At 32.0% G+C, this 144,179-nt stretch overlaps 4 protein-coding genes across 7 annotated transcripts; 2 read left to right on the top strand and 2 right to left on the bottom strand.

Annotated features, from left to right (window-relative positions):
* Positions 1–34,505: 34,505 nt before the first annotated feature.
* Positions 34,506–35,993, bottom strand: LOC134713871 (uncharacterized). The gene is made up of 3 exons (XM_063575159.1): positions 35,389–35,993; positions 34,808–34,909; positions 34,506–34,566 (listed from the first exon to the last, which is right to left on the bottom strand). Exons 1-2 carry the CDS (start codon positions 35,938–35,940, stop codon positions 34,838–34,840), a joined length of 624 nt encoding a protein of 207 aa, XP_063431229.1. The 5' UTR covers positions 35,941–35,993; the 3' UTR covers positions 34,506–34,566; positions 34,808–34,837.
* A 6,687-nt stretch (positions 35,994–42,680) lies between these two features.
* LOC134713870 (uncharacterized) lies at positions 42,681–44,716 on the top strand. Its single transcript, XM_063575158.1, has 3 exons — positions 42,681–43,282; positions 43,869–43,969; positions 44,618–44,716. The coding sequence occupies exons 1-2, from the start codon at positions 42,731–42,733 to the stop codon at positions 43,938–43,940; spliced, it is 624 nt and encodes a 207-aa protein (XP_063431228.1). The 5' UTR covers positions 42,681–42,730; the 3' UTR covers positions 43,941–43,969; positions 44,618–44,716.
* A 4,021-nt stretch (positions 44,717–48,737) lies between these two features.
* Positions 48,738–121,117, bottom strand: LOC134715166 (S phase cyclin A-associated protein in the endoplasmic reticulum-like). Of its 3 annotated transcripts, XM_063577140.1 has the most exons (29): positions 120,698–121,117; positions 108,905–109,028; positions 105,301–105,560; positions 104,101–104,204; positions 99,178–99,303; positions 98,381–98,568; positions 97,293–98,050; positions 96,790–96,966; positions 96,399–96,471; positions 94,925–95,048; positions 94,091–94,202; positions 93,576–93,716; positions 92,419–92,520; positions 91,097–91,293; positions 90,403–90,484; positions 89,016–89,174; positions 88,043–88,144; positions 83,750–83,880; positions 82,905–82,970; positions 82,606–82,732; positions 82,137–82,249; positions 81,020–81,143; positions 80,256–80,479; positions 70,125–70,271; positions 60,602–60,839; positions 60,016–60,165; positions 55,303–55,494; positions 51,072–51,117; positions 48,738–50,001 (listed from the first exon to the last, which is right to left on the bottom strand). In XM_063577140.1, the coding sequence occupies exons 1-29, from the start codon at positions 120,836–120,838 to the stop codon at positions 49,901–49,903; spliced, it is 4,629 nt and encodes a 1,542-aa protein (XP_063433210.1). In that variant the 5' UTR covers positions 120,839–121,117; the 3' UTR covers positions 48,738–49,900. The 3 variants fall into 3 exon arrangements, with proteins under 3 accessions (XP_063433210.1, XP_063433213.1, XP_063433212.1); XM_063577143.1 differs by lacking the exons at positions 104,101–104,204; positions 105,301–105,560; positions 108,905–109,028; positions 120,698–121,117 and adding an exon at positions 101,305–101,368; XM_063577142.1 differs by lacking the exons at positions 104,101–104,204; positions 105,301–105,560; positions 108,905–109,028; positions 120,698–121,117 and adding an exon at positions 101,174–101,259.
* Positions 109,274–132,681, top strand: LOC134715167 (heat shock factor 2-binding protein-like). Of its 2 annotated transcripts, none has more exons than XM_063577145.1 (10): positions 109,274–109,437; positions 122,458–122,553; positions 123,802–123,934; positions 126,777–126,880; positions 127,395–127,544; positions 128,698–128,830; positions 129,787–129,910; positions 130,435–130,538; positions 131,330–131,430; positions 132,377–132,681. In XM_063577145.1, the coding sequence occupies exons 1-10, from the start codon at positions 109,432–109,434 to the stop codon at positions 132,485–132,487; spliced, it is 1,062 nt and encodes a 353-aa protein (XP_063433215.1). In that variant the 5' UTR covers positions 109,274–109,431; the 3' UTR covers positions 132,488–132,681. The 2 variants fall into 2 exon arrangements, with proteins under 2 accessions (XP_063433215.1, XP_063433214.1); XM_063577144.1 differs by lacking the exon at positions 109,274–109,437 and adding an exon at positions 121,132–121,263.
* The last annotated feature ends 11,498 nt before the right edge of the window (positions 132,682–144,179 follow it).

Here is a 144,179-nt window from a genome sequence, read left to right as displayed (position 1 = left end):
TTAGAAAACTCCCCAAAGAAAAATGTATGATAATCCAACCGGAAAACCTCAAGACTTATTTAAGGTCATGTGATTTTGTGGATGAATTCACTTACAACCACGATATGGTAGAATGCGATTCGATCACCGGTGTCAGTCGCATATTGTTCTGAAAGTATAAAATTTGTTAGATTGTTGCTCATATTGACGAAAATTAAATAAACCTTAGATAATATCAATTAATTACCAACGTGTCCGTTCAGATTTATGATTATTGATTTCTATTTTTTAATGTTCATATTTTCTTTAAACTTTCAATGAGGTGATCCTAAAACTTTAAGGCATTGATTTTATCATTATTTTAGTCAATACGCATCAAACCATGGGAAAGTACAAATTGTTCTTAATGGATTTAGTAAATAATTCATCAAAGTAAGTTCTACTGCAGGAATATCCGAGTACTAAAGTACTCTCTCCATCAGGAACAGACTGGTCTCGATTGAATAATGAACTGTTTCAAAAACATAATCAAAAATGACATATAAATTTACTATTACGCTGTGTTGGATCGGGGGATACTTGGACGGAAAAGTAACAATCAAATGAAAAAGTGACTTCTCATTGGTATTAATCGTTTATGACATTAATTGGTCAGAAATGGGCCTCGAAGATTTACGTCAGAAGGAACAGTCAAGGTCCCAACGATTAAGTTTTGAAGGTTACTCGACTTGTGTTTTTGATTGCCGTCTTTATAATTTCTCTCTCTCTCTGTCTCTTTGCAACTTTGGTTCGACAAAAATGCTTTGAACATACTCTCGGAAAACAGAAATTTAAAGGGTACAAAATTCTATAGTTTTCAGAAATCCATTGTCGCAGTGTCCACATAAATCCAAATCCAACTGTAATTCGGATATTAAATAATCTATATCATAAGCTTTATTCTTTTTTCGACGACTTTACATATTCCAAAAATATCAAAGATACCAGGATTATAATTTAACACGCCAGACGCGCATTTTGTCTATACAAGACTCATCAGTGACGCTCAGATTAAAATAGTTATAAAGCCAAACAAGTACAAAGATGAAGAGCATGCATTGAGAAACCATAATTCCAGAAAGTTGTGCTAAATATGACTATAATGTATTCCTGTGATAAGAAAATCCTTAGTTTTACGAAAAAAATCAAAAATTTTGTAACAGGAAATTTATAAAAATGACCATATAATTGATATTCATGTCAACACCGAAGTGGGTGCATATCACATCTATCAGTAATAATACGGTTGATAAAGTTGGAGGAATTTTGATAATGAATTGAACATTTTACAGATTTTGTAAACTTTATTATCGGAGGTTGTCTATCAAAATAATCAATTGATTGGTATACGAAAAACAATATGTATATAGTTATACTTATGTAATAATTTTGGTTGGGTTACGAATGTCCTTCTTATACATTTTTGGTCCCGATTTTCACCAAACTCATAAATGAATTAGTTAGGTAACAAAACTAGTTTACTGAAAGAATATCGTATACATTTTTTATCTTAATTTATGAAGGCGCAAAGTTATATGATTTAAATGATATTTTCTATAGTATATATGAGTCGTGATTTGTGAGTATGTTTTCTTTCTGTTCCCAAACGGAAATACAACTGATGTACGATCAGATAAACGAAATTTGGCGCCTTCTTTCAAAGTTAGTAACTTTGAAGAAAAGATGAAAAAAAAACTAGAAATTATATGAAAATTAATATTTATCCCATCCAAGACACATGTATGGCAAAGAGATATCTTTACAAAAAATCAAATAATATTCGAAATCAGAAAAGCGCATAGACGGGATGTGTTACATCGCCCAGAAATTATTACAATTGATACAAAAGATTGGTTCGAGCTGTGAAATAAATTTCTTTTATATGTTCCGCCATGTAATCAACATCTTTATAGAAGTGTTATCATACTAATGATTTAAAGAAGTTCAATTTTACTTCTTTAATCATTAAAATTCAAATGTCATAATTTCAAATAGATATAAAGATTTTAAATTTGCAACATTTAATAGATATTAATCTAAGATGCAATCGAAATGAATAATTTAAAACTTGAAACGTCCTTTTGCAGTTTTATTTGGTCAAAATACAATGCTATGTCTAATATATCATCCTTCACAACACAATTATACCTAACTTTTCGAACCTTGAAAATCAGGACTTCTTTATATCTGAAGATTGAATTATTTAAATACAGACTCTTAAATCGTAATTTTGTTTCTTTATTACGATTTTGATAAATGTTTATACCCTCAATTTGATGTGTAAATATCTTTATCGCTAACATGAAATAAAAAAAAAAGATATTTTAATGCATATTAAATTTGAAATATAGGTTATGAAAAATATAATAGAACATTTAATGTTACCAGACTACCTTGATAACTTTGTCCAGGGCTGATGATCGAAACGGATAATGTTCTGTCTTCTGAAGAACTATATATTAAAGAGGAACATGTTTGTATATTAAAGAAGAACATGTTTGTATATTAAAGAGGTACATGTTTGTGTCAGCCAAGAAAAACAATCAAACGATGTAAAGTGGTAAGACGACGAGAGATATAGCACAAACAGTAATACTACTTTTTTTTATATAGAAGATTGTGTACGTGTAAACTCTTTTAAACGCTATGCATGTGAAATAATTTACAACCGAACCGTTTTGAAAAAGCAGCCTTTTGGACTTATGTATATAAAATCTCATTCCAGAGAACAAATATGAAGTACATGTGTATACATGTATAGCCTACTTACGTCGAGTATTAGAGAAAGAGCATATAGACTTATATATGCGTTTTTTAAATTGATATTTTGAAAACTAATCTGGAAACTTGCGAAAATGTTTTAGCTAAAAACTAATAAATAGATATAGGAAGATGTGGTATGGGTGCCAATGAGACAACTCTCAATCCAAGTAACAATTTATAAAAGTAAACCATTCTATAGGTCAACGTACGGCCTTCAACACGGAGTCTTGGCTCACACCGAACAGCAAGCTACAAGTATAAAGAGCACTACACTTACTAATTTGTAAAACCATTCAAACTGGAAAACCAACGGTCTTACCTATATAAAAACGAGACACGAGAAACAATCATGAACCACATAAACAATTGACAACCACTGAACATCAGATTCCTACTTCAAGACTGTTAATATTTTGTAAAAACGGAATGTTTGCGTATCAGTCACTATATAAAGGGTTCTGTGTACTTTTTCAAAACTGTTTTTACCCAAACCTCAGTTTGTACATGGCGCAAGTTAAGACTATCGAAACTTTTATCATATGTTTTTTTATTTAATTTTTTTTGTCTTTCTACAACTTTTTTCTCTGTGGGAGGAGTCGGTGGCAATCCGTCTATTTTTAGTAATACCAACTAGCCTTGTGTATATGTTACTCGATACAAGATCAGAGTGCAAGGGTATGAGAATATGTACACAAATAAGCAATTCTCTTCAACTTTGTTCTTGTTTGGTTTAATAAATATTTTGATATGAGCGTCACTGATGAGTCTATCTATGTAGACGCACCGCGCGTCTGACGTACTAAATTATTATCCTGGTACCTTTGATAAGGGAGCTACCATTTGATTTTTAGGGGGGGGGGGGCTATGATGAAATTTGAAACAATAGGCAGGACAGGAGTTTTGAGTAAAAAAAAAGGCAGGATGAGACACTTGCAAAAAAAAAAAGTCAGGACGCCAATTTAGATTAAAAAAGTCAGGATAAACTAAAAAAAAAAAAGGCAGGACCGAACAGAGTGAAAAATAAAAAGGCAGGACAGAGATTACAGCTAAAAAAAATGCAGGACAAAATTTTTCATCCTTTTTTACACATGCATACCCGTTGTCACCGCCAGTTTTCAACCAAAAAATGTGTGCAAAGATAATACACTTCTCATTAAAAAGATTGTTCTTCACGACAAAGTGATGTTCAGTAAGACTTTATTTTGACATATTCGTGAAATGCCAAATTTCTAATAACATGTTTACGAAAAGTGAGCGACCCTTTGCCTAAAAAAATATTTTTGCCACCAACATAAGTATGTAATTTTTTTTTATAAATTATATGAGAACAAAAGTTCAATTCATACATCCTAAAAATGTATATCGAACAAAAAAATATGATTTTACTTATGACTAATACGGTGTATACAATAGTGTACACAGTTTTAAAAAAGTGTTGAATTATAATTTCTTCTTGTAGGTCATTAATTTTGGAACAAGACAGTTGGCGCTGGGTCTACGCCCAAAAATGTCCGCACGTGTCACTGTCATGTTTAATTTTTTTCATTTTTTGTTTATTGTTCTGGGTCCTCATCATGTCAACAATCTATTTTACGTTTTTAATATAATTTTTGGGTGTAATTAAATTCTACCTCTGAAACAAAATGAATGATCTCGTGTCTTAGAATATTGTATAAAATTGAGAATGGAAATGAGGAATGTGTCAAAGAGACAACAACCCGACCAAATAAAAAAAAAAACAGCAGAAGGTCACCAACAGGTGTGTGTCTTGTTATGTATACGATAATTAAGAGTTGGTGGCCGAGTAATTTGATCACTATATATATACATAAATTGCGAAAGATCTATCATTTTTGGGTTGATATTTAGACGAGTTGTATGTATATATATATATACATAAGAAAGAAGATCAAAAATGGCTTTTCTGGGGAAATTGAGTTTTTAAAATAGTTTCATTTACTTTTTAAATTGAGACAAAAAGAGATAAACATTTTAACTTCTCTGGCCTTTGATATTTTTGTATGATTTTAAATTGTAGTTCATTTATATATACTTTGGAGTTTAGTATGAAGTTCATTATCACTGAACTAGTTCATATTTTTATTTAGAGGAAAGCTGAGCTGTCACGTCTCCGGGTGCAAGATTTTCTAGCTGTAAGTTGAAGACCTGAAATCTGATGGTGGCTTTCGGCTGTTTTCTCAGTGCTCTTTGGTCGGGTTGTTGTTTCTTTGATACATTCCCCATTTCCATTCAACTTAACATGGGTGTAAAATCAGATCTCTTAAAAAAACTTGGATAATAAAATGTATTAAGTTAGTCTGATTTATTGTTATGGAGTTTAAGATTTTCATATTTACGCGTGGATTTTTGCATGTTTTGATAATCGATCGATATGTCACTTCCGGGTCAAGATTAATAAATGACAGTTTATCGTTAAATTAAACAAAGATTATGATTATTAAGAGGTAATCATTCTCACATATGGCAATACGATATCATTCTATAAACATTTATACACATTTACAGCTGATTTTCAAGTGTTATTACCGAATGATGAAGTTAACTGTCTGTTGTGTCTCTATAATCTTCAGGCGTCGTTTCGACAGATCATCAAAAAGATCGATGCAAAAATTCAGCATAAAAAGAATTTCAAGAGAAGTTTGGAGATGCATGTACCAAATATTATCTCTGAAGAATTCAGTTTGGAGATACATATACTAAAGAAAATTTCTGAAGAAAACAAGACGAACAATATTCAGCACGATGAACAAATCCTCTTAAAACCAAAAACGCTGCGGTATGAAAACTATAGTTCTGAAAGATAGAACTCAGCCCTAAGTTGTGTAGAGTGGTGTACATTATAATAAAATAAAGAATGGAAATCGGGAATATGTCAAAGAGACAACAAGTTAACACGACCAAAGGGCAGACACCAGCTAGCCAAATGCCACCGATGGGTCTTCAACCTTCAGCGAGAAAATCCCACATCCGGATGTGGTCCTCAGCTGACCCCTAAATTAAATTTTGTACTAGTTCAGTGAAAGTAATGTTATCACCATATCCCTTTCTTTTTATTTATGCACTAAGTTTTGAACTCAGTGTAATCAGATTTTCGCCCGATTCTCTGTTAGGCATTGGTAGATGACAATTTTCTTTAACTTTTGATTCGTTGATATATATTGTTAATAGGACATAGGACAATAATTTACTGAAGATAAAATGTAACGATACTAATTTTTAAAATCGTAAAATAACTTGACTGATAAATTTCAATTGGATTAGATTGATCTTTAAGCTATAACAGCTACAGTCCATGTTTAATATGTGTCGGTCTATTTCATTAATATTTTTAACTTCCGTTTATTTATATTCGATTTGTGTCGTTGCTCTTCTGTAAAATTCTTTCTCTCTTTTTGTTTTTGTTTGTTTATTAAATTTATTTATGTATCATCAAGACATCACTCCCGTAGATTTTTAGGACTGATTATTATAACATAAACATTATAGTGTTGTCCAGTTTTCCCTGTCACCTTTTAACTTTGATGAACATATTTTCACCACTTATTTGGCGTCAATTTGATGATAATTACACCAGACGGCGCTTTCACGCCTTCACATTAAATTCATAAGTACTACTTTGGAAGAATTTAACAACTTTGTGGCTAAGCTATCGATACCTTCCGAGGACTTTCTCAACAGTGCTATAATCCAGAATATTGAAAGTCATGCTGATTTACAATTAATACTAACACAGTATTGGCCACACAAAAGAAAAACAGTGATAGTTTGTCAGACGATGATCTTTTGACCTATTGGCTCTAACATACCTCCATCGGATAGGTAACGAGACATATCGAATGGAATGAATGTGACTTACAAGTAGGAATATACAGGAATATATCACCACGGTAAAAATCTGCTTAAACAATTCATCATCGGAGTGATTACAGAGTTTATAGTTTGTTTACCTAGATGGAACGTTAGTTTCTATCTATATACTAAGGCATGTGTTGGTATTTGAGGAATCGTAAAGGCATAGACACTTGAAAAGGCAGTTTACAAATATTTTGACGTATTTTGAAGAGGATTTTTGATTTCGTACCTGTTTAACTTTTCCTTTCCCACCTTCAGGACACGTACCGCGTCTGATTGTCTGCGTTCATCATAAACTTAACGTTAGTTTGTATGAATTCGTGAAGGTGCTATTCTTCAACGCCAAAAATTTCAGTAGATCTGAGAAAAAATGAGTTTGTTATTTGTGACCATTTATCTTCCTTACTGTATATAACTTGACCAGAAAACATACAATGACATCTCATATAAATTAGTATTTAAATAATTAAATGATAAATGCTTAAGGCAAAAGTTTTCCGAGTACACTTTGTATAAGGATAAATTACGAACCAGCAAGCATGCTGACTGCGTTTTAAATTAGGACTACAAGGACGTCACGAAAAGAATTATTACATCATCGTAAAATTGAGAATGTCGATGGGGAATGTGTCAAAGAGACAACAACCCGACAAAAGATAAATAGTGTGTTTTTAAGATAAATGAAATTTGCAATATTAGACATTTAAGCAACCTACACGTACAAGTGAATATATGGGAATATAATATAATATCATATATAAATATCATATACAATGATATAAATTCTCATATTTTTTTTAAGAAAAAAGGGACAAAATGCATATGGGACTGTAAAAGAGTATAAAGACCGTGTTGAAGACCGTATACTTTGACCTGTGATGGGTTACTGTGTTCACAAATTGTGACTTGGCACTCATATACCACATCTTCTTATATCTATAGAATGAAATGGCCATAAATGATAAAATATATTATCATGTCACTTAAAAGCGCATGCTTGCAATGTTCTACATTTTAATATGAACTAATCAGTGTACATGTAAAGAGCTTTTGTTTATTTTAATCAGAGGCAAATTTATAAAACACAAACATTCTCATATTGTATTTACTAGTAAGGCAGCAACCATTTGAATTTCTGGGGGGGGGGGGGGAGGGGGGCTATAGTTTGTTTCCAGGTTTTGGTGAAAAAAAAAAAATTTGTTTTGGACCCTGAGAAAAAAAAATGTTTGTTTCACCCTCAGCTGCCACTATATGGAATGCTAAAATTGAAAGAATGAAAAATGTTTTCGATTTGTCGCTAAAAAAATAGATTGTTCTTCGCCGAAGGCGAAAAAAAAAGTTTGCACAGAAAAAAAATACATAGCCCCCCCCCCCAGAAAATCAAATGGTTGCTGTCTTACATGGAAGTAATATTTAAATATTACTTCCATGCTAGTAACATGTATTCCTCTTATCAGTGACACGGCTCTGAGAAACTGTGAACATTAGATGTATGTGCCGCAGTAAATAAACTCATCATATAAACCACATTTGAAATTTTGTATTTGCGCGCGTGTCGTCTGCAAAAGATTCACCAGTTACGCTCGAACCAAATTAAGTTCGAAGTTGTAGAACATTCAGGACCAAACATTTCTAAAAGTTATGCCAAATGCAGCTAAGGTTATAATGGTCACAATGTCCTCGACAACGAAAAGTTACTCTGTGGGTCAATATAAGGAAATCGCACCAGTATGAATTCCTTTTGTTAGACATTCCCTTTGTCTTACAGGGATATGTTAAACTGTATACAGAATGAACTGAGATTTAATTAAATACATCAAGACCCAACGTCCATGGAACCCCCACCATCTTTTGTAGACATTTGGTTTAGATTTATTTAATTGATGAATATGTTAAAAAATGTCTACCACAGAATGAACAGACATCTTAGAATTGACTATACTTTCTTCAGCAAAATCTTATTAAAGATCATGACTATTTGAATTGTCATTATGAAGTGAAAGGGGATATTTTGGAGTGACATTATACTTAATTATTTCACACAGAGGCTATTTTCAACACGCTTTTCAATCTTTCTACGTAACACAACCCCATGTGTGTACTTTCAGACTCTAACTATATCATTGCTTATTTCTATAACCAGACCAACGTTGAAAACCATATATGACTAAAGATAGCTGAAATTTATCAATAATTTATTTTATCAACAAAAAATGCGCAAGAATTAAACCAAAAAAAATGTGTTGGAAGCACAGCTTTGTATTGTCTTTCGAGTAGAAAAAATTTCATTCTAGTATATAAGTGTCGTCCTCTGTAAAAACATGTAAAATTTGTAATATTGTCTGAAAACGCCGTCAACGCAGCAACATGCAAAACTGATTTGCATTTTGATTTTATAATTATATGGAAATTGGTTTAAAAAATAGTTGAACTATATGCTATCTAATATATTCAATGTGCAGATAGATTTGAAAACTCGTAGATTTTGACCTGGTGAGTGAAACAACTTGATAGGAAATTTACCCTTTAATTCTATACACTCATTCTCAGGAAATCAAAACTCAATGTAATTTCTTTTTGCGAAGCCTTATTTATTTCATGCATTTTGCCTTGAAACTCAATAATTAAATATTATTAACTTAAAAAAAAAATCAGCTACATACATGTATTTCAATTTTGGATGTCAGTCATACACTAGTCTTGTAGGCAAAATCTCTTGATCCAAAATATTACAGAGTTTCTTCGGTCAACAAATTGTTTTACTCTCTATATGAGAGGACTCAATTTTTGCCAACCAGATTTCAATATCCAACCTACGGATGCGTTTATTGTCCTATGTCAATTGAAATGCGGCGGATTTGTTGCAAAAATGTAAAATACATAAGAGAAAACCCATAAGTGTATGTCTATTTAATACAGACAATACATTGATAAAAAGAAATGGTCAACCGGGATAAACGCAGTTGCAATTTTTAAACAGGTACGAGAGCCAGACGTGGTTTGAATGTAAACATTATGAATGTGATTCTATTTGGCATACAGCTATAAAATAAGTTATTTGTTAAAAATAAATGCCTAAATTTAACGAGTTATATGAAAGATGAAGTGGACTTAAATGCCTTCATTAGCCATATTTGCATTGATCAGTCATTCTTATATTCTGTATAATATATATATATGGGAAACACAGTTCATCTGGTAGTTGGTTAAAAGTCTGTAGAAGAAACCCGGGTTTAAATCTAATAAAACATGTTTATTAACTTTAAATCTGCAATGTTGCAAACTTGTACTCAACGACAAAACGGAAAATATCTTGGTCACATCTACGACAGAGTATCATAATCTGTTTCATTTTCAAGTCATCGCTCATGTGAAAAGGAAACAAAAATAGGTCTTTACTATGTTCAGTCACGCCTAAAACGAATGCAAACATCTTGTTAATAACACATGCAACTGACTTTAACTGCAAAGGGAATTTTATTCTCTTTAAATTTATATCGTTATTAATTTTTGCACAATTTTAAACACGGGTTCTGTGTACAAGGTTAACATGTTGCAATTTAACTCTTTCTAATTTTATTTTAGAACACATAATAATGGATTGAAAAATTAAATATTCACGAAACAATTAAATTACTGTGGTCATTTGTTCTCCGTAAATGACATCTTATAATAATTTTTGTTTGTAAATTTCTGGCACTTTTTAACCTCAAATAAGATGTATTAAAATTTTACATCTTATATGTCATTTGTACTTTACCTCAGCCGTTCAACCAACTGTAGCAGACATCCAGATTTGTTCCTGATTAATAGTGTTGGTTGCGCAAGACAAATGTTTAATACGAATATGAATCTGATTACAAAAGATTTATTCAAGCGCACAGAAAAACTACACCCTCTCAGCAGTAACAGTATCTATATTTAAACACAACAAAACTACACCCTGTCTTTCCATGCATGTATATTTAAACAAATGTCAAAGATCTATGCAAAGACAGCAAAACCAGATAAACACAGGAAATAGTCTCAAAAGGTTGTAAAAAAGCAATGCACTTTCGTTTTAAAATAATTATGCTGAGGTAGGCAATAAGAATATTGCGTTGGCTTTCTTGGGCCTCATCAGGAACGATCCGGATGAAGAACAATAAAAATACATTGCTCGTTTTAATTTAAAGACATGTGTGCTATAAATACACATAATTGTATTGCAATTTGTTTTTTTCAAAAAGAAAGAATAAACTTTAAGGAATACAGCTACGATTTTTTTCTTTTGTGTAAAAAAAATGATTTTAGTAGACTTCTCTCGGGAATGACTATTCAAAATCGTTTGTAATCATTTCAATTTGTTTTGCCGGTCAAGATAAATCTCCGATGGTACTCATGATTGGTACTAGTTTTTAAGAGAAAAATGAGAACTCACCTTAATGGAAGTAAAGTTGTTTCTAAAATTATATTAGTACTATACTTGATCGTCTTCGTTAAATATTTATTCATAAATTGTCTAAACTCGAAAAAAGGTATTATTTATATACATATTATATGTATAGACGTTTGTTCATCGTTCGTGTCCGTAAGAGGTCTATTTTCTTTGTTTTCCATGTGTTGTAAGGTTGCTGTCTGAATACCAATGACTTGTTTTGGTGAGTTTGTTTTTTTGGGTTTTTTTTTTGCAGTTTTTGAAATGAATAAATCTCTTCCTGGTGACTTCTCAGTCTCGTCGTTTATGTCTAAATGTTGCATGCCGTTGTGTACCTGTTTGTTTATGATGTCACATTGCTTTATTTACATGCATATATAACATGAATGTAGACAGTGGAGGCAACAAGAGATTAAATACAGTTACAACAGGTCATAATTGTTAATGTCATTTTTCATGTCTGCATCCGTGTACCGCCTCCGGCAATTACTCCCGCCGTTTGATTTGACAAACTCTTGCAACACTCAATAAAACATAAATGAAATATAACATTACACATTTATCATGTTCTGTAATTCATTTTCCATGGTGGGATATCGAGCTTAATTGATTAGATATTGGGTAGTAAACACGAGAGAAAAACAGCGATGTGTCACGGTCTAAAACTGGTTCTGTTTTAGGTTAGTTTGTCATACTGATGTAAATTGCCAATTTTTCAAGGACACTTCTTTTTTCTTTATAATTTCAGTCTTTTTTTTTTATATTATTATAAACTACAATTGCGTTCATGTTTCTTGTCAAAATAATTGATAATGAAAGAGTGGAATGCTTTTGTTTCTTTTTGACCAATTGTCAACACAGAAAAGACCTGGACATACCAATACACTAGCTTTTGCGAGTGATGGAGTATCAGACAGTACATGATCTTTCCTTTTTTTTTAATCTTTGCTATTTTTGTTCTTTTACAACACTTTACTTCCAACTGCTTCAAATCTATTGAATATTTCTATCGTTTCACAAATATCAAACAAACTAACAGAAAAGATATGATTAAGCATCTTTGACAGGTGTAATACCACCAAATCATGGTACGATACATCCGATTGTATAAATAATGGTACGTCACATCCGGTTGTATGAACCATGGTACGTCACATCCGGTTGTATACGCAAATAAGTCGAAAAAATATTCCCTTTCATTTGACAGTTGTAGGTAATTATTTGATTGCAGTAAAACATTTTTGTGTCATAGACATATGTCTTGGGTATTTCAAAGCACCATTATTTAGTGGGGTTCTATAGAATATTTTGTAAACTTGGGTTTAAATGAATCTTAAATCTTGTACACAGATTAGAAATTTGATTGGTTAACTTCCAGTAATGGCTATTTTCTTATATGCAACGGAATGTTATGTGAATTTTTTTCTATAGTACTGAACAGGATAAAACTTTACTCATGCCAAGAACTTATTTATTTGAAACAAAGATAAGTTCTGCACAATTTTTTAAAAAGTGAAAATTTAACAAAGACTAATATAGGGTTAAATAAATGGTGGTATTACACCTAACATTCTTTTATCACAAATTTCGAGAGAAAAAAATCCTGTCAAAGCCAAATAATAAACGTATCATCTTTTTTCCAGAGGTTTCCACGTGTCATGTCACCAAAGAAACCAAATGAATTCGATATTTGACAAGTTAGTACAGTACATTGGTGACAGAATACGTTCTAGATAACTCTGAAATAAAGACGTGCGTCAATCATTACTAAGATGTAGTTGTCTGTAATTCAGGAAGTGTCGAGTAAGATACCTTATCGTAGAAGATGTGTGTCAAACCCATATTTTCTACCATATTGACATAACCCGATTTAAATGGTTCTTTTCGTAAATACTCATCATAATTTTACATGTTTATTAAATTTATTTGACAGGAGCAAAGCTATGAGTAACTTAGGTAGAGTTCCTTAAGTGTTGTATCGTCAATTTTGTGATTTTTTTTGGCTACTCATCATTTAATTTTTATTTTCGTCGATGAATATAAAACATAGATACTTTAGCATATATTATGTTCATGTAAGTTATTTTTCAAGTCGGGAGATGGTGAACTTTCTTTAAAGTCACTATCCTTCTCAAAATTGGTGTAGGAAAATCCTTCCCCATGCGCAAAATCCTTCCCGAAATTATATATCATATCATTGAGAATGGAAATGGGGAATGTGTCAAAAAACAACAACCTGAACAAAGAGCAGAAAACAACCGAAGGCCACAAATGGGTTTCCAACACAACGAGAAAATTCCACACCCGTAGGAGTGCTTATATTTACATCGAACATAAATAATCAGGTCAAACATTCGAATGGGTTCCGTTATTCTTTCGCTTACAACTAAGTAGGTAGGTTTGTTTGTAAATAAACCTTTGATAAAGGACAACCATATTTTAGCTTTCCTGGTTAAATCCACTGAGAATAAATATACGGTAAGTAAGGTTCGGTTAACAAAATTAGGCATATTGATAACAGTATGTGCAAACGTGGGGAGGGCAATATGTAAAGAGACATCATTTCAAATCAGATATATAGTTATAACCTAACTGAACACTAAGGTAGAGGCGGCAATTCTTCATATCTGGGTAAAGGCATATTACTAGACGAGCTTTCTTTTTTAACATGTACACTCGATAATTAAATAGTTGTTAAACCTATAAAAGGTGTCACTGTGAAGCCAAAGTTAAACTGTAAAAGTCAGACGTGCTTAAATCTCGTTCTGATATAATTGTCTGATACTCAGGAATTGACAGTAGAGATGCCCTGCTGAGTTAGACATGTGTCCTATTTAATCATTGTTCCGTCTTTTGTCCTTACGCATGAAAGTGCATGAAATTAACCGAAATAAACGCTAATTAGAAACTTTATCAGACTTACATTTTTTGTAGTTTGCGTTAAAATAAATAGTGGACAATTAGAATTTATGCAATAAACACTAACTTTTATTTCGAACTCTATATCACAAAAAGATTCAGTGTTATCATTATCTACACAAGTTCCAGCGTTATTGGACATTAGCTCAGTCTGTATAGTCCCTCTAGTATCTTTCGCCCCTCTTTTAGGACATATTAACGACAACATGTATGATAATCTCTGTAGATTTATACTTAATTTTGGGCCAATTATATGCCTTACTGTTCCTGCTCCTTTTAAGAGGCCATAAATAACTCTTCTCCTAAAATTTAATGCTAATTCATATTTCATAATGTCTTATACAATAAGAATTATATTGTTTCAAAGACGTAAGGGCGTGGGATACAGTATCGTGATCACTAAGGTTTGTTTTTTTATTTATATATACTTAATTATAGATCCTCAGAAACATATTATTTGGAAATATGTTTATACTATGCTGCTTCTCTGATAAAGACAATTAAGCAAGGTGAGCTCTGAACGTTTGCGAGTCAATGTTTATAACATTTTTGTTTAAAAAAAAAAGGACAGGCGCGCTTTTTTAAGACGGACATTAGCGTGTTGTTTTTTTTTATTCTACAAGACATGTGCGCTTGTAATGAACACCTATAGTTGTTAATGTTTGTGTCATTTTGGTCTTTTGTGGATAGTTGTCTCATTGGCAATCATACCACATCTTCTTTTTTATATAGCAGTTTCTGGAACGCGTAACATGGTCCTTTTGTCTTACATAAAAAATACGGCACTATATCTTGTGTCCCTCACGATATTGTCTTAAAATAAAAAGGAAAATAACACTTCAGATAGCTTCAGTCTCGGTATAGTCATATATTTTGGTTGTTTTGTTTATATACAGTTCATTGTTTGATTTGCCTGCTTTGGTATTTCATTTATTATCGCTTTCTTCATCGGTAAATATGCTGTCTTGCAATGCTAAATTATATTTCCTTCACATAGCGTTTATTTAATCAGAAACTTTTCCGAGAACCTAATTTTCACACTCCTTCGCTTTCAATTACATTATATCTGCACCATTTTTTTCCCTCCTCAACAATAGACCTTAGAAGATCAATGCTCGTTCAGAAATGCTCAGAAAGAACCGGAAAATACTTACCATAATTTCAGAATAAATGACGGGAAGATTTTCAATATATTCCCGTGTTAAACATGGCCCAATTCATCGATGCCAGGGCCATTATTATTCTAAGTGTTATGTACAATGTTAAATGACCATCGATTTCCATGTTTTCTATGACGCTTCATTTCATCATAACACTTCAAAAGGTCAAACTATAAGAAAATTAGCCAATTTTCCCAGGTGCAGATTGCTCTGCGTGAACTTAAATCTATTTCATTTTAGATTTTTAAAGAAGAAATATTATCATGCTTAGAACTCGTAAAAACGAAAAATCGATTTTGATTGAAAGTCCAATATATCTTTGAACTAATAATACCGCAACATTGCACGCCCGCTCCCGTTCGAACCTGTTTCCGGTAGTCTGAAATATGGCGGCTATTAATGCAGTTACCTTTGCCAAGCTTTTGTTTTTGTCATTTGGTATCCAAGGCGGAACTATAGACAGGATGCGACGCGTGACAGTCACAAATTACGTTCTCGTGTTAATTCAACAGCACGGCAAACAAGTTTCCGGAACGAGCACGAAGGAGAAATGAGGACTGAAATACAGTTACACAAGGTCGTGCAAAAAGGGAAGTTAGTTGCGTCTTTGAATTTATCGGTTTTTGATGATTACATTTGCTCTGCTCTGCTAGATAATAAGCTTGATGACATGAGTTAAATTGGATAATTGAAGTGATAAGTGTCTTTCGAAGACATAGATTAAATGATGAATTCATCAGGTCTTTAGTAAATTAGTAGAAATTTTGACATTATTAAAATTGATCAGAAATCAACGGATTTTTTATACAACAGAAAAAACAAAAAGTTGAAACAAGACTTTTTTTAGTGTCATAATGCCTGCATGCATTCATGGATTAATTCCTTAATCTTTGACACTATTTTAGGGAATTTTTTTTTTTAAATAATATAAGGGAAAAAGACTCGGAAATTATTGCAATGTCTGTTTCGTACTTTAGATATTTTACACCTAGTTTGAAAGTATATCACAATATGAGTTCAGAGATTAAGATAATTTGATGACATCTATCATAATGACTAACTAGATATCCGACAGAGACAAAAGTAGATGTTTGTCAATATCTCAAGTAAGGGTAAGGTATATCAAATATTTTATTTTGGTCGTTAAAACGAAAATAGTATTTCTCAAATGAAGCGATGATACTATATTAGCAGCGCATGCAGTACCGAGATCGAAGCATTTCATTTTCGGATCATGATTAACATTTCTTTTTCACGAAATTGAAATTGAAAGCGAACATAGAATTAAGAATAATTTAACATTTTGAATCAAAACTAAATGTACCATTAGAGTAATTAGTCTACAAGCATCCAGGGTGGTCTAGCACCTGCGTCTTACTAGTTATAAAAAAAGAAACTTACAAAGCAGTTTAATTAGAAGAATATGTAATTCGACTTCAGTTACATGTCATGATTATTTTTTCAAGTGGCAAAAATTTCGCAGTTTATCAGATTAAGAAAATTCTGACAAAATTCAAAGTAAATAAAGGTCAGAGTTTAACAATCATTACTGGACACTTTTGCGGAGCTTCCTGTTCAAGACTTACTAAACTGGGCGGTAAAAATATCCTTCAAATGCCATCCCTCTCATACTTTACCCCCAACAATAGCAAAATCCCTAATCGTCGCCAAAACTAAACCTAAAAAACCCTAGCTGAAAACTTACTCTTAAACAGAATTATGTGCCTTACTCAATACACAGAACCCTAGACTAAGTGCATGGTCCACTTAACTTTTAATTGAGTATTTTTGTATATTTCTGCAAGTCAGGATTTGTATGCTTCAGATATTTGCTTATTTTGTTTTCAAATTTATCAAATGTTCGATCGAACAGATGAAATCTGCTGCACACAATCTGCAAGGGAAACCGTAAAAACACTACAAGCAGTGCATTTGACCGATCTCTATTATGTAGATAGACGTTTGACTGAGTCTCCCTACAACTATTATGTAGATAGACGTTTGACTGAGTCTCCCTACAACTATTATGTAGATAGACGTTTGACTGAGTCTCCATACAACTATTATGTAGATAGACGTTTGACTGAGTCTCCCTACAACTATTATGTAGATAGACGTTTGACTGAGTCTCCCTACAACTATTATGTAGATAGACGTTTGACTGAGTCTCCCTACAACTATTATGTAGACAGACGTTTGATTGATCTCCCTACAACTATTATGTAGATAGACGTTTGACTGATCTCCATACAACTATTATGTAGATAGACGTTTGACTGAGTCTCCCTACAACTATTATGTAGATAGACGTTTGACTGAGTCTCCCTACAACTATTATGTAGACAGACGTTTGACTGATCTCCCTACAACTATTATGTAGATAGACGTTTGACTGATCTCCCTACAACTATTATGTAGATAGACGTTTGACTGAGTCTCCCTACAACTATTATGTAGACAGACGTTTGACTGGTCTCCCTACAACTATTATGTAGATAGACGTTTGACTGATCTCCCTACAACTATTATGTAGATAGACGTTTGACTGAGTCTCCCTACAACTATCATGTAGACAGACGTTTGACTGAGTCTCCCTACAACTATTATGTAGATAGACGTTTGACTGATCTCCCTACGACTATTATGTAGATAGACGTTTGACCGGGTCTCCCTACAACTATTATGTAGGTAGACGTTTGACTGATCTCCCTACGACTATTATGTAGATAGACGTTTGACCGAGTCTCCCTACAACTATTATGTAGGTAGACGTTTGACTGAGTCTCCCTACAACCATTATGTAGATAGACGTTTTGACTGAGTCTCCCTACAACTTTTATGTAGATAGACGTTTGACTGAGTCTCCCTACAACTATTATGTAGATAGACGTTTGACTGATCTCCCTACAACTTTTATGTAGATAGACGTTTGACTGAGTCTCCCTACAACTATCATGTAGACAGACGTTTGACTGAGTCTCCCTACAACTATTATGTAGATAGACGTTTGACTGATCTCCCTACGACTATTATGTAGATAGACGTTTGACCGAGTCTCCCTACAACAATTATGTAGGTAGACGTTTGACTGAATCTCCCTACAACTATTATGTAGATAGACGTTTGACTGAGTCTCCCTACAACTATTATGTAGATAGACGTTTGACTGATCTCCCTACAACTATTATGTAGATAGACGTTTGACTGATCTCCCTACAACTATTATGTAGATAGACGTTTGACTGATCTCCCTACAACTATTATGTAGATATAGACGTTTGACAGATCTCCCTACAACTATTATGTAGATAGACGTTTGACTGATCTCCCTACAACTATTATGTAGATAGACGTTTGACTGAGTCTCCCTACAACTATTATGTAGGTAGACGTTTGACTGAGTCTCCCTACAACTATTATGTAGATAGACGTTTGACTGATCTCCCTACAACTATTATGTAGATTGACGTTTGACTGATCTCCCTACAACTCTGATGTAGATAGACGTTTGACTGATCTCCCTACAACTATTATGTAGATAGACGTTTGACTGATCTCCCTACAACTATTATGTAGATAGACGTTTGACTGATCTCCCTACAACTATTATGTAGATAGACGTTTGACTGATCTCCCTACAACTATTATGTAGATAGACGTTTGACTGATCTCCCTACAACTCTGATGAAGATAGACGTTTGACTGATCTCCCTACAACTATTATGTAGATAGACGTTTGACTGAGTCTCCCTACAACTATTATGTAGGTAGACGTTTGACTGAGTCTCCCTACAACTATTATGTAGATAGACGTTTGACTGATCTCCCTACAACTATTATGTAGATAGACGTTTGACTGATCTCCCTACAACTCTGATGTAGATAGACGTTTGACTGATCTCCCTACAACTATTATGTAGATAGACGTTTGACTTATCTCCCTACAACTATTATGTAGATAGACGTTTGACTGATCTCCCTACAACTATTATGTAGATAGACGTTTGACTGATCTCCCTACAACTATTATGTAGATAGACGTTTGACTGATCTCCCTACAACTCTGATGTAGATAGACGTTTGACTGATCTCCCTACAACTATTATGTAGATAGACGTTTGACTGAGTCTCCCTACAACTCTGATGAAGATAGACGTTTGACTGAGTCTCCCTACAACTTTTATGTAGATAGACGTTTGACTGAGTCTCTATACAACTATTATGTAGGTAGACGTTTGACTGAGTCTCCCTACAACTATTATGTAGATAGACGTTTGACTGATCTCCCTACAACTATTATGTAGATAGACGTTTGACTGATCTCCCTACAACTATTATGTAGATAGACGTTTTGACTGAGTCTCCCTACAACTATTATGTAGATAGACGTTTGACCGATCTCCCTACAACTATTATGTAAATAGACGTTTGACTGAGTCTCCCTACAACTATTATGTAGATAGACGTTTGACCGATCTCCCTACAACTATTATGTAGATAAACGTTTGACTGAGTCTCCCTACAACTATTATGTAGATAGACGTATGACTGAGTCTCCCTACAACTATTATGTAGATAGACGTTTGACTGAGTCTCCCTACAACTATTATGAAGATAGACGATCTGACTACGGTAAACATTACCCGACACAGATAATACGGCACGAGTTTGTGTTCATATTACACTGTGAGAAAATTAAATTCTAATTTGATTTTCAATATTAATCTCAAATAACTTGTTTGATAATACATCACTAGTCAATTATCCTGAATTTCATTTCGTTGAACAATAGCACCTGCAAGTGACGATGGTACTTCCGGAAGTCGACCCCGATTGATCGATATCTCACACGTGACATTTAAAGAAAGAAGCGCTAGTGCCGGTAGTCTTAATTATAAACCCATAATTAACTTCACTTAGCTTTAATCCACTTTTAATCTTGTTAAGGGTACTCATCTGTGATTTTTTACAAATAAAATAATCCCATATTGTTTAAAAGTCACCGCGAATGTAAATTTCTTGCGATTGTAAATAAAAAAACAATGCGAATATATACCAAAGATTCCAAAAAGCTAATGGAATATGATGGTACACACAGGTTTGTATATCAAACACAATATTGAATTATAATCGGATTTAAAATTTATTTCGACTTCAAAAATATCTTTTCCAAAAGGTATGCAATTTCCATTAGCAAACCAAGGTCTTTTAAGAAGATATAAGACGATAAAAATACATAACAATAACATAAATCGAAATCGTCTTTTCCATGGCGCCTGGAATGAAATGGAGATTCTTTTGTAGACATACGATTCTTTTTCTAGACGCTTTCAGAAAGCTTTCAGTCCTTTTTGGAACAAAATCCAAGATTAATGACTAGAAATAGATCTATTGTTCTAACATTTTTATTATATTCAATAAGTTTTAACACTTCCCACAAAAAGCAATGCCATATTTACGTATGTGACTGTCTAAATACAAGATAACTCGAACTATCTTTGATTTCCTACTATCAGCTTTTGCAAGAAAAAGAGCAAATGTATTACTAGATATTTTAGAGTATATACATACACACATGCTGCACTGACAAACAGCAAAAAGAGTTACAGCTTATAAGGAACTTCGTGGGCTGACCACTGAGAGCAAGCGATAGGACAAAGGGTATTTTGTGTAATGAAGCCCCTCAACAATTTGAACCTACTTCCTTCGTCTTTTTTTTTTTATACAAAAATGTGATTTCATAGTAATTTTTAGGTTGTATTTCTGAACTCCGAAAGTTTCTATTTTTTTTAATTTTTTTTTATGATATCGTTATATCGATTAAAAAAATATTGTAGATGGATTTCAGCTAATTTCTACTATGAGCAACATGCCTAGTCTCCAGTAGTCAACTCATACTAGTACTTATTTTAACGACATTGACTACTCACTGTCAGTACGAGGGCTTCGTACGGACGGCAGCTCATTGCACAGCAATAAACCAACAGCATTTGTATGAGCTATCTATAGAAAATGAAAATGCGCTTCATGAATTTTGTGCATCAAAAGCACTTTTTTTTCCTTCTTTTTTTTCTAAATTTACCTCAATCAGGAACACTCAAAAAATAATAAAAATCACCAAAATGGATATAAGAAAAAATATAGCCACATATGTGACATACTACGGTCAACTATACCTAAGGTAGTTGGAACCTTACTCTTGATAATTTATGTTAATCTTATCAACGGAGAATTAAGAAGGATATGTTATAGATCATATCAGCACTGTAGCTTAGCTGATGATACCACTATAGGAAACTATAGCATGCAGTCCACAAGCGGTGGTGTCGACATGAAAATAACACTTTGTCAAGTTACAGATTTGACCCTTCAAAGCGGACGCTTCAACCTCCTTCAGATACGCTCACCGGTAAACGTTTAAGTTAAGGATGTATAGATACTTTAAGAAAACATGAGGACCTGTATGACGAAAATGGGCAGAAATGAAATAGTCAAATCATCAAAGGTTAATTAGTTTGACAGAAGAATTTGAAACCTTAGGTTTTTTTCTACTAATTTCAAAATTGATCAACAGAAAATTTAAGAAATCTTTATCTTAGAAATCAAGTTAATATCGATGAGATGATAATACTCTCAAAGACAAGCAGTCCAACAGCAGAAGCAGCATCAGTTTCGTCTTAGTGCTAGAAAATGAAAATTAAACCTTTCGATATATAAGAAGTTTTAAGCATTTTGGGGAACACAAACAAATTACGCAAAAGGGTAAGATAATCAATTCTACTTTAATTAAAAAAAATGTTTTAAAGAAAATTCCATCATTTGTTATTGACTTGACACATCTTCTCTTTGAATGGTTTCTTCCTTCCCTAATTTGATATATCACCCAATGTAAGTTCATGCAAATTCCAAAAAGCAGACCACGAATCAATCAACCCTGGCATTTCTCGCCTAGCCAACGAAAAACAAGTAGATCAAAGGCCCATTTAAGTACATATTATCCCTTTATCCGCGGAATCATATTCTAATCCTTCAGTAAACAGTCCTTGTCTATCAGTCGGAATATAGTCGTGTGTTATAAGTGATAACAAAGTGGCCTACTCCCGAACATCATTTGTCAAATCAGGGGGTCTCTCCAATATTTCATTGCCCTCAATGATAGAAACTAGTCTCTCGTGTCAAACATTTTATTGTGGGTATCTGGTAGTCCTCTAAACGCACTACTGCTTCTAAACAGGAAAGATCACCCGGACACTATCTCGAATTTTTAACTAGCTAAAGGTATCTGTCAAAATCTGTCTACATCCCGACATCTCTTGAGTTAAGGAACTAACCGCCTATTTGCTTTTAATTCACGAAGTCTTTGATGTGCTGTTATAGAAGTCAAAGATCATGAAATGCTAAATCATAAGAACCCGCCTTTCACATGAATGGCCATTTTCCATTTTTCATACGATCTCCAGTAAAAGGGGCACTTCGAAGTCAAATTAATTTAGATGTTAATTTAAAAAAAAAATCACTATAACACCATCATATTCTTCAAACATGAAATGACAATCTATCTTTGATTGGTTCTTTAGTATAGTCAGATGGTGAAAGGGTGACATTTTTCTATGATTTGTATTTTGATACATTTAAGTATGCTAACGACCATGATTCCCCTCCCCAAATAACAACAACAACAAAAGACCTGCGAAAAACAAATCCACTCTGTTGGTTTCCGCTCTCCATATTTAATTTAAAAGTTTATATGCTCGCTAAAGGTCAAGTGTTGAAAATCTGAAACTTAACTTTTTTGCATGGGGTCAGGTATCTAACCAACTCCAAACAAAAGGGATATATACCCGCGTAAAAAGAGCAATTTTCTAACTCCTCTTTTCAAATTTCTGTTCAGAAAAAAGACATTTTCGTCTGAGTCAAAAATGTGTGCGTGTCAAGAACTTTGAAACTGAAAATTTTATGAAAATTTCTTTCAAAAATGCGTCCTTCTTATTCTGGAACTAAAGGATTAGTTTACTTTAGGATATAACAGTTATCTTTAAAACAAATTTATTGTGTGGCTGTTATCAATATATTGTCCGAGGTGGATTTTCATGTATGAAAAGCAGCTATTATTTACTGACTTAAAGTTTACTTTGGAAAGTGATTAAAATACTTAGAAAGATAATGCTACAATTAACAGTAACACACAAGAGGTTAACGACTTGATAAAGTCAATTATTAACAAATCGGAGGTATTTAATGTTTGAATTGGTAAATTCAAATCTTTTGTAATCGCGCGTATATCAACGAGATCTCATTGGTTTACTTCTGTAAGCCACGGAAACAAAAACGGGCTCTGTATCCGAGAAGAGAGGATTACGGGTGAAATAACTAAGATTACCTGATCAAATTTGTCAAAATCTATTATCAAACTACAACAACTGATGTACGATTTCTTTTATTTCCCTTTCATGTACTGAAATCAAACCGATGTCAATTAGTCTTTAATTATTCAATGCTGATAATAAATTGTTTGGTAAATAAATTAGCTGTCAACTTTCAGAATTCGATTGAATGACTCATAGCGGATATATAGTATTACAAGAAAACATATTCAGTGTTTATAATCTAAACCGAGGGCTCCAAGTGCTTTATTACTAACCTGGGTGACTATACTTTAATAAAACAAGGAAGCATGTCATTAAAATCAAACGCAGCATCATAAACGGCAGAGCATTACATTTTTTTGAACGGACAGAACTCTTGTAGCTACTGTTTACTTACAAATTGGTTATATGTTACCACCAACAACATTGAAAGCACATATTCAGATAAAGTTTGTTTATAAGGTGCTCTGATTTTTTTAGACAGTGGTTAAAGATTTATAGATTATCGTTGATCATCTCAACGAATTGATTTTCTCGCTTGAGCCAGAACGGCGAAAGCGAGAAGGCAATCGAGTTGAGATGACCAATGATAATCTGCCTATCGCTATTTTACATATGACGACGTTGTCAATTTAATGTCAATTTCGTTAGCAATGCCACGTGCTTGCTTACTTTCTAGCAATTTTCCATCTGAAGCGAGTAGAATGATATGAAAAATTATCACAAAAAAGGATCAAAGGAAAAATGCATAAAATAGCGATAATATAACTTACATGTTAGCTTTTACGTTTTGTTTGTGAAGAAACGTGATATTCTTTACCTAGGTTTTTACATACACAATAGTAGTGCATTGACTTAATGTCAACGATACAAGGATGAGGCTTAGAAACGGGGAAATGGGAGGCTTCGTCGCGCCTTTCCCCCGTTTCGGGCCGATTCCTTATTTCGTTGATATGTCAAATCAATGCTCTTTTTTTGTTTTTATACTGCTATCTAAAAACAAACCATTTTCAATTGTTGTTTTATGTGTTAATTTTATTATTTGATTTAAATAGTGGGAAAATTTCCCCTTTTATAAAAAGGCCTCATATCATGCAGGCGGAGAAATATACAACACGATGAAATGTACATTACCTGTTGAAATCCGCAATCATTGGCGAACGAATTTGTTTGAGAATGAACTAAAATATCAACAACAAGCATAAAACATTATGATTAAAAGTTTGCTAACCTAAAATATTAACAAGTGGAATATGTTGTTTTTTTTTATAAAAAATGCAAAAAAAAAAGTTTGAGTTGTACACCGGGATTAAAAACAAGAACAGGTTGAATAGGTTGTATGAATAATTAATTATAATATTTCGGCAATTTCTATTGAAATATTCATGAGGAGAAGTGATATCATGTTAGTGACTGTATATGATATAGAAATATACGGTCAACGCATTGTGACTGCTCAAATAGAACGAGTGCAGTATAAAAATATATATTACAGTACATAATGTATTTTCATTTTTATTTTCAGAAAAATTCCATGAGCTTTGAAGTTGTCCTGCAAATATCTTCGTTATGTTTATAATAGTATGCGATTTGGGCTTTGTTCATTGTTGGAGGCTGTAAAGTGACCTATATATATATATGCCTTATATATCATGTACTGTAGTACGCCGCTAGATTAAAACTGAGGAGGAAAGGTAACACACGGCCACTGAAAGCTTTATTGTAAAGCCCAGGTGGTCGTGTGGTCTAGCGGGACGGCTGCAGTGCAGGCGATTTGGTGTCACGATATCACAGTAGCATGGGTTCGAATCCCGGCGAGGGAAGAACCAAAAATTTGCGAAAGCAAATTTACAGATCTAACATTGTTGGGTTGATGTTTAGACGAGTTGTATATATATATAAATCCGGATCTGGTGTACTAAAATAAAATTGACACCGTATGTTTGTGGCATAACATCGCGGCCACAAGTTTAAAAAGTTTTTCTGTTTAGTATTAAATTTATTTTAAGATCCATTTTGTTACATCTTGTGATCAATTTTATTTGGCAATCGCCAATGGCAGTCAGCAGGGTTAAAGAATATATACTTTTTCACTTTTTTGGTGTTTTGGAAAATGTTGTTTGTGCTGTTTTTAGACCCTTCTACAACGAAATTTGTTTAACATGCACACGTATAAAAATTTCGGTTTTTATCCAACGCAATCATAGGTTTGAACGTAGTTTTCAATTTAGACTCGTTTATATTTTTTTGTTTGGGCTTTGTATCATATTTTCCCTCCGGTTTATATGATCCGTTCATCCTATATTGACTCTTTAAATTCAAGAGTTTATCTAAAAATGAGGATACTCTTTATATGGCCTTCCAAATACCGTTTCGATCCCTAACATCACTGAAGAGACATTTATTGTCGAAATCCGGATCTGGTGTACTAAAATATATTGACACCGTATGTTTGTGGCATAACATCGTGGCCACAAGTTAATTTTTATCTGTTTAGTATTAAATTTATATTAAGATCCATTTTGTTACATCTTGTGATCAATTTTATTTGGCAATCGCCATTGGCAGTCAGCAGGGTTAAAGAACATTAGTTGTTCGACCTGTTAGTCAAATGCGTTTTGTTTTAATATACTTTTTCACTTTTTTGGTCCTTCGGAAAATGTTGTTTGTACTGTTTTGTAAAAATTGCGGTTTTTATCAAACGCAATAATACTTTTTTTTAGGTTGGAACGTAGTTTTCAATTTAGACTCGTTTATATATATATATACACGAGACTAAATTGAAAACTACGTTCAAACCTATGATTGCGTTGGATAAAAACCGCAATTTTTATACGTGTGCATGTTAAACAAATTTCGTTGTAGAAGGGTCTAAAAACAGCACAAATAACATTTTCCAAAACACCAAAAAAGTGAAAAAGTATATTTAAACAAAACGCATTTTGACTAACAGGTCGAACAACTGATGTTCTTTAACCCTGCTGACTGCCATTGGCGATTGCCAAATAAAATTGATCACAAGATGTAACAAAATGGATCTTAAAATAAATTTAATACTAAACAGAAAAACTTTTTAAACTTGTGGCCGCGATGTTATGCCACAAACATACGGTGTCAATATATTTTACTACACCAGATCCGGATTTCGACAATAAATGTCTCTTCAGTGATGTTAGGAATCGAACCGGTATATATATAAACGAGTCTAAATTGAAAATACGTTCAAACCTATGATTGCGTTGGATACAAATATATACTAGTATATAGTTGTTCATTTCTGTGTTATTTTTTCTTTTGTAAAGAGTTGTCTCATTGGCAATCACACCACATCTTCTTTTAATAATAATTCTTAGTAGTATTATCATTGCGTCTTGTATTTTTGATTTATCAAGTCACGGATGTTGTAGAAAATTATGGTACCCAAACTTTTTAAAAATCTTCCAAGGGAGTGTTCGTTTTGCTGTGTAGGGTGTATGAATACAGAGCCACATCTTGGGTGTTCGGTTTAATTCTTGAAACAGGAAGATTACATGTTAAATATATAATTTTATATAAGTTATTGACTAATCGCTGTTATTTTTATTATAACTTTTAAGTGTTAAGAAAAACGGAAAGAAGATATCGTGGTGGCATCAAAATAATATATTGTAGAAAGACAGACAACACAACTTGTAAAGACACTTATCTATAGTCAATTGAAGACATTATGTTTCATATGGTATATACAGAGACTATCAGATACATGTAGGTTAAATATGCCGATGTAATGAAAAGAAGAAAAAAAGAAGGCGAAGATTCTCTGAAGGAATCGATCAAAAAGCCACAAATAAAAAAATAAAATAAACAACAGCATTGTCAAAAAGAATAACGACGAAAAAACGAGTTAAAGTTCACAAATCTCTGGACTATAGACTGAACAATGCACAGCCTACCGTACACTGGGGTATTCTGAAAGGGTTCGAGAGGAACAATGTCGAACATCATTATCGTACTAGTTAAGATCTAAAAAAATGGTAACTATATAGCAAATAAATGAAAATAAATACAGATTCATATTATCATGCAGTACTTTCATTTTATTCTTTTAAGATTTTTTTAATTTATTGTATGGGGTATCAATTTTCATGGATTACCGAAAACTTTCATATTATTGGATATTTGATTACGCGGTTTAGCAAATATCTGCATGTTTACAAAACCTATTGATCATAAGCTATTCGATGAACATTTGAATTCGAGGTTCGCCAGTTCCCACGAAACCCCAAAAAGTTGGTATCCAAAACATTATATATTCATATTATTGTTGTGTTGTTAATGGCATTGAACTAGAGCTTTCAGTATAAATGCCCATGCTCTAATAGATCGGTACTCTGTGGCGTTTGTGTTGGTGTTATAGTTGGTTTGTTGTGCTTCGTGTGGATCTTAATATTTTAATAGTGTGTTATTATGTTGTGTTGTAGTGCTCTCTACTATTTATAGTTATTCTGCTGCTGTCGTCGGTTGATGTCCATCATATTTTTATTTAGTTATTTATGTTCTCCGAAGCAGACTTTTTCGTTTTAAATTGTTTCCAATTTTGTCAGGTTCACATTTCCTGATTTCAACAAGAAGACATAAAAACAAATTCAAAGAATTTAAGAGATAATTGTATTTAAATTTGTTTTCACTTTATGACATATATGAATTAAATATATATATTATATTCTATGGACAACTCTCAAACTTCTCTGATTTGTATACGACATACTCCTGTTATTTGTATGATTCTTATTGGTGTTATTTTGTTTCTCTTAGACGCAATATTTATCTATTATAGAACATTTTTATACATACTGAATCAAAATTGATAAATGCACTGGCAGTTCTGGGTATATAAACTAATGTTGATAGCTATATATATAAATGGACTTTTCGTAGAGAGCATTGCGGTACATTTATTGTTTTTCTTTTTTATAATTCAGATACCCGTTTTTACGAACATATATGTTTTATTTTACTTAAATTCAACCATTCGACAACTATAAAAATCAATTTGATTCTTTAGTTGCATTTTAAATGTTGGAATTAATAATCTAAGACTCAAATAATATCTAGAAAAATTAATAACATATATAGAAAAAAAAAATCAACGAAGATACAAGACTTATACTTGTGACGCGTTTCGTCAACAAAAGTTCAGTGATGCTAAAAATAAAATAAAAGGCCAAATACAAGATTTAAGAGCATTGAAATGCGCAAGAGAAATAAAGTCAAACAGTTTACTCTTAATAACATTTTCATTGAATGCTCAACTTCTCATGGTGAGTTACAGCATTAAAAATCTGAACAGATGATGAAACGTTTAATATTTAAAAGTACAATTTAAACCTTCTCAGAAATGCATAATTTCGCTGTAGGGAGTATCGACAACCTTGCGTCGGACTTCGGTACCAGATAAGCTTTTGATGTCCTTAATGTGTAGTTAAATTTTCATCAGCTTGATGTTTACCTGTAATCTTTATGTCCGATCAAGGTAATTTTACCTTGATTTTCAGGTGCGCTAGTCATAACGGTAATTCTAGCAGAAAGATTCCAACCTGATTCTTCCCTTGTCACTGTAAAGATTTTAATTGGTGATGCATACATTATTGAAAAGTAATCCATCTTGATTTTAAATACTATAATTGAAAATCTGAACAAATCAATACATTCTTTTCAGGTAGAATTTCGCAGTGTTTTGTGAAATACTATAAAAAAGTTATCTGTGATTAATAAATCAAAACTATTAATTATCAGATGATGCTATTTCTTTAAGGTGGTATAAATGTTTATATACATTTTAAAATTTTAATGAATGTAAAACGAGCCTACATTACATTGATATTCCAGCTCCACAGAAAGTAGTCTGTTAGGATTGGAACTCGATTTAAAACTCTCATTTTACATGTCTACATAATGGAACTCGTGAAATAAGAACAACGGGATAGTCTGTTAAAATATATTAAAAAAATGCATAATTACAATATGTTATTGGCTTTTTTAGGGAGGTTAGCAACTTGAAATATTTATGAATTCGTTTAATTTGATTACGTCACGTCATCAAGCAAAAAATAATTCTAACGACATTCGAAACCGTCAGTTTATACAAAAATAAGAATATGTGATAGGATTGCTTTTTAAAGAACTATCAAGTTACTTATTGCATCCTCTTCATTTAAAATGTACTAAAGCGCACCCGCGAAATCGCGTGGAAAGAGAGCGTATGTAAAATGTAAAAAAAAACACCTGTATATCAGTCAGAAAGGGTTTAACTAAAAAGATTGGTAAGAGCAGAAAAATAAAGGCAACAGTTGTTTATCGCTGTTCAAAAGTCATAAATCGATTAAGAGAAAACAAATCCAGACTACAAACTTAAAATCAACGGAAAAACATCAATTATAAGAGGAAAACAACGAAACAACAGAAACACTGCATGAACTACAACAAAAAAGAAAACAATGCAACACAAATATATATACTAACTATAAGTTAATAACTGCCAGACATTTTAAGAAAAAATGGTGGACTGAACCAGGTTTTGTGGCTAGCCAAACCTCGCGAATAATGGCAATGTTAAATATGAAAAAAAACGAATAACATAACTTCCAAACATAAGACACAAAGTACTGATCTTAGAGTATACTCGCAGCTACTAAAAGTTTTTATAAATCCGTATACATCCTACATTTTATAATGTAAAAGACGTAATCAAATAGAACCTTGATGCGGAGTTTATATTTGGCTGGAAAAGTTGAGTATTATTTGAGCTAAATTCAGTTGGCAACTCGTCAGGTTTTTTGTAATGTTATATCTCTCCGCTCAGTGAAATATAAGGTTATAAAATATTATTTTCAGAAATTTTGCTAAACCATACTTTGATGTATGTAACATGTTTCTCTATTGTGTACCCGTCGTTCTATCAATAAAAAGAAATGCATTTCTTATTTTCACCAAAAAAATATAAAAACACCAGTGTTCGTCTTTAAAATGCATGAAATATTTCCCACTTGGTGTTAAGGAAAACGGAATCAATCAATCAATCAATCAAAAATCAGTCTAAGCAACACATATCTCTCTGAGATATTGACTTAAAATATATTAGTGGTTATAGTTTAAAAGTCGTTGAACGTTGATTTTAAGTTTTTATAACCATATTGGAAACCAATCTTTAAAAAGAAACAATCGAACTTTTGTCTCCAGATATTAACCTATGGATGATTACTTAGTAAGTGCAGTCGACCGATTTTCTAAAATTCCGTATTGTTTAATCCTTGTTATGTTTTCAGACAATATCATCATTCAGTTTGAAAAGATCAAAGCATAAAGAACATTAAATCATCTCTCTTAAAGTAAAAAATACAAAATTGTAAAAACCCATGCAAGCGTGCGATTCACTTGGATGAGTTTAATTTCCTATTATCGAGTTGCGTATCAACTCAGTGTTTAATTTCCATGTAGAAGAGTATTGCTAGCAAAACACCTGATTTACGGCGATTCCGCCATTGCTTAATTGTTCTAAATTTCTACAATTTCATCTAAAATCAATGAAATACCAATTATTGAGAAGATTTAACTTTACTTTGACAATGAATCAAGATAAACTTAAATCGTCTCCTCAAATACCATTACAAAATTTCTATTGTGTCAATGCAAAAGTCCCATGCAGTAGAAATCTAGAATTGCATCATTACCGTCGCGGGAATCATATTCAAAATGCAAATAACAATTGATGAATGATTTATCCACCATCCAATTGTTTCCAATTTTCGATTTAGATGCTTTCCAAGGATATTTGATAGTCTTTATAGATTCTCTGGTGAAATCAAAGGCCGACGTCAAAAACTCGAAGGATACATGATATATTTGATGGAACCTGTTGAGAGAGATCAAAAAGAGATGCTGAAAAATGACGTTTAATTCGTGAAAATATAACAAGATTAAGTCTAAGATACAATGGGAGTATTTAATATTCAATACCTTGATGATTTCTATTTATGTTAGCTTCAGTTATGACATTGAATATGTTTTTATTTGAATGTGGATCAAATTAACTAACAGGGAACATAAAAGGTATCAATACAACGTGAAAACAATGATGATTTTGTGAAACAGATACAGTCAATCTGGATTTTAATGAGTTTTCCTTCGTGACAACTATTGGTTTTTTTTTCAATACAAGTTAACCATCGAGACCTTTGCTTTAAAGATTCCTCGGGACATATTTTTGTTTTGTTTTCATGTGATTCAATATAAAATAAGAAAGATGTGGTATGATTGTCGATGAGACAACTATCACACACAAAACCAAACGACGTATAGATTTAGCAACTAAGGGTCACTATAATACCTTCAACAATGATCAAACCCCATAGCCCATGGTAAACCGTATAAACCTGACATAACAGTATTAGGAATATATAAATGAGTAAACTAAAATCAACGGCGTTTTAAGGTGCAAAACAATAATAAAAAAAAGGATAACATACAGCAACAAACGGTAACGACTGAATTACAGGCCCCTTACTTAGTTCATTTAAGTATTTAGTATAATATATCTTAAATTTTCTCGTACCTTTATTTACAAATAATAGTAATGGGTGTCGATTTTTTATTTATATTTTTTTTTATTTAAACCAAAACAAAAAGAAAATTCAGTTTATTTTGATACATTTTTTTTTGCTTGGATTTAACCCATTAAAAGTTATCATATTTTTCTAAAAAAAAAAGACGAATCGTTATATGACGAATTTTATAAAAGAGCAGTGTTCTACTGTAACAAACTTTGTGGTATTTTTAATTAATTTAGTTTATTTCGATGCATAAAAATTAACTTCCGACTTCTTTGTTTACACTGTGCACTAAAGCAAATTGGAGGTTAACCGACATAGACGTTTTAGTGCAATTTTGCAGCAGTGTCAGTTATTTTTAGGCTTATGTGTCCATTTTCACAATATTCTGTTGTTAAAGAAACATTCTTGTATTGGATTAGCCTCGAGGGAAAACAAATTTTCCTGAAAATTTAATTATGAAAATAACATGAAGTTTGTAAATCAGAATCTGTGGTTCTATTATTGACTTTGTCTCGGAGTTAGGAGCAGTTATATTCAATCATATCTTTATAAAATGCCTACGGTGAAACTTCTCGCTGTCCATTGCTCATATGAAGGTGGAAACTTTATGGAGTAAATGCATTAGTCTTGTCTGAAGCCATCTGCACAGAACGTTTCTAGGGCGGTTTGGTAAAATAGTTTACAGACGATAATTTATCAAATTATCTCATGTATTTGGGGGAAAAAATCTGATTTATTCTATAAGGTGCTCTCTTGTTTTTTTTTTTTTTTATATACATAACTATAAAAAATAAAATCTGAGGGAGTAGAAAAGCCAAACGTCACAAAATAGGTTTAAAGTTTATATCATTTTGGCTTCAGTTGGTTTAAAAATAACAATAGGAATGTATATGTTTTGATAAAGACGGTGCACCAGTTTTGAGGATGGGGGATCGAAGGAAAACTCTTGTTATCCAGTCCTTTTATAATTTCTTCCAGTACATTTTTTTTATAATTTATTCTTCAGGAAAACACTAACCACACTGATAATATATGCTTTAAAAAGATATTAACCCGCATTTTGCTATATGATAAAATCAAAGTCCCAGAAAATAAACCAAACCAAATGACAAAAATATTAATTACCATTTTATTTTCTGTCTAAACAATAGAGGTTCATTAGTTTTCAGGACCTTATCCCATCTTCAAATCTATTTTGACAATGCCTGGATATAGTTAATGGCTTACCAAGATTTATCACAATAGCCTGACTCCATTATTACCTGAAACAGGATCTCATGCTTTAATGGCGGTATTGTCGTCTGCTATCAGATATTTAACCTTTAAAAGCATTATTGTCAGCAGCCATCCTGACTTTAATCCGTTTGTATTTGTACATTTGTTATTATTTGTCATGTTCTTCCATTTTCTTTGGCATATAACTAATCACCCAGAAGGAATTAAGAGAAAACAAACTATTCCAATGTCCAAGTCAACATTTTGAAATAAAATAGAAACAAGTAAATTGGAAGACGAAAAGTCGGCAATATTCACTCTGCACTTAAAGAAAACTGTTTACCCTTTGATTTTTTTACTTAATGCTGCAAGATCTTTTATGCAAATTCAGATTTTCGATATAATTGCATTTTTAAGTACTTTTTTTACAATATGAAACACAATATTATTTTTTATTTAGCCAATTATTTCTTTTGCTTATGCATTACCTTTGCTATAGCTGCATGCAGTCTTTTGTTTGTGCTTAAAGTGTTTAAGTTTGCATGTGCTACTGTTATATAAATACTATGTGCTACTGTATATGTGCTGATATTAGACATTTGTTTTAATCTATCTTGCTTAGCTTTTATTCTGCATGTGCTATCTATGTATTAATATATATATGTGCTGTCTGTTTGCATGTTTGTGTTGTATGTGTGTCTGATGTTATTACATGTATGTTTTGTTTATTAATATCAGTCGGTTAAAGAGCTCTTAAGAGCTCATGTTCATTGTTATTATGTATATATATGCAACCCGACTTTAAATAAAGATTACTTTACTTTACTTTAATAATACTCTTAAAAGCACATATTATGCAATTTTTGTACTGCCTTTTATCTATTTGATTCATATACTTTAAATTCAAATAATTTGAATAAAAATAAAACAATAAAAACAAAAACCTCCTATTTCCTTGGTTTCAATATCTGGTAGCTTATGGTCCTTTTAAAAGTCGAAAATGCATCGCAATTTTTACCAGAGTAAATTTTCCCGAAAAAGGGGACATGCACACCACTTTTGAGAAAATCTTTTGGAAAAAGGAAGGATATAACGGATGCTTGTGAATTTCACCGAAAAAGCGCTTATGCAAAAAATATTATTTGTCAGCCATGATTTTTCTAAATAATTAACTTTGATTTTTTGCAGTCTTTTTTATTAATTAATATTTCAGGCAAAGCTGTTCTTCTTTCTTCTGCTTTTAATATCTGAAAAAGAGAAATAATTGCAAAGAATTAAAAAGAATTAAAAAGGCTAATATTTTCGAAATAAGTATCGTATATTGTACTATTACGTATTACTTATATCATTTTTGCCAAATAGAAGTATAAAAAGGTAATTGATTCAAATACAATTAATAAGAAGATTAATTGGTTTATTGGTTTGTTTAGTATGGTTATTAATGTCCAGTGGCAAGAAGAATACACAATTGATTTTTGGATAACATACCTTAGTTTATCTCTATATAATTCTTAATCCTTAGACTTTTGTCTTTTTCTGAAGTTCCTTGTCCTTTTTCTTGTCAAATAATTGGTATCGTATTCTGTAAATCTGAAAATAAACAAGACTTCAATTTAAAAACGCAACACAAGATATTATCAGCTTTGAAAATATGAAGGTTTTTGAAAGATGTAAACTTAACAGCTCACATTATTTCAAACAATCACAATTCCATTTTACGATATTTACAATATTCATTAAACGAGGAAAGAGCAATTGAGCAATGAAAAAGGATCTAAATACTATGAGTCAAATCATCGAAGTAATATTGAAAGTAAATATAATACTTCCATGGTAAAAACTTAACTTCTGACTGGACGATACGATAATCGAATACCAGGATCGATTGACCACAGTCCACAAAGTGACATGCAAGTATGCATTTGTTTATTGTAATTACAAACAATATACTGATAAATAGTGTTTAGCATTTCACATTTTCATCTATTTCCGTTGAAACTGTGCACAATAGTCAACATTTTTCAGTTTAAACTTATTAAATTATCATAAAATTTTTCATACAAACTTACCAGATGAACAAGAGGCCAACAAAAGCACCCTTCTGGTTGCACCTGCTCTACTGGAGTTACATTGTCGTCATTGTCAATATTGTCGTCCGCTGTCCATGGGTTTGCTGCAGACGACAGGAATCCAGACATTTTCACAGGAGGATGAACTGTAGCATCCTCGGTTTCTGTCAGTCTTTCATTCCAAGAGATATTGTCTGTTTCTGTTGTCTTGGTGTCTGGTATTATGTGTCCGGAATCAATCGGTAATAAGGAAGATTTGTTTTCATTTGCAACATGTTTTACAACCAAAGCGCAATTTATTCTACGCTTAATTTTGTTTTCAACTTCATCGTTATCAAAATTTTCTATGTAACGGTTGAAGTTAGTATTCACGAAATCATGCCATTTTGATGTTACCTCAGTTGCAAAGCTTTTGGCGCCTTCACTTATTTCTGGGTCCTCTGTTATGTTTTGTAATCTAGTCTGAAATTCGTTGTCCTTATATTCACCGTGTTCTTTCTGCTCATCGATGTCGAAACATTCACTTCCACAATATGCGATTTGAAAACTCATGACTGCTGCAAAATGACCACCGTCGTACAACAAATGGTTGCAGACTATTAATATATCCTAGGCAACAACAATCGACGTCGTCATTCGTTTTATGACGTTCGGTCATTATTTGCGTCTTTTCTTGCCCATGTTTTTTTAAAATAATTTTACTTCACTTTTTATTCATATATAAATATACAACTATAGGTACTAAATGGGTACCTTTTTTGATGGCACAACCCTACCAAAATTATATCGAAGTTACAACCCCCCCATTGGCCGTAATATACGAGGTTGACCATCATAGACTCGACATGTCCATCTGCTGGTGTTAATAAAAAAAGGACTTCATAATATTTGGTATTCTGGTATGTGATTTCCAACATGGATCTAATTAGATACGTCGGCGTTGAAAAAATAAAGTACAGGAAAGATGAAACATTTCAACATTTGATGAGGCAAAAAACAACAATTTCATTTTTTGTTAAATTATTTTATGTACAGTGAACGTGGTTTGAAGAAAACCAGACACTGAAAATCGTACCTTTAGAAATTGTAATAATTAGAAGAAGATGTTCCAAACGACATGCACGCGTATGTATTAGACAATCTCCCGCCATTAGTTGACACTTCACTTCATCAGACATTAATCACTTTCATTAAAATTGTAACTTGTGCAAATGTGCTGTAGTTAAATCTGCTTTATTGTTTCCTTTATTGTTACCGGTGTCTGAAATTATTTTTTTTTCAGAGGTTTTATGTTTTTTATCAAGTCATTTTCACAATTTTGTTTGAGGTAAATAATATACATAGATATAATTTTACAAAATTAGACACAGGAGTCACTTTTTAATTATCATTTGAAAATATCGAAAGATACTATTTGATGAATGTTATATTTTATTAAGAATGTTCTCACTGAGTCAATTCGCAAACAAAAATGTTCTAAATTGTAACTATTACGTCAAATATGTTGTCAAATTTTGTTGAGTTTCGAATCCAATACATCTGTCGTTTTGGGCGTATGACATTTGCGCCGATTTTGAAAATTTTCATTCTTTCATTTGCGACGATTTCATTGTTTCATTTGCGCCGAATTTAATTTTTTTCCTAATTGGATTTACAGGTAAGTTACAGGTAAATTCATACTTTTATATTGGCTGGGCACAGAGTATAAAGACAAATCGAGTGACATTGCAATTGGTAAATGTCTTTCGGATCCCAATGTTTCAAGTTACGATTCCTTTCCCTAAATGAGATCGATGACTGCTTCACGTTTGACATTGTCTGACGCTCCGCTCCTTCTGATGACAAATGTCATACATTCTTAGACAACGTACCAGTACACATTCCATAACGGTCAACCAATTCGTGATGGCGTCCATAAAATTAACGGAGGGATTATTTCAACTTCACCATTTGGAACTCTTGGTTTAATAGCTTCCTTGTGAGAAAATGCGAACTCTAGAAATGCCCCCACCAGTACGTTTGCCAGACAAAGAAAAGATGACCTCGACAATTACGCCAAGTAAAGAAGAGACGAAATCATAAGAAAGGAATATATTAGATGTGTTGCCTATACATACTCGACAAGAACAGATTTATGATTTGACTGTATTCCGTTTTTAATAAAATTGCGCCAGAAATCATATCATACACGTAAATTTATGACTTGGACTAAAGGTTGTCAAATTAACACCTATACATATCTATGTGTAGGGCACTATTGATAAGGCTTTCAAGCACCAATTTAACGTAAACTACCGGTTAACCGGTTAATCGGTCGAACGATTATCCGAGTAACCGGTTAGGAAAAAGTGTACGTTTTGACAACACTAGTTTTTATGGATTTGAATGTTGTACATACATGTTTAATTCTTCATTTTTGTTGTACATACATGTTTAATTCTTCATTTTAGTATAAACAAAGTGCTTTTATCTCAGGTTTTTACTTCTTGATTTTAAGCAGGAGACAACAGTTTTATACATTCATTATCACTAAACTAGTATATATTTGTTTAGGGGCCAGCTGAAGGACGCCTCCGGGAATTTCTCTCTACATTGAAGACCTGTTGGTGATCTTCTGCTGTTGTTTTTTTCTATGGTCGGGTTGTTGTCTCTTTGACACATTCCCCATTTCCATTCTCAATTTTATGATTGACAATTCATATTAAACATATGTACAACTGGCTAACGGAAGAGGTCTTAAATGATAAATGAAAATAACATTACTGGGATGGAGAGTTGTCATTGACACTCATACCACATCTTCTTATATCATTTCACCTGTTATTTACCTGTAAAAAAATCGGCGCAAATGAAGAAAACAAATCGGCGCAAATGAAAGAAAAAATCGGCGCAAATGAAATGCAGATCGGCGCAAATGCAAAACGCCGGTCGTTTTCTTATTGAAAAACTAAAGTCAAGTTAGTGAAACTTTTATATTGTTATGATCTGTTATGACACATATTTGATTAAAAATGGCAATTTATCACTTCATTTTTTTTACTAATAAGTTGAACTGAAAATCGAATAAAAAAATAATGCAACTATGTCTTTTATTTTCTGAAATATCATTGACTGCACATTCTCTCGTATATTTGAGAATAACATATTTGTATAGAGGGCTTGTAAATTTACTGTGGCAAAATTTTCATGGCATTGTAAGCGTTGCCGAAAAACGGTTGTTTGAAACTTAGTTTGGCATCCTGGCCCAATCATACTTCGTCGAGTAAGCGTTTCACAATCAGTGAGTCAGGACCCCACTCATTTGTCACTGCTACATGTATATCTTAATTTACATTCCATTAAGTAAATAGGTTCACACTTTCGATCACACCAACTCAATCAATCTCGGTCAAGACAAATCAAGCGATCGGGAGAATGGTCTGTCTTAATCGACATGATTGTTTGGGGTGGTCTACCTTGGTCGTCATCGATCTGAATTTCTACCCGAGAGTTTTTGACATGTCAAAAATATTCGATCGAGGATCGAGGAGCCAGTCACTCGAGAAGAGATCGAGAATTCGTCGAGTAGCGGTCAAATTGGTCGTAAAAGGATCGTGTAAAGATCCAGTTTGGTCGGAATACAAATAGTTTACCGATCAGTACCCGATCATTTCGATCTTTGCTCGACTAATATCCGATTAATTCCCGAAAAACGACAACTTGTACGATATGTGGTAAAGATTAATCCGACTAGTGCCCGATCGCTTCATGATCACTGCGACTTCTATATATGTTTCATCCCAGATCAACTCGACCAATACCGAATCTCGACGCGACCACATTCGACCACTTTTCGATCTCTAATCGGCCAAACACGAGTATACATGCTACACCATGCATTCTCTTAAAATGTGTGCAGCTCTGATTAACTCTCATAACTTTGCTTCTGCAAAAATATCTTGTTACTTTTTATTTTTAACTGTACACAAATTTCTCCATGTACAGTACGCATCTGTACTTTTGCAAGGAGGTGTAAAAGTTTAAAAGAGAGAACACCCAATAAAACCAGGAACTGGAAGGATATCAGGTGTTTTGGAAGGGAAGTATATTCTGCATTTTGGCCCTTGAGGATTTGTAAAAATGTGAAAGACTAATTTAGCCTTCGAAGTTAGTTTTATGGGCTAATGGGCTTTTTTTTTACTGTCTCTATTTTCCGTATGTCCAGACATTTTTTGAAGTATAAGAATAAGAAGATGTATAAGGTATAATTGCCAATGAGACAACTCTCCATAGGACACCAAACGTACAGAAATTAACAACTATATATATCATCGTACGGTCGAATATTTACAGACACTTTTTTTTCATACGCTTTTTGAAACAATTTTATTAAAAAAATGAGTCGAAAGACAAATGACTTTTATTTGAATTCGTAATAAATATATGTAAACTATTTAAGCAAAGGTATCATCCAAGGGATTAAAATTCTTTTTTTTTTGGTCAAATTTTGGGTGAAAATTTGACATCTTTGCCCCCTTTTTCAATATAATTAGTAAAAAAAAAGACAGATATACCAAAAATAAATATCTTGAACCATTCAACTATTGGGTATCAGATCTATGGAAAATACTGATAACATGCATATGCACATATATGACACAAACAGTAGGCTTTATTTGTAAGAAAGCAAGGAAAAGGGGATGGTAATATTAATGTTTATTGCTTATTATTAGTACTTATCCAGTGACAAATCTCATTTTGAAGAAAAGAGCAGTAAAACTCCTATTATAAGTTATATGGTTCGCTACTGACCCCATACGGATCCATAGAGGGTTAGTAAAATCCATAGGGGGTGAGGCCGGAGGCCGAGTCCCCTATGAATTTTATTCACCCTCTATGGATCCGTAGGGGGTCAGTAGTTAACCGTATAACGAATTTATCGGACGCTGGACTTTTTCTACGGCGTTGTGATGAAAAATAAACACTGAAACACAACAACATTAATAGATGGCGTCGCCATTAACGCGTCATGAACCCCATATGAAACTTACTAACCCCATACGGTCTCATAGGGGGTCACCACGTGACGGAGTTTAACCAATCACAACGTGATAATTCATCTGTGGTCCGATAAAACAAATCAGCGTCCCGCTCTACTTTCAGGATTTTTTTTATAACCATTGGAGTCCTCTTGGTTCAGCTCCTGTAAGTCTCTCATACTTATGATTTTGCTATTTAATTAGGGACTTTCCATTTTAAGTTTTCCCTCGGAGTTCAGTGATTACTTTTGATACTGCCCACACGGTGGTCGCTTTGTCAGTCACTGCATATCTTGATTTTTCGGCACCTTTTGTTGTCTTCCCCTTTTTGATTGTTTTCTATGCTTTCTTCAAGCTCCATCACAGCTATTAACCTGTCTATCTGAGCCCTATCAACCTTGCCAAACAATCTAACTGATTGATCTCCATGTAGATAATTATTTTAAATGTAAACAAAATTTACTCAGACCTTCGGTGAATTACTGAATCCAACCAAATAAACGGGGAACGTGTCCATTGGAAACAGATAATGCCCCTGCTTGCATATAATGTTATAAAGAGTCATTACTCAAGAATGGTAAAAGTGGCGCCACCCAAAGTCGCACTTGCTCTGTTTATTATTGCATTGCGTTTCATTAAATTTGGTTGAGGCAAATTGAATTAGAGAACGGAAACTTATTGTTGGAACGTTCGTATACGTGCTCACGGATGGACAGGGGTAATACTTTTAAAATGCCTTCTCCGCTGCAGTGCCCGGGGTGATATAAAAATTCAGAGTTTTTTATACTGAAATTGTACATACCCGACCAATGCCCAACTATCCCCACGACCTCTATACGATCAAGTCGATCTAGTCTGGCCGAGATGAGACTGAGATCGAGTATAGTCGATTTTCTCTAGCTTATCGAGTATAAAGATCATGAATTGTTCGGAATCAACGAATATGCATTCAATTAGTGGTCGGGTTTGAGTCGTGATGAAGTCGTTAAGGGGTCGTGAATGGTCAGCCGACTATAGGTAACCTTAGAGTATCTTGATCTTTGCCTTAAGTTCAACTTGTCTTACTTGTGTCATGTACGGTCGAGTTTTTATATAACCATGTTCTCACTATAATTATATTGCTGTGCTTGGTTTTCCAAGAAACAGTCTTGTCAGTAATATGGATACTATTTCAATTCATAGGGTAATCGTTTTTGATTATTTTTTATTCTTCTACTATAGAAATAAGAAGATGTGGTATGAGTGCAAGTGAGGCAACTCTCCTTCCATGTAAATGGTAAACCCTTATTGGTCAAAGTCATAGTACGACCTTCAACACAGAGCCTTTTTTCTCCGAACAGCAAACTATGTAAAGGGCCCCAAAATGACTAGTGTAAAACAATCCAAACTGGAAAAAAAAACTGTATAGTCTTTAAATTAAGAGAAACACTTATAAATTACATCAAAAACGACAGTTACATGTACGTACTTTGTTGGATGTTATAACATTGCAGTTTTGGGGCCTTGATCCAATAAATTAATTTGAGTGGTATACATACATGTACATGCACTTTAAACATAGTCGGTAGTCCAATAATTACTTTACAACATTATAAGTTTTAAAAAGGAGTAGGTCCGGTAATGACCGATTTTTGCCTCAAATTTCAGGTTCATCTGACGAAAGATGTTGACCACTTTTTAAACACTTAAATGTCTATTTTATTTGATTCAATTAATTTATGTGAAAGATTTTAAATGATTTAGTCATTAAAAACGCTCTGATTAAAGCTCAAATATGAAAAATCTACCAAATATGCTGAAAATGTCACTTTTAAGATTTTTTTGTCAAAAATGAAAGTGGCCGCATGCGTGTTCATCCTCAACCCTTATATATGTTAAGTTTTATCATCAAATACAACGAACATTTAAATATTTTGAATGAACACGAATTCGGCCACTTTCTTTCCCACGGAACCGTCTAAAATTTAACCAAAATGCTAGAATTGTGAAGAGTTCAGTAATTTAGCATGACTTAATGGTGCTAGTACTCGATATATGTACAGCGTATTGTCGAAAACAGCCCATATTTATGTAGCAGAAGCATTATACTGTACAATAAATAACTAAAAGTATACATTTTAACAATTTTATAAAACTGCCATATGTTGGGGCCAAAAAGGGGTCTTAATGGACCTACTCCTTTGACAGAAGCATATCGAAGGTACAATACGGATGCAAAGTGATAATGACCGAACGTCATAATGACGACGTTGATTGTTGTTGCCTAGGCTATATTTATAGTCTGCAACTATTTGTTGTACGACGGTGATCATTTTGCAGCAGTCATGAGTTTTCAAATCGCATATTGTGGAAGTGAATGTTTCGACATCGATGAGAAGAAAGAACACGGTGAAAATAAGGACAACAATAGTCAGACTAGAATACAAAACAAAACAGAGGACTCAGAAATAAGTGAAGGTACCAAAAGTTTTGCAACTGAGGTAACATCAAAATGGCATGATTTCGTGAATACTAACTACAACCGCTACACAGAAGATTTTAATAATTATGAAGTTAAAAACAAAATTAAGAGTAGAATAAATTGCGCTTTTGTTGTAAAACAAGTTGCAAATGAAAACAAATCTTCCTTATTACCGATTGAGTTAGGACACATAATAACAGACATCAAGACAACGGAAACAGAAAATGTCTCTTGGAATGAAAGACTGACAGAAACCGAGGATGCTATAGTCCATCCTCCTGTTAAAATGTCTGGATTCCTGTCGTCTGTAGTAAAGCCGTGGACAGCAGACGACAATATTGTCAATGACTACAATGTCACTCCAGTAGAGCAAGTGCAACCAGAAGGGTGCTTTTGTTGGCCTCTTGTTCATCTGGTAAGTTTGTATGAAAAATGTTATGATAATTTATTACAAGGTTAAACTGAAGAATGTTGACTATTGTGTACAGTTTCAAAGGAAATAAATTAAAATATGCATAAAACTATACCAGATGGAAAAAAAACGGACTGGGACTACAAAAATTAAATTATTAACGGATACAGCAGTTTCCACTTTTTAAGCCTGTCTTTTAATTGGCGGGAAACATTACTATATATAGCTGTTATGTCATATTTCCGTTCTATTTTTTGTGAAGGGTAATCTATGAAAATGCTTTGAGAGCAATGAATCCAGCATTTGTTTGTTATTATTATTATCGAAATGCATGCATGCAATGTGAACTTTCGGTCCTCGTATTGTTCAATCAGAAGTTAGTTTAAGTTATAGTATTTCGACCCTGTTTCGTGGCTCAATTGTTCTTTCTCGCTAAATGAATATTGTAAATATCGTAAAATAGAATTGTTTTTGTTTGAGAGCAAACCATATGAGCTGTTAATTATACTTCTCTAAAAAAAACTTTATATTTTCAAAGCTGATAATATCTTGTTTTGCGACTTTAAATTGAAGTCTTGTGTATTTTAAGATTTACAGAATACGATACCGACTGTTTGACAAGAAAAAGGACAAGGAACTTCAGAAAAAGACAAAAGTCTAAGGATTAGGAATTATATAGAGAAAACTACGGTATGTTTCCCCAAAATTAATTACGCATATTAGTTGTCACTGGAAATTTACCATACAAAACCAATCAATAAACTTATAAATCTTATTTTTAATTGTATTTAAATCATTTACCTTTTTATACTTTTTAAGAAAATGCACTCTCTGTACTTTAAATACAATCGAAGACGAGATCCATTTTATTTTACAGTGTGATTGTTATAATGCAATTAGGAGGCAGTATATTAAGCCATATTATTATAAGCGTCCATCGTCATTTAAGCTTATACAGTTGTTGAGCACAGAAAATGTAAAAGACATATGTAACCTTTGTAAATTTCTTTACCATGCATTTAAACGTAGAACAGACATGTTATACGTTACCAATACTTAATATAGATTATTATTCTTCTCGGATGTATTCATTTATCAGTTATGTATGTTTTATGTATTTATTTATGATATATTGTATTTGCATATATATTATATTTGTACTGATGAGCATCATTTGCTCAAAGTAATAAAGAATTGAAATTGAAAAAAATATACTTCTATTTAGCAAAACATGATATATGTATGAATATGTAATGATACAATATACGATACTTCTTGGTATAATTATTTGGAAAATATTAGCCTTTTTTATTCTTTGCAATTATTTCTCTTTTTCAGATATCAAAAGCAGAAGACAGAAGAATAGCTTTGCCTGAAATTTTTATTAATAAAAGGAGACTGCAAAAATTCAAAGTGTTACAGTACCTTATTTAGAAATCATGACTTCAGGTGCGCATGACAAAGAATATTTGGCATAAACGCTTTTTTTGGTAAAATTCACAAGTTTTTCTAACAAGCATCCGTTATATCCTTCCTTTTTCCAAAAAGATTTTCTCAAGAGTGGTGTGCACGTCCCTCGTTGATGGAAAACTTATTCGACCTCATGGAAACCGTATACCTGTGACCCTCAATTTAGCATTTGCTATAATTACACTGTCCTTTTTGCTTATGACCCTATTTATCTTTTTTGGAAAAAAGCTTTGAATTTAATAATAAAAAAAATAGTTGTCCTCGAACGTCACTGAAGATATATTAATTGTCGAAATGTTCACCTAGTGTAGAACAATCGATATCTTTATCAATAACCTTAAAAAAGGTGCTTAATCCTATGACACATATATTGTAAAACAGATATCAGACGCAACGTCAGATATTGCTACCATTTAGTGTAACATAAAAATGACGTTAAATTGGAAACGCGCTTTATCTAATATTCTTCCTGCTTTCCTTGTTGGGTAAATGCAAATTATAACACACAGGTATAAATGCCGTGAGAATCCAATTCAATATGATTTTATAATTACATAGGATATTCAATTTTACTGTTAATAATTATGTGTTTTTGGAGGTATATTGCTGCATTATATATTCAACCCGAATATGATTTTAAACAAGCAGTGACATACAATAGCTTATACTTATGATACTGAAGTTTTTTTACTTTTTGACGGTCTTACAGATATGTACTTTTGTAATGTGTGCATCATTTCGTTTTGTTGAAAGCAGGACATTTATATTTAGTGGAGGAAGGAACACGCAGTGCATGTCTTCCCTAGCATATTACGCTTGTAGCGACGTCAAATTATGATAACGGACAAACTTGCAAGACATTTTCATTAATCCGTATTTTTTATAGATAACCCTGTAATATTAATGTTATTTGGTGTACTAACTTCAACTTTAAAAGTACTTTTTGTTGGTATAGTTATCAAGGCCGACAAATAATCTTCACGAAATCAAATCTCCGTTTTTTTTCCGTAAAAGTTTTGTGAAGACATGAAAGTTGAACTCGGACAAGAGTCAACAAAGAATGAACATGATTTTCTATCTCGTTTTCTGCAATCACCGAAAAGATCGCTTTATGATATTGTGCAACATCAATATGCATACAGAAAACCTGATAAACAGAAATTGTATTTGATGATAGGTACCAATAAAAAACTGAACAATCAAGTTAAAAGTTTCAGTCACAGAAGCAATACTGGGAGCTGGTTTAAGCAATTCTCTTAACCAGTTATTTTCCTCAAGTTTTCGCTGCAGTGCCCACTATTGTGTGTACATTTCGTCCATTTTTTCTCTATCACCTTTCTTGGTATGTAAATAACGGAATTGAATTGAGACTGAACTGGAAAAAAATTGTGGAAGCAAAAAGGCCAAGAATAAAAAGGAAAATTTTGTAATTTTGAAATGTTGCTCACATTTTCGTGATTATATTGGTTTCAAGTGTATTCCAAATATACCTGCATGATGGCTGTCTCGGTTGAATTTATCTGAAATTGTATATATTGGGACAAAAGACATGTTTAACACAGACAATATTATAAAGAAACTGATGGTGTTATTTTTCTTCATAAGTCAGAATGCTTTAAAGTCTCTGCTGTCATTTGAGTCCTTTATGCTCTCAGAACAGCATATCAAATCGCAATGATGTAAAATAAAGCTGGACATGAAAAGGATACTGCCTAGATACTTCAAAGATACCAACTATGATAGACAGTATGACCTTTACCCTCTTCGGATATATCCATTACTGTCAACAAAAATCCAGCTATAACTAGACATCATTGAGATGGGAGCCATCTCTGTGGGCTCTCTGTGGTAATAAAAATTGTATGTATAAGCTAATATTTTTTCAAGTTATTACAGTCTCTTTATGTACTGAGAGTGATTTTATTCTATGTTTTTTTATGTGGAGGGTAATGTTTGACAATTTAATTAGACTGATAAAAATCGTGAACTTACTTTCATAGAATAAGTCATAAGACTGGATGGTTTAAATAAGTTGTTCAATATTGACAACTAGGTGGCATATGTATAACTTTGAAATCATAATGGTTGTCAAGATATAGAGTGGTCATGATCTGTACAATAGGACATAGGGTTGTTAACTCAAACCAAAGTTTTTGACCATGACCTTTAACCTAGGAAGTTGTACATACATTAAGACACACCCTCTGGTGTTGGGTAATAAACATGTCAAGTATAAACTTTGAAATCATAATTGTTTTCAAGATATAGAGCAGGCACTATCTTTACCATAGGACATGTGGTTGTCAATGAAACCAAACTTTGACCTAGGAAGTAGTACAAAAATTATGACAAACTATATGGTGTTGATTAAAATATACATGACAATTACAAAGAATGAAATTATAAAGGTTCTCTGAGCATAGAGCAAATCACAATTTGTTATGAACGGACAGACAGACTGATCACTAATGGGCAACCCACACCTAAGCAGGGCCCTAATAATCCAAGGTAAAGTGTCATCATTCTGAATAAGAATAAAAAATAAACAACAGCAAGTTATATATTATTTTAATGACAAAACTCAAAATGCAGACAACAAATAATGTTAATACACAACAAATTGTAATGATTTTATCACTCTCAAAAATTCAAAATAGTTAATGTATACACAACCATATACCTTCAGAAACAAAACAAATTAAAATCTAACATAGATTTGGCCAACTCAATATTTTTCTGGCTTTCAGTTAATTGAGAAAGAGAAAAAGATACAAATATGTGTTCAAATTGTGCAAAACTTGAAGAGTAGATAATTCAAAATTTGTTTTCATCATCAACTCCTTTAAAAATTCAGATACAAGCTTGTGTGGCTTCTTTTTATGACAAAATATCAGGTCTTTGTTTTGTCAACATGGCTGCAAAAGAAATCTGAACAAGCGTTTATAAAAAAGAGACTGTAGATGCTGTGCATTATTAGTATTGAAAAACAATTTGGAGTCCCATTTGGATCTTTTTTTTCAGAAATGTGTAGAACAGCAATCCAAAATCAATGTTAGCCTTCTTCTGCCCATAAAATGACACTGAAATAGTTTAAATTACAGTGACAAATGTTATTTACAAGCAGACAAGTTTGGTGTCCCTGATGTAATATGTAATATGGCTGCATAAATTAACTGTGGGTTTTTCAAAATAACTGTTAAAAGCTTCAACACTGCAAAATGTAATAGAGTATGTTTCTATGGTAATACAAAAACAATGTACATTAAAATAAATACATCAACAAGTATACCTGTATTGTGTTTGGTAGAACATAAATAATCAAGAATTACCTAGTCTCAACATTTTACAGGATTTTACAAGACCTATGAGATATCTAATTGGAGATTTTTTTACTAAAACATTAAAATCAACACAATTCTGTTATAAGATTCCAGATTCAAAGAGAAATGATATTTAGGTTACCTGAAGATCAAATTATGTTATAAAAGCTCAGATCATTTAGAGTCAATACCAAGACATAATAAACATTTCACTCAAAAGAACATGGAAATCTTACAAAATGTTCAAATGCCCATGATGTGAGTAAATTAAACAAGTAGCTCAAAAGACTGATGAGAAATACTGCATACTGATAATGATACAATACAAAATATTTTACTATCACCCTTAATGACAAATGGGATTTGATGAAAATATAAAATGATGTATAAAATATCACAGTTTGGTTTTCCTCATCTTATAAATACTTTGTTCTTTGTACAGTAATTGTATGTATATAGTCAAACTATAACAAATTACCACATCTGTAAACATCCATCACACTCAACTTCAGTACAATTTTTAAGATTCTAATAACTTCCTATCAAAACTACTGAAGATTTGGTTCAAAACCAATCAAATAAAATCAACATATAAACTCAACATAGGACTACATTTTCATTCTGGTTTCACAATATGTTGTTCCTCTCTCTCATTTCTTTTTATATACATGTATGGCACTTCTTATACATTTTTTGTACATTGATAAAACAACAAACTTCACTTTATCACAACCATACAATTTTCACAAATCATAAATACACCAATATATTATGGTTAATGCAAAAGGAGAGATTTCAATAATTGAGGTTGGGGTCTTTCTGCAATTTATCACTCTTATCCTGTGGTAGTAAACAGAAATTGGGCTTGGGCCAGATGTAATTAAATTTTGAAGAAAAAACTTAAAAGTACATTGCTTATAGTTGCAAAATTGAGTACATGTAATTGTTTGTCCCTCAATTTTTTTTAGTGAAAACTGTCCATGGTATATGATCATGTCATTTTTTTCCCATTCAATAAACTGTTACATTTCTTTCACATAAAACTATTATTATAAATCGAATTTTTGAAAGAAGATGTTCTACAAAGACCAAGAAATGACATAAACTAACCTTTGGCTTGTTGAGGTAGAAAGAAGAGTGGATTAAGAACAGTGAGATTCTTGGAAAAACAGGCCCTAAACAAACATATACTGGAATGTTTTAAAAAAGATAAAAAAAAAAAGTGACTACTCCTACTCAATAACAAAACACTAAAAAATAAACATACATGAAGAAAAATATGCACAAAAAATGGATTTCAATTTTAAAACTAAATACAGTTTTAGTTTGCAAATATAATGGTCAAAATAAGACAAATTCAATGCAGTTCACAAACACATAAACAACCTTACTGATAATAAACGTCCAGAAATTTGAGACAGATCATGACTTGTTGCCCTTAATGATGTGAGCTGAAAATCCTTTTATTTTGGATACACTACGCCTTGACAAACATACCAGATTCTCTGTACCTAGATCTGCATAAACATACCAAACTCTTCCTATCTAAGGAGGAATTACATCAGTAATTTAAAGATTACAATGTGTATACTCTGGCCTCAATGAGACTGTATATGTTTATGTTTGTCTAGGTTTTAAACACAATCAGTCCCATCTATGTAATGTCAATAGATGGTGCTCAGTTTTAAGGGCTAAGAATTATCACCTTGATATTTCTTATAGAAATCTTCACATAAGGAAGCTACAAGCATTAACAAGACTTAGCAATTGTGAATAACTTCAATAGCTTTGATATTTCATATTAAAGCTACACAACAGACATAAGATAGTTTTATGAGATTTTGAAATATTCTTGGGCTGTGGTCCATTGTTCCATAGGGAATCTGCTACCTAGCACCATTCTTTGGTCTCCTTCTTTTGCCTTCTCTTTTTCTAAAACAAAAGCAGAACATATTCCAGTAAAACTTTAAACTAAAATGCTTGCAAAGTCGTAAATCATACCTATTTTCAAGGATGAGATAAAAATCAGAAATTTTCTCAATAATTATCTTTTCTACATTCCAAAAAGACTTCTTCCTATATTATCTCAAGTAGTTATTAGCAAAAAACAGTCTTTGCATATTTTTTACCAGCGAGTCAGACATAAAATCATTGTCAGTCTATGTTTGATGGATGATATACCTGAAGGAGTCTCCACCTGACAGGTATAACAGCTGTTTTGTTACCTGCCCAGGTACATTATTTACCTAGGGATTACCTCCCACTTATAACGGCTCCATGCAGTGATTAAAGAACTTGGTGAGGATTACCTAAGATTACAAACTATTTTCACTCTTCTGTTTTGTTTGTCGTGTTAAAATAAAATATATCACATTCACTATTGTTGGTCAACGTGAGACAGTTGTGGGGCTTAGGGGACAAATTAAACCACTATAGTATACCACAGTCGATCTTTTTCAATAGTAATTGAATGAATCTTGAGTTAAATTTAAATTTAAATGATTTTGATGACTTAATAATATGGTTATTATCATGACAAAGTAAATAAATTTGATCAATTTATCATACCTTGTACAATAAATAACAACGAGTTTGAATTTGATTGGAATTATCCACAGATACAATTAAATTGGTTTCCTAGGTCAACAAATATTCTGACCACAATTAAATCTCTACAAGAAATAGTGTTTCCGTTTCTGATTAGGGTATATTATATCTTGCAAAAGTATGAATTATTCAAAATACTAAGGATTTTCTTATCCCAGGCAAAGATTACTTGAACTGATTTGGCACAACTACTTTTTAATTTTGGGTCCTCAATGCTCTTCAACTTTATACTTGTTTGGCTTTCTAACTATCTGAGCGTCCTTGATGAGTTTTATAAATGCAGACGAAACACGCTTTTGGCATATCAAATTATAAGCCTGGTACCTTTGATAACTATTGGCATTGTAATTGAAATATTCAATATAAGTATTGAAGATTTACAAACGGAATATTACCTTTCTTTGTAGATAATGAAGACTGTTGGTTTTCAAGCTGCTTTTCCTAGAAAAGAAAAAAAGTTTCATGTTAAAAAACAAACTTAAATAAAAATGACACATAAATAACTAACATTCAACCATTTGCTTCACAACCATTCTTTATTCACCAAAATGTTTTCAGTTAAAGCCAGAAATATGAAAATTTAGGTTTTTCATTAAAACTAAATACTGTTATTTCTGTTTTTTCTTTGTAGGTTTATCTGTAAAAAGCTGACAGTAATAAACACTTTCAAAATAACAAAAAATATTTTTCTTTTTATATAAATTGAACTATAGATATAGTGGAACCCTTTAACTTTTCTAAGACAACATAGGACCATTAAATTAAATGACAGCAGACCCTTTCTTAGAAAAAATCTAGTAAAAGTAATAAGATGTAAACGGACACCACTTTTAGAATTAACCAAATGTAATTCAAGTCAAATATATATTTACCATCACTTTCAATTTATTTGGCATGAAAGTTTTTGCCTTTTTTTGGTCGATTGAAAATACTTATTTCAGCATAATTCAATATTAACACCTATGGACACAAGCTGCTGAAGATAGTCTGTTTTCATTGGCTAACCTAAGAATGTCTTTATTTGCATATCTTCCTAACCTATTTTCCGGTTAATTGTTACAAACTATTTCAATTATAAACAAACACAAATAGCTCTTTATTTCAAAGCAAACTTGGGATTATTTGTGCAACCGATTGAAAATATCTGACAATAATTAGACTAAGAGAATGTTATATGAATTTTCCTATTTATTTAGCCCCCTACCAACAAATTTTCCAGACACTGTCACACCAATATTTACATTCAGCTTCCGATAAATCCAATAACTTCAAACATTTGGACAGTTTTCTGTCTTTAGTTTTACTTCAATTAAATTTAACTGTCATAAAACAAGCCTAATTTTCATTGCACTTAGTATAATTTGTATGTCAATAATAATTCCATTCATAAAAGTTTTATTTTTCAAACTGCTTTAATGTTCAATTGCAAGATCAAATCACTTTGTAAACAAACAGATTCTGATACTTCTGCATTTTTTTCTTTGAGACTATAGTTATTTTTAATACATGCTTTATTAAGTTTTCAACATTCTGCATTGCATACCCTTTAAAAAAAAAAAAAAAAAAATAATTAAAAATAAAATCCAACTAGATGCTGCATCTCCTTAAAAAAAACCTTTTTATATATATATCAGACAACAAACAACTACATTTTTGTTCCACCATATAATTTCAATATTTCAATATACATACATATACAACTCGTCTAAACATCAACCCAACAATGTTAGATCTGTAAATTTGCTTTCGCAAATTTTTGGTTCTTTCCTCGCCGGGATTATACATACATGTATATATATTTTTAATTCAATATAGTAAGTTAGTAACACATATTTCAAGCAACTACTATTCTCTATAAATATGAATATGAAGATATCTTTTGAGAAATATTTTCCAATAGACTTTGACTTGTATAACTGTGCACAGTAGAATTGTCTGGGGGATGTAGAGCTTTTAAGTAGTGATATAAGTGGCACTTGAAACTGATTACTAGTTTTATGTTTGGCAGTCGGTTCCTCAAGTTGACACCTATCAAATTCTAATTCCAAAATAATTCTAAAATATCATACATAATCATAAAGGTTTGTTTTTACTAGTAGTACTTGAAAAAAGTAATAATTACTTTACTATTACAATAAAAGAGAGCTCTATGAATTACTTTTAAAGACCTCACAGTACTGTGGGTCTAATAATGCAAAAACATTTAATCAGGAATGACTAATTTAACTAAACTGAATTGTTAATTAAAAATTGTGGGGTTTGTTTTCCCACATAAGGTATGTTTCAATGAGGGGTCAGTTTACTTGTAATTATTACTGCAGACATTTTTTGAAATATTTCATTAGAAATTCTGTACAAATGCTTAAAAGAATAAGATAAAAGTTTAATTTTAAAATGGTCCTAATGAAATGTTTGTCTTTTGGAATTTAAAAGCCTTTAAAATATTTTCATGCATGTATGAATTGATATATAAATTGAAACCTTATTGCAAGGCCACTTTTTGGAATTTAATGGCACTTGAACTTTTTCATGCATGTATAAATTGATGAATTTAAACCTCATGCAAGGCCACTTTAATGCTGTGTTTCCGTAGAAATGTTTCAGACAGAACTCATGAAGAATTAATGTATTGAAATATGAAGAGCCACATCAATAAAACAAAATTTGACTTATGTAGCTATGTGAAATCTGTCATTTAATAAATAAATATTTAAATTTCTGGATCAACACCCGACCATATTGAAACAATTTAACTATTAAATAATATTTAAATCTTATTCATAAAATGTTTGTCCTATTTATGGATAGAATGTCATGTTAGTAAACAATCATGTTCCCAGCATCGTTAAAATTGACCACAAAAATCAATCTTTCAACAATGAAATAAAATTTCTCAAATCAATGCATCACTTAACTGGATTGAAAATTAAAATAAACCACCTGTCCATTCACCCCTATTGAGTTGGTCAACAAAGGAGAGGATACCAGCCGCAAGAGCCTATTTGTCTCATTAAACAATACCTTTTATCAGTCTACCTGAGCTACGGAGAAAATCTATATCCCAAAGTACTAGGATGAGAGAATATTGTCTAAAGACAATGGATATTTGTATGAGCAAGGTGCTGAACGAGTGCCGTTTCTTTTTCACACTTAATGACATGGTAGAGGGCTGATATTCAGGAAGCAGGACTATTATCTCCCTTTCCTGGAAGGATGCTGAAATCGTCAATATATTGATGACAGGAAGTTGACAAAAGATAAGTAAACATGCCAGTGGGAACACACTGTACACAAACAACTTTTTCAATCCTAATCATATTTGTGGCGGCTCATGTGATGTTACTGTCCAAGTTATTAAAAATGTCAATCCTTAATTTCAAAATGTAATTCACTTTCAACTTCAAACTGAGAATCAAATGTCCAAATCATTAAAATAAAGATAAAAGAATAACAACCATACCTGTGTCTGACAAATAGCTCATAGCATGGGGTAGATTTAGACCAAAGGAACTCTTCTGTCTTTTTAATTGAGAAACATTTAACCAATATTGAACCTAACTTATACCAAAGGAACTTGTTTTTTTTAATCTAATCTTTTAGCAACAATATACTTAATATTTCTGAATAAAGATAAGGTTTTTTCAATTGGAATGATATAGTTTGCATGAAAGATGTCTTAGGCTTCTGGCTCTCTCAATCAATTAACCTTGGTTCTGGTCATTTACCCTACAATCATCTTTTTAATTTTGATTATTATTTTAATTATGTCATGCAGAAAAGTCAAATTTATCCTTAATCCCTGTGAAAATGATAGCACTGATGTTTGTGGCTATGAATTTTTCCTTCATAATTACTGACTACATGCTGCTGGACTCATAAATTGACTGTAATTATAAGAAATAGCTGAAATTTCTTCAGTCATTTAATTTACTTAATTATTTCTATAATTATACTGGCAATCAAGAAAATAATAGTGTGGTTAAGAAAAGTGACAAAAATTTAACCTAAAGAACTTCAAAAGACCCTAATGACGCTCCAACTGCAACATCATTTAAATTCCCAGCATGCATTTCACCAGGAGCAAAATACAAAAAAACACAAAAAATACAGTTGCTCTTTCATCGAAATTTTTAGCATTTTACGACATATGTTTGAAACACACCAGACATTTTATTATCATTATAATATAAGAATATACATGTCTCCTTTATGTTTTAATCTGCCGAAGACATTGATATCAGTAGCCATACAAAGAGCCATCAAGTATAATACAACATCAAGCAGTGGGGGTTAATCATCTTCTCTGCTAGAACTTTTGGTGTGGACAAGTCACATGATGGAAATTTAACTTTTATTCAGTTTATAACTTTTCTTTTAAAATTAAATAAGCAACTAGTTCTGGAAATTCTTATAATTGTTTATTATACAGTTCAGACTATCAGTATGATTCTGCAGTTTGTTTCACAAAAAAAACTTAAGATAAAAATCCTTAAAAGCATACACATTTCAGCATAACTTATAAATTTTGATTGTAAGATTATGTGAATAGAGTCACTGGAGTATTCCCAAGTGTAATGCACTGCCTTCTACTCAAAGGACAAGCCAATGGACCTGAAAAATATTTACCTCTATAAAATTGGATAACAGCACACAACTAAGTTCTTGTTCTAGGATTTCTCTGTTGGATTGGTTGTTATAACAGCAGGCTATCAGTGTTGGAAACAGGATTGTAGTCAGCCTAGGATCACTGAAGTAATGGAATGGGAGGGAGCACATTTGTTGTAAGATTGTAGGAGACTGGCCTGACTGTATCACAACCTGAAATAAATAGAAAATCATCAGGAATGGCAAAACATTAAAAGATTTAAGTATGAAAATGCTGTGCACCCTAAAATGTACAGAAATTTTAACATACTTATCACCAGCTTAATACATTTAATGCATGAAGGAAGATTATTCAGTTTTAAAACTTTATATTTGGCTTTTTTTTATTTGACCTGCATTATCAAAATAAGTTTGTCATCTTAATATTCAAGCTTAATATTTCAGTCATATATGTGATACATCTTTTATGAGTAGAAGTCATATACTGTATTGCTTCAAGTAGAGCTTAAGATACAGAAAGGACTAACTTTTAAGTTGGAATCATAACATTGAAAGTAATGACCTCAAGCTTTGTGCTAAATATTCCAACTTTGTCCTCTTTATATCTTCTCTGAGATATAGAATGATATACAGCATCATCACTGAACCCAGAAAATTATGTCAAATTATGATAGATAACACATAATTTCTTCCTTAAACAGCTAGGCTGTGCAACATTGAAAATGAAACATCAAGCAGCACTAGAGATATTAAGTGCACATGACTGAGAAAGGACAAATTGTAGTATAAAGTTTAAAAGTCAAGGTCATAGATTGGGTTATAGACATGTATGTGACCTTGACCCAAGTTTGAGAATCAACCTTTATTCAACATATATCTTCTGAAGGGCACTAACTATTAATCCCAAAGGCAATATATAGCTGGCTTTCTCTTTTTTTTTAAATAAAATATCAATGAAGATGTCATACTGACAATTATACTACAACAATTTTCACCCACCCATAAAGCAAATTATATGTGATCTTGACGAGTAGTACTTCCTCAATAAACCCTCCATGGATACTGTCATAGATGATTATTTGTGTAAGAGTTACATAAGAAGATCAGTATATATATCAATGTCAGTTGTGGTAGATTGTTGAGTGCTATGTACTTGAAATATCTACAGTTTAAGCATCTGCACCATGTTGGTCTATCCATCAATTCATCAACATAGTGACAGCATATTGCAATTTTAAACTTTTTTTTAATTCAAAATATCTTATGAAGATTGGAAATATGTTGTCACAACAAAACAAAGAAGGGGAAATGAGAAAGTACTGAATATTCTAACAATATATTTCATCTTGTGGTCAAAGATTACATGTCTCTAGTGTTGAAGCACCATGGGTACATAAGCTAATCTTTTTGGATTTGTAGAACAAAATAGATTTTTGAATAAAGTACAAATAGACTGTTAAGAATGATGATAATTTATATAAATTGCTAGGAAATTAAAACAAAGTTTTCAAATTTCATTCTATTAAATGCCTTTTTAATTAATTAAAACAAAGTTTTCAAATTTCATTCTATTAAATGCCTATTTAATTAACATTTAACCTAGCGACCTTACATCAACAAGGGTCTTTGATTTGTCCATAACCCACCAATGAAGTTGAAGACCTGCTCAAATCCCCTTCATCCCAAATGTCATTAGGTACTGGTTATGAAAACATAAATTAACTAATATATCAATAGGGTCTTGTTTGTTCTAAGGGACAGTCACCCACTAAGTTTGGTGAAGGTCAGATATATATTCATCAAAAGATTAGATCCATTTTAACCCAATCTATGACTGAGACCTTGGACATAGATACCTAAAAATTAAGAGATCTCTATTGTTTCATACTCATAGGGAATTATCAAATCTAAGTGTAGCTAAATGTTGGACACATAATTTCAAAAAAAGATTTGGAATTCAAATTTCCTTTATCAAAAGCTGTTGTGACCTTGACCTTTGACCCATTAAAATGTATAGTTACTACATTTCTGGATCCTAATAATTGTTCCATTGTATTAATATGCTTTTTAAAAAAAAAATGTTTAACTTGGATCTAATTAATAAAATATGTTCACACTGAAAATTAATAGGGATATCATATCTTGGTGCTATCCTAAAACAAGATTGTTTTAAGTTGGACATTTGTCAAGAAACACCTGGAAATTAAAAATCTACTTAATTCCAGTCACTGAAGTTGCAAGTGAGGTCATACACCAAGGACTGATTGACAAAGCTTCAACAAAAGCTTTCTTCACACAAAATATGGTTGACCTAGAAGAAAACATGTACCTATGACTATTCCTTTTTCATTACAAGCATTAGGGAAAACCTTATAGATATTCAGTGATACCTTTTTTTCTGATATCATATAAACTGAGTCATCCTATAAAAAAAACTGGAATGCTTAATTAAAAGCTAAATAATTAAAATATGTTGCAATAGCTTGAAAACCTACTTAATTTTCATTTTTATACAATAAAATATTTATGCGCAATGTGGTTTTACTTTAAAACTATGTAATATAGCAAACTGTTCTGATATTGGGGGAGCGTCCACAAATTAATACCTTATAAAGTTTAGGTGCCATCTTACTTTCATGTAGACAGAATCAAACTATAAATAATTTGGTGAAAACATTTATAATGAAGCAATAAAATAACTTGAAAGAAAAACAAATAATCAAATTATTACAGATAATCAGAATTTGTAATTTACAAACATTCTGTGCTACCTTAAGAATATCTGATGTACTACTAATTTGATAGACTCATTAAGACAATTTCAAAATCAAGGTTGCATAATAAACGCAGAAAAAAATAGACAAAACAAACAATTTCAATATACCATCACCGTGGGTTTTCTACCTGTTTCCAAAATAATATCACACAAAACGTTAAATGAGGAAATTGACTTAACAAGAAACTTCTGATATACCACATGATTTGACAGTTTGAATGTATGATGAATTGCAGGGGGAGGTAACCCTTGATTTGCTCATTGTTGGAGGTCAATAAACAGCAGATTTGCTCACAGTGGTAACATTATGTAAAGTTATGATATTCTCGTCTACTGCTGGGCTTACTGTAGAGATATATGCACTGACTCTGTATCAAATCGTACTTATCGTGGATCAAAACAGATTTATGTAGAATCTGGATTTGGTTATCTCGGCAGTCAAGTCATTATGCACAATGATTTCTCTACATAAACTATATGATAGGATATGTCATAATTAAAAACAGTGGCATAGACTATCACTGCTAAGTTTTATTTTCACAAACATTTTATTTTTGACGTTTTATGATATTTTTTACTATTCTAACTGTCATATTTTATCTTGATGGCAAACTTCATGACAATTTTTCTCATTAAAACGATGTTATAAAATATTTTGGTTAAAAAAAAAAAAAATCATAACATTTGTATGATAATTTTTTAAAATAATTAAAGCAACTTGTCGGTTTTCATTTCATTTAAAGAAAAACAGAATTTTCTTTTCAAGTGAAAGTTTAAAGCCATCAGTTTTAAAGTGTTACATCAAAGATATTTTATGACTATGTCACAGCAATATTCCTTCAAATAAAACCTTTGCCTTTTATATTTTTTCATCCAGTTTTTATCAGGTAGAAGGGAGACAACCAAACTCTTGTCATTTAATCTTTTTAGATAAAAATTTGATTGCCAATAGCCATATGAAAAACTAAGTATCAAATTCCGTGGATTTATGATTAAAAAATACCACCAAGAGTCTATAGGGAATTACAGATTTGTATCACATAACAAAAACATTAGGCTGATATTTACTATGACAATGGATAATATCAGAAACAAGAACCTACTGGAGTCGAAAAATAATTTACATTGATGGAAATAAAAAATTTAAAAATCAGATTTTATAACCCATTCTCTTACTTTAAGAAACACAAACGTCCATTTAAAGCTCCTAAGTACTCTACAGTTCCATTTAAATCTCTTAAGTATGCCTCAGTGTCTATTTCAGATTTGACAAACACAAAATAAATCATTTGGCAAAAGAAGGTTATTCATTGCAATCAGAAGTTAATCCTGCCTCGAAAGGTACATTTGTAATTTAACATCACACATTTAAATGTCAGAAAAGGCCCATCCAAATCTTACGGGAGTTTGGAGATTGTCAATCTGAGAAAAGCCATCAGAAGATTAGTGCTTGAGACTTGATTAAATACTCGTCCTTATAACCTTAAAAAATAATCCTTGGATCGCTCGTAACACATTGTTCCATTAATGGATTTGGTGGTTTTATTTGGTGATAAAGCAGAATTTTGAAATTTAACTTGAATTGATATGGGGCTCCTAGGAGCCTGAATTGCTAACCTGGTATTTTTTATTTTATTTATCACATTGGTTGCAAGGAAAATGATACACTGCTACTCTTGCAGTGACCAACAACCGTTACTGGCTATAAAGACCTTATTTGAATTATTGGATAAGTTTTTCTACATTTATTTTTGTCCTACAACTAATTCACTGATTAGGCATGAAGAATAAATTAAATCTGACACTTCTATTTCTCTGCGCCAAAAAAAAAAGAAAGAAAAAGAAAATGCATACCTAACTATCCACTTGTTTTACATTTAGGTAGAATTTGGGCAAACCAAGATATATTTAAGTGTGGCCTAGTTAACCTAAAACTACTGACAATGTTAGTGTATTACCTGATTATCTGGATTAAGGACTGTAAAGTATCCCACACACACTATGACTTCATGTAACAGTTCTTCACACTGATGGTGTACACAGTACCACATGGAATAACTGGCTATATGTCGGAACTCTAACGAAGATCCTTCTTCTCCTAAAGTTTTCTGAAAAATATAATCAAATTATCAAATTGAAGAATGGCTGATTTATTAAAATATTACTTTTGGCACACAATGTCATTCAAATCCAATGACACCTATTAGCCAAATAATTCACAAAAGCACTTGCTTTGTGCTTTGATCTTATTGCAATTTTCCCCCCTTCGTTTGCTATATACTGAGTTCTTTTCCATTTTTTGAACGATGAGTTTTATTCTTTAATTTCATAAATGGATAAAAATGTAAGAGTAGTTATTGGGATTTGAGTCTTTGCAGCATACAAATAATGAAATATAAAATTAAAGTGCAAGTTTTTATATTTTCATTACCAATTCTGTTGCAATCTTTGCTATAATAGAAATTTTTGCAAAAATTTCTGAATTCACAGTAAACAGAATAAGCAAGTTTTCTATCATATGTGAAATTGCTGACTTATTCTTACCTGTAACATGTCCAGATTAAGAACTGCCATATAGTTAAGCATCTTCAGTCCTGTGATTGTGATTTGTAATGTAGCTGGAGGAAGTTCTGGAGGGGGCGTGTCACTTCTACTAGGTGTCCCTGAATGGAGCAGCATACCATACAACAGAGACACAATTCCTACAAGTTCTGTTACTTCAAATGTATTTATCAGAGTTGTAGGGTCTTCTTGCTTCTTCTTTTCAAAGATTGCATTATTTCTGAAAAGGTTAATAAAATGAGAAGGTTTATACGCTGACATTGCAATAGTCTTGTAAAAATTTTGTTGGCTATGTTAAATTGATTGCTCAATGTGTGGAAACTTGAATTGCTATTTGATCTGCTATAAATATGCAGAATCAAGCTGTAAAAGCAAGGACTTGCAGCTTAAGAGTCAGAATACTAATTCCACTTGATCTGAAATGTCTATATGGTGCATACTAGGAGGATTCACAATCAATTCCCTCCATTAACATGGTCTAAACCTGAATAAGGTTGAAATTCAGTGGCGGATTCAGAGGGGGGCGTAGAGGGCGTATGCCCCCCCCTTTGCTCAGACTTTTTTTTTTTTTTTTGTAAAATAATTAATCAGACTAAAATTCGTGAACTTTGCCATTTCCCCGAGTATTTAATTTTGTATACAACAATTCTTTTATTATAAAGATATTTTTCACTGGTATTTACTGACTGTCAAAGTCATGTGATTGGCTACGGTGGAGTTGATCAGTGCGTTGAAAAAACATCACTCGGTCATTTTGAAATTCAAATTACAGTAATACACATTGCTTAGGCTGAGAATGTCATGACAATCAGGAAACCTTCAAAGCGACACAGGATTGAGCAAGAACGTATTGACTTCTGTTTCACTATTCCACCAAAAAGAAAGTAATAGTAAATACTCTATAGACTATTATACTCTCATGAAAAAAAAAGTTCCACAATATTATTTACCTACGAAAACATGTTTAACCCCAAACACCCCAGTCTTTTTAAATAACATAGCTGAATAATGATCCCCAGGCAGTTTTAGCTCTAGATAGATTTCAAGTCTCAGGTACGAAGCATTTGATTTGAGGAGGCAGTCTGAGATATTTGAGAGAAAAGACTCTGATTCTTTCCTTAAACAAAAACTCTGGCCGTATCTGATTGAAAACAATAGTCTTGTCCACTTTTTTGCTACTATTAAAAAAACAAAAATTTCAAACAAAATTATTTCGCATTAAATGAACATGATAAATAAAAACGGGCGTATTTTTTTGTTGCCGGGGTTTGCATGTCTGACCGGAATGTCTGTTTCGCCGGACTTATATATATTGAATACTTTTTTTCAAGACCAGACTGTAACCACCCTGGCGGGTGTGACCTTTATGTCTCCATTTGTCGACCGTCATTCATTACTTTGTTGTCATTTCAGACACTTTCCGGTAGTCTTTGGTGGATTTGGAACCCCTCACTTCGGTTCCCTTAGTTATGTTGGGTGAAACATAATTAATCAGACATTTTGATAAAAACTGCTTGTTTGTCTTTTTTAACTCGTGTCGGTCGTATTGTAAATTTCATCGAATTTCCATGTCTATTTTTTACTGACAAGTCCTACATCAAATATATCAGTACATAGCTTTAGATCAATACTATCATTTTATGATAGACAATTTTAAAATAGGGAGAATACAGCATAAAAAATGTCCAACCCTTACACTTTACAGCAACTATAAAATATACATGCCCCACGCCAGGAACCGTTTAAATAGTGAATATTATACTTATTTCTATGTTTTTTAGCCCAAAAAAAGTCCCAAAAATTTTAAATCTTCGCCCCCCCTTTCCAAAATCCTGGATCCGCCCCTGAAATTATACCTGCTTATACATGTTGATAGGCATTCATCCATCCAATCATTTCATAAAATGAAACCTTGTGTGTAGCAAAATACAACCCATGTCAAAAGTAAACAAGGGTCCCTATTGAACATGTTTATTTAAACTACTACACACAATGTATTTGTGGATGTTCCATCAAAGAGGGGACCCTTTTTAATAGTCCTAGCCTGTCATAAATATTGGCAACTCCTTTTTATTTACTATTAAAACATTTTAAGTTAATATTTGCAATTGAGTATTTCGTGGGAAAATGAGACCAGAAAAGCTCTTTGCATAATATCTATAAAGCATTGTTTTAATCATCAGTTTATATCAGATTAATGCTTAGGTCATTGCTAAGGACATCTTGATGTATTTCAGATTACCCATTGCATCCAAACTCACTTATACTGGGAAAGAAGACTTTCAACAGATACTACATGTTAGCAAAGTAACAACACATAAAAATATGATAAATTTAGTGGTCAACATATTGTCTTCAATAATATGTGACTGGATTGCTTCCCTTAGTAAATGTTGAAGATACTTAGTCAAAAGTAAGAGGTTTAGCTAAGGAAGTACTTCTTTAGCTCAGTTGGTTATTGTACTGCCTTGTAACACATAGGTTAGGGATCGAGACCTGGTGGAGACAAGCAAATTTGTAATATAACTCATGCTCTCTGGTTACAAATACATAATTGTTTATTCAAAATGTCATACGTTTAAAGAGAGTTTAGGTAAAATAAAATGACTACTTGAAATACTCCCGAGACAAACTGTTTTTAGAAAGAGTACACAAAGTTTATAATTCAGGAAAAGATGTATAACCATGATAATAATTAAGATGTGTGATGCTTACAAGAAATTTTTTAAATCTTCTATCTAAAACAATTTATTGCTCCAATAACCTGACAATGAAAGCAAAATACTTGAGAAAAACAAAATCTTAAATTCCACCAAAAAAGTGGCTGTATAAAATATATCTGCATACTTTGGCAAAAATTCTGCAGTTAAAATAGCATCATTAAGTTTTTACAAGGACACATATTGAACGTATTCCCCGTTTTTTTTCTTGATGAAATTCCATTGAAATGATTAGTAACCTGAAGGTGGTAGTGATCTATGATGATTAACCAATATTTCTTAAGAACATTTTTATATTTTACACACCAACAATTTATAACTGTCTTCAGTTTATGCTCATCACTATTAACTTAATAGGCCTACAAAAATCAGACATTAAATTTTCAACAGCTTAATTACTTGCATGTGGCAGTATCAAATGGCCGAGATTCATATTTATACCTGGTAGTTCATTAATTATGTAGTAAAAACAATTAAGTCGCTGATGTGTGATTAATGGTAGAAATGTTTTATCTCTTTAATCCCTGCTGATCAGGTCACATGACGCCTAGGTAACAGTTCCATCATCCAGTAAACTTAAAACCATATAAATCAATTTAAACATTGGACTAATATTTCCAGTTGGTGATTATTGACCAAACAAATAAAAGAAATGCTGGTGTGATGGTAATTATGAGATAATGATGCATGTTATCAGTGTAAATGACTTGAGGGACAGCCTATTGCTGGGACTACCACATGACAGATATACAGATGGCCAGAGCTTGACAGGTGATAGGAGGTGTATGACCCTTATGTTTACAAATAAACCTTTATACTACAACAATAAAAGCAGGTGTAATGGGTTACTAATTATTATGGTTTTTATAGAGAAAAACAATCAAAAGCAGTAATCTTGATATAGTTTTTCCCTGGTGGTCCTTGATGAAAATCTGCTGGGCCTCACTATAATTTCTATAGCAAAATAACAAAATTGTGCAAGGCTTTAATTTTGGTGGTCATAACCTGTTGACCACCACTTTTTAAGAACTCTGCAAAAGACAATCTGTAGTAAGATGGTATAAATGAGTTGACATTTTTTTGGACTTTTATCACGTTTCTAAAAATATACAATATATATACATGTATATGTAAACCTGATATTTTTAAATTAGTGTTAAAATTCTTCAAATAAGGCAGAAACAAATTCATATCCCAAGATTAACTAGAGGCTCTCAAGAGCCTGTATCGCTCACCTGATTCTACTTGGGTTTTTGAAATCATATAAAAAAATATAAAATTTGGCTAAAAGTGACAACACAACCTCATTTATAAGAAAAGGAACATGTTTAATTTCATTCAAAAGTCCCCCACTGGCGGCCATCTTGGATGACGGATCGGCTACAAAGTAACAACACTTGGTCAGCACCTCATAAGGAACATTCATGCCATGTTTGGTTTTATTCCATTCAGTGGTTCTCTAAAAGAAGTCATTTGTATGCATTTCCCATAGGGTCCTATGTTAAACTAAGTTCCCTGCTGGCGGCCATCTTGGATGATGGATCAGCTACAAAGTAACAACACTTGGTCAGCACCTCATAAGGAACATTCATGCAATGTTTGGTTTTATTCCATTCAGTGGTTCTCTAAAAGAAGTCATTTGTATGCATTTCCTTATAGGGTCCTATGTTAAACTAAGTCCCCCGCTGGCGGCAATCTTGGATAATGGATCGGCTACAAAGTAACAACACTTGGTCAGCACCACATTAGGAACATTCATGCCATGTTTGATTTCATTCCATTCAGTGGTTCTCTAAAAGAAGTCATTTGTATGCATTTCCCATAGGGTCCTATGTTAAACTAAGTCCCACGCTGGCGGCCATCTTGGATGATGGATCAGCTACAAAGTAACAACACTTGGTCAGCACCACATAAGGAACATTCATGCCATGTTTGGTTTCATTCCATTCAGTGGTTCACTAGAAGAAGTGATTTGTATGCATTTCCAATAGGGTCCTATGTTAAACTAAGTCCCCCGCTGGCTGCCTTCTTGGATAATGGATCAGCTACAAAGTAACAACACTTGGTCAGCACTCCATAAGGAACATTCATGCTATGTTTGGTTTCATTCCATTTAGTGGTTCTCTAGAAGAAGTCATTTGTATGCATTTCCCATAGGGTCCTATGTTAAACTAAGTCCCCCGCTGGCGGCCATCTTGGATGATGGATCGGCTAAAAAGTAACAACACTTGGTCAGCATCCCATAAGGAACATTCATGCTATGTTTGGTTTTATTCCATTCAGTGGTTCTCTAAAAGAAGTCATTTGTATGCATTTCCCATAGGGTCCTATGTTAAACTAAGTCCCCGGCTGGCGGCTATCTTGGATGATGGATCAGCAACAAAGTAACAACACTTGGTCAGCACCTCATAAGGAACATTCATGCCATGTTTGGTTTCATTCCATTCAGTGGTTCTCTAAAAGAAGTCATTTGTATGCATTTCCCATAGGGTCCTATGTTAAACTAAGTCCCCCGCTGGCGGCCATCTTGGATGATGGATCGGCTACAAAGTAACAACACTTGGTCAGCACCCCATAAGGAACATTCATGCTATGTTTGGTTTTGTTCCATTCAGTGGTTCTCTAAAAGAAGTCATTTGTATGCATTTCCCATAGGGTCCTGTGTTAAACTAAGTCCCCTGCTGGCGGCCATCTTTGATGATGGATCCGCTACAAAGTAACAACACTTGGTCAGCACCACATAAGGAACATTCATGCCATGTTTGGTTTCATTCCATTCAGTGGTTCACTAAAAGAAGTCATTTGTATGCATTTCCAATAGGGTGCTATGTTAAACTAAGTCCCCGCTGGTGGCCATCTTGGATAATGGATCGGCTACAAAGTAACAACACTTGGTCAGCACTCCATAAGGAATGAATATTCATGCTATGTTTGGTTTCATTCCATTTAGTGGTTCTCTAGAAGAAGTCATTTGTATGCATTTCCCATAGGGTCCTATGTTAAACTAAGTCCCCCGCTGGCGGCCATCTTGGATGATGGATCGGCTACAAAGTAACAACACTTGGTCAGCACCCCATTAGGATAATTCATGCTATGTTTGGTTTTATTCCATTCAGTGGTTCTCTAAAAGAAGTCATTTGTATGCATTTCCCATAGGGTCCTATGTTAAACTAAGTCCCCGGCTGGCGGCCATCTTGGATGATGGATCGGCAACAAAGTAACAACACTTGGTCAGCACCTCATAAGGAACATTCATGCCATGTTTGGTTTCATTCCATTCAATGGTTCTCTAAAAGAAGTCATTTGTATGCATTTCCCATAGTGTCCTATGTTAAACTAAGTCCCCCGCTGGCGGCCATCTTGGATGATGGATCGGCTACAAAGTAACAACACTTGGTCAGCACCTCATAAGGAACATTCATGCCATGTTTGGTTCCATTCCATTCAGTGGTTCTCTAGAAGAAGTTCAAAATGTAAATTGTTAACGACGACGACGACGGACGACGACGGACGACGGACGCCAAGTGGTGAGAAAAGCTCACTTGGCCCTTCGGGCCAGGTGAGCTAAAAAGTTAGATAATTAGGAGCAGTGTAACAAAAGATGAATCCAAAAGTTTCAGTTCAAGGATTCAGAGTATCAAAAGAAAACTTAAGACCCATCTAAAATTAACATTTCTGAATCAACCATCTGGCCCTGGAGTAAAAAAAAATTTGAAATCAAAATTGAAATCAAAATTGACTGGTCTCAATGAAAAAACTTGCAATTGCAAAAATAATCTGACAGTCTAATATACTAATGTGTGTAAATAATTTTTTGAAAATTCTACCTTTTTTCACCAAAGTCCCTATAACTTATACTGTTGAATGATAAATTAATCCATAAAAAAAGTAATGGAAGAGAAATTTTAAACTGCCTTTTTTCTAAACCGTAAATGTAAAATGGCGAGTGAATAGGAGAAAAGCACCTGATCTATCTGTCTTTAGCACAAAGGTTAATGGAAATCTTCTGGATTCTGAAGTCAGGGAACATAAAACTATATAATTCTATCATAAACCTATTTTTGTGGGGAATGTTGAAACAAATTTGATGCAAATGAAGTAATTAAAGATTGAATAAATCTGTATTTTTCAATCTTTTTCTTTTACATTAACCATTTTAAGCCAATAATTATACCCATTTCATCAAATAAAGATAACAATGAATATTATATGTTCAGAAATCCTCTTACATTCAACCAGGAAACAAAATAGCTTTCAGCTGCAGTATTCAAAAAGATAAAACTGTATTATTGCATAAAGAATTACTCTCAACAATTATTAGGCTATTAAAGAGTTGGACATTCAATCAAAGGGAATCATTCTTACATCTGATGCTAGGCATAAACAAACCCTACCATTTAGTATGATTAAAATTTAATGTGAAATGTTTTAATGAACATGACCAAAACTTTTTATGTCAAAGTGATACAAATATTATGAAATTAGCTTTACTGTCCTCATCAAAGAAAATGAAGGAAAAATAAATAAAACGGTTCAATATTTCCTTCGTGTAACAGCACGATAAAACATTTTCAGTCAATGTAATACCCACAAATTAAATGATATAACAATATTAAATCAGAAAGCTGTAAATAATTTATATAACTGTATTATATGTCTGTCTGCAGAACTAGATATTAAAACTCTGCTTAATAACAGACACACAATGTTATTATATTTCTAGATCTTCCCATATCCCGTCATTTTCCAAAATAACCAAATCATATTTAATCATAAATGTATTTATCAAAATGGCATCCTATACTTAAATCTGGGCAATGAATCAATGAAATTCCTTCTCTGATAATCTAATGAACATAGAAATGATAGGCTAGTGTTCCATTAAGTAACACTCGGAGGAAAATATTCTCTTTAATAAGTTAATAAGCTCCCGTTTGTAAGACTTAGCCAGATTTGCGGCTGTCGTTTCAAATATGGATTATAAACGCAAACAAACACTTCTTATTGACAGCTCCTAAATTAGGGTCTTTGTCGATCGCCATCCTGAACATAATTTGATAAAAGTATTTTCAATCCACAAAATTACCCAAATGAAAAGTACATTAATTCTATAATAAAGTGAACAAACTTCTCTATCATTTTCAAAAATATAACATGGAATACAGTTAAATTAAATGATAAAATGATTGGGCTTATTTCTTGGACAACATGGTATTGCACTTTCTGCTCTGCTTATTCAATGATTGAATTACAGTATTTCTGGTACAAACAAAAATATTCTGAAACAGAAAACTAGCCAAACTTCTTAACAGGCTTACTTTTTGACACAGCAGCATATTCCTACATCTCATCCCTGCTAAACAGGTGTTTTACTGTCTAACAGAAGTTCAGGATAATATACACAGAAGGGTAATTTTCACTAGATTCATATCTTATACAATGAAAATTTCGTAAAGATTGCCATTTTACCTGGAACCCTACAAAACCTGAACTTCTACTCTAGAAAATTTTTAACCCCTTCAACTGCTTCCATTGAAAAGCATAATGTTTTACAATAAAGTAACTTTATAAAATTATACCCTTTTTTATCCAAACTGAAATGGTGACAAGATTATGTAATTTCTTCTGAATTGTGTAACTTTTAAAATAAGATAAAAGAATGCCTACATAAGGTGACTATCAAATGCCATTAAAGAACAACTTTAAACTGGTACCCTGGAGAAACATGACATTTTACAGGTCATTGTATAAAATTTTACCCTTTTCTTATAATCTATGACAATGAAATGATTGTATCATTTTTTTCTTTTCTTTCTGAATTGTGTAATTTTTAAAATAAGATAAAAGAAATCTTGCATAATTCAAATATCAATTGTCATTAAACTTCTTATCTGGCAGAAAATTTTACCCATATGTTGACCATATCGATCCTTATAATCATAATAACATAAAAAGTAGAAAATGGAAGAATGAAGAATTCCCAGTGGACACATAATCAGCTGATCCAAAACTATCTGTACTCTAATGGGTCACACGACTCCATGGATAATTACAGACTGATTGTTACAGTCAAAACATTATATTACTATCCTGTCACCTCTGGGACTGTCACCAACAGACAGGCAAAGCTGGCTATGTACTACTTTTAGATTTTATATCTGATATTAACACATTTTCAGACATTAGTCTGCACATATTGGCTTTGATATTATAATGGTGAAATATGGGATGGAATGATGCATTTTAGAAACCTTTAAACTTTCTTATTATTCAATAATGTCCTGCCAAGACTACTAGATTGAGTAGTCTTAACTTGACAGGACAGTACATTATAGTGAATTTATATCATGTACTCATATTTACATGTTGCCTACTGTGAATTCATTAATTTTCGTTGGTACCAAATTTCGTGGATTGAGGAAAACTTGCATATTTGTGGATATTTAATTTTGTGATTTTGATAATGACATTTGTAATTTGTTGAATATTTAAATCTTGGTTCCCCTGTACCCACGAAATCCATGAAAATTAGTATCCAACGAATATTAGTGAATCCACAGTATATACATATTTTATATTTTTGACAAAAATGGTTCAATAAAATGCAATTTGTTCTTGCAACTAGTTTATCCAATAATCACACTTTTAATACTTTAACTTACTTCAGTGTGAGGAAACAATTTTGTAATGGTATAAAGACTTGTCATTTGTTTACATGAGGTTAAGCATCGGATACCTATAAGGTAATTTTAAGGTATGCTCTCTGTGATTCATTTATAGCTCACCTCTTAGACATGAACTTTGTAACAGCTACCAACAGACCCAGTCCATGCTGGAGGAATTCTGCAGCGTCTTTATCATCATGGAGTGGACCCTGGACACTTCTAAAATACTGGGTCAACTTATCTACAATGCCAACACTGATCATGTAACTGAAATAGAAAGAAAAAACAAATATATTAATGTTAAGAAGACCTTGAAAACTGAAAGGTTTTTATATAAAAACTTTTGATGGACTTTCAAACTATTACAGACGATTTTTTTTACTCTGAAATGCTTTGATTGTGCACTGAACAGTCTTCAATTTTTTTTTTTTAGAGGCATTGATGACATGATCTTTTATTCAGAAATCCTTAATCTACAATTTTCTCCATAAGCACCAGTACCAAGTCAGAAATATGACAGTTTGTTTTCCAATTGTTTGAGCTTTTGATTTTGCCATTCAACAAAGGACTTTTTCGTTTTGAATTTTCCTTGAAGTTGGTAGTTTTGTCACTTTAGCCCAGTTTACAGATATAAACCAGGAAAATTTGAATGGTTATATGCAATAGATAGTAATACTTGAATTGTCATATGGAACACTATTGCAAGGTTGTTGGGGTTTTTTTCTACGCAGAAATTTGTGTTTTACTCTAAATGGAAAAAAGTTTTTTTTAAAAAGAAGTACAATTTGTATGAATAATTTGTTATTTTGCAACAATGAACATTTTTACGCGAGCTCAGTCAACAATAATAATGCATTATTATTTTCTTTAAATCAAAATGTAAAAATTCCAGTGGGAATAATTATTTTAAAATTAAAATCTACCAAAGGAAGCTGATCTTGATAAATAATATGAAACATTTAAACATCTGAGGACATGTAAATGTGAGGTAGCATCAATAATCAATGACATTGGTAATTTCCTATTCCCCAGACATACGATACACTGACACACACTGGCACTCACAGAACACTTCCTTGTGTAACCAAATACCTCCCAAACTGTTAAACATTAAACTGTTTAGTAGAAAATTTACGGAAATTGATGCTGGCCTTTCACAACTGAATGTTTTTGTACGAGTTTTATGGATATGGGTATGTGCCAATTCAGCATGTGGCCATGTCAAATCGAATTACACCAACACTACTGTTAAATAGTAAATGATGGATTTTTTATTTCCTGATTTTTTTTCTCCCCACTTCATACAAACAAATGATGCAGTAGATAAAGTTGTGATTGGTAACCATCATGACTGAAGAGAGGGGACAAACATTTCCTGTCTTCAGTCTGTATCACTGTTATGAATAAACACATCTCCATCTAACCCTCCTCTATCATCTCATACAAATACTGTAGTTACACCAAGAAATTTTCTGTATAATGTAACAAAATATAAAAACAGAAGATGTGGTATGATTGCTAATGAGACAAATCTCCACAAGAGACCAAAATGACACAGAAATTAACAACTATAGGTCACTGTACAACCTTCAACAATGAACAAAGCCCATACTGCATAGTCAGCTATAAAAGGCCCCCAAATGTGTGTTGTCTTTTTTTTTTGCAATATTTTGAACAAAAGTTCTAAAGTTTTTGATATGTTGTGAAACATTAAGTTTACATATGCAAAATAGTAAAAAACTTTACAGAGAAAATCTTTAACTATGTTATAGAACAGACTTTGATGTTATTGATATTGAAATTTCAAAAAAAGTGAAAACGTAATCAACATGTACTTTAGATGTGTGAATAAAATTATAATATGTTGTGATTTAATCAAACTTTCATTCTACAACCAGGGATGATGATTACTATCACAAAGTTATCCAGATCAATATAAAGATAAAGAGATTTTTTTTACTGAAGAAAATAAACTTTGTTGAATAATAAAACATGTCATACGATGCAATGTCACCCTTTTATTAATGTATGGATCACCTATTTCTTATTATGAAATAAGTTGTTTGATCCTGTTATTCCAAATCACATCAGAGAGAAAGAAAAAAGAGAGAAGTAGAAAAAAGGAAAAAAGAAAGAAACAAATAAAAAATAAATATACTGCATTTATTATTAGAGATCATGAAGGAAGATGGAAAATTAGAAATAAGTAAATAAAAAAGAAGAAAAAAAATAAGATATATATAAATATTCGGTTATTAAATAAAAACAATAGGATTGTTATGAGAGAGAGAGAGACACACACACACATTGCCAATGCATAATATATGCTGTATAATATGACAAGGGTGCATATATACATTTGACCTCAAAACATACCAAATAGTAGACAACTTTGCTTTAAAATCGAACATAATGTCAAAGAACCTCAAGTTCAAAACTGTATATTTGTTTTAGAAATCAGTAAAATCTGACAGATTGTCATAATCCCTTTATCTTCATACATCAAATGCACCATAGGAAGAAATCTGGCATAGTTATATCATACATAAAACAATAACTCAAGATAATTGTGAAACTAAATACACAAACTTACAAAAACATAACACAATCCTATTATCTACAAACCCATATCTGCCACTAAAGGAGTATAATCCCTTTATTTAACTGTTTGTAAGCAGCTTTGTGGAGAAGTTTATAGGATCAACAATGTCATGGAGCCCTGGGGGTAAAGTTTCACCCCAGGATAATTTGAGACCGCAGTCAGAAATCGGATAATCAGCTATAAAACAACAATTGATGACACTGATAATTGTTACATTATCAATCATAAATGACTTTTCATTAACTTGGCATACTGTCCAATAATCTCTTTAAATGCCATTGTTTTCCAATTTCTCTCCATTTTTTCCAACTCAGATCTTTCAATACGGCATAACATATTTGTTTATGCATTTTAATGTGTTACAAAGATCCAGCTTATCCATGTATAATGAATGGATAACTCATTTTTACTAGTATATTGAGGGAAAATGAAATCTTTCCAAACTATCTGTTCTGTAGTACAAAACTAAAATAACTAACTGTTCTGTGTGTAGTTAAATATAAACCAACAATTATAATTCAGTTTGGATGGGACAAGTTTCTCAAATTATTTTCACCAAGCTTGTTCTAAAGCAGAATTTAACAAATATACACAATACTTTGGGAGCTTTTGAACCAATAAAAAAACTTAACAAGCAGAGGGCACAATGGCCTCTTTCTTGTGACAGTCACATGACCTTTTTGGTATAAAATAAAATGTGTAATTCTCAATTATGACAATACTTGACATCTAACCAAGAAGAAACTAAACTCTTCTCGTATTTAAATATTGTCAAGTGAAAGTGTTTTACATTTCATCAAAATTTTCAAAAGTTATTGGTCCATCATCCTATATAAATTTCAAAAGTTGAATTTCACTAACAATCAGGTGGGAGATACAATACTAAGGAAATGTTGTTATAAAAAGTTGTAAAATGGATAATGTCAATGTGGCCCTCGTGCAATACTAACAAACCAAACCTTTACTGTGAAGGCGACATGAGTATCTCTTTCCACAACTGTAATTATCAAAATTTAAAAGTACATTTCATGACTATTACATAAAGATGTTTTTGTGTTACAGCAAATTTCCCTCAAACTGTAACTTGACAGCTGCATGCAATAAATGTATTATTTTCAAATATTCAAATATTGTGAATTTATTGTAATTCAATAGATACGTTTATCTGGTTTACTGACTTTCATTGAAATAATAATATGTCAAGCCATTCTATTTTTTTCTGGTTCTCATTAAATATGTATAATATTAACAAGGCAAACATGAAGACATAAAAATTGGAAGATTACATCATAATTTTTTGTACAGTTATCTTGTCGTTTTATGATTTATGTTGTAATTATGTAGATATCATCTTAATTTTCATAATGAAATGGACTGCAAGACAAAATTATATCAAGTTTGAGCCAGCCTACGAAGACATTTATTGTCAGTACAGAATGAAGTTTAATTTGAATGGAAGTGTTAAACTGAAACTACTGACTTCTTTACAACTCCCACCCAACGACATACAAATATTACAAATATATGAATAAAATAAGATGTGGGGTCAACATCAAAGACAGAACTCCAACAACACAAAAGAACAACAATAAACAATTACATATTGGAGTCATCATAAACAATGGGTGGGGTCAACATCAAAGACAGAACTCCAACAACACAAAAGAACAACAATAAACATATTGGAGTCATCATAAACAATGGGTGGGGTCAACATCAAAGACAGAACTCCAACAACACAAAAGAACAACAATAAACATATTGGAGTCATCATAAACAATGGACAAAAGCCTTCAGTCTGGTCTAATAATGATTGTGGACTAGTTTAGTTTTTGAATGGGTAGTAGCTTTAGAGAAGAAAATTTTTGTAAGAGTTAAGGGACTAAAACAAAGAAAGATTGAAACTAGGTGGTGAGAATAGCTCATTTGACCCTTTATGTCAGGTAAGCTAAAGAGGTGACCATGTCTGATGAGACCATTAGTCACTAAAACCCTTTAAGATCGGTTGCTATTTAATGTCTATTGCTAAATTAAATGCATATTCAGGATAAAAACATGTAAGGATATGAATATTAAACCTGAAAAGCACACATCATTTTACAGATCTTTAGTTAGAAAGATAAATTATATCTAGAAATCCTTGAAGAACCAATTTTCGCCACCAAACATTGTGCTGTGTAAGATTTCTTAACTCTCTAGTTAAAAACTTTTTAAAATATTTAAATTGAACATTTATTTGAACTGCTTTGAGTGGAATAAAATTGTTGCACGCTAGATGCAGAGTTAGAGTCTATATACATCTGTTGTTTTATATATAGACATCTGATGAAACAAACTTATTATATTATGCTTCCAAAGGTTATTGATCAAATTAAATTCTACCAGTCTTGTTATAAGTCGTTTAGATTGCATCCTTTACATCTATTTTTATCAAAAATCTTAACATTTAAACTGATCATAAGTTAAACTGAAATGTTCATTAATCTGAGTATTTCTATTCTTTCAGATTTATTGTGAATAAAAGTGGCTTGTCCTTTTAGCATCCACTTAGTTAATTATGGTATGGATCCCTAGATACTTGTTTATGGACGTCTTAAGGAAACCAGTGAGGTTTATAAAAGAGAATACCGCATTTAACAATCTATGTATGCTGAGATATCAATACTATACATCTGAAAGTTCACGTTCATGGTGTTTATTTCCATTATTCATGTTATTGGTCTTTAAACTTTCAAAATAATTCAAACATGTGAAATAAAGTTATCAAAATATAAAAAGAAAAATAGCAAGCATATTAAACAGCCATTGCAAAAAATCAAAATGTGAAAGCATAATTTAACACAGGATGTTTTTTTTTATTAAATAAAAACCAAAATATGTTAAAAACAGCTGAAAAAAAAGTCAAAAAGACTTCATTAAAATGGAAGATTATATCAAAATTATGTCCACATTATATCAGAAGCAATCCTTATGCATGATTTCATGTAAATTATAATAAATATGGCAAACAAACTAAACACATACAATGATGATACTGCAGCTGTATGATCAAGTGTTAAATTAGAAAGATTATATCATAGGCTCTCGTTTTTATTGAGACATTAAAATTAAGCAATAAAATGTATCACATGTCGTAAATCATCTTTACAATCGAATTGATGGGTATCTCTATGTTAGCTATGCATAAATGCAAAAGCAAAAATTTTATGGTCTGTATTGAACAATTCTGAGTGAAAGTTTTAAAGTATCCCATAATCTGTAGATGCTGAATTTTACCAAAGTAATTATATTTATTTTTATGTCATGTAAAGCGATAACGTCTCCATACCATGTGAAAATGAAGAAAAAGAAGCCATTACTTAATTGTACTGTAAAGTGAGTGTAATTCTATAAGCATGTCAGAATATTTTTTTTACACATATAAAAAGTTACCCATTTACCCTCCAGATCTTGTTATGAAAATCAAATTTCAAAAGTAAATAGCCAAATGTCCATGTATACACTAAATCCCCCAAAACTATCAAAATGAGATTCCACTGTTTAATTCTTTAGAATATATATCAGATTTATTCACATCTTGATAATTTACTCTTGTATTAAAAATATATCACATTCAAATTTGAATATTTGCTATAAAATATACTGTAATATAGACCAAGGTAAAAAAAGGTATACCAATGCTGTCCAACATGAACCGGTGGTAGTGCATTTAATGACAAATACTGAAATATATCTAATGTTTGTAGAATTTATTCAGTTTGTACTTAAAACCATCCTATTTATCTTGAAGAAATAAAACAAATGTGAAATATCAAAAAATGTTACAATTCAAAAGCATGACTATCTGAATACATGTAGTTTCACGATAAAGTTGAACCCACCAGACATACTGTAATTTGTTAAATTAAACAGAAATGACGTATCTTTTAAATCATACATAGAATTTGGAAATATCTGTCATATCCTGTTGCTTCTGCGGAATAAATTCCTCCTCTATCGCTGTCATAAAAATGCCATCAATGTTCGCCATAAGTTTGGGCAAAGGGAGGCAATTCAAATTTTAATTTGAAAAATTTAATCAGCAATACATTTTTTTACTTTTTGGTTATCTGATTATTATAAGTGGCAATATGTAGTAGCAATAAGCATACTGTTTATCAATAAAAAATTACAAGACTGATAATTTAACCTTTTGTCTGTGCTTGAACAATCTAATATAGACTTTTTGTACAAAATGTGTAGTTTTCTTTAAAAACTCAAAACAAGACTTTCTATGAATGAATCTCCATTGGTTTGAATATTATTTTAACTAATTTATCTAAATCAAAATAAATAACTCTTTCACTGCTTTAATAATTTAACATTCTATTTTTTGCTCAAATAAATTACTGATCCACAAAAAGAAACAATTTTTCCAACTTCTCTGCGACCAGTCAACTTTTGTAAATTTAATAAAATTGCAATTCAAAAACAATATAACACACGTCTAATAAACTGAATTTTAACATTCACAAGAAGATTGCTAAAATCAAAGAGTGATAAAACCTGCAGTATTTGTGATTCTATTTCTTAGATTCCTATTGGATTTACAACAGCATTTACTTCCAGAAATAAATTCCACATTTAATCTCCATACATACAGTTGTCTAACACTTCATAGGGAATAAAATACAAGTCCCAAATAAATAACTCGTTTTCATGACTTCTAATTACGGTGTTTGAATGTGAAAAATGTCTGCACATGCCAAAAAAAATTACATGACAATTTATTGGCCATTTTGCACAAGTGTAAACAATTATCTCTGTGAGAGGGTAATAGTTAGGAATACCGACTAATTAATGCAATTTTCAATAAAGGTTTGACACCAACATATTCACCTGTATTCATTTACCAAAATGACGTCTCAGGACAAGAAATGCCCCGACTGTCTCCATCGTCAACATTTACTCAGCTATAGGTATCATAAATGTTAGAGAATTTATAATTGTTCATCCTTATTCAAAGTCATATCAAAGACAGTAATAATACAGCTATTGCCCCATCTCTCGGTGGGAGTCCACACAGAAATGTTTTTGAGGCATTATGATGATGTAACATTTTGTGTAAAATAAAAATTCTGAAGATGTTTATATTTGTTTTGACACTGTCAGATCTAGAATTAATTATACTTTTTTCTACACTTAATATAACTTCTGTCAGAATATGTATCCACTTGATGTAAATTCACAGAGGGAGAAATCTGAAGACATTCTTGTGCACAGCTTAAACTGCACCATTGTGAATCACACTGTGATTATAATGGTAGGAAAAGTTATACAATCATCATTATTATTCTGTTTATGTTTCATCATTATGATTTTGGTTCATAACAACAAGTTAATTGTGTTCTGTATTTATTTTGACTTTAAGGCCCCTCATAGATTTGGTACATGTCCCTTCCTTATTTTTATTTTTTTTAAATTTTACCCCTGTAACACTTTTACTGCTATAACTAAGAGATTAACAGTATACTGACATCTGCAGAGGAAAATCAGTAAACTAGCAGTTTTCAGTAAACATATAAATTAGTGAGAAAGAAAGAAAAGAAAGTGAATTGTAGCAAGTCTATGCCCCATGTTATAAAGACAGATTTTCCTTTTCTATTCTTAGTTTCTTGCAACAACAAGATCTCAAATATTGCAACTGATCCATGAGAAGAATTTTTTTATTCAAATTCAAAGTCAGTAGAACATTACATAGATAGTGGATAGTGGATAGTGCAATACAATCTGAATGGAAATGATAAGTTCTAATACTAATGCAACAGCATAACAAATATCATTGACCTATGTAAAATCTTCAAAGGCAAAAAATACCATGACAGACTGCAGGCTTAATAATCTACATGGAAAAAATCAGCTGTGCCAATGCTACTACAAATGCATACTAAAAATAATTGACCTAACATGTTGATGCTTCAGCAGGATTACTCACACCAAAAAATTAGGATCAACAGTAGCTTTCTTTTAAGTGCTTGTTCAGGTCATCAAACAAAATTACAAAAAAAGTGTAAATACATATCATTTCAACATGCAAATGCTTAATTATGGAACCTTTTTAATATTCATTAATATTGATAACAAGGCTCATATATAATTCAAAAGAGATACTATGCTTTTAAGTAATTTCAAACAGTGATTTTTTTTGTCGTTAAAAAGTAAACACTTAGTATGTTGACATAATCACTTGAGTTTGAAATAATAAAGAAGCACATACCTTCAGGTTTTTTTTACGGAGTGTCTATTCGTCCGGCTAGCCGGACGAATAGTTAAAAATCTCTATTCGTCCGGCCATCCGTCTGCGGATGCGCAAATCTTCAATATCAACAAAAGTGTCATGTGACCCGGAAAGTGTCCCGGATGAGGTGTCGGATAACACACGCGGTGTCGGATAACACACGCGCGTATATAATGGACGTTTTGAGAACTGGAGATAGTTACTTATATTTAAAGATGGCATAGAGAAAACTTGAGAGAATGAGATTGCTTTAAACAAATGTATATAGGAGTGATTCCAGAAAATAACGGGTACATGTTAACTGTGAGGAATAAGCCTGAAATCGAAGTGAAATGGATGATTTACCCCCATTTATCTTATGGAGGCAAAACGCATTCGGAAAAAACACTATATCAAATTTGCTTGAATGAAAAATACTAAATCAAACTTGCTTTGATGCATTATTTTCAAATTCTACTACAACGGAGATATATGAACATACTGATATGCCTTGACTGTGAATAAGACACCAGGGTTGGGGTAACCCCCCCCCCCCCCCCTTTTTTTCTGTTGTATCTTATACACATTTTTTTCTAAAACGATCTTATCGAAATCAAAATCCTACTTTTTGGGACAGGTTACACGTGCCTGCCCTTTTTTTCTAATTTCCTATGAATTAAAAATACCAGAACAATTTAAATGAAGAATCGTGCATAATCATATGGGGACCTTCCTTTAACTAAACTTCACAGAAACAATAAATTCAGGATCTTTTGGAATCATAGATAAAGCCAATAATGATTGGCCCGACTATTTACCTTACATGAAATTCATAGGCAGAACTACAAAAGAGAGAATCATCACCCCCTCCTACCCAAATTCCCCAAAAAAATCTGAATCAAATGTATAGGTTTTTTTTTTTGTTTTTTTTTATTAGAACGAGTTCTTTTTCATAAAACGATGTTAGACAATATAATTTTTAAAACAACTGGTGCTTTATTTAAAACCTTCAAAACACAAAGCTATATCTTCATCATTATGTTTTTGGCCGGACAAATAGCGAAAAACCGTAAAAATGCTATTTGTCCGGCTTGCCGGATGAATAGACAATTTTTACTATTTGTCCGGCTAGCCGGACGAATAGCCACTGCCTTTTTTTTAAAAAACAGTGGTAAACAAGTCTACCCAAACCTTTAAAATGTGGCGACAGTTTACTGCAATCAATATAAAATATGCTTTGAATAAATATTTAGGTGTTGAGAGATTTTAAGGGTACAGTGCAATTCTTTACTCCTGTTTTGTGGTTACTACAAAGATTTTTTAAAAGCTTATATTTCTGATGAGCTCCTTGGACACTCATTATAGATCAAAATGAAAATAAACCTAAACCTACCTAATCATATCATTTCCTCGACTCATGAAAGCATCACCTGTGCCACTCATCCTCTCCATAGAGGCCTCACTACTGTTAATGGACGGATTATGTTTGGCCAGACAGGAGAGGACAGTAGATACAAGCTGTAGGGTACTAACAGCTACTGCATCATAAGGTAGAGATGCTGGCTGACTACTGGATGATGACAGGGATACTAAATTCTGATCATTTGGCATCATAACCTGTAATTTAGAAGAAAATATATTGTATTAACATAATTAATCATTACTAAAAGAAGATGAACAAATTATTCTTTTTGCGATTTGACCTGTAACCAATGAATATATAAATAATTATCGGACCACAGATGAATTATCACGTTGTGATTGGTTAAACGCCGTCACGTGGTGACCCCCTATGAGACCGTATGAGGTTAGTAAGTTTCATATGGGGTTCATGACGCGTTAATGGCGACGTCATCTATAAATGTTATTGTTTTTCATTGTTTATTTTTCAACAAAACACCGCAGAAAAAGTCCAGCGTCCGATATTCAGCTTTGAGTGTTCCTGGTGAATGTAAATCCAGAAAAGCCCTTTGGACACATGGAAATTATTTAGCATGCTGTTTCCATTTTTTTGGCATACACAACAATACAAAGTTTGGACAACTTTTATTTTTCATCAGGATGGAATGAAGGAATAATAGAAACGTTTAAAAATATTTTGAACCATGAAAATTCACTATAATAATATAATGTGCAATGTTTTAATACAGAGCTTACCAACAGTCTCTGAGACAGTAATTCTAAAACGTTTCCCACTTTATTACTGAACATCATATAATGGCAGTTGTCATAGCAACCTTTACATGCTTGTCTAAAAACTGTACAGGTTAATATAATAGACCTACAAAACAAAAATCATATTGTTACAATGACACACAAACTGTAAATTGATAATGTAACTATTTTTACAAATAAATGATAGAGTGGGTTGCTCATTTTCGCCACATCTTTTCATGTTTTCTACAGTTTATGTTCAGGTCTAAATGTTTTTGAACTAAACTGATATTTCTATGTAAAGATAACATCAAATACAAAATATTCTTAAGCTTGAAAACATGTTTGTTTGAATATAATCATCTGAAAAGTTAGATTAAAGGGTGTTTGAAATTTCCTGATTTTTTTTTTGTCAATGGGGGACACATATTCGCCGTTATTACACATCTATTTAAAACCAAATAACCACAGCTTTAAACAACATTGATCAAACCAATTTCATTATAGATGAATAGCAGACATTTCAAAGGTGTTAAGAACTGAAATTTAGCGCAGTCACTTGAGTCAAAAAATTACTTAGAAATACTTCTTTGAATTCATGTTTTTTCTTCAGGAAATAGGCCGAAAATTGTTGTTTCCGTTTTTCTGTCCTTTTCAGTAGGTTCCGCAATTTTGTCTCACATTTAAAAAATAATCATATTTGTTATATAATATCGTATATACCGGTATATGTCTTCCATTTCAGCCATCCTTTGAAGTTTTTTCACCTCAAAATCATTAAACAGCGAAATTGTGTCCCTGGCGAATATGGGTGCCCCACTCTATATGATTTATGTTTTTTTTTAAATTCTTTTCAACTATGTTTAAGAAATTATAATGAAATTGCTTGAATTTCTAGATAAGACTCACAAAGTTAAACTAAATACCAAGAATGTGAAAAAAAAATCAAGGTCAGATGAAACATGTCAAATTGTAATGGTATACAGTTTTCATGCTTAACCACAAGCCCAGCAGCTCAGGCTTGTAAAATTGCTCTCAGGTCTATCTACAGGCCAACAGCATCATTAAAATTGACACATGCATAAATAATGTGAAAACAAAAGATAACATATTAACTTACTTTTGTGGTAGAATGGGAGGTAACTCTGGATTTGCTGCATCAACTAGCAATAATATCCTAGATAACGTATTTAAACCACTTAGTACTCTCAAACATGTCTGGTCTGCTGGTATCTAGTCAAATAAATATCTTACAATGAAAACAATATAATTTAAAAAGACAATATTCTGATATTTTCCAAGGTTCATATATTTTTTTTAGTTCCAATGACTATTCAGTATTTTATTTTCATAGATCCTTTTCTAATGATAGAGTTAGTTCCATCGTCTGTGGTTTCATTTTCTAACACAACAACCTGGGTTTTTTCTCAGTTCATGGTGTTGAAATTTATACCAAATAAATACTGTTTAAATTTATAAATACTATATGAACAAAAACATTTGATATTTGATTTGAAATTATCTACTACATTAAAACCATTTTAAAAATCATCTCACTATAATCAATGTTTCTCACAATCAAAATTTACCTTTTTATCTAAAATTCTTGAAATTTCTCCAAGTGCTCTATCTAAGGCAGAAACTCGACTTTGTGACCATGGACCCTTTTCTGTATTCTGCAGGTACTTAGTTATGTCTTTAATCACTTTGTGCAACCTAAATCATAATAAAATGCTCAAAACAAGAATATCTTTGTATTTCAAAGTATTTTTTACAAACTTTTTTACTTGTTATTTTCAAATATAAATGATGAAAATGATTTTACATTGTTGAAATATGTTTAAAAGAATGTATTGTTTTCAAATTAATATCACATGTGACTACTCACTTGGCTTTGTGCTCTGATTCAATCGATTGCTGTTTTCCTGACAAAGAACTTTCGTATTCTAACCCCCTATAAAAAGAATAAATGATACTGAACATAATATGCCAACTAGTATAAGGTTATTATTACTGTAAGCATATGTAACTTGGTCAAGTGGAACAATAACCACAGACACAGTCTTTATCTATTACAATTACTTTCATATAATTCCCTTTGTAGATGATAATGTTGAGGTGTGCTAGTTTTTCTTCATACCAATTCATACCAACATTGGCATAATGAACTGTAAGATCAAAGGACGTCTAGTTTTACTTAGAACACTGATTTGCAAAGTTTATAAATATTCAATTAGTATTCAAAAGTTTCACTAAAGTACAATAAAAAATGTAAAGGCTTTTAAACTTTGGTTTTTAACTTTATCATTTTTTTGTAATATAAAATCATAAATTCAAAATGTAATTATTGAACCCCGACTTGAAATTAAGTTAGTGTGGCACTTCCTTAGTGGATAAGAAGTAAAAAAAAACCAACATTATCTGCAGGCAAAATGATATATTAATAATAATCCTATTACATAAGCTTGACCTTACCTTTTTAAACCCACAAATAATATTTTTAATCCAGAAAACAACAAATAATGAGGGGGGATAGGACCTTTATCGGGACTCAGGGATCAGGTGTTTTTAAGCTCGGGAATTGACCCTTTCGGGATCGGGGAATCCTTTTTTCAGATTTCTCGAAGTCAGGATTTACTTTATATAAATTCGGGACCTCGGGATTTTGTTTTTTTTAGTCCGGTATTTCGGGATCAGGACCCCTCCTATCCCCCCTCAAATAATTACACAAACCTGGTTGTCATCCTCTGTCTGAGTTTCTTGCATCTCTTCTTCATAGACTTGAGTCTTTCCTTCTCTGATACTATCTTAGGATGAGTGCTGTTACTGGGAGCATCTACGATATGCTTCAAGTTAAACTTTTCCTATTTATAAAAACAATAATATTTACTCAACATGTTCATCATTTGTAATTATTTCATGCAAACATTTTCTACTGTTAAACACATGAATCAAGAATTAAGAAACAAATACTTTTCAATCAAAACTTAAAAGGTTGTGTCAGTACTTAAAAAATAATCTAAACTAACATCATAGTTGTGCTAAGATTATTTGGGACAAAAGCAAAATTAAGTTATTTATAATGTTATAACATTCAAGTCCTATCACTATCAAGTTAATTCTATCAAACTAAATTGCACAAATTCAGTGACAGCTTTCTGAAATAATACTTTTACCAAGACAAACAATGAATATCCATTGGTTCTTAACCTGTATAAATCCAATACTTACCAACTTTTACAGCTAATTTCCTAATGCAAGTAAAGCAAAACTTCGGTTGGCTTGCTTGCTTCATTTGTATAATTGTGTATACAAGCTTTGCAAATAAGATTGACATCTTTAAACAATATATATAGGCATAGTTTAATAACCTGTATATATAATATTTGAATTAATTGGGTGTTATCCTAATGATTGTACAATAAAAAAACAAAGCAAGCAATCTTACTAAAGTCTTGCTCTACATGCTGTAGGAAATTAGCTGTAATAAAATCTTCAGTTCTGAAGTAGGTTCAATTTAGATAGTTTTGCCATTATAAACATTAGAATCATTATTTTTTTGACACTGATATTGTTGAATCAAGAAAAAAATGTTGTTTCCTGGATACTTAATTTCTGTTTTCTTTTTCTTGAAAATTTTGAATACATGAAATTTGAATTTCATTGAACAGTTGACTTAACCCTTTCAAGGCGAACAATGCGTTGAGGCATCCCCGTAGCCAGGCCGAACAATGTGTTGAGGCATCCCCGTAGCCAGGCCGAACAATGCTTTCAGGCATAGACAATCACGTGATAATCATATTTTTTTTGTTTTTTAACTCATTTCACCCCGTAAAGCTATGTTTAACCTATTCATATATAGGTTTTCAGGAAGCTTGTATATCACAGTTAAAGAATACCAATTCTGACTGAATTTTATACCTTATATATACTTCAATACAATGAAAGATCGGTAGCGTCAACAATCAAAATAAGCCGCCGCCATTTTGTACAAAAACATGTGATGCGAACATGTGACTTTTTTCGTCGAGAAAAGGTTATTTGGAAGGAAAGTTAAATTTAATTTCATGAATAGTTTGATTAAAATTATGATACAAATTACGAAAAACGATTTTAACAATTGCACGGAGAATAAAATCAATTAATAATCCGACTTCCGTCGGCGCTGTAATTGGATTTTTTCCCACGAGTGCAAAAGGTCGCACTCCTTTTATGGAAGTTCTAAATAAAACAATCTAATCACATTCCTCTCTCACTTGCCGATGTCAAGGACGCAAAATTATAGTAAACATTAGTAAAATGTCGTTTCATGGTCTGTATCGTGTCTGTAACATTCTGAGACATAAAATGTCCGATGGTTTTGAGAACGAGTTTGAGGGATTTTTGGTCGGAGAAGTAGATCTTCTTGGTCAACGGTATGAAATGCATTGACCTCAAAATGACATCGGTGATGATTTCATGATCACTCCTGAAGTGATGTTGAAAGAGAAGGGGTCAGCGAACTTTCAGACGAAAATAATGACAGCTGACAGATGTAAATAATGGCACTGATGTCCCCCAACAATGACTGATGGCACCAAGAATTTTATATATTGAAATTTGAAAGAGATCTTCCCCATTTATCCCAGAAGTAACTGGTCCACAAAACATATGAGACCCATAGAAGGATATTTTTTCCAGATGTTTCTATCTGACAACCAAATAATTGATAGTTATAATTAGATAAGATAAGACATTTTATTCCAAAGATAGGATATTTTGATTCCAGAGATAAGATATTTTTATTGTAATTAAAGGGCCCATGAAGAGCAAAGTAAAATTGCAATGATTTGATAATTAACATAAAACCGGTAATGTTTTTATAAATCATATATAAATATTAATATAATCATCTCAATTTTAAGATGTTAAACCGCAGCCAGATCAGAGCCACACACACATATTAGAATAAAAAAGCCATAACAATTATGTTTTTATTTAAACAGGCAATTATTCTCATATTCAATATGGATGTACATTGACGGAAAATAAAATATAATTGTATGAGCTTTAGAATTTAGGACAAAAATGTTATATTTTCTGACAATGTACATATATTGTTTTTATCCTGAAATTTATTAATCTCAACACTTGAAGGCTTTTTCATGTTTATAGTTATTAAAAATATAAGTCATGGTCTCTAATTTTTCAAAGAAATGGATGAAATTATGCAGATAATTAGGTATCTTCTCTTCACTGATACGCACCAGCGAGGTGAGCAAAGATGGGAGACTAATAATGATGTATCTTACAAACTCAGAAATTAAAGACCCCCTTAACAGACAAAAAATGAGAGACCAACATGTCCCCAAACGATAGGTGATGATTCATGATATCTTACAAAGGGAGGGATGCATTCAAGCAATTCATGCCTTCTAAAACTAAGAAATGGGCCATCAAACTTTGGGTTTTGGTAGCGTCAGACACGGTGTATGTCATATTGTGAAATCTACCATGTCGAGACAGATCAAACACATGTAGGTTAACTCTGTTTGCCAGTAGACTTTGGGAAACAAGATAAGGTGTCACATATGCTGGGCTAGGGTATCTATTAAAGTACACAGGAAAAAAGGTTTGAAAATATGGTTGTGTTGAATGTAGAAAACCACTTTGCCTACCCCATTGCTTCACTGTCTCCCACTCAGTCAAAAATTAAACTTCTTAAATAAACAGTTACTTTGTTACAATTTTTAAGTTGAAAGGATATTTTATATACATAATTTGTTGAAAAGGTTTTCACAGATAAGTTGTTGAAAGGATATTCATAATTTATATTTGTTGTTACAGTTGACATTTTCATTTAATTTTTTTTTTTAATAAGGAACATTAAATTATTTTCATCATTGAACAATACAAAACCAAAGACAGTGGAAATTCTAGCATCCCATGGAGTCGGGACACTTATAATAAATAATTTTAAAAATAAATCATTGACTTTTTCAAAGTAATTTTATTTTTAAAAGTTCATGATTGTCTTTCAACATTTAATTATGTCTCACTTAATTTATCAACACATTATTAAAGTGTTAAATGTACATGGATAAGTGTGTCAGGTCATCTAACATTTAATTAATATTTCCATGCACTCAGTGGTTTGATACAAAAAAAAAACCAGAAAAAAATATTTGCACATTAAAAAAAAAGCACATATTAATCTCAAAAGTTTTGATTTTACCACAAAAAAATATCATTAGATATCTCCATTAAAATATTAAAAATTCCACAAAAGATCCCAATAGTCAATTTAGATCAATATTCATGCAAAAATTCAAAGAAAACATCGTACTAAGAAAGACAACTCCAACTTATCCAGGGACACAACTTCCTATCTGGTGATTGCATTGTACAGGTAAAAAAATGGCCGCCGCGGAATTTGTCAAACCATTTTTATTCGTATTTATTCTGACTAATAAGCTAGAATTTTGACTTTGGAGTTATTTTTTCTATATAACTATGATAAAGGAACACTCGAAATTGTTAATTACCATTTGTATTGTTAATTTAGAAGATCGGAGGCAAAAATATAAACCGGTCACAAAAAAAAAAAGATTTCTCAAATCAAACGTCATTTTCTTTCCACAAAAGGTTAAAAAAAATCAAAAGTAGGTATTGTCATGTAAATTTATTTATATTGCAACACTCCTTCCATACTTAAGTGTAACAATATCGAGTTTGAAACCGATTTGATGAGAAACAACAAAGATACACACGTTTTTATTAAAACGTCATTTTTTTCCCATTCACACGTCAAATTAATTCAGGCCAGGCAAACTGCGCGCGGAAATTTGATCAGGTCACACAACGTCGCGGAAAAAAACAATTCAGTAAGGAAAGTGTTAATGATCAACCTGTATTCATGAAATCTACAAAAAAGAAATACTAGTACCCTGCAAATAATAGCGAATTCACAATATAAACAATGGTTAAATCCTAATAAATGTGAATTTGTATCTTACTACCTGTGTTTAAAATTCATAACAAACTTACAATTTCCTCTTTACACATAGATCTACCAGAATTGTTGTCTTTAAGAGCTTGTTGATGCTTCTTTCCTCTCAGATGGCTCAATAAATACACTTCTGATATGATCTGCAAAATTAAAATACTTATTTCAAAACAAATATTTAACATTTGTAGCCTTAGCAGTATTAAAAAGTAAATTATAACACCACCCTAAATTCTCTGTGTGTGTGTTTTAGATGGTATAGTAAGATATCAACTGCTGAGTTGGAGGAAATTAAGGATTTTCATCTGTAAATATTTTCCTGTACTATTTTGGGACATTTCGATGAATCGTTTTACCCAGAATTTTCATAGAAAAATATTTATGATTCCTTTCATGAAGAAATTTTCTAAACATTTAATTTAATTCCTTAAAAATGTGTATTAGGTATATCAGGTTATTTTCCATCAGATTTTATTAATGGTTAGGGCTTTCGATGGGATTGATAATATTTTACTGCAAACAATATTAGCATTTCATGAACTTTTAAAATGCATTTAAATGAAGAGTAGAATGTTCATGTAGTTTTAATATTGCTATATAATGACCTCAAAATTTGGACACACGTGAAATTTCCAAATATAGGATATTGGCTTTGGTTCAGATTTCTACTGGGTTGTTATAAAAATTATATGACAAGGAAAATTTGCCAAACTTTAGAAAAATAAGCTAATTTCAGGAATATTTGGGTTCAAACGACATGAACATAGCCTTAAATTATTTCTTAAAAATGAATTGTTAGTTCTAAAACAGTCATCACCATGTGCATGTAAAACAGCATATACAAGATATCATAAAAATTTGCCAAGTCTGTTATTTTATATGCTGCTAGGTCCCAAATCTTACCTTCTCAATTAACTAATGCATTGTTGGAAGAATATTTTACTATATTAAAGAATTTAAAATGAAATTTATAATAAAAGCATCATAAAATTCTACAGAAATTAAGTCCCATACCAGTGCATTACAAATAGTACAGAGTTTCTTTTTCTCGTATGGAGTACTAGTAGGGGCATCGTTATGATCCTCTGTAGAATGTCTTAGCACACTCATCTCAAATGCTTTCTCTCGGATCTGTTGTAAAGCTTCCTTATGTCTCGCAGTGGATTCATCTTGCTGCAAAATTATATCAAATGTGACATTTAAAACAATGAAGTACTGAAACTTAAATCAACCATACAACTGTAATAGATATTTGCTTAAGGAGGGTACAAAAATTTCAGCAAAATTTTTTTTTAAAATTTTTTTTTTCATTACAAATTTTATTTATTTCACTATTAGTTGTTATTTAAGATAAGGTACAAAAATCAACCAAAGATATTGATTCGTTTAGGCCCAAGATGATTTTGAAATTGTTCATATCATTGAAAATAATACAAATGATCTCCCTTTGGTGCAAACAAATCATTCTTTGTATACTGGTTACCAATTTGTATAAAGTACCAGAATAAACGAATATCAAAACAATGTGTCTATATATTGAAAATTACTGTTTTTTTAGTTTTGTTTTTACAATACCCATAAATGTTCTTATTCTTAAAGAAATAAAAAGTGCCTTTCTTTCATTCTATTGATAAAAGCTTAACTATTCACAGGCAATTACACATATTATCTCTTTACTTCAATATTTATAATAACATTCACTTTAGTTATTGAAGTATATCTACAGAAAAATGCTTGAGCTATTCTCAACATCTTAAAAGAATTGAAACTTAAATATTTCATTACACAGAATATTAAATGGGAACATAATGAACAGTAATGGTTTAAAAATATCTTGTAGAATTAATTTAATGAATCAATATCACAATTGAGGCTATTCAACTCTACAAGGTTGAAACTATGAAAATTGATAATTAACATCTTTTTAAATTTGAATTATGTAAATGATACTATTTAACTTTGTAATTTGTAATATATTCAAGGTTTGTTATCAGTATTTTAAAGTGCTAGTCTACCTAAGAATCAGGCAGTGGTGAAAACATGACAAACAAAAACCCACTCAGGTTGACATTAATTTATGTTCAAAATGTATAATGATGCAAAAATATAGCATTCGTTTCATTGTCCTGTTCTGGTAATTGGAGATAAAATTTTGTTACAATGCACTAGAAATTAACAATTAAGGGGAGCTAACTCTGTAATTTGCTATCATTCTAACTAAAGTTTATCAAAAGATTTCTCAAGTTACCAGACACGCAGACACTAAAGAACTACCATTCCTAACTCAGGATGTGTGTTACTTAAATAGGATGGCTAGGTAGGTGGGTTTTTTACAGCCATGATGTTTTGATTTTTTTCAAAATTGCCTGATTCTTACAAAGACTGGCACTTAATTAATAACCTTTTGTTGTATCTTTTTCTGTAATTCTTGGATATGAGCTTCATGCTGGGCATTTAACACTGCCAATCTTTCATCTCTTTCCCTAAAAAAACCCCCAAAAATCTTACAAAACTGTTGTAATATATACTGAATAATATTTTCAAACAAAAATAATATTTTAAATCATGTATTAAATTACCTGCAAAAATGCAAAAAAAAAAAAAGAACTACCATAGGCACTTGAGTATAAGTATAAGTCGCAAAGTTTGGAAGTTAAATTCAGTTTACAGAGAGAGGTACATACTTATAAGCATTATCCTGAAACTATAGGAAAAATCCAAGCCAAGGCAATGTGGTCAGATGAATTTTCATGAATTTCAGAAAATGCATACTGTAACATTGGAATTTCCTACACAATATCAACGAGATTGAAAGGTTATTTTCAAGAATGAAAAATCAATACATATAAAGATTCGTTTAGTTTTCTAAAATTTAAGTCTTGAACGTACATCAAGTTTATTTCTAGCATGGAAATCATATTATATATTAACTGCCACTTGATTGAAGACGAAAGGCAATTAACCAACGCTTCAGTTTGGCATGATTTAAACATTCTTCCATACAGACAGACAGGTATAAACCTTAATGCCCCCAAAAACTAGCTGAAGGGCATAAAAAATACAAAATGTACATGAAAAACCTAATTTGTAGTTACTTTTCCTTTGCTCTCAGAGCATCAGATCTCTCCTTTTCCTTCTCCAGCTGCTGAGCTGTAAATCTGTTTTCTCTTTGCTTCCTCTTTTCCTCCATTTCCTTTAGCCTTGCTTGTTTCTCTGCCTCTAAAGCTTTCCTCCTCTCCTCTACAGCTGCCTCTTTAGCTAGTTTCTCCTCATGTTTCCTCTGACGCTCTTCCTGTTAGTAGTATCATTCAAATTTAATTACAAATCAAAGAAAATTAGGAACAACACTTTAAAATGAATATAGATATTGAACCTAAGTTTTACCAAAAGCTGTCATGTTATGTCACATGTGAAGCAGGATCTGCAAACCCTTCCGGAGCACCAATGATCACCCCCAGTGTTTGGTGGGTTTGTGTTGCTTATACTTTAGATTTTTATGTTGTGTCATGTGTACTATTATTTGTCTGCTTGTCTTTTTCTTTTTTTACTTGGCATTGTCAGTTTATTTTCCATCTATGAGTTTGTATGTTTTTCTAGTATCTTTCGCTCCTCTTTTATTATTTGTGATTGGTTGAATTAATATCAATCAGTCTTAATACCAATAAAGGCATCTGAGCGAGCCAACATACTTGGAAAATATCACTTAACGTAAAAGAAATAATTAGGAAAGCTATGTCTTTTATGCTTTCTACCATTTTTTACAATGAAGAATTTATCGAAATGGTTTGAAGAAGAAATTACGAAGTTATTTTAATCTTGTTTCTGTTAAATCAATTTACAATTTTGATCAAACTATCAAAATGATAATTAAAACCTACCTGAATATCTTGTACCCTTGCCTCTGAGACTTGATGTTAACATACCAGAATATCTTGTAGCCTTACCTCTGAGACTTGATGTTAACATACCTGAATATCTTGTAGCCTTGCCTCTGAGACTTGATGTTAACATACCTGAATATCTTGTAGCCTTGCCTCTGAGACTTGATGTTAACATACCTGAATATCTTGTAGCCTTGCCTCTGAGACTTGATGTTAACATACCTGAATATATTGTAGCCTTGCCTCTGAGACTTGATGTTAACATACCTGAATATCTTGTAGCCTTGCCTCTGAGACTTGATGTTAACATACCTGAATATCTTGGAGCCTTGCCTCTGAGACTTGATGTTAACATACCTGAATATCTTGTAGCCTTGCCTCTGAGACTTGATGTTAACATACCTGAATATCTTGGAGCCTTGCTTCTGAGACTTGATGTAACATACCTGAATATCGTGTAGCCTTGCCTCTGAGACTTGATGTTAACATACCTGAATATCTTGTAGCCTTGTCTCTGAGACTTGATGTTAACATACCTGAATATCTTGTAGCCTTGCCTCTGAGACTTGATGTTTAGACATTATTTCATGTCTTTTATTCTGGGCTTCTAATGTATTTATGAAAGCTATTTCATTTGCCTGAAATAAGAACAAAAAATATAAATCTACTTAGAAACATTTTTAGTCAAAATATTACAGATCAAGTTGAGTTCAATCAGGAAAACTCCAACTTATGAGCCATATCCTATTATAAAAGTCTTCATAGTAATTGTAAAAGCTGTGGTGATATACAAATCTGTAACAATACTCTAATATAAATTTCTCCTAAAAAATGAAATCATGGTTATTTCTTTAATGTAAAAACAAAATAAAATATCTATAAATAAGCAAATAGATTGTACTATAGAACAAATAGAGGCTCTGAAGAGTCTGTGCCGTTCACCTTGGTCTATGTGCATATTAAACAAAGGACACGGATTCATGACAAAATTGTGTTTTGGTGATGGTGATGTGTTTAAAGTTCTTACTTTACTGAATGTTCTTGCTACTTGCAATTATCTCTTATCTATAATGAACTTTGCCGAATAGTAACAAAATTTAACAAAAATTTACCAAATTAATAAAAATTGTTAAAAATTGACTATAAAGGGCAATAACTCCTTAATTTTGGTCATGTTGACCTATTTGTAGATCTTACTTTGCTGAACATTATTGCTATTTACAGTTTATCTCTCTCTATCTATAATAGTATTTAAGATAATAACCAAAAACAGCAAAATTTCTTTTAAATTTATCAATTGGGGGGCAGCAACCAAACAACCGGTTGTCCAATTCATCTGAAAATGTGGCAGATAGGTATTAACTTGATAAACAATTTAACCTCTTGTCAAATTTGCTCTAAATGCTTTGGTTTCAGAGTTATAAGCCAAAATCTACATTTTACCCCTATGTTCTATTTTTAGCCATGGTGGCCATCTTGGTTGGTTGGCTGGGTCACCACACAAATTTTTAAACTAAATACCCAAATGATGATTGTGGCCAAGTTTGGTTTAATTTGGCCCAGTAGTTTCAGAGGAGAAGATTTTTTTAAAAGTTGAAAGTTAAATACGCCAAAAGACAACGACAACAGACGCCAGACCGGCCAGGTGAGCTAATAAAAGAATATAATGCTGAAATATTTCTCATATAACTACCTTGGCTTCCTCTTCATGAGCTTTCCGTGCTTTCAATCTAAGTTGGATTTCTCTTTTCTCTTCAGCTTTCTGCATTTTCCTTAAGATTGTTTCTTTCTTCTGGTTCATCAAATCATCTTTTAATGCTCTCACTTCTTCCACCTGTATAAACACAAGTAAACACTACACAAACCTCAATGTAAATATTACTCTGAAACAGCTATAAAATCTTGTGGTCTGAGAAGAAATAAATGTATAATTGGCAGGGAAGCAGTTTTTATTTTGGTACCCTTGAGTCATATAGCTTGTAACAAGTTAAAGTATCAATACATCCATTGCTTTCCAAATTCTTTCTGGCTTTGATTGTTTCAGAAGTGGGTAAATCCAGATAAGTGTTGTTGAAGCATGCAATTAATACAATGTTATGTTTGATGATATGCTTATGTCCTTTAATGTGACATTAATTCAACAGAAGTTTTCGAAATATTTTCAGAAATGTTCAGTCATGCATATTGAAATGATAATCAGTTAAAAACCTTTTTAGACAATTCTTTCAGTCTTTCAGCTTTCTCTTGCATTAGTTTTTCTCTTTGTTCTTGGGCTTTGGCTTGTTTTTCTTCATGTCTTTTCTTTGATTCTGTAGGTGATCTATAATAAAAACAAGTATGAGTGCATTTCCATGCTAGGCATACATTTACCCATACTCCAAAATAAAGTTTAACCTGGTTTTGTCAATTAAAGTAAAATTTCCATTTGGTCAATATATTACCATGTTGATAAGTCGAATTTTGTTGATTCTCTACCCTTTGACTTTGACTTAGGGCTATTCCAGAAAAAAATGTATGCGGGGGGCGGGGGTTGGAAGGCAGTTTTTGTCAGCACCCGCCACCCAGACAATTGTAATTGAGAATTATAGTGTGAAAAGTTGCTCTGATACCCATCACCAATGTATTATTAATACAATGTGCCTTCCAACCCCCCATACATTTTTTTCTGGAATAACCCTTATCTTCATGATCTTGGTTTGACTATATCAACAAAAAGTTCGAAGGTGAGAATTGAAGTCATTTTGACAAGTTTTTTTTAGTAGTACCTAAGATGGAACATACTTTTTGACAGAACAAACAAACTCATAATGGTGAAGGATATTTGATGATTTACACTTTAATACAACATTTCTGTGTTTTTAATTACATTTTAAAGATATAAAAAGATTTAAATTTGTTTAATATGCATCATGTTCATATCATCACAACATCAACTGTTAAATATTTACAATAATTTCAAGAATTTCAATTACTAAATGACAGCAGATATTTCTAAATATACGTTACATATAAATGCCTAAAATAGAAAGAAGAGTTGTCTACCTTTTACGAGAAGGTGATGATAGCTTTTCATGCATATGAACAGCATGTCCTGGTGTTCTAACCTCATCCTCATCATCTTCTACAAGATCTCCCCAAGATTTATTAACTCCACTTGCCTTCTCCTCTAAAAATATATTACAGTTTTAAATCAGAAATAACATTTTTGGGTGGCTTTTGTGCAGTTATTTGCACATTTAACAACTAGCAAATATTTGCATATCCTTGATTGAGCCTATTCAATAATCCTCGTGACTTTAAAAGACCTTCAGTGAGACAGTGAACAAGTTGGTTTTATTAAATGGAAATCAAAATAATGTATTTTATGTACTTTATAGACATTTATCTAACAGTGGGCAATATATGATTAAATATGTGTTTTCTGTCTTAGTATATGAAAATATAATGCTTAAATAAAATACACTTGTGTGTTACCAAGGTGTAAAAAAACACTAGGTTATGTTGGTTTCAATATAGAATTATTCATAATATTTTAGGGACAAATGCTTTACTATTTAAAATGAAGCTTGTTAATTGTAATTTGTGTACATTTTGCAAGGAAGAGCCTGAAACTATAGAACATTTACTTTGGGTTGTCCTATTGTAGACAACATTTGGCAAAATCTATGTATATGGATTTTTTTATAAGGTTCTTATCGAAATTCCACTTAATTTGAAAATTGTAATTTTTGGCCTCTATGAAAATGATAAACTGTATTTTATTAAGAATAAAGTTATCTTACTGACAAAGTACTTTTTTACAGATGTAAGATGCAAGCAAGATATAAAACCTAATGTAAAAGGTCTTCAAAATTACATAAAAGAAAACTTGATTTTAGAGAAACATATTTCTTCAAAATACTTAAGTGTGGCAGAATACAACTTGTACTGGAACCCCTGGGCTAAGGTCATTGATTAAATTTAAACATGTATGTATATGAGCATTTGAAATTATACTGTTATACCATACCATATGTATGCTCATATATTTCTTGCAGTAATATTACTATATGAATGAAAATGTTATTACTATACTTAATCCATAGATTTCTAAGTGTTAGTTCAGAGAATGCTTATTATGCTTATTTATTTCACTTGCTTGCTTATTGTGCGACAAGATAAATATATGTTGATACTTGTAAATTCATGAAGGAAAAAATAAATTATAAAAACAAAAATTATGATGTATCATAGATTATAAATGTTTTCATTTTTCTGTTATTGTGCATCTATAAATACCTCAATATTTTGTACATGCACATAAATTACATGTAAACACTTGGTTATAAACTTGTCTCTTTTTGGGCCCTTTATAGCTTGCTGTTTGGTGTGTGCCAAGGTTCCATGTTGGAAAACTGTACTTTGACCTATAATGGTTTACTTTTACACACATTGTGACTTGGATGGAGAGTCATACCAAATATTCTTATATCTATAAATTGAAATAAGGATATACAAGGTGTTAAAATAAGTATACCTTCATAGAGAGCGACCATTGCATCCCAGTCCAGTGTCTGTTGTGAATTGTCTAAGGAGGAACCCATTGTGTTCTGTAATAAACAAAGAAATACTCTTTAACACTGAAAGGGAGGACACATTTTCATGCATTTCTGATTTAACAATCATTATATATAAAATAAAAGTATAAATTAAACACATAGTTTATTTTCTTAGGCTTTTTTTCTAGGAACAAATTTAGTTGCTGAACAAATATATTGTAATCAAATTTTCATATATGAGTTGTCTCCCTTTTTCCTTAAACCTGTGACAATACTGAAAGTCTTCTACCTCTAATAAAATAAGACCACCTCAGGAGAAATAAATTGTCATTTATCCAGTTTTACCAAATGTATAATCTTACAACTAACCCCTAATTCACTTTCTGTTTCTGTTTCTGTTTCCACATCAATGACTGTGTTCTCCTCCTTTGCCAGTTCTTTGAGCCAGGACTCTTCCTCCTGGATGACATTCTCCAGAGCCTGTTCCTGAGCCTTCACCAACTCATCAGTCAGGTCATTCTCCTCATCAATAACAGATGCTAAAGCCTTAAATACAAAATTAAAAGCCAGTTTTAATGTACGTGCTTTTATTTTTTACTACAACATGTATATGAATGTATTTCAACCAATTATTGACCATAAATCAAGAACATACAATTACTTTTTATATATGGCGCATGAACAGACAGATGTACAAACAATAGTAACACTAAATGTAATCTCCTCTGCTGTGCTAAAAGTGCAAAAAGAGAGACTTTTTTAGGTAATTGATAACATATTTCTTGTTTTTACAACAACAAAAAATCAACATCTAATTAACCTAAATTTGCATAATTTAAAGTCTGCAGTAAAAAAAGAAAACTGTCACTTACATCTTCAATTTGACTAATGTCTTCTTCAGTATCATCTTTACTCTCAGATATATTTCTTGTGCGAAATTCTTTTGTTTCAATTTTAGCAAGATCAGTTTCACTTTTCTTCAAAGTGGTCTGTGGACTTGCTCTAGACCTCTCCATCTTACTGCCAGATGGAGGTTTTGAAGCTAATGTTGGTGTTGTTTTCAATTCCCCTCTTGGACTACTAACATTCCTTGCAGTATCTACTCTTGGGCTGCTGAGATTTCTCACATTTTCACCTCTTGGACTGCTGATATTCCTTACATTTTCACCTCTAGGACTATTTATATTTCTTGTAGTTTTTGCTATAACCTTAGAGTCTGTCAGACTTTGCGGTCTCTCTTTAATTGTTTTTGTGTCCTTTACAGTTTTAGCATTGCTTATCACAGCGTGTTTGCTTTGAGTGTTGGTCCCTTTAACAGTCCCACTATAGGAACGGCTGGTATTATTTATAGCTGGTGAGGAATTCTTACTTGCATCATTTCTACCTTTGACTGGTTCATTTTCCTTCTCACTATCATGCCTAGCACTTTTATTAGGAACAGTCTGATTACCATCTGACAAAGATTTTTTCATTGTATTGAAATGTCCTTTATTTTTCTTGATCAATGGAGAATGGGGATCAGACAGAGTTCTTGTAATGACTTTAGCTGGCCTTCCAACAGTTGATAGATTTTCTAAGGAATTTCTAGATCTAGATTTACTTCCCCTTTGTACTGTTTCCCAACCATCATCTGAAAGTTAAGTAATCATATGTCATCATTAAAAGTAAGGAATTAATTAGAAAATTTCACAATGATAAGAAAGAATTTATAAACAATATAAAGCCAAGTCCTTTAAAAAGGATATATCAATGTAATGGTCACTGTAATGCAGATATGTATATCTTCTTGATACCTTATTGTTTTAAATAACAATTCTAACCTTGTATAAAGTTGTACAAGTAATTAAAAATACTGCAAAGTTGGATTCAAGGCAAGATAACATTTTTCATGTTCTTTTTTCCATGTATTAATAAATTCTGGCCTGAATTACTGTGCAGACATAGAATAAATGATTCCTACCTTCAATGGTGTTACTGCCATCAGTATCTGGTTCTGAAGCAGACAATCCATTCTGATGGGCTGGTGGTGATGGTAGAGTTAATATAGGAGACTCTTGAGTTTCTGACAAGTTTAGCTTCTCTTCACTTGGAGACAAGGGTGATGGAGGTACAATGCCCTTCACTCTATCTGCCCAACTATTTCCTGGACTGAAATGTATAAGCAAGAACTATTTAGCATACAAATTTTAACTAAGGTAGGACACCATATTCAATAGAATTAACTTGCAGTTTCATGTCTTTTCGATATAATTGAACTAAACATATATTTCATCAACTTGTTTTTCTTACATTTTTCCGTTAATATCAATCTGCTGTCACTTTATTAGTACTGAATATATATATTTTTTTATCAATTCACATTTTAAAGTTAAGTTATGCATCTGTCAAGAAATAAAATTTCTAATGGTGATGTAAAGAAGGTGCCATTATAAACAACAAATAACCTCTGAGGAGGGAAATTATTTTTACAAAGTAACAAAATTAAATTCAATAATTCTTAAATAAATGACTATAAATGATATGCAATTTTAAAATTGGAAAACTATGAAGAACATTTTCATATTCTCTAATTGCCTGCCAAAATTTCAAAGCTTGAAAAAAGTAGCACTGTGAGTATTGCGTAATCACAAGTTGATGATAGCAGGATGAAAGAACACATCAATTTGACAGTATTGCTTGCACTGAAATAAAATAACTTAAAGAAATATTTCTACGTTACTTTGTCATAGATTTTTTTTTAGTGTTGACTGATTATACCTTTTATTGGGCTCATTAAACTCTAGAACTCTCTGAGCAGGACTTGGTGAGTTTCTGGATGGCACTTGAGAATGTGCTGTTTTTCCAGGAGACATCTTTCTTACTTCCCAGGCTATAGGAGCTGGTCTGAAAAATTCAAACAAAGAAATTTACTTTTATTGGATTGCAAAAAATATTTTTTAAGGTGATTTACAATTAAAAAGTTTGACTTTAAGTTGATATTCTGTAATCATAATGAAATAAAGGTAAAATAAATATCTTTTAACCTCTCAAAATAAAATATACTATATGCATTATTCTTAGATGTATATTTCATAAAAGGTATTCATAAGATCTGAAAGGAAGCATTTTTTGGCAAGTATCCTCATAAGATAATCAGTGTGTATTATGTTACAGCATGTTTAACAGGGGAGGGGTGTTGTAGATATTCTTACCTGTTACCCTCTCTTGTTGTATCATCATAATTAAGCTTTCATTAGATGCATTCTGTCTATTAGAGATTTAAAATCATTGGTACTTTGTTCCAGCATGTTTAATAGGGGATGGGGTGTTGTAGATATTCTTACCTGTCACCCTTTCTTGTTGTATCATCATAATTAAGCTTTCAATAGATGCATTCTGTCTATTAGAGATTTAAAATCATTGGTACTTTGTTCCAGCATGTTTAATAGGGGATGGGGTGTTGTAGATATTCTTACCTGTCACCCTTTCTTGTTGTATCATCATAATTAAGCTTTCAATAGATGCATTCTGTCTATTAGAGATTTAAAATCATTGGTACTTTGTTCCAGCATGTTTAACAGGGGATGGGGTGTTGTAGATATTCTTACCTGTCACCCTTTCTTGTTGTATCATCATAATTAAGCTTTCAATAGATGCATTCTGTCTATTAGAGATTTAAAATCATTGGTACTTTGTTCCAGCATGTTTAATAGGGGATGGGGTGTTGTAGATATTCTTACCTGTCACCTCTCTGGTAGCATCATCATAAGCTTTCATTAGATGCATTCTGTCTATTAGAGATTTAAAATCATTTATACTCTGTTTTAGCATGTTTAAGGGGGAGGGGTGTTGTAGATTTCCTTACTTGTCCCTCTCTCTTGTGGCATCATCATAAGCTTTCATTAGATGCATTCTGTCTATTAGAGATTTAAAATCATTGGTACTTTGTTCCAGCATGTTTAATAGGGGATGGGGTGTTGTAGATATTCTTACCTGTCACCCTTTCTTGTTGTATCATCATAATTAAGCTTTCAATAGATGCATTCTGTCTATTAGAGATTTAAAATCATTGGTACTTTGTTCCAGCATGTTTAATAGGGGATGGGGTGTTGTAGATATTCTTACCTGTCACCCTTTCTTGTTGTATCATCATAATTAAGCTTTCAATAGATGCATTCTGTCTATTAGAGATTTAAAATCATTGGTACTTTGTTCCAGCATGTTTAACAGGGGATGGGGTGTTGTAGATATTCTTACCTGTCACCCTTTCTTGTTGTATCATCATAATTAAGCTTTCAATAGATGCATTCTGTCTATTAGAGATTTAAAATCATTGGTACTTTGTTCCAGCATGTTTAATAGGGGATGGGGTGTTGTAGATATTCTTACCTGTCACCTCTCTGGTAGCATCATCATAAGCTTTCATTAGATGCATTCTGTCTATTAGAGATTTAAAATCATTTATACTCTGTTTTAGCATGTTTAAGGGGGAGGGGTGTTGTAGATTTCCTTACTTGTCCCTCTCTCTTGTGGCATCATCATAAGCTTTCATTAGATGCATTCTGTCTATTAGAGATTTAAAATCATTGGTACTTTGTTCCAGCATGTTTAACAGGGGATGGGGTGTTGTAGATATTCTTACCTGTCACCCTTTCTGGTAGCATCATCATAAGCTTTCATTAGATGCATTCTGTCTATTAGAGATTTAAAATCATTGGTACTTTGTTCTAGCATGTTTAAGGGGGAGGGGGAGGGGTGTTGTAGATATTCTTACCTGTCCCCCTCTCTTGTGGCATCATCATAAGCTTTCATTAGATGCATTCTGTCTATTAGAGATTTAAAATCATTGGTACTTTGTTCTAGCATGTTTAAGGGGGAGGGGAGGGGTGTTGTAGATATTCTTACCTGTCACCCTCTCTTGTGGCATCATCATAAGCTTTCATTAGATGCATTCTGTCTATTAGAGATTTAAAATCATTGGTACTTTGTTCCAGCATGTTTAAGGGGGAGGGGGAGGGGTGTTGTAGATATTCTTACCTGTCACCCTCTCTTGTGGCATCATCATAAGCTTTCATTAGATGCATTCTGTCTATTAGAGATTTAAAATCATTGGTACTTTGTTCCAGAATGTTTAATAGGGGGAGGGGTGTTGTAGATATATTTACCCGTTACCCTCACTTGTCACATCATCATAATTAAGCTTCTATTAGATGCATTCTGTCTATACTTTGTTCCAGCATGTTTAACAGGGGATGGGGTGTTGTATATTTCTTACCTGTCACCCTTTCTGGTAGCATCATCATAAGCTTTCATTAGATGCATTCTGTCTATTAGAGATTTAAAATCATTGGTACTTTGTTCTAGCATGTTTAAGGGGGAGGGGAGGGGTGTTGTAGATATTCTTACCTGTCACCCTTTCTGGTAGCATCATCATAAGCTTTCATTAGATGCATTCTGTCTATTAGAGATTTAAAATCATTGGTACTTTGTTCCAGAATGTTTAATAGGGGAGGGGTGTTGTAGATATATTTACCCGTTACCCTCACTTGTCACATCATCATAATTAAGCTTCTATTAGATGCATTCTGTCTATACTTTGTTCCAGCATGTTTAACAGGGGATGGGGTGTTGTATAATTCTTACCTGTCACCCTTTCTGGTAGCATCATCATAAGCTTTCATTAGATGCATTCTGTCTATTAGAGATTTAAAATCATTGGTACTTTGTTCTAGCATGTTTAAGGGGGAGGGGAGGGGTGTTGTAGATATTCTTACCTGTCACCCTTTCTGGTAGCATCATCATAAGCTTTCATTAGATGCATTCTGTCTATTAGAGATTTAAAATCATTGGTACTTTGTTCCAGAATGTTTAATAGGGGGAGGGGTGTTGTAGATATATTTAACTGTTACCCTCACTTGTCACATCATCATAATTAAGCTTCTATTAGATGCATTCTGTCTATAAGAGATTTAAAATCATTGGTACTTTGTTCCAGCATGTTTAACAGGGGATGGGGTGTTGTATAATTCTTACCTGTCACCCTTTCTGGTAGCATCTTCATAAGCTTTCATTAGATGCATTCTGTCTATTAGAGATTTAAAATCATTGGTACTTTGATCCAGCATGTTTGACAGGGGATGGGGGTGTTGTATAATTCTTACCTGTCACCCTTTCTGGTAGCATCATCATAAGCTTTCAATAGATGCATTCTGTCTATTAGAGATTTAAAATCATTGGTACTTTGTTCCAGCATGTTTAACAGGGGATGGGGTGTTGTATAATTCTTACCTGTCACCCTTTCTGGTAGCATCATCATAAGCTTTCATTAGATGCATTCTGTCTATTAGAGATTTAAAATCATTTATACTTTGTTTTAGCATGTTTAAGGGGGAGGGGTGTTGTAGATTTCCTTACCTGTCCCCCTCTCTTGTGGCATCATCATAAGCTTTCATTAGATGCATTCTGTCTATTAGAGATTTAAAATCATTGGTACTTTGTTCCAGAATGTTTAATAGGGGGAGGGGTGTTGTAGATATATTTACCCGTTACCCTCACTTGTCACATCATCATAATTAAGCTTCTATTAGATGCATTCTGTCTATAAGAGATTTAAAATCATTGGTACTTTGTTCCAGCATGTTTAACAGGGGATGGGGTGTTGTATAATTCTTACCTGTCACCCTTTCTGGTAGCATCATCATAAGCTTTCATTAGATGCATTCTGTCTATTAGAGATTTAAAATCATTGGTACTTTGACCCAGCATGTTTGACAGGGGATGGGGTGTTGTATAATTCTTACCTGTCACCCTTTCTGGTAGCATCATCATAAGCTTTCAATAGATGCATTCTGTCTATTAGAGATTTAAAATCATTGGTACTTTGTTCCAGCATGTTTAACAGGGGATGGGGTGTTGTATAATTCTTACCTGTCACCCTTTCTGGTAGCATCATCATAAGCTTTCATTAGATGCATTCTGTCTATTAGAGATTTAAAATCATTTATACTTTGTTTTAGCATGTTTAAGGGGGAGGGGTGTTGTAGATTTCCTTACCTGTCCCCCTCTCTTGTGGCATCATCATAAGCTTTCAATAGATGCATTCTGTCTATTAGAGATTTAAAATCATTGGTACTTTGTTCCAGCATGTTTAACAGGGGATGGGGTGTTGTATAATTCTTACCTGTCACCCTTTCTGGTAGCATCATCATAAGCTTTCATTAGATGCATTCTGTCTATTAGAGATTTAAAATCATTTATACTTTGTTTTAGCATGTTTAAGGGGGAGGGGTGTTGTAGATTTCCTTACCTGTCCCCCTCTCTTGTGGCATCATCATAAGCTTTCAATAGATGCATTCTGTCTATTAGAGATTTAAAATCATTGGTACTTTGTTCTAGCATGTTTAAGGGGGAGGGGAGGGGTGTTGTAGATATTCTTACCTGTCACCCTTTCTGGTAGCATCATCATAAGCTTTCATTAGATGCATTCTGTCTATTAGAGATTTAAAATCATTGGTACTTTGTTCTAGCATGTTTAAGGGGGAGGGGGAGGGGTGTTGTAGATATTCTTACCTGTCACCCTTTCTGGTAGCATCATCATAAGCTTTCATTGGATGCATTCTGTCTATTAGAGATTTAAAATCATTGGTACTTTGTTCTAGCATGTTTAAGGGGGAGGGGGAGGGGTGTTGTAGATTTCCTTACCTGTCCCCCTCTCTTGTGGCATCATCATAAGCTTTCATTAGATGCATTCTGTCTATTAGAGATTTGAAATCATTGGTACTTTGTTCCAGCATCATAATAACTTCCTAAAATTGATTGGATAATTAATATACATCAAATACACCTTGTTCTGGTATGCTAATTAAATTAATATACATAAAATACACTTTATTCTGATATCATCTGTGTTATACTGCAATATTCTGGTTAATTTGATTTAAACTAGCTTTAATGGAAATTTGTCCAGTATCAATTTTATGTAATTAACAAATGACATGTAAAATATTTGAGACTATACTTAGACTTGTTCCATTCCTCAACTGGATAAAAAACAGAGCTATACTATAATGCTCAAAATCAAATGGTCAAACATGAAATTCTATCTAAGTAAAAATGTGCATACAAAGTCAGGAATCTCATTCATCAGTGGTTGTCTGTAGTTATATATGATTGTTTTGGGTCATTTAAACAACATTTTTTGTTGTTGGTGTCAGTTATTTGTTTTGATTCTGGGAGATTTATAGAGCTTGGCATATTATAGGTTAACCTCGAGGGGCTTTATGTTGTTACTGCCTCATTGATGTATACTCCATATCAACTGTCATTTGTACCATTTTCAGGTTATTACTATGAATTCATATTTTTCATGGATTAAAGAAGCATTTTATTATTGAGGATATAAATATATTTCATTTTGTGGTTTTGCTTAAGTCTGCATACAAGCCTTTAGAAAATGTGTACTTCATTTAACATACATTTATGGTTACATATATACCTACAATGTTCACAACAAATGGTATCTCACAAATAATTATTAATTCACAGTAGCCAGAAATATGAAATTTGTATTTTTAATATTGATAGGATAAACTGCTTTATACGTACACCATACCAAAATTTCAAATATGATTCTTCCAAGATGATATTTAAATAACTTTAATGAGCAGACTGGTGAACAAAATTTTAGCACAATATCTTTTTTTTTCTCTTTTGAATCTAGTTCTGATCAGAACACAATGAAGTAAAACATCATAATTCTGTGCTGCTTTAAATACCTATGAAAACCATATAGACAGATAAATAGTCATAATAATAATTGCTGACCAATAAACAATAAAATAATTTGTTTTTTGCTTACTAAACTTTAACTGAATGATTAAAGTTATCTCTGATCAACTGTACCTTGCATTCTACTACACTTTCATCTTGTTCACATGTTTCATAAATAGCATCAACAGCTCTTTGTAGATTGTCAAATAGAAATTTCCAGTATCTGGCCCTCCGATCACTCTTTCTGGTCCCTCCATCTGATCTAGGAGATCTAGTTAGGTCTTGTTTATATGATGATTGGTCCTCTAATGATGATGGTCTGTGTTTAGCTTGTGGTCTTTGTTGATTATCTTTCTGTGAAAGCTTTCTCGGTCTACCAGGGTAGCCTTGTCCTGTAAAGATAATATAAAATATGCATAAATCGAGAATGGAAATGGTGGAATATGTCATTGAGACAACAACCCGACCTAACAACTAAAGGTCACAAATGGGTCTTTAACACACAGAGAAAATTTGGCATTCTGAGGTGGTCTTCAGCTGGCCCTTTAATAAAAATATGTACTAGTTCAGAGACTGCCATACTTTTTCTTTGCATCAGAAACAATTCCAATATTGTATGCTTCTCCACTAAGTAACAGGGGACCATAGATAAATACAGAGGAATGTGATATTGGGATCATAGGCACAACATCAACAGATATTCTATTTTATACATGAAGACTGCAAAGAACCAAGAATGTAAGCATATTATACAACCGATGAGAGGTTATTACTCTGGAATTTGTCTTGTCCTGAGGAACAGGATGGGTGCATTAGTGGAACAGGAACTACCCACACTTGAATTACAACTTTATCCCTGTTTATTTCTTTGTAAGATTTGTATACATCGACAATCTGTTTTCTGTATAGTTATTTGTAGATTGTTGTTTTCCCCTTCTACCTTTTTTAGCCATTGTGTGATCAAGATCTAGATCTGTTACTAATATAGAGTTTTTCATTGAGCTCCTGGTATCTTTTTCATCAACCTGATATTCGGTATATGGCAAAGATTGGAAATAAACTGATACATTGTACATACATGTACATGCAAAATAAACAGTAAATATAGATTTTTTGCAAGCCAATAAGTATATATGTAGTTTTATAAATCTATATTATGTCTCTAGAAGATTTTTTGAAAACCATGTTTCTTTACCGTTATAATACAATTACATAATTTACAATTCAAGAAATACAACTAATAGAAAATTGGAATGTACAACATTTAAATCAATACAAAGACAGACTGACCTTTCGTTTTCATGAAGAATGATAACTAAATTCCACAAATAAAACAAATCTCTATGATGGAGAACTACGACTATTTGCTCTACTGAATTTATGGATATCATCAATTAATGATAGGCTACGAACATTTACATATAAGTATCCCATGTAAATCAATAGACAAAATTAGTAAACAGTAATTTAATTTGGACAGGAGAAGTCTCAATAGACCAAAACAATAATACAAGACAATTTATTCCAAATTGGAATAGGAGTCATAGTTCATATGCAAATGAGGAAATAGAAAATGTGCTTTGATTCAATTAAAATATTGATGGTGATAAGAAGATTTTGTATGGCAATGAAGCCTTTGATTACAAACATTTGATGTGTTTCATCTGGATCTGTTATGGGACAACCACTTTTATCTGGTAGGATTATAATGTACATATAATTAATTAAACAGGAGCTTCAGGACAATTAAGTCATTCCCAGAAATCAATTTGATACTCTAATTACAGGATTTCTCAAACTCTAAAATGAGTGGATATATAATAGAGAGTCAAAATACTACATGTAATAACTTAATTATCCCAAGTGCAACAAAATTATATCTACCGGTAGTTAGTTTTAATTAGATACTCAATTTTGTGTTAACCCCATGAAACAATATTTTTTTTATTATTTTATAATATAACAGTTTGTCAGCTTTTATAATGCTTCATCAAACTTTTTTTCTTGTCCATGTAGGTTGTACATGTTGAATGCCTTGTAACCATGGTAACCTGGGAACAAGTCTACAGAGGGAGATTACTAAATTTCAGTAAAAATACTCAATATATTTGAAATTTCCCACAAATATATTAGAATTGGCAACTATTCATGACCTTTGAACAATGATGAAGTCCACTCAACCATGACGATCTCATTCTTGACAATTATAAGTACACAGTGGTAAGTATCAGAAAATGAATATGATATTACTACAGCTTTGATTGTACAAACCTAGAAATATGCAAGGTAAAAAAGAAGCAGAAAACACCAAAAGGGGATCAAAACTCATAAGCTGGAGATAACGTCAAGAATCCATTCTAGCAACAATGACAAATAAGGGTGTAAAAGTTAGTTCTATTAGTTTTTTTCCACTAAGATATTTCATAACTTGGATATGTTCCAAGGGTATATCATACCTGTTGTTCTTGCTACTACATATGTATCTTACAATTTGATTAGACTGGAATATTTGGGTTTTTGAATTTAAGCTTTAGAAGCAATTGTTCAAACTGAGCTACATGTACATTATATATTAATTAGTTGCTATGAATGAAAGAAGATTTTTGAGTCAAGACATGATCACCAACCCAACCACCCTAGAAAAGTGGAAAAACATTTCGAGCAGGAGTTACAAAAACTCTTTAAAGTTTGACATCTTTTAATGTCCTTACCTGAGCTCGAACGTCTTTGTTCTACAGGTACTTTATAGATGACAATATCTTTACCTGAGCTTGATCTTCTTTTCTCTACAGGTACGTTGTAGATGACTTATCTGAGCTTAATCATCTTTGTTTTACAGCCGGTACATTGTAGATGACTTACCTGAGCTCCATCATCTTTGCTCTACAGGTACATACATTGTAGATGACTTACCTGAGCTCCATCGTCTTTGCTCTACAGGTACTTTGTAGATGACTTACCTGAGTTCCATCGTCTTTGTTCTACACCCAGTACATTGTAGATGACTTACCTGAGCTTGATCATCTTTGCTCTACAGGTACATTGTAGATGACTTACTTGAGCTTGATCGTCTTTGCTCTACAGGTACATACATTGTAGATGACTTACCTGAGCTCCATCGTCTTTGCTCTACAGGTACTTTGTAGATGACTTACCTGAGTTCCATCGTCTTTGTTCTACACCCAGTACATTGTAGATGACTTACCTGAGCTTGATCCTCTTTGCTCTACAGGTATGTTGTAGATGACTTACCTGAGCTCGATCGTCTTTGCTCTACAGGTACTTTGTAGATGACTTACATGAGCTTGATCTTCTTTGCTTTACAGGTATGTTGTAGATGACTTACCTGAGCTCGATTCTTTTTGTTCTTCAGGTACTTTCTTGATGATAATGTCCTTACCTGAGCTTGATCTTCTTTGCTCTACAGGTAGGTTGTAGATAACTTACCTGCGCTCGATCGTCTTTGTTCTACAGGTACTTTGTAGATGACAATGTTCTTACCTGAGCTCGATCGTCTTTGCTCTACAGGTACGTTGTAGATGACTTACCTGAGCTTGATCATCTTTGGTCTACAGGTACGTTGTAGATGACTTACCTGAGCTTGATCATCTTTGGTCTACAGGTACGTTGTAGATGACTTTCCTGAGCTTGATCGTCTTTGCTCTACAGGTATGTTGTAGATGACTTACCTGAGCTCGATCATCCTTGCTCTACAGGTACGTTGTTGATGACTTACCTGAGCTTGATCGTCTTTGTTCTACAGGTACATTGTAGATGACAAGATTTCTAGCAGTTCTTCCCTCTTCTTGCACTATTTTTCTAACTCTATCATGACTGTTCATTCTATGATAATTCGATGTCTGTAAATGAAATTGACCTATATTATTATATCATAAAAATTCTCTTTTATATCCCCTCTGTTGTTTTTATCATTCTTTTATTTACCAAGTACACATGATATAAAACATGTATTTACAAAACACTTAACATTATCTAGCACATGAACCCATTGACAATTGGCAGTACCTGTCTAGTTCTCCTTGTACATAAATATGTGTAAGCTACAATCAAAAGGAGGAGATAACTAAGATCTGAATTGGTTAGGACAATGTTATGAATGTAGGATCAAGCAAATATTGGTAGAAAATATTTAATAACTGTTCTGATTTATTGTGAAAAATTCAACAGACTGTAAATACGGACTTAGATTTTAGAACATTTGGGAGAGGTGCACTTTATTTGGTTCAAAGATGAAATTTATGTATGCATGTGAGTACAATTATAATTATTTTAAATAAAGGAGAATGCCGGAAGGAGACAGTAACCAAACACATTGAAAATCCTTATAAAATCAGAAAAGAAATCCTCATTTTACATGTATATACAATGTATGAAAAGTCGCAGTAATAATATCTTTGATATCAAACTTAATAAAGCCTATAATTGGCAGGTATATACAAAACCAGGTCTTTTGATACATGAAATAGAATCCATGGTTAAGACTGAGGAAAATGAAATAAAACTAGATGAAATAATTTATAATGTTTTGTATTTTTTTGTTATTATAAAAAAAACTCAGTTTCTGATTTTACATAATAAATAAGTCAAAGTCAAGTTGAACTGTGAGCTATTGTAAATTGCTCAATAATGATAACCCCTGTCTAACATTTGTCTAAGTGTTCAGTAAACAGGACAATGATCGGCATGCATGAGTTTTGGATGTTTAAATACATCACAAGGTATAGTATGCTCACATGATTCCTAATTCAGAAGGCCTTGTTATGGAGTTCCTAAGAAAAAATATATATATACATGTAAGATATTGTCAGCTATTAGTTGGTTATAATGAAAGTAACTTTTTGACATTTGTTTTATCAAAATTAGGTACTGTTGATTTATATCAATTTTCGTGGATTTCGTGGGTATAGGAGAACCATGAATTCAAATTTTCAACGAAATACAAATTTTGTAAAGGAATGAGTGTAGGCTTTGCCAAAACCACGAAATTAAATATCCACGAATATGTAAGTTTTCCTCAAACCAAGAAAATTGGTACCCACGAAAATAAATGAATCCACAGTAATTAAATGTGGTCTTGTGTTGCCCCTGTGCATTTCTAAATTAAGCAATTTTAATTTGTAGCTTCTCTTACGTGTATCTCTACAGAAAGTTTGATCATCAAGTTATCAAAAACGTGTAATTTTCTTTAATATTATAAACAATTAACCTTATTCTTCTTTACTTTTAAAGGTACATGTACATTTGCATGTAATTATTAATGTTTTAACATGAGCTGGGTTGTTTTGTTAAAGGGAAACTTCGCAAAAAAATCAAAAATTGATATTATGTTCATTCTGTATAAAAATGCTCAAATTCATGAATATTAAAGTTTTATTCTGCTAGATAAGAGATCACCATCGATTTTAAATTTAGAGTATCAATTCTCTCCGGTCGGCCATTTTGTTACCTTCTCCGATTTGCACCCAAGATATGTCTAAGGACCAAAACTACAGTAACCCGATGTAGTCGTAATTGCGTGTCGATATCTTGTCAATCGTACGGCTGTTTTATCCGACTAGTTAACTATAACTAAGTTGATACGGAAAATTTTCTCATCTTTTTTTTTAATAACCATGATCTGTTACTTTTAACAACAATGATAATATTGGAATTAGTTAAAAAGTAAAAATTTCAAATCATAAAAAAGTGTTCCGTGAAACTTTAATTGTTTTCGGAAATCTAATTAGTTAATAATTCTTTTATGTAATAAACTTTATTCAAATAAATTAGGATCTTCGCTCCACTGATCACCTGCATGGCTAAAGGTATTACTCCCAAAGGTATTGCAGGGGGTGTGACACGTCCAGGTATTCAAGCGATTTCCTGTCGAGCTTGCATATTCATGCATCGTTTCACTTCTTAGGGTATTGATCAGTGTACACGGCCTATAACTTATCACTTTCCATTTTGAACTATTAGGTGTATAATATGCATCTTTATCTTGCGTGTCCGAAAGTGATATTATATACTAGTCATTACACTTGTTTATGAATAACATTTCTGATGTAAAGAAAATTATTTATAAAAATATAGATAATACCTAAAAATAAACAACAGATTTGATGAAATAAAAATCTATATACATATTTTTGTCAACGGTGAAGGACAGATCGGACCATACCAGAAATTTTGATTTAAAAAAATGTATGCACTTGTCGACCATTCGTATATACGCCAGGATAAAAAGTTACGGAACTATAGCGCAAATTCAAATATATACATATTTACATTGTACATAAGAAAGAAACATACATTTTGTGTAAATTGGGGTAAAAGTTTTGTTAGTAGACTAGTCCACGTATGCCAACATCAAATGTCGAAAGACTATTGTATACCAAAAAAAGAAGAAGAGATTTAAATACAGGTCGATATATAACTTTCTTTGGCTCATCGAAGTTATGGACATTTATATATCAATTAGATTGTTCTCGAATAAAGGAAGAAATTCGTCATCATCACAATTGTTCCGACATGCATGTTATATGTACGCAACTGGACGTACACTAATAATCCCTAAGGGATGTGAATATTTTCCAGGAAAACTATAGAGTATCAAAGTTTCAAATCAATTTCGGGATTTTGTTTTCTTTCTTGATATTCAATGACAGCAATTTAAAGAACAAACTGCTTGTCCGCTTTATGGGTATTCTTGCCAGTTGAAACAGACTTATAATAACATTAAACAATAGGGAAAGATGACATTAAATTCGTTCTGTTTTGTTTTTTTATACATTGTTGGTCAAATAGCTCAAGTATTATATATAGTTGGGCCCGATATAGTTACGGTGTGAGACGAAGACTATTTTGTTAAGGACATTCCCGATTATGTATAAATTTTGTTGATGTTTTTCACACTCGAAAAGCGTATATATGTTCGCAAATTTCGATGCCATTCCAAAAAGATTCTTAAATTTTCTGTCAATTTTAAAAAAAAATTATCAAATATCTGAAGTATTCGTGCATTGTGAGATTTGAAATATTTTGATGAAAACATTAATTCCAAAATAGGTAATCAAAGATAACTTTGGATGGACTAAATTATATAATTGCAATTGTTAATGATCTGTTTGAAATATTTAAGGCTGCCGATCCTAATCTAAGATATATACAATTTTTAGTTCATACACTCGTGATTAGAAGGCTATTTTTATTTATGAATTTATACTTCAATTAAAATAATTAAGTATTTTATCGTTACTGAATTAATCAAAAGTCATAATTCATTTACAAGTGATCTTATCATGCTTGTGCAAAATATAACAATATATATACAACAGCTATCCAGTTATTGTGGGACCTTATTATTTTATTTTTTTTTACATTTCTGCAGGGACGTCTATATAAGTCCTTCATTTCTGTGTCTAAAACTTTGACTGACTCCCGTTTTCAATTCATACGAAATGTTGTTCACACCTTCAAGCCAGTAAACCGTGACGCCTAAATTTCCCTGAATGAGGATCAAAGGATTAGAATTACATAATGCTAATCCTTTAATTATCTTGAGTTAACCGACGCACTCAACATTCTTTAGGTGTCACAAAACAATACACATTTTATTTCCACCGTACAAGCAAGTGAAAATGTTTGCTGGAATGAAGCAAAAAGGTCAGAATACAAACGACTATTTTTATTACACTATTGATCATGCCAATTTCATATGTTTGTTTAAAGTATTTGTAGAAAAAATCATAAAAATGTTCTATTGTATGAATTAATTTTATTATTAAAATTTGTTTTTAAAATATCCACACGATCTAATTTTAAAAGTTGCATGGCTATCACTTATTTTTCGTTGGTTAATAGCTACACCTAAAGTCGTCGATGCGCTTTAAATCACGTTATTAGATGGTTAACGAACAAGACTTAAATGAGATATTTTCACTCCCGGCATGCATCAAAGACTTAAACTACGTCACATAAGTCAGGAAGTTTCAAGAAATAAAATTAATAATTCCCAATTTTCTCCTTTATTAGATTTCATATCAAAATAAAATTTGGTGAATATGTTTTTTATGGTATTATGAACATAATAAGATGAAAAGTGAAAGATCGCGAATTATCCCTTTAATATTAATATAATCATGCAATACAAACACGAATGTGTCCATGGAACATGAATGCCCAAATCGCACTATCATTTTCCATATTCAGTGGACCGTGAAATGGGGGTCAAAATTTTAATTTTGCATTTAAATTAGAAAGATCATATCATAAGGAACATGTGTACTTAGTTTCAATTTGATTGGACTTCAACTTCATCAAATACTACCTTGACCAAAAACTTTAACCTGAACCTCCCACCATCATTTTCTATGTTCAGTGGACCGTGAAATTGAGGTCAAAACTTTAATTTGGCATTACAATTAGAAAGATCATATCATGGGGAACATGTGTACTAAGTTTAAAGTTGATTGGACTTCAACTTTATCAAAAACTACCTTGACCAAAAACTTTAACCTGAATCCTGGCGAAGGGACAGACAGACGGACAGACGAACAGACGTTCAGACCAGAAAACATAATGCCCTCTACTATCATAGGTGAGGTATAAAAATCATCAAGATTCAATGACAAATAATACTTTTATGGCAGAAAATGGAGACAAAGAAAAAGGGTGAGGGAGGGGACACAAGTACACACACTTAAATCTCTAGCCTGCTTAACCATGTTAACCTGAACCAATGAACAATGGAAATGAGTTTATGGTCAGATGGACCCTTATTTGTGTTTGTCTTATACTCTTGTGTCATATCTTAATGCTTCCTGTTATTTGGAGAGTTTATGGCTAATCTTTAATAATTTCTTTTTTTATTCACAACTTTTATTTATCACAAAAATTGAGAGCTTGGCATATTGTTATTTGTATTTGATATACTGTTTACTACATGTATATATAAATATGTAACTGTCCATTGTTGAACTGTCTGCTGCCCTGTAGATGTCTTTTGTTTGTGGTGTTAGGTTGTTATCTCATTGACATATATGCTATTGGCAATAAGAGAATTAGGCATTAAGCTTAAATCCTAGGCAATTAGCTAATGCCTACCCATTAAGTTAATTATTACCTGCAATTTTCGGACATTAAGCTTATTTCCTGAAATCTGATGATGATTATTCATCCTATTGCCGACCATAAATTTAGGAAATAAGTAACCTCTGGAATATTTGCATATTTGGTGGTTTAATCTTGATATAAAGAACTTTGTTAATTACATTTCATATGTACATTGTAACATGTATAAATATACATTTATTTGACAGATCTTCAAATTAAGTAAGTGTGTTAAAGATTTTAACAGTTAAAATCATAATGAACTCACTTTTTTCGTGTTTTTGTGGTATTACAGAATCAAGGCCGTAACTACTATTGAGGCAAGTGAGGCAATTGCCTCACTAAAATTTCGACACAAATATTTTTTTTTTTGTATTTTTTTTTTTTTGTAATATTATAATTTGTTTACTTTATGGCAAATAAATATGAGCATACATTAATATGTTTTTTGTTTTTTCTCCACCTTAATTTCTATAATAGTTAACTTCGCCATCCCTTTTAAATCATTCTTCCCGGATATAACTCAGCATCCCAACGGGTGATGTTTCTGATTACATTTTTTTACTTAGTAACGGTAATAATCATGGATCTCTGGTTGAAAACAGGTTCTTGCAGAAAAAGGAAAAGCGCTAATGAAAGTGAGGAAGGAATATAAATTGTAAATTTGTCACCAGTGATGTTGTTCGTAATCACAACAGGGGTTGATCATTCAGAGTTTAAGTATTGAATTATAGATTCATTGGAACCCCAAAACTATAAATAGACTAATAAGTTACTGTCTATAGAGGGAGTAGTTCTGTCTGCCTATTTATATCTCCATTTCACAAACTTTATTCGTCCTATACCGATCAACCAAAAATAAATATAGATATTTATGAAACCTGCATGTGTTAGTTTTTAATTGTTCATTTTTCTTTTACCTTAGAAATTAAAATAATATTCTGTTTTCCAATTTGCACTGTTCAAGAACGGCAAGGCCTTTAAAACGGGATATTATTATAATTTGGACTTTTTTAATTCGGGATTAACTATTTTCGTGACGTGTCTATATATTCAGGACAATCCTATTCGGGATCGGACCCATATTCCCACCCCCCTTATTTATCAATTCTTGATGATCTAAAATATTTTACCGCTGACTATATACCGAAATAACGAAATTATTTGAAGTCACAAACCTAAATGTTTACAAACGGCGAAAAACTCTAGTTAAATTCTCCTGTACCCATATTATCACACAAGTAAACTTACTCTGGATAAAATCATATACATGTATTTCACGGACGCCATCACGAGTTGGTTGACTGTCAGTGTGGAATATCCGTTACACAGATGATATCAGACATGTTCCCATGTTGTTACTACAATCCCATAACGGCGTTCCCTTTTTACGAATTAGACTATTTACGACGGGTGTCACATATGGAACAGGGTCTACTTACCCTTCCGGAGCACCTGAGATTACCCCAAGTTTTAGATGGGGTTCATGTTGCTTAGTCTTGAGCTTTTTATGTTATGTCCTTTGCTATTATATAGATGTAGGAAGATGTGGTATGAGTGTCAATGAGACCACTCTCCATCCAAGTTACAATTTATAAAAGTAAAAGCATTATAGATAAATGTAAGGCCTTAAACTTGGACATTTGGTTCACACCGAACAACAAGCTATAAAGGGCCCCAAAAATAATTTGAATTACTGTTGTAAAACCATTCAAACCCGAAAACCAACGGTCTAATCAATATAAAATCATGTTTGTCTTTTTCTTATTTGGCCATGGCGTTATCAGTTAATTTTCTATCTGTGAATTTGAATGTCTTGTTTGTTTGCTTACCGGAAAGCCTAATTCCCTTTTTCAGACACAACTGTTAATACCGATGCTGCTATTGTGCCAATGGAGAAGGAATCGGAAGTTAACGTAGATCATTGTGTTGATAGCCTGCTACCATTAGAACCACAGACTGGTGAAGTAATGGAAAAGGTGACGAAGATTGGCCTATCATTTGATCCTTTCGTTATTAAGAAACAAAGTTTTTTCTGAAAATGAAAAATTGAAGATTCTTTCTACTCCAAAACATTACTAACGACAAAGGGACGAAAATATTCCAAGGACTGGGAAAAACTTATCCATGGCTGCGCTACTCAGTTGAAGAAGATGCCGCTTATTGTGCATACTGCTTAGTGTTTGGTGACGGTCACGATGACGGAATGTTTGGAATGATTGGTTTTCGTGACTGGAAAAACGCATCCGGTGACAAGAGAGGTTCACTCAGAATACACGAGAATAGCAAATTACACTCTGCTGCGAAAGAAAAGGCCGATAATCTGATTATGGTTTCGAATGAAAGTAAACCTGATATTTGTAGTAGTCTAAGCAAAGTGTACAATAACAAAACAGTTCGTTATCGTCAGATACTGCTTGCAATTATAGCTGTTATTGTTAGTTTGGGACAACCGAATATTGCTCTCCGGGGAAACTGGGATAAGGAACTGAAAAAGGAAGAGGGTAATTTTCAGTATTTTGTGGATTGGGTAGCTAAATTTGATGAAATTTTACGTAACCATTTGCAGTCACAAGGTCCACATTACCTATCGCTGAAGGTACGGAATGAACTGATTTATTGCTGCGAGACCGAGATACGCGAGAGGATAGTTAATGACTGTAAGCAAGCCGAATTTTATTCGCTATGTGCTGATGAGACTACCGATGTCAGCGTTAAGGAGCAGCTTTCATTGTGCATTCCGTATGTAGACGGGATAAAGTCAGAGGTCAGAGAGGAGTTTATGGGATTCGTAGAACTGACAAAAACAGAAGCTGAAAATATTGCTGGGAACATCTTGACATACTTAGATAAGTGGGGATTAGAGATTGAAAAGTTAAGAGGACAGGGCTACAACAGTGCTAGTGTCATGAGTGGACATGTAAAGGGTGTCCAAACTCGCATTCGGAGAACTAGTCCCAGAGCTTACTATGTCCATTGTCGTTCCCACAACCTTAATTTAGTTGTGACCCAAAGTTGCAAGGTTGTACACCCAATTCGCAATATAGTGGATAATGTGGTGCAACTAACCTGGTTCATTTGTGCTTCAGCCAACCGAAAGAATATACTTAAAGAAGAAATGTTTACCGAGTCTGACCTTATGGTTAAGATAATGGAAATTAACGAGGAAGACGATAGCAGCGGTAAATTATTGCAGGAAGCTATGCGTAAAAAATCCATACAACCATTGAGTGAAACCCGTTGGACGGCTTGGGTAGATGCATTGTACGCAATAATCACAAATTACGAAAAACTTCACAATGCAGTAAACAAGATTGAGGAAAAAAGCAGTGGCGATTCAAAATCTAAGGCAGGTGGTCATCGAAGGTTGATGGAAGACCCAGAATTCATTATGGCTCTAGTTGTTGCACAGTATGTCTTAGCATTTTTGAAGCCTTTGACACTTTCCTTGCAAAAGTTGACTGTGCTATGGTAGTGGCCTTTGATGAGGCACGGAACTTGCTAAGAACTCTGAAATCGATCAGATCAGAGGAAGCATTTTCTAAACTTTTCGAGAGAGCCCGTGTTTTAGCAGATGTAGTAGAAATAATTTTGCAGCCGCGGCGAAGAGTTGGAAGGCAATTACACAGAGACAATCCAAATGTTGACTCGGCGTACAGCTTTGGCAAGTTTCAATTTTCTATGCCTTTTTAGATCAAGTGTGTACTGAGCTTGAAAGAAGATTCCCACAAGAACAACGACAACTGATGATTGGTCAATATCTCTTACCTGGAAAATTTGACTACCTGACAGATGAATGCATAGATGAGATAAAAGAAGCATACAACCCTGATTTGCCGGACATTGAAAACTGGCACCAGGAGATCCTAAGATGGAAAACAAAGTTTGCCGAAAAGGAATCTGTTCCTAATTCCCTCCAACAAGCTCTTGTATATATGCACACCAGGAGCAGACAAAACATTTTGAAACGTTTCGACGAAACTGGCCATAGAAAAATTGGCAAGCTCCAGTTTGAATAAAAATATCCACTGAGCCTATGTACTTTGCTCCATGTTCAGACTACAAACTCAAATAGATATTTTGATATTTATCTGATTTATTAACTAAATTAAAGTGGTTAACTTAAAAATATTATTTGGTGTTACTATCTACATGTCTTCAAATAATAAATGAATGTATATAAAAAGTGGATAAATTTGAGACATTGTAAAACGCTCTAAAAATGCCTAGAATGCAGGATTTTGCACCATTCATTCCATACCCTGTCAAAAAAAATTCGCCACGCTTCGCACGGCTCAATGTTTTGCCTTACTAAAATATTGAGCCTAGTTACGGCCTTGAGAATATTAAAACTATTTAAATCTTGAACAATTTTGAATTCTGGAAAATTGATAAGAAATATACATGATGACATATAACACAACTAAGGAGGGTTAGCCATGCATGCAAAGCTTAGGGAGGTCTGCATTTAGCATGTTTAGCTACGTTAGTTTTCATCATACAATTTTCCAGAATTCAAAATTTATAATCCCGATTCAAATTACTCCATGTTTTAATGTAAATGGCATGAGGCATACAATATGGAAGACAGGGTGAAAGCTTCTGGAGACTTCGGATAGTGGTAGCAAACCTTTGGGAATATTTATATCTATACTTGCTTTGTAGATGTTTTAAGAGCCGCACATTGTTTCATATTAACTAAATAAAAATGTCAGTGAATACAAAAGAAAGACAAGAGAGAGGGAGAGAGATATACTCTTTTTAAAAAAGTCAATCAAGCACCATTAACATGATTAAAGAACCGTAAGAACTTGTCTGAAATATTGCTGCTTCAACCTATAGAAAAAGTTTTATAAAAGTCTGGCAAGAATTGTACATGTGAGTGCTAAGAAAGTCGTTTTCCATCAATTTAATATTTCTTTGGGCATAACTTTTTCAAATAAAATGCTACACATGTACAAGGTTCAGTCTCTGTCTGAGACCATCACAGAGGTCAAACATTTCAACAGTTGGGACAAGTTTTGACACAGTAATCTTTATTCAAGGTTGATACTGTCTGAATTTTTATTATGATTATTTTTTTACCTGAAATAGGTTACTAACACAAAATAAATGTGGTCAAAAATTTGATATGGAACTTATCATTTACCTAGTATGGTCAGATATTTAAAAGTAAACAAAAAAGTTAGCTTCAGCATACATTTTACATGTATAAAAAAACCACCAATCATTTTATTTTTGATGAAATCAAACAAAGTTTAATTTTTGGACCCACCCTTTAAACCTTAATATGGACTAATTTGAAAACAGGGACTAAAATATTCTAAATGCACAATAACATTCAGCATCTCATCTTGATCATAGAGCCCTTTTAATTCAGTTTTAGATGACATCAAACAAAGTTTATTTTTTTACCCTTTATGGACCAATTCAAAATGGGCCCTAAAATCCAAAATAGTATTATACAAGGTTAGAATCCCCTAAAATTAAAGACTTTAAAACCCATCCCATTGAAATTGGTTAAACATTTGTACATGTAAAATGATGTACATGTGTATCTATTTTCAATTGAAGTTTTTTTGCTATTGCGCAATACTGTACTGTTGCAGTTGCACAATACATGTACATTATTTATACTCATTTGAATGGCTAATTTGGGCTTGTGATGTTCAGTTTATATAATCATGATAATAAAGAATTTCAAAATCTAGGTCAACTTCTCTAATGCACATGATGTAGGGCCATATTCCCTGGCATAGAGCTGGAATGTTGGCAGGTTAATGACAGGGGTACAAATGTATGTCTGGCCCCTTGTATAAAAGCCAGTATTGGTTACTACAACGTACCCATACAGATATGTGTACAGAATATAGACTTAGAGTCCTACATGTATGTTGTTCTCCTTTATACATTTTTTTAACATGTACATCATCTTTTTAATTTATTCAGTGTAAATTCTAATCATAGTTTGTATTTTTACATGCATAGCAGCATAAGGTTATACCTTCTGCAAAGTATCAATTTGCCAAATATTTTTGTTGGTTATTGTGATCATGACTTGAAACATTTTAAAATAAATCTTTTAATTTGAAAGGTGATAATGATTTGTATGTTATAATCTATTACCTCTATACATTTTATAAATGGCATGTTGAAAATCTGATTGACCTAGATTTCAAAATGTCACATAATCCTCATTTTAAATATAAAATATTTTGATATTTTTATTATTTGTAAACAAATGCAGTTGACCATATCCATTCATCAGCCATCCACAAATCATTGTTAATACATGAATAGGTTCAAAACAAGCCCAAACACAACATGCATCATGCCTAGAAATAAAATCAATCAAAAAACTTTTTTCAATAAAATATAAAAAAATACTGATGTTTTTTCACTTTTATATATATCTTACCGAGTTTTGTGAATTGTTATTGCGACCAGTTTTGTTGTATGCAACACTTTGAGCAGACGAGTTTCTGTGATAATTATTTTCGCCGTTGTCTGATCGCATTCGGATGCCTGTGCTGTATCTCTTTTTCCTTGTATCACTCATGTTGTATATAAAGTCACCTGTAGAAATAGGTTAGGTCATCAGTCAAACAGTCAATCTTACACCTGATATCAAATGCACTTTTCTATTTTTGGAAGATCAACTATTTATCAGTGCAGACCTGTTAACCGGAAGTGGACCGCAGTTAGGAAAATAAATAGTAAGCTTATATCAAAATGTTATAATGATGAATAGATTTACAGCAAGACCATTTTTTGAAACTTTAGTGTCAAATATTTACATCTTGCTGCACCAGAAGCTGCTAAAATTACAAATATTTCGACACAAAATTCGGAATTCGTTCCGAAAATAAACAATCATTCGGAATGTCTCTATAACATTTCAGCGCAAAATTTCGAAAACTTTTCCATCTGACAATGCAAGAAAATTCAGAAGATAATTCATATGGACATATGATAAAACAGTCGGTAATTTAAAGATATATTGAATAGCAAATACCCCAAAACAAATGTGATTATTCCATCCCATAGAATTAATATGAGGCACAAAGTCTGATTTTTTTAAAAATCAACAATGTTAAAACTTAAAAAGAACAACGGAAATACCATAACGTTTCCGATTTTGGTTCTGTTGTTAGGGATTGTTGTGACGTTATTTAAGTTATGACGTCATATTCAATGTAAACAAAGAAATGTTGTCAACAGGTAACGTTTTTTTAATAACGAACATTATTTTTTAAAATGAATTAGTATTAGTTCCTTTCTTAGACTGATAATTATACATTTTATTCAAAGTCTCATGTAAACAAAGACCGGAAATGGAAGCAGATTTCTGCGCCGATCAAGAACTTCAAAAACACGACAAAAAAAAATTGAACGATTTTGAGTTCATTAGTACAATGAAAAATTCAGGAAATTTTCCCGTATTTTTTTGAAAATTATTTTTATTGAATTTTCTACTGTAATAGAGGACTTTGTCACCATATTAGATACTCTCTTTCTTTGGTTATTTCCATTTAATACACCTTATTGCTATTAGCCTACTCGGCCGACCGACCCGTCCGCTTGACCTTTTGACGCATACAACAATCACTTTTCCGTTGTCCCCAGATTTTTTGTTTTATGACGTCAAAATTTTATGGGAACCTGTGTGATATTCAGTAGTGGTGGACATATAGCGATAAGGTGTATGTGTATAGTAATCTCAGATTCATTAATTAAAATTAGTGTTTAATGCCCCTTTTAACACTGCTATTCACTGCTATTTCCTTTTGGTCAGTTTTTTTCAGACGAAGAAGCTGGAGAAAACCACCAATAAAGGTCTTTTGTCAATTATGATGTTAGCAGTAGCACCTGTCCGTTAAACTGACAAAATGTATGCAGCATATTATGTTTGCCTATTTTTCAGTTCTTAAAGTTTTCATGGAAAACAAGTATAAAAAAAATATCCTAGTGGTCTGGACATTAGGTTTGTAGGTGTTATTTCAAAATTATAAGATACATTTGTCCATTTATAATCAAATCAAGATGTCGCATTTACTTTTTTATCATTTAAATAAATACATTTATGGTTATTTATTTGATCTAGTATCATTATTGCTAGGTAACAAATACATGCAGTTATTCATTTGCCACTACTAGTACTATTTTTGTCTTTTGCAGAAGAAATTTTTGATAGAGGTAAAACAGAATTACACATCACTTGTTCAAGAATGGAACTTGTTAAACAAAGAAATAGGAGAGAAACTTAAGTCCAAGGTAAAGAAGTACCTTTAGTTAAGGTTTTCATAGATTAAAAGCAGTTTTGTTCTAATTATTATTTATGGAAAGTAAATTCAGTTATGCCATACAGGTATAAAAAAACTGAATTATTGTAACCTTTTAGGGTTTATACAAGAGTTTTCTGTAATTCATCATAATTTACGTAGGTCATTTTGGTTGTTTGTGTCATTGAATGGCTATTTTATTGACCTATATCCAACATTTTCATATATGAAAAATAAACAAATTGATAGATAAAAAGACTAACAAGAATTACCGAAATAATTGGACTGCATAATAGACCACACCAAATCAACCACCACAACCATAAATAGTTAGACTCAGGTGAAATAAATAAACTTTTTGACCAATGAACTTTGTAGTCTTGGTCACTTGGAGTAAGTTCATAAATGTTTACTTTCTAGGAATTTATTCTTTACAAAGGAATATCAAACACACTCTGACTCAGGTTAAGGAAGATTATATACAAGGACATTTCACAGGAAATTTATGCATATGTGTGGATAAACAAGTTATACATGGCTGCAAATCTCTGCCATTGCCTATCTAGACCATACCTCTCAAACAAGTACACAATGCATAATTATATATACATATATCTTCATCAAAAGAAAACTACAAAATGTTTGTTGATACTAACTTAACTTTATAACATCAAATTAGCCTCATTTTCTTGGTTACTTATAGAAACTTGCTGTTAACCACTGATGAAGTCATTTTTTTGCCCTAATGGATTAACAGTTTGCATTAAGATTTACAAACCATATTTATACAACAGTTATCTCCCATGCACCACAAATTTTATATCATATGAATCAGAAGAATATTACAAAATGCCTGTAGATTCTGATGATTAATAATAGTCTTATGTATCAAATGGAACAGTTACTTTTAAATATGTCATATGATGTAATATTTATACCACAATGAGACAGCAATTTTTTTAAAAACTTCTTGACTAATATTATAGATGACAGTATGCTTTCCAGTCTAATTGGATACGTTTTTTGTTTTGATATATTGTAGTTTGAAAAGTTGTGGCTTCATCAACTGAAAAATAAGTCTCTGTATCCTGAAGACCCTCATTTGTGTACAAGTTTGTTATAAATGATCAGAAATTGTCTATTTAAATATCTTTGCATTCAAATTTAAAAAAAAACGTTTTAAGAAAAAAAGGGACACTACTCAATGATATCATCTACAGTTTTGTGTATTTTTTTAAAGAACACATGGACAGTTGACAAAGAAGATCTTTCTCAGTTAGCAGCAGAAATTGCACAATTGAAAGAAAATTTACCAAAAGTACTGAATAAAAATGTCCTCACAGCTGCATCTAAGATAAATCTCATTGAGGAAGGTATTAATCATCATTAAAATTTATCACTAAAGTTCCAAGTACACATTTATCCTCCTTTTATTTTCGTTGTCCACTAATATAGTCCTTAGTCCTATAGTGTGGACAGTGTGTTACTTGCCAATTTTTGTTATACCCCTTCCAAATTTATTTCTCCATGTTTTATGCCTCATATTAGCAAGTTTGGGGGTGAAATGACCCTGTAAAAAAAATTGGGTCATAAATATTAATGTTAAGTATAGTGTTTAGGTTCAGCTGAAAAAGGTAAAAAATTTGCACTTCAGAAGCTGTCAAAAGATTTCAAGACCCCCTTAACATAAAATTGTCCATATTTTGAGTTAGAGCTGATGAAGTTTTCTATAATTTTGATATAATTTGTCCCAAAAGTAGTACAACACACTTTAAAAATATTATTGAGAAAGCACAGGTGGGATTTTTTTAATTTTCATTTATTGTCTAAATGAAATGCACTACAAAATAACTGTGTACTCAGACCTAAAGTTATGATACCTAAATTGCACCTATTTTGACAATTCTTTCATCTGCATTTTTTTTTATGATCAATAAAAATGTTGATATTCTGTGTTTATTTTTTAAATGTATCCTTTTAACTATTGCATTAAACATAAAATTAGCCTTATGAATGACATTTTCCTGGTAATGATCCATATTTATAGAAAGTTGCTGTTAAACAATGTCAATGATGAAAAACAATTTTTTTGTACTAATGGATTAACAGTTTGCATTAAGATTTACAAACCATATTTATACATGAGTTAAGTCCCATGTACCACACATTTTATCATATGAATCAGAAGAACATTATAAAATACCTGTAGATTGTGGTCTTATGCATCAAATGAAATGTTGCTTTTCCATATGCTTTTGAATTATACTGTTCCATAGAGGAGTAGGGGCAATAAGGCCCTCATTTGGCCCAAAAAATACTGCAGGAATGATTCCAGGTGTTTTCAAATGGGTCCCTTGAACATCAAATTGGGAATTTTTATCCCTATTGGGAATTTTTTATGCATAAAATCTAAGACGCAATCATCATTTTCCTGTAAAAACGGAAATGTATATTAAGTTTAACTTCTACACTGATTTAAGAAGTTGTAACATTTTGAATAATTATGGATGGGCTCCTGATTATGATATATATGGTTCTGATCTCATAGATTAGATCACCAGATTACTTGAAAGTTATTGGATTGAGACCAGGGAAGTTGTATTACATGAATATCATTGCACATGATGCACTAGTCCAAATAGTTCATTAGTTATGACGTCTTGAAAGGCTATTATATATATTTTTTTTCTTTGACGCCTTACTTCGAAAGTAACCTAGGCATATATTACATATACATAAACATATATACCAGCTAACATTAATCTATGGCAAGCCCTTTTACTATTTAATCAAATGTCAAGATATCTCATGTAATATATAAGATATCTCATTTAGTATATAAGATATCTTCTATAAGTATAGATTATAGCATGCCCTTTTCCATATTGGCCCTGGTTTCATCCTGAGACTTCCATATCGGCCTCAAGGCTTAAGCCGAGGGCCGATATGAGTCGAGGGATGATACCAGGGACAATATGGAAAAGATATGTTATAATCTTTTTATCACATATTTAACAAAATGTTTAAGTTAGAACTGCCAAAAAGAGAAAAATGAAACATAACAGGTAAACTCTTAAACATTTCATCACAAAAGTGTTATCAATTGTCGTTAAGGATGCAATGACGTGAGGTAACTTGGAATAAGGGCACAACATCAATATACTGTTTTTTGCCCCGGGCAATTTTGAGGTAATTGCATATGCAAAACCTATAAGGTATTGATAACAAATATGTGATAATTTCATTTACATAAGATGTCTTATATATTGAAAAAAACTAAATATAGGACACTCAATATACATCTATACTTTGCCTATATTTTTCAACCTAGAACGTATAAAGTCCTAAACTTTTTTATTCTATTTTCATGAATTGGGAATTTATATTCACAAATATTTTTTGAGGCCGCTGGCCGATTTTAGGGCCGCCAAGCGGCCCTAAACTATATAGTGGAATCATCCCTGTACTGCTTATTTAAAAGTTATCATACATATTTTTAAATTACTGATAACTTGACTAAGGTATAAGGTACTAAGAAAAAAAGAAAAAAAATTGACATCGAACAAGTTACCATAGCAACAAATCATAGCCTAATTTGCATATTTAGTTAAATTTCGTGATTTTCTTTGTTTTTTCATCTAATTTTAAGTATATTTTAGATTGAAAAAGTATGTGCTCACCCAAGAAACAATTTATATTTGGTGAGATTATGCCAATAGTTATAATAAAGCTTCTGTTAAATTATTTTGTTGTTTCTCAGTTGCGCAGGATGTTTCCTCAGCGGAAATAAAGATAAAAAACTGCATAAATTCTCTATTTTTCATCGTTTTTGTGAAAACAGTACATATTATGACGTAATTGTGACGTCATCAGATAAAAATCTTTCTGTTTTTCATTTATATTTCTTAACCCTATGCATTTCTAAACATTATGTGCTAATTTGAAATGGTTATCAAACATTTTATTTTCTTGGGCCAAAACTAGGCCTTAATGCCCCTACTCCTTTAATTTCAAATTCATAATTCATCATAGAAAAACAGATCTTAACTGATCTCTAAAAAAAGAAAAAAAAGATTCTGTAATATGGAGTACTTGTCATACAAGTTAGTTCTGTTAATTGTCTATGCAGTCCAATAATACATTTTTAAACAGCTTTGTTTAAATGACTATGCTTGGAATGGCAATTTAATTCAAGAATTATTTTTGTTCTTACAGAATTGCAGATCACTAAGAAGCTTGCAGAATCCAAACAGTTAGAAGCATCTCAATGGAAAGCTCGATGTGAAGTGGCAACAGCTGACTGTCAAAAAGAAAAAGAGGTTTGTACCAAAGACTAAGGTTAAGTTTCTATTGACTTGGTGGCCTTCATCTGTTTTCTGCTCTTTTGCGGTCTCTTTGATACATTCTTCATTTCCATTCTCAAGTTATCAATCGTAATTGAAAGAAAAATGAAGAAGAAATATGGATGGAATTTATATATTCTATAATAACAGCTAAAAGACATTTATGGAAAATGATCGAATCATCTTTTTTGTAGACGAAACTTGAATCTGGCGTAAATATCAAATTTTATTCCTCGTATCTATGATGAGTTTATCTACCTTTAAAGACTGAATATTAAGTATTATTTAACATGTTAATTTTACAAATACATTACCCCTTTATCAAAATGAAAACATATTTATTATAAGGGACACATCTATAAGGAACTATGACATTAGGCATTTGCCTCATAGATTTTTTACATGAAACTATAATTAAACTTCTAGCCTTTAATTACAATTTTGAGTCAACTATGAAGTATAAATCTACATCATACAATTTTGTTGATAGGAAAACATAAAATTGAAATGTGAAGTTCAGGAGCTGACTCAGCAGTTATCTCAACAGTCTGACTATTGCTCCAGCCTAGGGTCAGCCTGCTGTACACTACTGTGGAGAGTATCAAAGAATGAAGAGAGTATACAGTCAATACTTGTTGGGGTAAGCACTTAAATCAAGTTTCCAGGGAGTAACAGCTGGATCGTGTTCAAATTAGAACTTTTTTGTACCTTAGAATCTGAAATTTAAAAAAAAGTATACTTATTACAAATCTGTCCAATGTTCCTTGGACATTTATTGTTGGGTATCAGATTGATAATTTTTAAGTTTTGTCATATATATATTTTCCTTAGGGCTTATGAATCCATGCAAACAGCCTTATTTTTATTTTTTTCATTATTAGATATGAGCCAAGTCCTTTCTAAAATGAGATATTTTGACAAAAACTATCTCATACAAGGTGTTAAATATGTGTGAAATTTAATTTGGTGAAGCCTTGATTGGTATTAATTTTAATAAAAAAATTATAAGTTTAAATGGCAACTTTAAGTCATGTTTATTAATTTCCACATGTTTATGAAATCATAGTGACAACACAAGTGATACTTCTTTAGCGAAAATGCAATTTTTTTATTAACATAATATTTCAAAATATTGAAAATCTTTAAGGAATGACTGTAATATTTTTTCTGTCTATGAAGAAATAACATAAAAAATGTGGTGCACACTGAATAATGCGTGTAGCAGGTTATTCAACAGTGTGCACCGCATTTTTTATGTTATTTTGAATAGACAGAAAAATATTACAGTCATTTCTTATAATTTAATTCTAAATTCCATTTTAAACCCTTGAAAACCATGAAAAAACTTTGACTAAATTATGTCTATGAGCTCATAACAAAATAACGAAAGCCAATCAGAAGATGTGTTACATCCAAAATTAAATTATTCACAGATGTAACTTTTTTGTCAGTTTCAAAGGCCAATAACTCTTACTATACCTCTTACTTTAGCTTCATCCTGGAGGGTTAACTAGTTACGTGAAGTTTATTCCACAATGGAGTTCTTTCTTTTCCACAAATACTGTAAATTCAGACAAATTAATGCAATAAATTGTAATATCACAATAGCAATAAAGAACTCACATTTTTATCTTATCATTTTTAAAACTGTGTTAAGATTTCCTGAAATCACAATTATTTTAAGTTATCTCACATTTTTATGAAAATTGGAAGATGTTTATAACATAGAATTATTAATCTAATTATTTTTGTTTGGACATTATTTTTCTTAATATTATGATTTGTATTTCCAGACTAAGATTGATGAGTTTTTGTGTCTGGTTTCCAACACTTTAGAAAGTTATTTATCTGCCTATAAAGAAGAGTGGCCACAGGATACCAGTGAGGAACAGAGCTTTATATTAGCTCTTTGTGGAATCATTACAAGTAAGTATGTGAATAATTGTAATTCTCATTGAGTCTAGCCTCCTAACCTAATAATCAGTTTGTCTTTTAGTCCTGGCCAATACAAAGGAGCCTTAGTGGCAAATGTTAAGCAAAATATTGAATATAGTTTTGGTTATTTTATTTTATTTTGTGAGTATTGTCTTAAAAATGAAGATGAACCACAATGTATAACTTGCAACTGCAAGTATACTATTAAACATATTTTATTTTTTTAAATTGTATTGACTTTGCTGATATTCATAGGAAGCATTTCAATGTCAATAATATCATATGTATGATTTATTCAATAGTGTTCCAATTTAATACAAATATTGTTTCATTCTTAAAAATAGTTGAATATATTATAAAATATTAAAATGTTGTATAAATTTAAAATGATTAGTGTTGAATTTTATTTGTAAATAAACAATTTGCTTTAACCTTGAATTAAATTTATAGAAGAACATTTTGTCTGATTTTAAAAATATCTGTAAATTGTTAAAATATTTGAATAAGCTCTCGTCTTTTAGCAAACACCAATCAATCAATCAATTTGTTTTATTTAAATTAAAAAAAAATCAACACCCCCAAAATTTTTTTTTTAATTATAACCGAATGCTTTTCTGTGATTTAAATACTATTGATGCTACAATAGAGGATAAAAATATTTTTTCGTGATATACTACCATTAAATTTTTAGATTGGAAAATCATCCAAAGTAATTGTTTTATGATGAAGACTAGTTTAGAATTTTTATATTAATGCTTTTAATTTTAGAAAATTAGTCACAACCATAAAAGACCATTCAATTTCAATGTTACAACGTGATTCCACAGTTATTTCCCTTGAGATTTGGTATTTATATTCTTGAAATAAATGAGGTACACAAGAGCTACTGGATATTTTAAGGTCTACCATTATTTGCTAAATTTCTTTTCTCCTCATTGTTTGATAAGACATAGCTGCCTCAGCCCTTGGTAGAGACTTCTTGGTGACTAATCAGTATGGCAGACAGCTAATAGACACATATCTCAAAGTCCTATCTGAAGCTCCAAATGGAAAAGCTGCTAAGCTGAAAAAGTAAGGATCAAATAAATTTGAGAAAACAGAGATGTTTATTAAATTTTATTTAATACATTTGTTACAATGAATTAAATTATTGTTCCAGTGAAATAAAAATTTGATAATTTCATTCCTCTCTGACTCAAACAACAATTGTGATGTCAAAATGTTGTGGCTGACATTTTATTAAAACAAATTGAGAATGCTTAGAAAAAGATATAGTTCCTAGCATTTTTAACTGTATTCCCTAAAAGTCAATGTAGTACAAAGAATAACTAATCAAAGAATTAAATGGTTGGTCACTTAATGATTAAAGAAATATGGTGGGAAAATACCAAATTTCATCCAATCTGCTGGGAAACAAGACATATACATGATGTATGAGGAATAGAATATGTAGGATATAAGCCAATTAAATAGCAACCCTATGACAGAGAAAAACAAAGATAGTATGGAATCATTGTTTACATTACTTCACTTTTAATTAAATCCAAAACATCAAATTGTTAAAAATGGAACAATTATTGACTTTTATTTTTCAGTTTAATTCTGATGTCTTTATACAACATAAGTATTAATCAGAAGGGAATTAAGTACATCTGCACCAAGAAAGGATTGCTGTCCTTATTGTCATGGATTTTACAAGGTGTGTTTAGTTAAGTTATTGTCATGGATTTAACAGGGTGTGTTTAGTTAAGTTATTGTCATGGATTTTACAAGGTGTGTTTAGTAAAGTTAGTGTCATGGATTTTACAAGGTGTGTTTAGTTAAGTTATTGTCATGGATTTTACAAGGTGTGTTTAGTTAAGTTAGTGTCATGGATTTTATACAAGGTGTGTTTAGTAAAGTTAGTGTCATGGATTTTACAAGGTGTGTTTAGTTAAGTTATTGTCATGGATTTTACAAGGTGTGTTTAGTAAAGTTAGTGTCATGGATTTTACAAGGTGTGTTTAGTTAAGTTAGTGTCATGGATTTTATACAAGGTGTGTTTAGTTAAGTTAGTGTCATGGATTTTACAGGGTGTGTTTAGTTTAGCCATTGAATGAGTTCAAGCAATATGCTTCCATGAAAAATTATTATCAAGATAAATGATTAATTTGGATTAGAGAAAATATTACCGATCTGACCACAAGTAATGGGTTAGTTGAGGATGGGTAATATAAAACTATGTTTAAATTGTAGGCAATTTGTTTTTCTAAAATTTGAATTCAATGATAACTTTTGATTCCAATCAATTTTGAAAACATGATAAACTCCTGGACACTTGTTTCTTGTCATATTTCTTCTGTTTTGCTATGTGCAGACTAATTTTTTGTATATTTCAGAACATTTCAATTATGAAAATAACAATATTCAGTTAGTTCTTTAAACATGTTCTTGAAAAACAATCAAACAGATCATGATAAAATGTGAAATATTATTCTGCACTATTTTAAGATGAGAAGATTGTGGATAACAGAGTTAACTCTCTTAGACTGATCCAATCTATCATTTGTGAAGATGTGAATATCAGCCTGATCCATGAATTAGAAGAAGCTGTAAGTCACTTTTAAATTATATAGGATTCATTATACAGAGTTAGAATTGATAAATATTTGTCTGTATTCTTAAAAGGTATCAAAAAGTATCAATTTTATTTTTTTTATTTTGAAGTTTTACCTATAATGTTGAACAACAGCAAATTGATATCTACTTTCTTAGAAACATCCATATATGGACACTTGCAACACAAACTTTACAAAAGAAGATTTGAAATGATTGCTGTTAGATAATTTCAAGCAAATATCAGTTGTAATAAAGTTAGCAACTTTAGGTGTCACACCACCAATTACTCCCTCAAATTTAGAACCTATGTGAAAGTAGGCCTACTGGGACAAAAAATAGTGCATTGGATGTCATTGTTTACTTAAACCAACCAATAAATTGGCAGAAATGAAACTTTTGGTGAAAGAGAAATATATTAAGACCATTTTGAGCTAAAATTTACTTGTTTATGAGTTTGTATTCAAAATTGAGGATTTATGCACTCCATAGTACACTAATTTAAGATTTCCAGAAAACCAGAGGTTATTTTTAGTGGAAACTCTATTCAGAAGACCTTTTCTTTTTTATATGAATTTAAACATCTTTTGAAAATTGACATGTAGAAAGTTGATACATGTACGATTCAGGATATACCTCGTTTTTATGAAGTTAAACTTAAGGTAAAATATTTAGAAAGCTGTGAATTTGGTTGAACAGATAGGGACTTTTAATTGGTGGTATGACACCTATAGGTCAAAAGGTAAGAATAGGCCCTGAAATGACAAACATTAAAAAATATCATGTAAAAAGCAAATAAAAAAAAATGATAAACAGCAACAAAGAACAAGCACCGCATTACAAGCTCCTAACCTTGTATTGTATTGCCAGAGACAAGTATTTTTTATCTTCTATTTAAAGTTTCTAATATACTCAGAAACAATTTAATGCTTTATATTGTAGTTACCAAACCGTGTGTTTGAAGAGTTACTACAAGAGAAGAACAGAGATATAAAAGAACTTGCTTTGGAGATACTTTCTGATATCCAGCAGCATAAAACACATGAACAATAATATTTTAATTTTATATGCATTTGGCTTTTTATCATGTTGATCAATGTGTTAGTTAACTTGTAAATATATCAACCACATTGGAAATTCATTTATTTGACCATAAATACTTGATATGTAAACTTTAAATTGTGGAAAGTTTTTTTTAGGAAAATGTCTGTATAATTATTAGTGAGAAATATAGCTAAACAATTGTTGGTATCTTTTAATTCTTTATAAAAGTGATAAATGTTTTAATATTGATGACAAATAAAAACATTTTTGCAGAACATACAATCTTTCCATCTGAAGTCATATTTAAGCAACGCTTTTATTTTCAGAGTATATTGTGTTGTGTTTGCACCCTAAAAAAAAGAGAAATATTTTGTAAATAATTTAAAAACCACATATATAAGGCTGTTTTTCAAAAATTCGTCATGTTTTAAAAAATAAACACAATATCCATACTTATAATTATTCCATAGCTAAATACTTTACTATTATTTAAAGAAAACAAATGCATCACCCATAGCTAAGCTTGCCCTTTAAATTCAAATTGCATATTGGTTTCTTTCTGGATTACATTTATGGTTACGCTTTTAAGTTAACATCATCAGAAAGTTTACATAGACTGATCACATTGGGCAGAATCAATTTGCTCTAATTGCAGTTTTGAAAAGGTAATAATTGCGCCACTCTCTTTTATTTTGATGGTATTAATTGTGCCAATAAATGAAATGAAATTGCGCCACATTTACCTGTAAATAAATTTTACCTATATCATACTTGTATATGTTTTACCTATATCATAAATGTATTATAATTTACCATTCTACTAAGATTTAACTGAACATTCGTCAAATTTAAAAAAAAATGAATTGTTTAGTAATAGAATATTTTTTCACAAGTGAAGATGTCTGAAAAAGAAAAGCAACCGATATGTTGTCAAAACAACTTTCAAAAAATGATAAATTCAGAGCTTTTCAAAATTGAAGAAGAAAATTTTAAAAAAGAAAGATTTAAAGTATGTGCGTCAGTCAATGTATAGAGAGAGAAGAAAACTGCATCCGGCTCAACCTAAAAAAAACAAGCAGAATTTCACAGAATATTATATGATATTGGTGTTAATTAATGTTACAAACAAAGATGATGACTTTGTATTGTTAACGATCCAATAGGCGGGTTAATTTTATAAGATCCGAGGCTAATTTAAAATGTACAATGTGTACAGAGGAAGTTTTTGCTGATGGTACCTATAAATGTTGTCCAAAATATTTCAAACAACTTTATACTACACATGGCTTTACATTCCCTTAGTATTTTGTCTGTTGCCGTCAAAATCAGAAGCTTGTTATAAGAAAATGTTTTCCTTACAATCATTTAGTTGTTATAAATAAATAAAAATAACTTAAATTGGCGCAATTAGATGATTGTTTTATTGGCGCAAATGATACCTATAGTTTAGAAAATAAGGTGGCGCAAAAGAAGTATTGGCCCAATTAAGTTGTGGCGCAAATGAGTTACTTTTTGGCGCAAAAAGATATTGCCCATCAAATTTTAGCCACTTAATGTCCAGCACAAGCTGGTTGAGTACACAACTTAAATTCTAATGATGTCCAAAGGGCTCCTGTTGTACAGTATTGAGTGAGACACAGACAGGAGATAATTAATTCGCATATAAATCAAGCCAAAATTATATAGAAGTTCAATGTCATAAATTTGGTCACCAAATAAAAAATCTTAAGATAAGTTTATTAAAATTAAAATTAAAATCTGGCTGACTTTACTTTTTCATGTACTGTGAATTTATGATTATTTTTCCTTGGATACCAGTTTTCGTGGTTTAAATAGTTACAGATGAACCACGAATTGAAATGACAACAACAAAAAATTTGCTAAATAAAGGCAACAGTAGTATCCTGCTGTTCAAAACTCGTAAATCTATGGACAAAAAACAAAATCAGGGTAACAAACTAAAACTGAGGGAAAAGCATTAAATATAAGAGGAGAACAACGACACAACATTAAAATGTAACACACACAGAAACGGACTAAGCATTAGACAAAATCCGATGGGAATAACAAATATAACATCGAAACCAAATACATGAATTTGGGAATGAAAAGTACATTGACATGTCTTATAGTAATGTGAATTCACTCTCAAATATAAGAGAAAACAATCGACACAATGGAAACACAACGTTAAAATGTTAAACACACAGAAACGAACTATGATATAACAATGGCCATTTTCCTGACTTGGTACAGGACATTTTTAAAGAAAATAAAGGTGGGTTGAACCTGGTTTTGTGGCATGCAAAACTTCGCAATTTAATGCTAAAGGCTTATTATGCAGAGATTGACAGAATCACAAAATGAAATATCCAAGAAAATGCAAGTTTTTCTCAATTTTCAAAAATTGATACCCACGAAGTAAATGAGTTCATAGTATTATGGTAGCATTGGTCAACATAATTTTTGATATAGCGAATCAACTTGGAATAGCATATATACATTAAAAAGCATTTATTTGGCCATAAATACTTTCAACTGTGGCTACATTATATTAATTATTCTTATTAACCAGTCTTTGATGCCACTTTGTTCATAAAGAAGAAGCAAATTTAAAAAATAAAATGGCTACACCAAACCCCTTATAAAGTCATAAAAAGTTAAGAGGCAATGTCGAATATTAAGAACTGTAAAAAAATATGTAGGGTATTAAAAGGCATTGGCGTGACAAAATGTTGAAAAAACAAACAGTATAATTTATGACAAAACAATCAAGTAACTATCAAATGTAACAGACAGTAACCAACAACTAGTGCTGCAATAGAAAAAATGCAGGCTCCTAACTTGGGACAGACATTGGAGCCAAGAAAGTACTAACAAAACATGCTGACGATGAGGAAATATAATAAGAGGATATCAAGAGCCCATGCCGCTCATCTGACTCTACTTTGGTTTTGGAAATCATTTAAGAATAGACAAAATCAACAGGTACGAAATAATAATTGAGGGTAAATAAATTTAATATTGACCCTGTAATTTAATATACAAAAAGCCATATGAACAGTTAATCGGCAACGAAGTAGCAACACTTCACCGGCACCTCACAAGGAACATTCACGGCTTGTTTGGTTCCATTTTATTCGGTGGTTCTCTTAAAGAAGACATTTGAATGTATTATTCATATGGTCTTGTGTTAAACGAAGTCCCCTGCTATTGGCCATGTTGGATAATGGATCGGTTTCCAAATAACAACACTTCATCAGGAACATTCATGTCATGCTTGGTATCATTCAATTTAGTTATTCTCTAAAAAGACAGTTGTATGTATTTCGCATATGGTCCTATGATAAACTAAGTCTCCCAATTGCGGCAAGCTTGGTTGGTGGATCTTCTTTAAAGTAACAAAACTTGATAAGCACCTCATAAAGAAAATTCATGCCAAGTTTGGTTTCATTCTATTATGTGGTTCTCTAAAAGCAGACATTTATATGTATTCCCAATGGTCCTATGTCAAACTTAGTCCCGCGATCGGTCATCCTGGAAGATAAATCAGCTTCAAAGTAACAATACTTGGTCAACAGCTCATGAGGAACATCCGTGCCATGTTTGGATCTATTCCATTCTGTAGTTCTCTAGAAGAAGTTCAAATGTAAAAAAATTACGACTTCGAAGGACGCCAAGTGAATATTAGCTAACATCTTAAAAGATATCATAAAATGAGTTAAATATATATAAAGGCAACAGTAGTATACCGCTGTTCAAAACTCATAAATCCATGGGAAAAAAATTAATCGGGTTAACAAACTAAAACCGAGGGAAAATATATGATATGCAGTGACTAAGTTGAGCTAAGAATAGTCTTAGCTCAACAACTCCACCAATATTAGAACATTCAGCTCCTTTTTGAAAGTTGAAAATGTCAAACCTTGATAAACAATATTAAAGTTATCAAGCAGATGTTTTCAATGAGTCTAAGAAGTATAATAAATGTTAATGAGTTCTTTGAAAAATGACTTATGTACTTGTATGTTATGGAAAACAGTATTGGCTCAAAAGAAATTATATTATAAATGAGTAACAGCAACCTTTGAAACTGTGTACTTATTTTAAATAATTTGCTTAACATCTAGACATTTATAAATGTATCCAGCCTTTTGTTGAATACAACATTCGACGACCCCCCCCCCCAAAAAAAAAAAAAAACAAAAAAAACCCAACCCTTCAACCTTTTAAAATCTATATTCTATAGACTTTATAGGTTAAATCTATATTCTATAGATTTTATGTTTAATTTGATAATCAGCTTTTGAAAAGAACAAGGTATAATCAATGATTTTCTCATGCATAATGATGAATATGTGTAACCTCAAAAGAATAAACGGCAATAAATTTATTAAAAGAATATATATGTTATTGCAGTTGCGTTTCAAAACCAATTATAAGTACGAATTTATTCATCCATACAAAACTGAAAATATAAATTGTTCAGTTGTTAACTAGTAATCTGGGACCAATTTAAAACTAAATTAGTCCCAGCTTTCATTAAATATATGATTTATTGGCAATCTAGCGTACAATGACATCAGAAAAAATGTAATCACTATGGAATTTCATTCAGAATTGTTTTGTGACGCTGTTAAACTAATATTTTCAACAATTAAGAAGAATAATTGAGAATGCCACTTGTGGTGGAGTTTTTATTCCCAAAAGGAATCACCAGCCCAGTAGTCATCTCTTTTGTGTTGACATGAATTATATTGATGTGGTCATATATAAATTTACTGTTTACAACACTTCGAATTTTTTAAATACTAAGGCTTTTCTTCCGGAGGATAAGATTACCTAAGCTGCATTTTGAAAATTTTGAGGTATTTTTGGTCCTTAATGCTCATCAACTTTGTACTTATTTTTGCCTTTTAAACATTTTTTAGCATCTTTTGTAAACGAAACGCGCGTCTGGGGTAAATACAAAATCTACAATGGGAGTCAATTTGTCAGGCACCATTGCAAGAAATGCCACGTTGTTTAGCGCTAAGGTTAAACCGTTTAGCGCGAAATCGATTCTAATTCGTTTTTCAATACTCGTTGATTGAAAGCAGATGCTGATATTAAATTGTTGACCCCTTCTAACTGTCAAGGTAATTCCTGTTGCGAGAAAAACCTTTTCACCAAATGAATGATCTTTTCCCAAATATATACTATTCCATTTCATGTCCAACACCCTGATATTTCGAAACCACAGCTGCTCAAAGAGATATTTTTAATGTACTTACAAATCATGCATTTTGTTTAATTTGTCGAAACAAAACGCATGTATACTAAGAACATTGCTCCTATCGCATCTAATATATTTTAAAGCTTGACGAAAGCTTAAAACAAAATCATGCACTTTCAGAATATAAACTCTTAGGCTTTGCATAGTTACATACATTTCAGAGTTTTTCCCTCACACATTTTTAGCATTATACAATTTTGCGAAATCTGCATATTTTTCAAGTTTTAGAAACGCCCTACTCGCTGTCACGAAACTTTCAATATAAATAATATGTTTGTGTTAACATAACTGTTGAGAAAAATATATGTCTACTGTGAATTAAATTAATAGAATAAAACAAAATTTATTTATCCAATTATAGAGCATTTTTTTGCACAAATATGAGGTTTTTCCGATGTACAATAAATTCGGATTAAAAGTCGGGACGCCGAACAGAATTCAAGTTCGGGAATACTTTTATATATAGTTAAATTTGAGAACACCTCAATTCTGTCTAAACTAACTCATCATAGAAACCAGGGTCGAAATTTTATATTTACGCCATACGCGCGTTTCGTCTATAAAAGATCATAAGTTACGCTCGAATAAAAAATCTTTAAAAGGCAAAATAAAGTATACAAACAAAGTTGTAGAGACTAGCATTGAGGACCAAACATTCTTTAAACTTTTACAAGTATAGCTATGGTAGACTTCGTTTTATAAAAAAAATTAAGACTTGTAAACTGTTGATTTATAATAATAACCATATCAATGCTAAAGGAGTTTCATCATAAGCTTTTGTAATAAATTACAAAATTTGCTCAGCTGTCAATACGAAAACTTTTTTTTCTCGCAGACATCAAAATTAATTTTGTCGTCTTCGTGAGGTTGAATTGCACTTTTATTTCAACCTCTTTCGGATATGTAAGGAGCTTACAAGGGAGATTTACTTTTGTTGAGTGATTTTGAATTCTTTGATTTAAAAAAAAAATAACATTTACCATTTTTTATTTTTTATCATCTATATGGTAAAAACCCAATTATTAAAAAAAACTGTCACTCTCACTGTCATTTCTTCCCTTTGCGTTCCTATTTGATCTATTTCCTTTTTGTTTGTGTTACAATTCAGCTATTTTCATTTTGACCAATTAAATTGTGATAGTACAAATGTTTTTGTATATTTAACTTCAACTGTATAATAAATCTTTATTTATCTACTGTGAATGAAACAGTGAAGGTGCACGTGTTTTTATCTCTCTATAATCAAAACATCAATCACCACTGTGACACAAACAAAGGACTATAAAGCATGGGAAGATCAAAAAGGGTTTCTATAAATACATTTCACAAATTTCCAAAATTATAAACTGATCTTATTTCATCATTCAAATAAAGGTAGGCAATTGTTACATACAAATGAATTCGACAAACAACCAAGAAATCGATGTTTTGTGCGAACTATTACATCCCGGATAGTGAATCTAAAGCCATTAATGAATTAAACGTATTTCGTTTGACATTTCTTCGGATACAGAATCTCTCGGAAGAGTTGAAAATAAGGAACGACCGCCAACATACAGCTGTGATGCCACTACGGATACAGAATATATCGGTGGAGTTAAAAACAAAGAACGACCACCAAAACTCAGTTGTGATTCCACCAACAAGTAAACAGGAAAGAGAGATAATTTCTGATGGAACTGACTGTTACATGTTGCTCGAAGAGGAAACAAAAGGTTATCTCACACATAAAATACATAATACCCAATGTAATTCGTCGGATTCGAATGGTTGTGCATTTTGTCTGCAAAATGGAGAAAGCGAAAAATTCGCCAACAGTCATTGTATAAAGGATAAAGACAATATTGTCCGTTGTCCAATTTTAAGGCGCCATATTTGTTCGAGGTGTGGAGGTACTGGAGACGAAGCACACACTTTAAAGCATTGTCCATCGGGGAATCTATAATCAAATAATCACGTCCGTCAACTATTGACTACAACACATTTAATTGTACGGATTTCATCGAAGGTAGAATAGTATTTTTGCGATCACACTGCAACAGAGAGTGTCAAAATCCAATTATAAACACGACCTTCTCTCCCGTTGAGAAGATAGTAGAATTTTGTCCAGAAAAATATATAAAAACTAGAAAGCTGTGATCTTTTTCATTGTTATGAATGTCACTCTTTGGATTCTTCTCATCAACATAGTCCAATGTGGTATGTTTTTTTGCACTAACACTCGAAACATTGACATCGAATAAATAGTGTGTTTATTTCGTTTTTTTGCAAAATATCATCGAAAGAATATGTAGTTATAATATTATTTAAAGCTGATTGTAATCCGTAGAAGTAAGAAAAAGGATTAAAAAATCTGTACAAAAATATAAGGTCTTACACGTATCGTTTTGCTTTTTAGGATATGCAATGAATATAGAGGAATGAAGATTTGAAGAAAAATAATGATTTGACATTGTATGTATATTTACCGTTTGTGAAAAAGTCTGAATACTTAATATTTTTTGCTACTCGATAAAATGGTCTTTTAAATTTTAACTGCTGTAGTCCTTTATTTGTCTGTTACATGGCGTTGTCAGTTTATATTATAATTATGAGTTTGACTGTCCCTTTGGTATCTTTCATCCCTCTTTTACACCTACCACTAATTTTTCTATGATCTTTTTGTGCCACTGTTTCAGTCAGTCATCAACATGACCAATCACAAATGTAACATCACGAAAAAAAAGCTAATTATTTCTGATACATTTTTGTATATTGATTTCTGAGAATGCACACAGGCTTACGATAATTGCAATAATTTTGACCAGATGACACCTAAATACTAGTAAACCGGGAAGAATACCACAACCAACAAACCAAAAACCAAAACCAAACACACAAAATGAAGACCCCCGCCCCCTTTTTACCAAAAAAAAAAGAAAAGAAAGGTAAACTAATAACATAGTAAACAACTTTTGAGCTTGAGATTCTAACATCATTTAATACTGTTGCCTGTATAAATCATCGACTTTACAAAAACAAGGTTAATCCACCGCTGGTGTTCATTTCTAGATGTTAGACGAAATTTTAATTAATGTATGTAATAACAATGATCATTGTAATGATTTTATGGTTCTGATCCTGCCTGGAATTAAATGTATATGATTTTTATAGAATGAAGATAATAAACATCTGTCTGAACTTTTTTAATGTTTCATTTTAATATATAAAAATGTTTTTCTGTTACAAATCATGATGTATTGTTTTATGTGTACACGCTATGCTGCCCACCAAGGGCCCTTGATTGGAATAATAAAAAATATCATCAGCCCATGCAATAGTTAGCACTTTTGTTCCTGAGCGTATCATCAGCCCAGTATAATTAGCACATTTGTGTTGACATGACTATATTGATATGCTATTTTTCTGTACATTTATACTGTTAATGAAATTCTAAGATATTTTAAATACTAATATTTTATTAACCTACGATATGGACTGCCTTTGTCTTATTTGTTACAACTTGGGGGAATTTCCGGTGTTAAATGCTCTAACTTCGTATTTTATTTGGCCTTCCAACCGTTTTATTCCAATCGTCACTGTAGACTGCAAATTGTTATGTGGACGAAAAATGCGTCGGGTGTACAAAATTATAATCCAGGTATCTTTGATGAGTATTTTTCAGTCAAATTAGTCTATATAAAATAAAATTCCAATGGAAACGGGGAATGTGTCAAAGAGACAATATCCCGGCTTAGAGCAGTAAACAGATGAAGGTCACTAATGGTTTCAACACAGCGAGAGAAAAAAAAAACGCTACCGGAGGCGGGTTTCGGCTGGCTCTTTAACCCTTTATATCAGTTCAGCGAAATTGGAAGTTATATTTTTTCTCGAAATATGTACACTGAAAATTTCTTAGCACAAAGGGTTCGACTACATGACAAAGTTACATATTTTTTATCTACTTAAATTTAACGTTCGCTTATATAGATGAAATTCTACTACTGAATAATTAAAAAATGCTCTTCTTTGTAACAATGAAGTCTGATCCAAACCGTGATTTTTATCTGGAAAGTACCAACGAAGTTCGGTTGGGAACTATAAAAACTATTAAAAAAAACTGAAGAGAAATACCATAACAACTGAAAAAAATCAAACATTACCATCCATCAGAACGGGAGGTTAGTATCTATTAAAGACGAAAATTTAATAATTAAAACATTCCTATATTCTCAATGCGAACACCATAATTTTATGTAGAACAATCCAGAAGAACCCGGGTCTTTTTCTTTTGTCCACCGTTTCATATGCCATCATATTCAAAGCCAGCGTTTTATTCAGGAGTTCATTGAAAGAGGGTTTGTGCTTACATGCATGATATTGAAACAAGGACTTCTAATGTATATACTCTTAGTTAGGTTATGCATTTGAAATATACATGTAATTGCAAAATCTCCAATTTAAATGGACTATTTTATAAAATTGTTTTTTTTTAATAAAAATTACAATAAGCGAAACGCCTATAATGCTGTCAAGATACGATTGGTCAAGATAAAAAATTCTATGAACCGATAAACGAATGGTATATTTAGTATCGACTGTTAACTTAAAGGGAAATATGTGTCGCCAAGTTGAAAAGGTCAAACTGTAGGAAATAAAAAAATTTAATACATATAATCATAAGAAAAAAATCATTTTGTAGTAAGTAAGTTAGTCATATCAGAAGGTTAGAATTCATCAATCATCGAAACTCTAGTTGATATTTTTCTGCTTGATAATATTTTCGATCTCTATAATGAATTACGGAGATTTGGCATGCCACAAAACCTGGTTTAACCTACCATTTCTTTTTCTTAAAATGTCCTGTTTACGTACCAAGTCAGGAAAATTGCAATTATTATAATATAGTTCGTTTCTGTGTGTGTTACATTTTAATGTTTTGTTTTTGTTGTGTCGTAGTTCTCCTCTTATATTCAATGTGTTTCCCTCAGTTTTAGTTTGAAACCCGGATTTTTCAATCGATTTATGAATTTCGAACAGCGGTATACAACTGTAACGTTGCTTTTATTTACCATCTTTTATACATTTTTGTACATTCAAACCTTTTCGATTTTGCATTATTTAACTGATGAATGCAATTGGGATTGCGATGGTACTTTACCTTCTTCCTCATTAAGTGTATTAAAATGTCACGACATTTAAAATAACCATTATATTGATAAATAAATGATTTACGCACATCGACAGAAAGAGTAAACTTATGTTTCAAATAAGTTATCATATGACTAGAGATAATTAAATAATTGCTTTTTGTAGGCCGTCTACATCAACAACGTTACATTGAATTAATTGGTAATAGCGCATATAAAGCAAGATTGGAAAAAATTGTCAAATAAAATAAGAACAAATGTTTACATATTTGTTTGTTTTTATAGTAATAAGACAATATAACGTTGACTGTTGTGTCCCACTTTTTGACATTTTAACCTATTATGTATGTTTGTTTTGTTCACGAATCGCTTTGAATTTTCTCGGAGTTCAGTACTTTTGTGAATTCAATTTTTCTATTCCAATGTGGAGAAGTTAAAACGTATGATAAAACATATTTATTTATTGTACAACATAACAGTTTGCCCATTTGTTTTCACAGAGTACTTTTGTGTATGTTTACACTGTATAATGATTTAGTTTGTTTCTATGTTGGAACGATTTTCGTTCGAATATGCGTTATCAACATCAAGAAATATGAAACCATTTGAATTTCAGAAATAAGTGTTTTATTACCCCAGGCATATATTACCTATAAAAAAGATGTGGTAATATTACCAAATTGAAAACTCTCTACAAGAGGCCAAAATGACACAGAAATTAACAACTATATTTCGCCGTGCTTTCTAACTATTTTGATTTTAGCGTCACTTATGAGTGTAATGTAGACAAAACGCGCGTCTGGCGAATCAAATTATAACACTTGATTCTTTTGATAACTATACATCAATGGGTCGATGTCACTGATGGTGGACGTTTCGTCCAAGAGGGTACCACCAGCCCAGTAGTCAGCACAACGGTGTTGACATGAATATCAAATATAGGGTAATTTTCATAAATTTACTGTTGCAAAAGTATGCATTAATCGAAATACAAAGGATTTTTTTTTTATCCCAGACATAGATTACCATAGCTGGTTTTGGCACAATATTTTAGAATTTTGGGTCCTAAATGCTCTTCACCTTTATACTAGTTTGACTTCTAGATATTTTGATCTGAGCGTCACTGATGAGTTTTGTGTAGACGAAACGCGCGACTGGAGAATCAAATTATAACCCTGGTTCCTTTGATAACTATTGAAAACATGAGTATATATATAGACAATAATAGTGCATTGACTTGACATATCAACGATATAAGGATGAGGCTTAGAAACGGGGAAATGCGAGGCTGTGCCGA

Source organism: Mytilus trossulus, chromosome 4 (genome assembly GCF_036588685.1).
Source record: "Mytilus trossulus isolate FHL-02 chromosome 4, PNRI_Mtr1.1.1.hap1, whole genome shotgun sequence".
NCBI lineage: Eukaryota > Metazoa > Mollusca > Bivalvia > Mytilida > Mytilidae > Mytilus > Mytilus trossulus.
Note: the sequence above shows the minus strand (reverse complement) of the source record. Positions and strands in the feature narration are given on the sequence as shown.

Coding starts and splice junctions, on each gene's coding strand:
- LOC134715167 (XM_063577144.1), top strand. CDS start 121,213: ATGCAAGAAAATTCAGAAGATAATTCATATGGACATATGATAAAACAG. Junction 129,911..130,434: donor AAAGCTGCTAAGCTGAAAAA/GTAAGGATCAAA, acceptor TTTATTTTTCAG/TTTAATTCTGATGTCTTTAT. Junction 130,539..131,329: donor ATTGTCATGGATTTTACAAG/GTGTGTTTAGTT, acceptor CACTATTTTAAG/ATGAGAAGATTGTGGATAAC.
- LOC134713870 (XM_063575158.1), top strand. CDS start 42,731: ATGAGTTTTCAAATCGCATATTGTGGAAGTGAATGTTTCGACATCGAT. Junction 43,283..43,868: donor GTTGGCCTCTTGTTCATCTG/GTAAGTTTGTAT, acceptor GTGTATTTTAAG/ATTTACAGAATACGATACCG.
- LOC134715166 (XM_063577140.1), bottom strand. CDS start 120,838: ATGAGTGATACAAGGAAAAAGAGATACAGCACAGGCATCCGAATGCGA. Junction 109,029..120,697: donor ATAACAATTCACAAAACTCG/GTAAGATATATA, acceptor TTTCATTTACAG/ACATCGAATTATCATAGAAT. Junction 60,166..60,601: donor TTAATCTGGACATGTTACAG/GTAAGAATAAGT, acceptor TATATTTTTCAG/AAAACTTTAGGAGAAGAAGG.
- LOC134713871 (XM_063575159.1), bottom strand. CDS start 35,940: ATGAGTTTTCAAATCGCATATTGTGGAAGTGAATGTTTCGACATCGAT. Junction 34,910..35,388: donor GTTGGCCTCTTGTTCATCTG/GTAAGTTTGTAT, acceptor GTTTATTTTCAG/ATTTACAGAATACGATACCA.